The sequence below is a fragment of the Aedes aegypti genome, chromosome 2 (assembly GCF_002204515.2).
Source record: "Aedes aegypti strain LVP_AGWG chromosome 2, AaegL5.0 Primary Assembly, whole genome shotgun sequence".
Taxonomy (NCBI): domain Eukaryota; kingdom Metazoa; phylum Arthropoda; class Insecta; order Diptera; family Culicidae; genus Aedes; species Aedes aegypti.
In genome coordinates, this window is record NC_035108.1 from 462,921,437 (window position 1) to 463,043,332 (window position 121,896).

Below are 121,896 nucleotides of genomic sequence, written 5' to 3' on the forward strand. Positions count from 1 at the left end.
GTACCAATATCAGGACACTCTGTTAATATTCATTAATTTCAGCTTAATTTGAATGTTAATATGTTTGAAATTTATTCTTACTCTTTACTTTAAACACTGAAGATTATTCACTATCATTTCAATCTAGTTAACATTGCCAAATAATTATTAAAAATAACAATAAGTTAGGTGTTTCTGTCGGACGGCATTCCATCGAGGTTCATTTTAGTTCAAATTTAACGATCTCTGCACGCATGAGCCAAGGCACGAACAACGTATAGTTAAATGAAAAGTGCGTGAAGTATAATATTGTGGAGTGTTTTGAACAAAATTAAGTGCAAAGTGATATTTTCAATGTTCGATAACACTACTGGTGTAAAAAATGATGCAAATGTGTATTTAACAGTGTATAAAGGGACTGTCCGGGATTAGGAGCCAGTGATTTTAAATCCGGACAGCGTGTGAAAGACCCACTTTTCACTAGTGGAACTGTTTTTTTTTCCATGGAAGATAAAATAAGAGAAGACTTGAAAAATATACATAAACAGTTGTGAGTTATCAGAAGACGGGACTATTTAAGATTAATCGTGTATATCTTTCGTTATCACAATCAAGCCACACGTAAAAAGGCTCGAACAACACGCGCTTTGGTTTAGGTAATTAAAGCTCTAATTATAGTTACGGTTTGTTCTTCGTGACATTATAGGGAAAATACATACATCGAATTGATATAAGAAAGATATGTAAACAAGTTTATGAAGTTTTCTTGAACAGATATATAAATATTTCATATAATATCATATGTGTCCGGATTTCGATTCGAAAGTGTCCGGATTTAAAAACATCATTTGCATTAGGTGTCCGGATTTAAAGACAAGATAGACTCCAATATTTTATTGATTTATTTGTAAAAATCTTGAATAATTCCAACAATTCCATGACTTTGATGAAGATCTGAAGTGTAAGAATGGGTTACATAATAAAACATTATGAAAATTCTAACTAAACATACTTAAATCGTAGTTTGGACATTCATGTCGTCTTAAGCGTCCGGGTATGATGCACCACGGTACCAACGATGTATATCTTGCGACATTTTCATTCTTAAATTTATTAACGCGAAAAACACACTTTTGAGAACTACCTACCCCCCTGGAACGGCTTGTGTATTCGTGACGTTATCAGCGTCAGTCGTTCAGGCATGTTGAGCCACGAGGTGCGGGTTCGATTCCCGTTAAAGTCGGTGGAAACTTTTCATCAAACAAAAAATTCATTATTATTGGTGTTAGAGGGCCTTCCTTAGCCGAGTCGTTAGAGTCCGCGGCTACAAAGCAATGCCATGCTGCAGGAGTCTGGGTTCGATTCTCGGTCGGTCCAGGATCTTTTCGTAATAGAAATTTCCTTGACTTACCTGGGCATAGAGTATCATCGTACCTGCCACACGATATACGAATGCGAAAATGGCAACTTTGGCAAAGAAAGCTCTCAGTTAATAACTGTGGAAGTGCTCATAAGAACACAAAGCTGAGAAGCAGGTTCTGTCCCAGTGAGAACGTAATGTCAAGAAGAAGAAATGGTGTTTCATGTTGTCCATTACCTAATGTTAGTAATCATTCAGTCTGTGCAGTCTTTGGCTGAAGACGGTGTGAATTCAGTGGCGTCTCATCCTAAGGTGCACTTGGTGCACTGCACAGTCAAAGATTTTAAACTAACAAATTAAATATATATATTATGATTCTCAATACTTCTAACATTCATATTGTGTAGTTGCTTGAAAATGTTGTTTGATTTCTTCACCTTCAATTGGTGCATCGCCCTCATCTCCCTCAGTGAACAAACCGTTTGATTCTCCCCCCCCCATGCTCAACCAGCAAGCGAAAACAGCAAAGCAAACAAGACAAACTGCCATGCGTCTTCATCGTATTGCAGATAATGTTCATTTCAGCCGTGCACTCTTTCTTCTGCACGAAAATAGCGTGTATGGACACAGCAGGAATGTGCATTTGTATTGGCATTTCTAGAGCAACAGTGGCGTTGTATAGGTAAAATCTATTCACTCCAATTTGTGCACCCGAGAGAGAAATTGCCCATGACGCTCGCTTTGGTTTGCAAGAATTGAGAAAGCGCGCGCAACTGGCGTCACGACGTCTGCTGTTGGAAGAGAAAGCGTCAACGCCATACATGCTTTGTGTGTATGTATGTTGCATGGAGCTTCCAGATGTCGCGCGATAGTAGGCGCAATATTGCTGTGTGCGTTTGAAATGCAAATATCAAATGCGGGAACACCAAAAGCGGTAAGATTTTTCACAAGAAATGCGATGTCAAAGATAGATTTTTCTGGCTAGTGATTTATGTAATCGTTGCTAGGTGTCCTTTGATTATTTTGTATTACCGCATTTGGAGGACGTTTACTCAACATTTGCATCTCAAATGCAAACAGCAATATTGATTGGAACCAAAACAAGATGTTATAAACATATTGACCAAATTGATTATGTTTTATCTTATTAAATACACAAAATTTATGTGGCTTTGAATTGATTTATAAACTATGTGTGAATATAGTTTTTCTTGCTCAACAGACCGACAACTGATAAATTGCGGAGGGCGTAAAGTGGGTTTCAGCGTTCAACAGTCAGTCATCATTTCACTTAAAAGCTTAGATGTATCAACAAAAGTATACATAGAGATGTACCAGTGCTGGACATCGTCAAAAAGCTAAGATATCGTGATACAATAGACAAGTTGTAAATAATAAGAATTATTATATAGAATAACAACGTTAGGAATAATGGAGATTCGGAATTTCGCGAAAGCCACGAAGTCCACGGAATTTATCCTTCCTCGCGAAACTTGGAAAATTACGCGTAAATAGTTGAATTCTGAAGGTTTATATGATAATCTCAGAAAAGTTCAGATTTTTGCTCATAAGAATGGTTTATTTATTTGTAAGCCGAGTTTCATATAAAAAAATGTGCTAATCTTTTAGTTGCAAGTTAAACGTCTTTCTTCTTGCTTTAAATTTTGTATTGATAATATGATATTAAACTTATTATCTCAGTTCGCGAAATACGAAAAATGCTTGAAGTTTACGCATATAAAGGTCATTTTTACTGTAAATATACATTTTTATGTCAAATATTATCAAACTATGGGACCGCGATTAATACGCAAAATTTTTCTTTCATCACCTTGGTATCAGCGAAATTTTGAGAATTATAAAAACTTACAACTTAAAATTCTTAAAACTTACAACTAGTGATTGAAACGAAGAATACAAACAAAAAATACGTCCAATGAGCAACAATTATAATAGCTTTCAGACACTTCAAGATTGCATACAGCATAGGTTCCCAAACTTTTCGAGTGCACGACCCACCTAGCCGTCAGGCATATTCCTCGCGACCCACCAGGTGCAAACTGTTGTGAAATAAGTTTTCCGCTAAAACTTTCGAAGTCTATGGTTGGTTTGTCGGATAAGGTATGCATCAAGAACATTTAAATTACAGAGTTTACTATGTTGCTCACTTGCCCATGTCACTAATTCTAATGTAATTCACCGTAATACATTTTTGATGGAAATATCAATGAACTTTATAAAGAAATTCATGAATCAAAAAAATAAGTTTTTAGACTTCTCAACTGGAAAGTTATCAATTCTGTGATATGTCTTCCAGTAATAATGATAACATTTTTTAAACAAATATTTCCAATTCCACTATTGGCTAAATTAAGTGTATGTTTCATAAGTTTGACACAGAAATGTAGTATGTAAATCTCGATTTCAATCAGTAGTAGCTTGTGCAGTAGCATTGATGTGAAATGCTTCACAGTATACGCACAAAACTTTTCTTCGTGAAAAATAAGGTTTATATTTAACAAAATATTTTGACAGCTGGGTGTTATATCGAAGGAGTTTCTATTTTCTAACATCTTTCCAATAAAAATTTAAATGTCACATTTAGTGTCTTGATCATCAGTACCTAACGATAGTCAGGCATTCTAACAGAAATGCTGAAATAAATAAATGAGAATAATTTCAAACTGTTTAAATCAATTCCAAGAGACATTTTAAAATGTAGTAAAAATTTCTAACAAAATTAATACACATTGAGATTTTTTTCGCGACCCACCAGAGAGCAGCTCACGACCCCCCTGGGGGTCGCGACCCACAGTTTGGGAAACTATGGCATACAGTATTGGAAATTACATATTAAGGTGTTAATAATAAGAAATTACATTTTAAGCTGAAATATATTTAAAAAAATCAATTGAAAATTTCGTATTCATGATTCAAAATAAACGGTTTGTGCGAGTCAGTGCACAGGGAATCAAATTCCTCACGAGACGCCTCTGTGTGAATTGTCTTTTTAATCATCTAAATGTCTGAATATCTTGGGCCTATACAAAGAATACATTGCTCTGCGTTCACTAATATCGAACATGAGTGATTACATAAAATGAATGAAATAATAGGAATTTAAGTTTTTAAGTTTGCACCCAGTCTCTGAGGCTTAGACATTTTGCTCTTTTATTGATCCTCTTCCCCGAACCCGAAAAAATATTCCACGATCTCCTCCACGCATTCGGTCATCGTTTCGCGGTAAAACTCATCCTCTCGCAGATATTTCAGCAAGAATTCATCGCGATTGCTGTTGCAATACTGGTGGTACAGCTCCGGATCGTCCTGGTGCAACTGGTCCAACACATTTTCCGGTAGATTAGTCAAGCCCAGATAAACCCCGGAAAAGACTTGCGCAATGATTTTGTAGTGTCCTAGGCTACGTTCCAGTTCACTGCGACTTAGAACTTGATCTGGATCCAGTCCGAATCCTCGCATCTTATCAGACAGGCGTTCGTAATAGAAACTCAGATAGTCCTGGAAAAATTCATCACGATGCGATCGTCTCGTGGTGAGATAGAGAGTCAGTATAAAATCAACGATCGGTGGCAAATAACGACAAATTTGGAAGTCCAATAGAATGCAACTCTTGGGAGTGTCCAGCTTGTCTTCTCCGGTTGAGGAGTCTTTCTCGTATTGAAACATTAGATTGTTGAGCCAAATGTCACGATGAACTAGAACGCTTTGGAAGTCATGTGTGGGCTTGACAACCTCAAAAATTTCGTTTAGTTTTTCATCTATTTGCTGCTCCATGATTTGCTTCTTTGCTGGATCTGCACAGTATTTGGTTCCATTCAGCGCAATTGCTTTAATACCCTGTAGGAAAGCAACTTGCTTTAGAGATGAGTTTGTTACGCAAGTGAAGTGTTACTTACGCTTAAGCCGGCCATAAACCAACTGTTATCTCGAATAACGGTCGTCTCAAAGAGAACATCCGCGTACAGCTCGTCCAAACGTTGACCATCGACGCAATTGTATTCGTAGTTCAAAGACAGAGCGTGCATCTGAGCCACCGATTCCAACACCAGATTAAGATGGCTTTGCTCTAGTGCCGTTTGGAAGTGTATCATGCTAAATCCCTGCTGCCACTTTAGATCTTCCAGAACGATGAGATCCTCTCGGGTGAGATAGCAATTCGGTCGCCACTTACATGATGTTGCTTCATTGTGACCAAACTCGCTTAGTATCCGAGAGTACACTACAACTTCTTTACGGAAAAATCCCAACGACACCATCATGGCTCGTTGGTTCTTGTCCGTAATGGGAAGCGATTTCAGAAAGTAGCGCTCACTGGACTGATGTCCATTATTCTAAAAAATACTTCAATTCTGAATTCTTGAAACATCAATTGATCGCTTACCATACCTCTACCAGCACTTCCAGCTGGAGATATTCTCCTAAGAATCCAATGTGTCCAGGAATTTTCGTGATCGTGTACTCGATCACCGCAGCCTTATCAGATCCCAATGCGTTTCGTACAATTTGCTCGCAATCTTCGGCACTGATTAGTTCTCGGAAAGAGTTCATTGGATAACCTTGACCGCCGATGGAGTCAGTCATGCTTCACAAAATCTCACCTGTTCTGAGAGCACTCAGTAATACCGAAGGACGATGATCTATGTACCAATCGCGTTGCTGACCGCACGAGACTGGCCCATCTTGTTTTGGCGAGCTTTCGAGCATGGGTCACCAATTTTGCGTCATAAGTTATCGCGTACGGTTTTCTATGCGAAACGTGTTTCGTGATAGTGGCTGACGAATTAAGTTCGTAGAGGCTGACTTAAAAATGATTAGGTTGTGGAAATCGAGCCTCTTTGTGTGATAGTAGCTTGAATCCTAGGGCTATACAATGTTATTATTTTCGGATTGAATTTCACGAGTAAGCATCAAAAGTCGATGTCCAACGTTTTATGTGGTACGTACCAACTGGAACATAGTCTACTCAGCTAAATGTTCTGTGAGCAGCCCTGTCGTCGTAAAATTTGAGCTTCTTAGTCGTCCCTTTTTAAGGGAGACAATACTATAACCTTGAAGGCGCTTCTACTCCCAGGCGTTAATAAGGTCGTCTCATAAGAAAATAGTTTCATTAATACTTTAACACACGAAAACCAATATGCATTTGCACGAGTTCAGTTTGTATTCTAATTCAATTGAAATGTGGAACGAAGAATTCAAGTACATGGGATTGTTTAGTTCAAATATTTCTTCCGAAAGTATACCACATCTTGTACTATATTACTCGTTCCCTTATGTATAAAGTGATCAACTTTCTATGATGTCGCATTCTCTGATAGCTACACTTGATTTTCTCAAATTTGGTTTGACATTCAATAGATAGTGCCATTAAAAATATTTTAATGAAATGTTTGATGACTGTTACGCTGAAAAAACTTGTTTTTTTTTTGTGACAGGTTGCCATTTTCCAAGAAAATTGATAACTTTTAGGCTTCAGTGTGGTTCACTTTATAACACATTTCGAAAATTAATCGATTTATTTACAAGTTATAAGATATTCAAAAGTTGATTCAGATTCAATGAACCCAAATTTATTACTTATTAATTTCTATTGGAACACAGCAACTATGTAGTAACAATTTTGAACCGTAATCAAAAATTTAATCTAATAAGCGCATTGTATCTTTTATAAAGCTTCGGGTCCGAAAAATAATCCGAAAATTTTCACAAGGCTGCTGCGTTAATTTGTTAATTTGCTAAACATAACTTGAACTGAATAGATCATAACTATGTACTTTAATACTTTCTCTGAACATTAGAAACTTATTTGTATGAAAAAAGCTCCCAACGTTTCAATAAATGACAATCGAATAATGAATAAATAAATACTTGGTTAGCTCCCACCTCTGAACATTTTTTTTCTAATTCAAGTATCATTACGATATCTTATCATTTGAGGTTTCATAACTTCATCATTTACAAACATGGTTAAAAAAAAGTTTTAATTAACCACCCTATTTGCAGCGTAGATTTTAACCAAACATATGTGATTAAATAGCAATAACCTGTTTTTGTTCAACGATATTTTTGCACCAATTATTTTGCGTTTATTTTTTTCATGGCTATTTTTTTCAAATTTTCAAACTAGTTTTAGCGAAAGAAGGAAAATGTTACTTTCTATAAAAAGTTGATAAAAAATTGTTGTTGCTATTCTGTTTGCTATGTGTATGTTTTGCTACAATTGGCCCAATATAAACAAGAAAGTGAATTGACTGTCTTAAGAACATATGAGTTGAAGATTTTTTCTGCTCCAAACTTTCACTTATTTCATCAATTCTAATGCGGAGCTTGAGATACTTCGGTAAATATTCTTTCACTTATGCTAAAGTGTAAGTCAAAATTTAAAAATAATTTTGGTTCCCATACGAAATAGGTGATGTTTATACCAAGAGGCGATTTCAGTATTGATTGGTGTCAAAAACGCCAAAGTCCGAAAAAGTTTAGAAAACCACTTGCGTGTGTTTTCGAAATAACATTGTTAGCTGAATAACAGCCTATGCAGCTAAATGGCTGTTTATATAACTCTTTTCAGCTGAATAAACAGTTATTCAGCTATCAGCATTACCTGTTTTCTTTAGTATAGTTTAATTTATTGTCCTTGAATTGAAAATTTTGCAATTGCTTCTAAGATTTCTTTTTTCTTTCAATAACTCTTTCGTTGACTTGCAAGTGGATCCTCAAAGACTTCTACGAAACAATTAAGAGCTATCTATAAGGCACGTTATGAAATGTTTATGTTTAACTGCTTCATCTCTCCAAATCGTATTTTCTTGTACATCCTTTTTTATATTTATATGAGTCGTAACCCCGTTAAGATTCACGTGATTCTATCTGTAAATAAACAAGTTTTTACTCATAAAGGCCTGAATGAAAGCAAGAAAATCAAAACCTTCACCGGACAGCGAATACTTAACAGGTTTCAATACATTACAATACATACACTCGTACATATATCTAGTTTCTGAAACTGCCCAAGGCTATTCTGGAATGTACCTGTGTCCAGAGTGGGTCACTGTGTCATTTCGGATTAAAAGGGCTATTACTTGGGACACACCATATTACCTGGTGCGTCTGGTCTAATTAGGATAACAAAAAAATACTACAGAGCGTTAATACAGCTTGGAATTTTCAATGTACGTCCAAAAGAACTCAATATGCAGCTGATCTACATGGGACAAGGTAAATTGCTTCAGGGAGTAGATACAGCTTGAAACTTTCAATTAATGTCCTAGAGGGCGTAAGATGCAATTGATCTACGTGAGACGAATTCGATTTACTCCAGGGCGTTGATACATTTTGATAATTTTTATTGATGATTCAGGGCATTTATACAGCTTGTAATCCAATTGATATCCTTAAGGGCGCTTATTTGAGCTGATCTACGTGGGACAAGGTCAGATTACACAAGGGTGTTGATATATTTTTACAATTTTTTTTTATGTCATACAGGGCGTGAGGATGTAGCTGATCTAAAAAGAACAAGGTCAATTTTTTCAGGGGAGTTGATACAGCTTGGAGAATTGATGTTCTGAAGGGCGTTAAGATGATCTGATGTATGTGAGACAAGGTCAAACTACTACAGAACATGGAAATATCATGTCAATTTCTATTGATGTCATACAGGGTGGTAAGATGACATGGACTACGTGAGACAAGGTCAAATTACACGTAGTCATTGATATATCTTGACAATTGATGTCATACAGGGCGTTAAGATGCTTTACTCTAAGACGTTGATACAGCTTGGAATTTGTGATGTATGTTCTAAAGGGCGTTAAGATACACCTGATCTACGTGAGATGAATATGATTTACTACGTTTGTATAACCTTGATAAGGTCTAATTTATTCAGGGCGTTGATACAACTTAGAGTTTTCAAATGATCCTAAAGGGCGTTAAGATGACCTGATCAACACTAGATAAGGTCAAATTACTTCAGAGTGTTGACGCCATTGACGCGTAGAGATGCACCTGATTTTATTAGGAAAGAAAATAATCCAGGGCGTTGGTATAGCTTCGAATTTTCGATGTATGTTCTGCAGGGCATCAAGATGCAGCTGATCTACATGGTACAAGGTATGACTTCCCAGGAAGTTGATAAAGTTAGATGATTTCTATTGATGTCATTCAGTACGTTAAGAAGACTGATATAAATAGGACAAGGTCAGATTTACACAGGGTGTTGATGCAGCTTGGAGTTTTGAATTGATGTCCTAAAGGGCGTTAAGATGACCTGATCTACGTGAGACAATGTAAAATGATGTCATACAGGGCGTTAAGATACACTTGATCCTAATAGGATTACCATAAAATACTCCTATTAATTTTCAATTCGTATCCTAGAGGGCGTCAAGATGCAGCTGATCTACATGAGACATGGTCAAATTACTCAAGAGCTTTGATACAGCTGGGAATGTTTTGAATTGATGAAAAAGAGCCAAATTACTTCAGGGCGTTGATACAGCTTGACATTTTTGATCAATGTCATACAGGGCGTTAATATGTTCCTGATCTCGCAAAGTTCTTTGATAAGGGTTTTTAGGGGAAATTTTGATTGTTGTCTTATAGGGCGGTAGATTGTAGCTGATTTCAGAAACTTAAAAAAAAGCTTCTTAGTCGTCGACTAAGCGCGACTAAGCAGGACGACAGGGCTGTCTGTGAGCTAACGTGCCTGATGTCAATAATGGTTACAATTTATAATTTTAAAATTACGACTAGTGCTATAAAATCATCATTCTAAACTACGACAAGTCCATAACTTGCTATTGAAGGGACCATCGAGTTATAGAACACAAAACCAGTGCAAATGCGATTCAAGAAACCATCGAGTTAGCCATGCAAACCAACTTTTAATATGGTCGGCGTTAAGTCAGAGTGGACCAAGTGACATTTTTCATATTTTGAGAAAAATGGGTTTAAAGTTTAACGCTCTGGAATTTTTGAACTCGTTTATACTTTGGTACAATATTTCTACACATCTTTGAGTTACTTTCAAACAATATTATGTGAAGTAGCAATCATGAAAAATCATAATCCAAACCTCTGATAGAACGATTTTTTGATGGACTATGTGTACTTGGTCCACCGTTGAGTGAGTTGGTTCACTCTGACTGAACAGTTTCTAGGAAAATAAAAATCATTTAATGCTTCAATGGTCAAACTGGGTGCATATCTCTAAGATAAGCAGATTATCATGACCCTTCGACACCAGTATCGTAAATTCTTCAATAATCCATATCGTCAATACCGAAATCAGTGGCATTACGATAGCTTGAATACTAAGATATTGCAGAGTCAATGCATTGAAGACCAGAAATATTCAAATATGTGTTCAGTCAGAGCCAAGTGAAAATCTTGAATACCGACCAAAATATACCGGTCCAATAAGCGGGTTCTAGCACATTCCATACATACACCATATAGCTACTATAAACTTCTATCGGACTCTGATATCGACTCAAAAAATGCAATAATCAATCAGTTTAGTGCTTTTCAACACCGGTCCGCTCTGTCTGCACAGAAATTGTTGCAATTTCTGACCACCCATCCAAATATAGAAAATGATCAAAAATCATAATCAAATGCATCGAATTAAGTGATATTTATTAATTTCTATTGATGGATAAGTAGAAAAATCATTCGATGTTGAAAAATCTGACAAATCTCTTGAAATATTTTGAATTTCCTCGCATTCCTCAGCGCGCTGATCATTTTCGCTGTTATGTTAATAAGCACTTGGTCCTCTCTGACTGCACACTTTTATTGATTTTATTGATCATCCAAAGTAAATTTGTTACATATCTCTCGCCAGTTTACAGCATTCATCAAATCTGGTCAAAGTGAAACGGAGCACACTGGGGCAGAATCGAAAAAACACGGAAACAACCTGTAATTCTTCGGAATGAAGAGATAGACGTTTGGTGTCTTCAGCGAAAATGGTCCTTTCAATGAGACCGATTTTTTGAGATAAAGTCATATATTTTTGTATTACAGTGCCTTCCCGATTTTGGCAACACCCGCTTTTGTCTACCTCCGATTTTGGCAACACCCGTTTTTGGCAACATTTTCTTCCCGATTTTGGCAACACATGGAAAAATATTTTCAATTGATAATTAAGCACTGAAACCTAATATTGTGAGTTCAAACAAAGCAAAAATAAGTCAAAATGAAAATGTTGGTGACCATTGCGAGCTTAGAAAGCTAATGTTGAATATACTTACACAGTTCGACAAAAAAAAGTCGATATGAATGCACAGAGACCGGACACCCCGGGCTTGAAAGTATAAAAATAAACAAAAATAATGGCGTTTTCAGAATGTTCGTGTCTGCCCCAGGTCATTTTTAAAATATACTTGAACTTTTTGCATTTTTTATTTAAAAATCTAATCTAATCAATAAACCGACACAGTGTTTTATATTCAGGACAGGGGAACTCATGTGCCATATAATGTTTTCAACTTTAAATACAATATGAAGAGTTGTAATAAGATTTGCAGGGAGCCCTCCCCCCTTTTTTGTACCCTCCCCATTTTTAAAGTATCGCAAATGATGGAATATTTGATATACAGGGGGTTGTCAAAATAACTGGGACAGGCAAAAATTGGGCCAACTTTGGAATGCTGTAACTTTGACAAAAATTGACCGATTTCAATTCTTTATAAAGTAATGGACGGGTCAACTAATCTAGTTTTGAGGTGCATCCACGGAGATGAATTATGACCACCGGATACCGGTGATAATCCGGATTTCCGGAAGCATGTCTTATGCAGTAAAATTATGACGTGTTTTTAGCAAAGGTCTCGGCTAAAAAATCAAAATTTTACTACACATGAAGATAGAAGATCTAATTCTGAAGCGATTGGTGCGCCAAGTATTAATATTGGTCCAGAAACAACCAATATATGGCCATTTCCCCGGAATCGGTGCCGGTAGTGGATCCGAATTGGGATCAAACCATTTATTCACTCAAAATATGTCGCGCAATATTGTTTTCTCCCTAGCTTATCATAAAATACCCTATTATAAGTTGAAAATGAGTCTTGTACAGATTTGGCCACTCATGGCGCCGCCCAGTGCCCCGGGGGAACCTTGCATAGGGGACATTTCGATTTTGACACCAAAGCATATCATGCGACGGCTCATTCTTCATGTCTTGTCGTAAATAGGGCAACTGTAGACTCAAAATGGATAGTTGACTACAGTGACTACTTCCGGGACCACCGGATTTTCCAGAGGAAACCTGTAATTAGGGACAATTGATATTGAACTCCAATACATATCGTGCGACAGTTCATTTTTCATGTCTCGTGCTAAATAGGGCTATTGTAGACCTAACATGGATAATTGACTACAGTGGCCAATTTTGGGACTACCGGAATTTCCCGGAGGAACTTGTCATTGGGGACATTTCTGTTTTTACACCAAAACATATCATGCGACGGCTCTTTCTTCATGCCTTGTCGTAAATAAAATAACTGTAGACTCAAAATGGGAATTTAATTGAATTGGCCACTTTTGGGACTACCGGGTGTCCCCTAGGGAACCTATGATTAGGGACAATTGGAATTGAGCTCCAATACTCATCGTGCAACGGCTCATTCTTCATGTTTAGTCATGAATAGGTCAACTTTAGAACGAAAATGGATATTTAACTAGAATGGCCACTTTTGGGACCTCCTATAGTTCCCTAAGGAACCTATCACTTTTGGGACCACCGGAATTTCCCGGAGGAATCTGTCATTGAAGACATCACAGCCTCCCTCAGGGATATCCGGTGGTCACAAAAGTGGCCACTGTAGTCAAATATCCACTTAAGGTCTACAATAGCCCGGGGTGTCCGGTCTCTGTGCATTCATATCGACTTTTTTGTCGAACAGTGTTATAAGTAAAACGCGCATATTTCAAAGGAGAATTGACATAAAGCAGGCAAGCTGTAAAAATAAATGCTACATTGTTTAAAAGGCATAATAATTTGGTGGAATAGGATAGTAATCAACAGTAAAAACAAGTGTAATAAAAGCATCAAATGTTAAGATGATTAGCTTTACTGTGTTGATCGTTAATGTTTTGTTATTTTTATGTGATTGTAATTAACTTACAAATCGGATTATGTGTGGCGGTTTGAAGATCCTCAAAATGTTTTCAAATTGTCTCGTGATCATTGATTAGTTAATCCGTAGAAGATTTAATTGAATAATTTATGAATGATTTCTTTTGGGTATTTCTGTAGGAATTTTAGTAACAGTTATTGAGGAAAATATCGAGAAAGTTTTTCATAACACTAGTTTACAATTTGGGCAAATTGTTGAGAATGGGTTTTGAAGTAGTAATTGAAAAACTTCTTTAGAAGAGTTCTAAGAGTGAGTAAAAAGCCCATGCTCAAAATTCTTTGGACATTGTTAACATTTATATGATTCTTCTCTACAATTAAAAAGAAGAAAAAATAAATGATTACAAGTCGGGCCCGATTATCCGGTGACTCGATTATCCGGGGACTCGATTATCCGGGATTCGAATCTCCGGAATTTAAGACTCGATTAGCCGGAATTTGATTTTTGATGTTCTTGTTTTTCAATTTTTATGCATAAATCTGAGATAATTTGGTATTGCAATATACAGCATGAATGGTTTTGCAGTTTTGAAAATATTTAAGAACAGGGGGGTTGAAAAAAATGGTTTTTCTGTATGCTGGTCAACAAAAAAAAAATTTTTTTTTCTTGTAAAGACCCCTACTTTTCCTAGAAATAGTTTCAGGTTACACCACCGCTTCATATAAATAAAACAACAAAAAAAGATAATATTTATGTTCTTTTATCGAAGATTTCATTTTTTTTTCTCAGTGATTCGATTATCCGGAGAATTCGATTATCCGGAGTGAAAAAAAAATTCGATACTCCGGATTATCGAGTCCGACCTGTACTACATTTTTTTTCCACTGACTCCGCATCTAAGCTACATTTTTTTGCTATCCGTTTTCATTTTTACGGATGTTACAAAATCTTACAGAAATCAAATCAAAACATTAGAGATACATGTAGCGATTGTATTTCTACCAGAAGCATCAAATGCTGAAATCCTTGAGTAAATTCATATACACAATAGAGATTTTACAAGCAGTTTCTTGACGAGTTCGTAAAAAAATCTGATAAATAAATCTTGAAAACTAAAACGCAATGAAATGTATGAAATTTGAAATTTCGGCAGCAAAATTTTCAATATTTTTCAGTTTAAATGTAACTCCTCGCGTTGCTCTTCACACATTATTTCTTCTATAATATGATTTTTTGTTTCAAGAAATATCTTCCAATCCTTCTTCTTCTTCTTGACATTACGTACTCACTGAGACAGGGCCTGCTTCTTAGCTTAGTTTCAATGAGCACTTCCACAGTTATTAACTAAAAAGTTTCTACGCCAAAAGTGGCCATTTTTGCATGCGTATATCGTATGGCAAGTACGCCCAGGGAAGTCAAAAAAATTTCCATTACGAAAAAAAATCTGGACCGACCGGGAATCGAACCCACGCCTTCAGCATGGCTTTGCTTTGTAGCTGCGGACTCTAACCACTCGGCTCAGGAAAGCCCCTCTAATAATTAATTTGCAACTCTCAGCTTGATTTTTCGCGAATGTCAGCAAATGAGCATAATGCTTGATAAGAACTCGTCATTAACTCTATTTCTGGGTGCATGGCGGTGCCAGTCTTGACAAAAAAGTTGACATCACATTTCAACCGTGATATCATTGATAGTAAAAAGTTATTTAGAAAAACTTCCACTTTTTTCCACTTAGAACCTTCTTCACTGTTAAGACGTGTGGTCACCAAAATTGCGCTCTATGAAATCTCTAAAATGAACCCACCCGAAAGGATCCTCAACCGAACCTGTAATCATAATCTGCTACTTTTGATATGGTCTGGTTTTAAAGCACATTTGCGCTCTAGAACAGTCGCAAATGGCCTACTTCCAGTGGCTACCACGCTTGTACTATGTAGAACAAGTGTGCTTTTCAGATGGCGCATATAATCAATACATGACATTTTTCACATCATTCGTAGTAATTGCCATGCATTTTCTGATACTTTTAGAGATTAGAATGATAAAAACACAAGCATTTCAAAATTCCCGAATTTGGCAACATCCCAATTTTGGCAACATAAAAATCGAGCCTTGTTGCCAAAATCGGTAAGACACTGTATTCGCATAAATGGCTCATATGCCATTTCGGTCAAATGGCATTTTAGGTGTATGGTTTCTTCGGCAAAGTTGTTCATTGTTTTTTGCTGAAAATTATTGCTGAAGACGTCAAATTTCCAAGGCTTACTATTTTTTTAAATACAGACAATTTTAGAAAAAATGGTGCTCAAAAACGTAATATTTGAGTTTTGCATGTATTTTTTCAATTAAAATGCCATATGACTATGTCATTTATTGGCATAAAGCAGGTCTGGTAAAAATTGGATGTTAAAAATAAAATTTTGTTTTATTTTTCAAAGAATATTTCCAAAAAACAGGAATATTGCGTATATTGCTTTTACATCTTTAGCAATTAATGTCATAAAATAGCGATCAAATTTGCTGAAGAAATCATATACATACCTTAATTGTCATTCGACCGAAATGGTTTGATATGAGTCTGGCGCTTAGGTCATTTTTGCGAATAGAGCAATGTAAAGGCAATGTATATAACACATATTTGAGTGAATTTAGCTACCAGTGAACCGCAAGAATGTTAATTATTATTGAAATTTTGTTTTCATTGGAAAACTGCTTCATTGTAATATAGAATCATGTTTAACCTTTTTATAAGCTAAGCGTACTTTCAGATCGCATAGAAATAATATATTAAATTTCATATCCTAGAAATTAAAAGACAATAATTCTCTGACCTTTCGTAAGTGGATGACGATGAAAATAACTGCCCGAACATGCCCGATCGCAAGAATGGCCTATACGCAATATCCCTGTTTTTTGGAAATATTCTTTGAAAAATAAAACAAAATTTTATTTTTAATATCCAATTTTCACCAGACCTGCTTTATGCCAATAAATGACATAGTCATAGGCGATATACGGCATTTTAATTGAAAAAATACATGCAAAACTCAAATATTACGTTTTTGAGCACCATTTTCTCAAAAATTGTCTATATTTAAAAAATAGTAGGCCTTGGAAATTTGACGTCTTCAGCAATAATTTTCAGCATAAAACAATGAACAACTTTGCCGAAGAAACCATACACCTAAAATGTCATTTGGCCGAAATGGCATATGCGCCATTTATGCGAATAATACAAAAATATATGACTTTATGTAAAAAAATCGGTCTCATTGAAAGGACCATTTTCGCTGAAGACACCAAACCTCTATCTCTTCATTCCGAAGAACTTCAGGTTGTTTCCGCGTTTTTTCGATTCTGCCCCAGTGTGCGGAGGTAAGGTAATTTCGCATCTGATGAGAGAATAATCCAATTTTCCCAAGTTTTGTACTTGGTCCCCTCTGACTTAACGCCGACCATATGGTTCTTTAACTCACGGTGCTCCCCTGACCGTTATTATCAGAAAAAAATCTCCATCAAATCTGTGCTCACCAGTCGATTTCTATCGCTAAGATGCATGTCTGGGCAAAATTTTAAAAGAATCGTAGGGCCCGTTTTAAAGTTACGTCCTTTTGAAGTCCACTAATTCTAAGGAAATCTAATTCTAAGAAAATATTTCAAACGAGTTTTCATTGGCCGTGATTATCAGAATAGATATAATATTAAAATTTGAATCAAAGTTGGTTTATATAGTTATTTGTAACTTCTGAGAGGGGTTTTAAATGAGAAGATAGACGAAGTTTGGAGTTATGTCCTTTTGGAAGTGTAACCATTGAAAACACTAATTTCTAAAAGATTAATTATGCATTCTTTCAAGCAGGCATTCCGTTAAGCATGTTCAAATGTTTTCAAAGACACATTTCACTTATATATCGCCAAAGTCTTTCACAATTGATCATTTTTTCAAAGGCTCAAGCGCTGTAAGGCATTACGGAGCAATGTTCATGTTATTATTATTATTCATATAATATTGTTAAGGCCCAACTAGCTACCTTGGGCTTTCCTTAGCCGAGTGGTTAGAGTCCGTGGCTACAAAGCTAAGCCATACTGGAGGTGATTGGGTTCAATTCCCGGTCGGTCCAGGATATTTTCGTAATCGGTCCAGGATATTTTCGTAATGAAAATATCCTTGACTTCCCTGGGCATAGAGTATGATCGTACCTGCCACACGATATACGATGCAAAAATGGCAACTTTGGCAAAGAAAGCTCTCAGTTAATAATTGTGGAAGTGCTCATTGAACACTAAGTAGAGAAGCAGGCTTTGTCCCAGTTGGGACGTAATGCCAATAAGAAGAAGCAGAAGTTACCGGCTATTGCGGCTAATTTTGTACTGCCTCAGAACTAAAACTTCAAATGCTGAGTAATGTACAATTGGCCAAACTATAGAACTCTAGACCACTGTCAATACTTTTGTGATCATTTGTAGCATACATTACTACATTTATATTTTTCGAAAATCTACAGTTTTACCATTGGGTTCCTCGGTCTTTTCGATTACACAAACACGTTAGAGCTCTGTATAAATACAATAGTGTAAGAATTGTATAAATCAATCTATCCATTCTCATGGTAACTCGTGAAGAGTAAGCCTCAGTACTTGAAATATGCTTAAGAAAAGTAAGAAACATTCGTTATTATTTGGTTTCATTGAATTTAAAATCATAACACTTTCAGAGCTTTATGTTACATGTTTCCCTTGAAAATCAAACTCTTTCTAGAAGATTCTAAACCATAATACCGAATTTCATTAACCCGAGTGTTATCACCCTGAGCTATAATTTTGAAAAGATATATAAAATATGCTTAAAACAGAGTTGTTCATGGATTTTACGTAAATTCCAGTTTTGATTCTCGGAAAATCGTAAATTGTTCTGTGGCCCTATTAATAACCTGCTGGTCTATCTACCACAATATGGTTTCAATCCTACACAAACTGAAGATTTCCATACAAACTTTTGTTTTCGATCGCAGACTGTGCTTGTGAAGTAAAGACTCACCAGCTGCTATGACTCATCATAAACGAAAAAAATCATACTAGCCTCACAAAGTTTGACAAAGACAAACATTTAAAATTAAGCTCTGTAAATGCTGCAATTTTGAACTCCATTAAACAAAATAACAACGGATGTTCTAAACTTTGCAATGTTTTTTTTTCCATTTTGTATCGCTGCTTCCACGTTGATAATTTTATTTTATTCCATACACTGCTATCCATAACCGAAAACTTAACTCGTAAAGTATTCCTTGACGTATACTTCGCTTCGATGTACAACAGGTAAGAATCAATTGCATGTAAAATAAACTGAATCGTGAGTACATGGGTTCACTAGGCTAGCCAGAATATTGTGTTACAAGAACTAATTTGGTTACATGATGAAATTAGCTCCGTAATGCCTTAAAACACTTGAGCCTATGGAAAATCAGTTGATTGTAAAATACTTTGGTTGCATATAAGTGCCATGTGCCATTGAAAACATTTGAATATGCTCAAAGGTATAAGAATACCTAATGAATCTATTGGAAATAAGTGATTTCAATGGTTACGCTTCCAAAAGGACGTAACTCCAAATTTCGTCTATCGTCTCATTCAAAACTCTTCCCAGAAATAACAAATAACTAATAAACCAAGTTTGATTCAAATTTTAATATTATATCTATCCTGATAATCACGGCCAATGAAAACTCGTTTAAATATCTCAGATTTCCTTAGAACTAGGGCACTTACACATTCAAAAGGGCGTAACTTCAAAACGGGCCCTAAGATTTTTTTTTGTCCAGGCATGCAGCTTAGCTATAGAAATCGACTGGTGAGCACAGATTTGATGTAGATTTTTTTCTGATAATAACGGTCAGGGGAGCACCGTGTAACTCGATATCGAGATTCGATATATTGAGTAAAAGAGAGTTGGCTGTACTTGGTAACACTCGTGTAGAAGTGTAGGTTTTCTCAGCTCAATGCTCTCGATAAGCCAAATTTTGTTTGTTTATTGGCATTACGTTTTCACTGGGATAAGGCATGCTACTCAGCTTAGTGTTCATATGATGTAACAGAAGTATGAGGTTATGAATCTTAACACGGATGAAGACCCGACTATGAAGTCTCCAGTGACTTGTCCAGGCTGTGTAGACGAATACGATTTGGAAAATTCTAAAGAAAGGGTAATTTATGGCTTCGGCAGTACCGTAATCCGGGGTATCATTGATCAGCGGGGTAACATTGATCGGAATGACTCATCTCGTAATGAGTTGGTATCATCATTTATTGATGAAACATTCCCAAAGCATGAATGTTGCTTCTCTTTCTTACAGTGGCCCAATTTCATATTCGTACAGGACACTGGTGTCCCATCAAGTAAGTAAAAAGCCATTAAATGATATATTGAGTTTGAAATGCTTTATCTATATTGATGGCCATAGGTATCATCTATTATATAACAGTCATAAAATGTTTCCATTTACTTTCATCTCTGGATCAATGGAAAAGTATTGAATTGGTGTCTAAAATTCATCCAATCCCATATTCGTACACCTATCAAAATTTAAACATTCAAAACTGAATTTAAATGCTCTATTTGATTGCTCAAGTGCTATATAACGTTGTTCAGACGTAGTAGAGTACATTTGGACAATTTATAAGTGGACTTATATGGAACTTAGGTAAAATTATTGAAATACCATTTTTTCAATGATTTTTGCTATAAAATCCAATAATTCTAACAATAGCGTTCATTTTTGTTGTAGAATTCAATCTAAAAAATATATTCGTGAGCACTGAAAGAGTTTTGGTTGAAATATATTCAGTATACAGAAATCATAAAAAGTTTTTATCCTCTTTGAGTATAGAAAATGCTTATGTTATAACTTCAAAACTCTTCTGACACATTATTTTCAAACAATGTACACCAAATTTTTGTTCTAAACAACAGTTAAAGGTTAATTTCAAACTTGTGTGTAGAAAGAATTTTAACTAAGAACTTCGTTTTACAACAAAGTACCCTACTCTATGCTGTACATACCGTCACACAATTGATTTTATCTCAATATTCAATTATTTTTGAATTCATGTTCTAATTATACTTACGAAAGGAACCTGTTCTGCGGTTTATTTATCATATATATAAAATCCCAGAGTTGTCTGTCTGTCAGTAACGCTTTGAAATGTTTCATCGAAAAGTTTCGTTGAGCAGTACAACAGCAATTTAGGAACAATTTTAATGTAAGACCGTTACAATTGCAAATTGTGGAGCATTACAATAGCTCTTTGACAGAATATTCTGGAGTTTTCTGGAACTTTGTTCATTCCAATTTGTAGAATATTCTCGAACCCTTCGTCATTGTCGTCTGTTTAAAAATTTGGTTGGTGACTAAAACGTGAACAAATCAACTTCAAGCAAATTGTAATTCGGTCGAGCTTGAATCGAGTTGGAGTTGAAAATGTGAAATAGGTTTCCACAGTTCCAACTCAGGTTCAAAAACGAGCTCGACACATATAAAAGCAAGATAAACATGAATGAGATGAATGTGCGCCAAATATTCGAGATTTATTAATCTACAGTGGAACCTCTATGAGTCGATGTTTAATGACTCGATATCGACTCATGGATGCATACTAAAAAAAAACAAAATTTTATGCTTGCTATGATGATCCCTTAAAACAGCTTTCCAAAACATTCCTGTTCCATGACTCGATATTTCCTTGAGTCGACAGTCTTTTCATCACAACTGTGATTTTGGAAAATGACAGTGAATCATACTACACTGCAGCAGCTATTCGGGAGAACATGCTAGAATTTTTGGTAAGAATCTACTTTCTAATTCATAGAATTTTCTGGAACTTTTGAAATATTTTACAACAGAAGAAACACTACAACAGTTTGTAGGCCACGTGCTCTATGGAGTATGGCCAGTGCATAAATTTAGGCGATTTTGCACTCATCAATATCATGCGATTTGAAAGATTTAATCGTACGTATAATATACATAGCTTTTAACTTTAAAATTTCGTTGGAACGTGGCTAGCCACGTAGGGTAAGCTAGTTTATAATAAAAATACAAAATATTCCGAGTGGACGGAGAGCATTGATATACTTTTTACTAGAATATAACCTGTTGTTTTCATCTTTTCAAATAACGCATGTGTTGCGGTTACGGCAATAATATTTATTCTATCAATCTCTATGAGAATGCTTGGTAGTAAAATATGAAATAAAAATAATAATTGCGCAATTTTTAGATAGGAACATTAACTATGGATTATGAACATCCATTTAAGAGCCATACTAAAAGTAATTGACTAAAATTTTTGGTTTTAGATTTTTTATAAATGTTATATTAACCAAGATTGTGAAGTATGATATACCGATATCTACTCGTAAGTACTCTAAATCTGATTATAAGTTTTTGAAACTCGTTCAGTATCTGTAGTAATCATTGTTAATGAAGTGAACTTGAAAAAAACACGTTATTGTTCGAGTTACTAGATTGTTTTTAACAAAAAACATTGAAAAAGTGGTATTTTTCTTAAATTTACCTAAGTTTTAAATATGTCCGCTTATATTTTTTCCAAATGTACTCTACTACATCTGAACAACGTAATGAAGATATTAAGTAATCATCTAGCATATGAAAAAGTAGTTTTGGATGTAGTATGTTTGGTTTTTGTTAGGTGTACGAATATGGGATTGGCTCAATTTTAGACACAAATTCAATACTTTTCCATTATTCCAAAAATTTTAGCGAATAAATAGAGTTTATGATTGCCGAGCAATAGATGACACCTACGAGCTTCGTAATTGGTAAAGCATATCGAAGTCCGTAAACCATTTATTACTTTTAAACCTACTTGATATGGAAACAGTACCCCGTACGATAATGAGGTTGAGTCACTGTATATTGATGAGCTATTAAACATTAGGACTTCTGCAAAAATTGCGTTAACTTTATGTGTAAATTTGTCAAGTTTGCGAAACAATGAATTCAATGGTTAAGGATGACACTACCGAAGATTCATGTCTTACATAAGTTCTGCAAGCGATATGAGCAAGGACAATGCGGTTCTCACTAAAAATGGCATCGCCAATAACGATTCCGCTGTCAAAACTTTTATAAGTAAGTTCAATTAGGCAACACTAACGAATTACTGTTAAGAATATAGAATTCCCTTAGGAAATTGCCTACTTTTAGGCGTATCCGGCTGTTCGAGGTGTTTTTAATTTTAAAATAACTCAAAAAGTAAATAAGATGTAAGCGTTTTTATACATCATATTCGGCTTCAGGGACCATGATTCAAGTAAGTAACGACATTTTCAATATAACCGAACGTTGTTTACATGGATGATCAATGTTACCCCATATCAGCTAAATGAAAAAATCACATAAAACATTTTTATAAACATGCTTAAATCTTTCAAAAAACAAAATACAGTATATGGTCATGAGCTATGGGTGGCAGTACTTGTTTTAAAAATATAAAACTCAGAACATTTGCATTTTTGAATTAAATATTTAAGAAATATCCTAAAAACTGATCAATGTTACTCCGGATTACGGTACACAAACTAAGTTTGAAACGTAAAAATCGCAGAGTTGTCTTATCTATTATTTTCAAATGTGGTCGATTTTAATTTGATTGATAATTGAAGAACAAAATAATTCATTACATTTTTCTTACGAAAAGGCGGCTGAAGAAAATGAAAGAGCCGACAATATTTACACTCACATGGGAAGTTTGAAGCGTTGTTTAATTATTTTTGCAATTTCAAACCATAATAGACTGTTTTTCATCACGCCATTCTGTCATGAAACGGCCTACTTTCCTACTCGATTTTTACAGCACTCGTCGTTATTATCCTACTCGGCAAGCCTCGTAGGATAAATTTACGACTTGTGCTATAAAAATCATCATTCTGCAACTGGTTCCGTAAACTACTATTTTAACTCTGTCTTTGTTAATCGATATAGAATCATGAAGCGTACAAAAGTAAACAGGCAACCATAATTCATAAGAATTGACACGTTGCCTTTTCGACAAAGTGTCTTGTATTAACATAAAAGTTTGCGGAGACATCATCCGTCTACATATATCATTAACAATCTCCTTTAGAGGAATTATTCACCAAACCGTAGAGCCAAAAGAATCACTTTTACAAATAAAGACAGTTCTCTGAACAAGCTTTATTAATAAATTCGACTGTTTAGCATCTATTATATTTCGACCACGATGTTGAAAGTGGATGTAAGGGTTAAGAGGCTTAAGTCTCTTCTAGTATTGAGTTTATGTTACGCTGATAAGCAGTGCTGTTATAGTCAAATTTGTCTTCCTATGCGAAATATCGCATTAGCAAATATTTCCAACCGATCGTAATTCGGAAGAAGTCACCGGGAAAAATATTTTCCGATGACTTTTTCCACGGGGAATTCTAAAGTTACGTGATATTCATGGAAATTCTGGCAAGGATCAATCAAAGAAACTTTTTTTTTCTGATCGCAGAACGCAGGTGGAAAAGAAATGATATTTTCAGCAGCCTTCAGTGGCTAAAGTTCTGAGACAACCTTCATGTAGCACAGTTGCTGAACTCTATATAACCTACATTGATACCTTGATGGCTACAACGTAGCATCACGCCATTGCCGTGCGTATTGTAGAGCTCCATCTTCGTCGGTCTTGGGCGAAACTTCTCCAGTTGGCCCGAACGTTTAGGGTCGCCAGGTCCTCTTCCACTGCGTACAGCCAGCGTATTCGTGGTCTTCCCCGAAGCCGCCGACCTCTACCTGGTTCCCTGCTGAATACTATTTTCGCAATTCTTTCTTCCGACATTCGCACTAAGTGACCAGCCCACTGAAGTCTGCCGTATTTTACACGCTTGATAATATTCGAAAGAAACGTCGTTGTCACATGTCACAAGCTGAGAATATTTATTTATTTATTTATTTCATGTCGTCAATCAGAAGTAGACCATTTTGTTACAATTTTAAACTTAATATTATATAGTTTAAAACGTTATTTTCTAAATCTAGTTCGAATTTTTATATGACATAAATTTTTGTTTTAGCTCCGATTTCGTCATAGTAAAGGCAATGGTTTCGCAATGTTTATTGTAAACAGACATTATTTGGTTTAAAGGCTCAAATTTGGCATAATTTGTGCAGTGATGGTTTGAATAAAAAATACTACGACTTCGCAGTTGTCTTCAAGGAGCATAAAAATTTAATTTTGACAAATGTGTCATCGAGTCGATACGATGCGAAACTATATCGTTTACGAACGAGACCATTGCAAATTCGGTGTGCCAGAAACCGTTATTAACAGAAAAAGATGTCCATAAATTTGGCACCTACCATTCGAAAGATATAGTATTCACGCATATTTTCCGTGAATTTGAAAATATTCTAACGAGGGAATCGAAAGTTATCGTGATTTAAAAGTTTTGAGCTATTTTGGAACGGAAATTCACATGCTTATAAATATTTCCCAACGGTACATCATTATTAACTTGTAAACCAGCCAAGTTATTACCAGCTTAACATTAAGCATTCGTAATATATGATATTTAAGCACCTTCTCTGCAAATTAGAAATCATTTTGTCAAGAAAATCTGATGATGATGATGATGATGATTTGTATTTTTATGATTATTTCTGTGAAGTTTAAATTAGGGCTGATTCATATACCTTTGTTATGAAAGTGTACGTAATTTACAAATAAAAATGTCCATATGACTGATCCTCGGCATTCAAAAAATATAGTAGTGAATTATCTTAGTTTGAGATTATTATATCAAAAGACAACATAACCAGAGTACTTTGAAGTTTTGGAGTCATTAAGATTTTTTTTTTCAATCGTCTAAAATAGTGTTCGCAACACGCATTTAATAATTTCGACACTAATTAACTTAACAGATTTGCATTTAACATATCTTACATTGAAGAAATGCAGTGTTTCGTTAAATCATAAGCAAACGGGTTTGTTTGTGTGAATTTTGTTTCATTTCTGCGCGTTTTGCGGGGCAGTGTTTCGTTATGGCCCAAATAAGCATATTGGCGAACCTGAACAATTTTAAAGTGGCACCTTGTTGCTCAGTCGAGGTTGGATTATCAACTAGTGAGATCGTTTTATGCTAGTGTTTCAAATAAGTTAAATATGATGGTTCACATTTTGTTCATGACAGCGAAGGGGATACGTTTATATATGTGTTTGTTCAATTAATAGTTAGTAGGAGTTTTTGTAGAAATTAACCTTGTTTCATGTTTTGCAAAATATGTAAATGCAACAAGCCTTATATTCTGTTTAGTTCCTAGAATCATTGGATACTATAAGCGTCGACTTTTCCTTTAGATACTGATAGATTACGTTTTGGATTGATGCTTCATGATTTGTATCATGCGAAATCTTTGAATAGTTCGTCATCAAAGGTATCGTCATATTGATTCAGTAATGTTTTGTGCATACAAAAGGATTACTATTTATATTATTTCTTTCATTATGTTGATGACTTCATTATGTTTTAAGAGAGGTATAACAGGTTATAACCCGTGAACATGATGTGATGATCCCTAGGACTATTGTAATGAAGCGATTTGTTTACCAAGACGAATCTGTAATATAACCACTTCCAATTTTCTAAACTCCCATTGACTTCTCGTGGAAGTGCAGAGGATTCCAACGGCTTCCTCAAAGATAGTATCACGTAAATACTTATTCCATATCCCCAATTGACATGTATTCGGACGCAGCAGGACGCGGTATTGCTTAGTACAAGGAATGAGAATTCCATTACTTACACACTGAGAGTGCTGCGACTATTCCTAAGTGACATCCGTTGGTTCCTTGTGCATGTATAGTTGCTCTTGTAATAACGAAGAACCAACAGTAGGCGGTCAATTACGCTATTAAATCACATTGATCAACATATTGATAAGAATTTGTTGCAATTAGTAGTGGTAAAAACATTGAACGTGGTAATTTAATACTCAAAATTTACTTTATTATAGGTCCTGTTAATTACGGCTAGCCCCACGGCCATACCCTCTCAGGGTCGGCGTCAGCTTACTCAGGGAGAGCTCACACAACCACACCCGTGAACCAAGAGTAGCCCAGCACTAGGGAAAGTAGGCAATCTTTCGTAAAGTGGCAACAAACACAAGAAGCAAGCTTAAACATTATTTATTAAGAAGAAATTACATTGGTTGGGGGGGGGTTCGTTGGGGCCCATAGATGTGCATGCTTAGCGAAAGAGAGCGAGAGGTGAGGGAACATTTATGGTTGTTACTTGCCGACTGCTACACACCGGCTGGCAGATATGCGGCCTCGTCGAATGCAGGATCTGTAACTTGTTACCACGCTGCTCCTCTGGGTCTTCGGGTTCTGATCAAGCTTCTGGGGATCCTTGTGGGGGTAAGGTTGGTAGACCACGTGGTAGTGGGATGACGTCCCTCGTGCTCGCGGACGGGGTAATACCACATCGGATGTTGGGCACAAGAGAGCTGGGACTAACCCATCAGTCCTCCCTAGGCCTTCACCTCCATAGCGGTCGGTACTACTCGCACGTGGCGTGTGCCTCGACGATAGCTGATGGGACTCGTCGGACACCAGCACGGGGCTCGCCAGCCTCTCCGAAGTTAGTAGCTCCACTGGACGAATTCCACGGGTCGAATCTGGTGGTTCCTACACCAAAGCGCGGGTTGCGCTGCCTATTGGGGTTATCTTCCTTCGGAGATTGGATAGGGTTGGCTCCAACAGCCTCCTGGGATGGGATGGGATGGGATATCACCCTAGGTCGCCTCAGCGTACTTGACCACGTCGCCGGCCTCACTACGTGGTATGTCTTCCCGTCAACGCTTTCGGAGGACCAGCTGGCCACACTCGGATGGTGTATTTCTTCACCAGTCGGTCACTTCTTATATCGGACTCACTTCGACACGCACCAATTAACTTTTTCCATCCGACCTTCGTGGTAGTTCTGTACTTTTTTCTCCCTTAGCCAAAATGAATCCTTCACCGGGTATCGCCTTTCCTCCACTCTCTTCTCTACTCTCTTCGCTATAGTTTTCCTCTCTCTCTCTCTTCTCTTCTCAACCTCATCCGGAATCAGTCATACCACCTGCTTAGAATAGCAGATGCGCTACTCCGACAATCCGAAAGACGAGGGGTATTATGACTAAGGGTATAGTTTTTAGAACAAATTTCTAGTTTAAAGTTATTTTCCATCCAGTTAATTAGACAACTCAAACTCCTATCAATAAAAAAAAAACAACTCATAGCCCTGGCAGATTATTCTACTCCCCAGGGATGGTTACTACTATTGTTTCCACTAAGTTGGTAACAGTCCAAAACTTCAAAGTACTTTTGTTGTGTTGTCTTTTGATATAATAATCTCAAACTAACTGCGAAGATAATTGACTACTATATGTTTTGTATGCCGAGGGTTAGTCCTATGGACATTTTTATTTATACATTACGTACACTTTCATAATAAAGGCATATAAATTTAGCCCTAATTTAAACTTCACAGAAATAATCATAAAAATACAAATCACATTCTAGATAAAGTATTCTCAAACTAACTCCGAAGATGCTTGAATAATCATCTTTTGAATACCGAGTGTCAGTCATATGGACATTTTTATTTGTAAATTATGTGCACTAATATAAAAAAGCCATAAAAAAGCTCTAATTTAGATTTCATAGAAATAATGGTAAATATACAAATCACTGTAACTTCAGATTTTCTCGACGTAATGATTTCAAATTTACAGGGAAGATGCTTGGATATCACATGTTTTGAATGCTTAATGCAAAGCTGATGATTACTTGGCTTGTTTACAAGTTAATAATGATGCGCCGTTGAGGAATATCTGTAAGCATGTGAATATCCCATGCAGAATAGCTTAAAACCTTCAAATCACTATAACTTTCGATTCCTTCGTTAGAATATTTTCAAATTCACGGAAAAGATGCTTGAATACTATATCTTTCGAATGGTAGGTGCCGAATTCATGGACATTTTTTTCTGTTAATAACGGTTTCTGGCACACCGTGTGTCAATTTCATTTTGAAAAATATGTATATCTTCATCGTTTGCTATTTCAAGAAACAGTTTCATGTCGGCAGCATATATGAGAGCTTTCATTTTTTTAAGAATTAAGGAAATGTCGTTAACGTATAAAATAAGGAATAATTGCCCTAAATGAGACCCTTGAGGAACTCCCGATGTAACTTTAACTGGAATAGATTTCACTCTTTTGTATCTAACTATTTGTTGACGATTAGTAAGATAAGACTCTACCCATTTAAGAAGCTCCGATTGAAATCCTATTTTTTGTAACTTAAAAAGCAACATTGGTATGTCAATGCGATCGAAAGCTTTACTAATCTGTATAGAGAGCTTCCACGTGATTACCATTATCCATGGCTGTCAAAGAATAATGAATGAACTCCAGAAAGTTTGTCTATGTTGAGCGTTCCTTAAAAAAAAAAAACATGCTGAGTATGAGTTATTCTGTTTTTAACCATATCGAATAAAATTTTATTTATTATTGCCTCGAAAATCTTAGGAATACAAGAGATAATGGCTATCCCACGATAATTACGCGTGTCTGATTTTTTGCCACTTTTAAAAAAATGAGCTTTTCCATGTTTCAGGGAAACTACCTGATTGCAGAGACATATTGTAGAGCAAAAATAGCGGATGTGCAAGTTCGATTTTCAAAAATACAGGTGGAATCCCGTCAGGTCCAGCACCTTTGGAGACATCTAGACTTTTAGTGCATCTACAATATCATGTACTTTGATTTGATTGACGCAAATGTCTTTTGGGATTTCCGGGAGAAATGAAAAATATTCCCGATCTCGATTATTTTCCGAATAAGTAGTGTAAACGTCTTGAAAAAATGTTGCAAAAAGATTGCAACTTTCTTCAGGGTTCACACCAATTTTATCATCAAGGTGCATTTCAGATGGAAAGTTGTCAGATTTGGTTTTTGTTTTAACGTAATCAAAGAAATTTTTAGGACATGATTTCAATACACGCTCAGTTCGTTCTTTACACTTTTCAAATGCGGTATCAATGGCAAGATATAATTGATCGCAAATATTAAAATAGTTAATAAAATTTTCATCATTTTTACCTTTTTTGTATATTTTATGTGCCTTTTGTTTACGATTCTTTAAATTTTTGAATTCTCTGCTAATCCATATAGGGTGCTTTGAGTTATGATTCTTCTTCTTTTTATTAAGGGTATATCGTCGTGTATTATTTCGTTTAGAATTTTGTAAAACATTTTAACGGCAGATTCAACATTTTCTTCGTTTCTTAACACATTTTGCCAACTTACTTGTTTGTTTTTTTGTCTTATATTGTCATAATTTGCTGAACGATAATCATGAACTTCTTCAAAGTCGCAATCTTTGGGTCTGTTATTTCCATGCACGAATATAGAAAACTCAATTGCTGTATGGAAAAGTTCGTTTTTCCATAAGGGAGTCAATGATTCTACCACACAGAAATCTTCATCAGTATTCGTCATTAAGAGATTTAGATAACAGTTCAGCTGATTTTTAACGTGGTTAAGCGTTCCAAGGTTAACAAATTCTTCAACAACTTCAAACACATCACCATCAAACACTACCTCAGCACCTACACCACCAAGCCGGACTCTATCTCTAACTGCAACCATGTACTTCGTTTTGATAGAATTAATGGTCAGGCTGTTACCGACCAATCGTTACCAATTAAATTACCCGCGTTATGGAGACCAAGAGGCTGTTGTAAACGGTAGATTAGGAGATAGGAGTATTGTTTGATTGTGGCATTATAAGAAAGAAAGTAAGGGATATTAGATAATCTAGTATAAACTTCTCTTTAATTATACCCCCCCCCCCCTTACTACTACCCTGACATTTGAGAACGTTTCACATCTCGTCTGAATGATTACCTGCTCTACGAAAGTGGTACCCCTGAGGGCCCAGTCGATACTTCCGGATGAGAGTGAAAGAGGGAAGAGAGAGAGGAGGACAAGAGAGATGGGAAGAGAAATTGACTGGGGTAGAAGGAAAGACAGAAAGTATCCAGATGTCAAGAAAGATAGACGTCGAAATCGAACTGGAAAAGAAAAATGATTTTCAAAAAGTGTTGTTCGGGCCAAGGAGATAACTCACCCGTGGAAAACGTTTTGGGGTTTCCCTGCTGGATCCCCGCGGTCGAATTGGCAAGAAGAACTCCGAAGCAGAAGTGTCGTCGGACGTAGAGGAGGATTAGATAGTTCGGTGCATGGAAAGCACTAAGCGATCGTGGGAAGCTTGCGCACCTCAAGGACACGTGGATCCCTGTAACCACCCTAATAACCATCGGTCGGCGAGCCTGGTGCTGGTGACCAACGAGCAACGCCATCGTTGAGCCACACGCCACGGGACGAGGTAACCAAAGTTTTGGAGGTGAGGGCGGTAGCGAGGTCCGGCTGGTTTACCCCGCTCACCATCGCTCAATATCCGATGTGTTGCCGAACCCGTCAGCGAGCACTCAGGACGTCGATCAACCTACCATCTACTAGCCAGCTACCAAGAACTCAGTTGAACGCTTTATGACCGGAAAGAACCCACCAACAAAGAAAGGTAGCACGTGGACAACATAACCACCCTTGGAAAGCCTCTAGGAAAACCTCTGGGCATGCAGGACTACGGAGCAGCCTCGGGTGCCACCCAGGACCGGATTTAGCTGACACCCAAAGGAGCGGCAAGTAAAAAGATGTATGCACGGGAAAAAATTCTGTGGTAAAAATAACTATTTTAGCTGACTACGCCCATTCTTGAAACTACCATGGACATTCAGACCAATTTACTATGTTTACGGTACACCACAACGGCATTACTGGTACATTTGACAGAAATAATTTACAACAATCTGATTCCAACTACAGACATGGTAAAATCAAGCGCATTTATGGTCTGCTGAAAACTGCCGGTGCGAGCGCTTAAGTTAACCCCCTAAAATGGTAGTTTTTACCGCACAATTTTTTTGCGTGTGTGTCTCTCTTACCCTCTCGCATGAAGGCCACTGGGCCCTAAGTACCTCTAGTTCCGGATCGGCCGCAACGAACTAAAATTTTTGGCTAGAAGAAGAAGCTATTAACAGTATCCACAAAGATATTAAATTTACTCATGAAGAGGAAAAGGATAATAAACTACCTTTTTTGGATTTGCTAATTACTAGGGAATCGTCTCACTTTGAATTTTAAATTTACCGGAAACCAACTAATACTATGCGAGTTATTCCGAGTACTTCCAACCACACTTATCAGCATAAAATGGCGGCTTTTCATCATATGATACATAGAATGCAAACCCTTCCTTTAAGTGAAACTGGAAAATCAAAAGAACTGGATTATATTTTTGAGACGGCTAGGCTTAACGGATATAGAAATAGTACAATACAAGCAGTAGTAGATAAGAGGGCAAGGGATAAATATAGGAAAAGTATGACGACACTTACTGCCGAAAAAGAGGATTTAAAAAGAGTAGCGGTGAATTTTGATACCAAGATTACACAGCCTTTGGCTAAGAAATTTCGAAAATATGGAGTAGATTTGGTTTTCAGCAGTAGGAGTAGTCAGCTTAAATCTAGATTAGGATCAACAAAGGATAAAATTAATAAACTGAATAGAGCAGGAGTATATAAAATTTCATGCCCCCATTGTAATAAAATCTATATAGGACAAACAAAACGAACTCTAGAAATAAGATTCAAAGAACATATTGCTGAGGTAAAAAAAGCGGACAAGGAATTAGAAAAGGGATTAGCGTATGATTTTAAATCAAAAGTGGCTGAACATGTTTTCCAGGATGGACATCAAATGACAAGCGATAACATAGACATCGTACGAAGCGTATCTTCATCTTGGAAACTAGACGTCGCTGAAAGTTTAGAAATTTACAAACAAAAGCCTTCACTACTTCTTAATAGGGATCAAGGAAACGGACAATCAAGGCTGTTTAAGTTTGTACCTAAGAAATATAAACGAGCTTGAATACATAGGTAGATAGTTAGGGATTTGTATAATTAATTATTATTATCCCCCTTTTCAATTTTTGACCAAGACATGACAGGTATACTCCTGTCGAAAATTTTTTCCTAGGTAGTTTGATTGTGTAGGTACTTATCTGGTGTTAGTATTTAAGGTAGAGAGATGCGACGATTTCTTCAGTGGATACGAGTAACTGACACTGAAGAAGACTGCAAGTGGTAGTCGAAATACGCGTATCTGTCAAAGATAAGCATTTAGGAGCGGAATTAAAAGGTACACGGTACTCCATCTACTTTAAAGTTTCTCTATTTGAGATTCTGCTCAGAGGATTCGAACATTCATTAAAGAGATGTTAAGCTTATTCTATATGTGTATTGTGCCACTTTATTGAATGGAAGACAGTCTTGGTTTCCCTATCAGTGGGTTTGCCTCTATCTTGTTCCGTCTACCTTGGTGCAATTGAGAAGGTAAGTGGGTTCACCCGAAGCAAGCGAACGCCGACCCTGAGTGGGTGTAGCCGCGGGGCTATCCGTTATTAACAAGGCCTATCCTCGCTGTCTCCCTCTTCAGAAGGCCTCTTTCACTGACCTGCGATCGATTCCAATTAGGGTTATATCGTCCGAAAAGCCAAGGGGCATGTGCGACCTTGTGATAATAGTACCATTTCTCTGCACGCCAGATCTCCTAATAGCACCCTCGAGTACAATGTTGAACAGTAAATTCGAAAGTGCGTCTCCCTGGCAATGATTTACACCAAAACTACAGATAGACTTACTGCTGTCCCAATGCATATGGTTAAAAAAATGTTTGTTTATTTTAATCAATGGTTTTTGACGGTTTTCATTTACCGAGTTTATTTATTCATAATTTCTGAAATTTTTTAGCTCCAAATGAAAGCTATATTCTTTCTCTATACGATGGCACTAAGTTTTCTATGTGTTGCAAGGGAAATATGAGACATATAACGCGAAGAAACAGCTGAAATTCAAAAAAATGGGCTTTTCGCAAACTATTTAGTTTGTTGGCGTACGGGGGGTCCACCAATTTGAGAAAACCGAAACGACCAGCCGAAAATTACCGATCAGTGACATAAAGATGTAATTCCAACGATGTGTGCCGATGGCGGCCTGGTTTCAGCAAAAATTGCTTACATGAGAATCAATCAAGATCAAGAAATATAATCACGGTGCTGCATTTACCGTTATTATCAAGTAAAAATAGCCATCAATACTTTGAACGCCAGATGGTTTGTTTACCTATTCTACACCCTTGGGCAGATTTAAAAAAAATCGTTATTCAATATTTTGAGTTACGCCTTTTTGAAACTCTTAGCGTTTAAAGTTTTAATGGTTATTTTTATTCGATAATAACGGTAAATGAAGCATCGTGATAATTTTACCCAAATTTTTTGAGACCTTCAGCACAGTTACAAATCGTATGACGAGTTTCAATAATTATAAAACTCGCCATACGGTTTGTAACGTTGCTGAAGATGCCCTTGTTTTGTATGTTTCAACCTAAAACACTTTTGTATGTGATCTTCTCTATAAATTCCGAATTTTGATAATTAAAATCTAATCCATGTAATAGAGTACATTTTTCAATCTAGTGTCAACAGCTATGATGTCAAACAGGAGTTGGGTATGAATTTCTATATGTTTACATACCCATTATCAAAGTTATCCCAAAAATGAATTTCGACTTTCGATCATATGAAAAATTATATATACATTTCAAATGGTTTGTTATGCAATCTTTCAACTGCAGTCGATACCTAAGATACTAGTACTTGTTTCAAAAAAATAAAATAAAAATCTTCAATGCAAAATGCAGAGATAATAAGATTTCCTGCCAAAAAACACTATCAAAGTTATTCTATTTGACGGTATTATTCACCGACGTAGGGGCCCAGATAGCCGTAGCGGTAAACACGCAGCTATTCAGCATGACCATGCTGAGGGTCGTGGGTTCGAATCCCACTGGTCGAGGATCTTTTCGTAAAGGAAATTTTCTCGATTCCCAGGGCATTGAGTATATTCGTACCTGCCACACGATAAACACATGCAAAAATGGTCAATCGGCAAAGAAAGCTCTCATTCCTTACCGATCGCTTTCAGCAGCCGGTTGTGTTTACCGCATCGCTTTGTAGCTGGTGGAGTTTTTTCCAGGGCTGGCATCTCCTCAGTGAAAACAGAAAAACACAAAGAGCGCGCACTTTGTGTTGATCATGAATTTGAGTGCAGTGCGACAGCTACACTTTCTCACTGGTTCTTACCTCTTTGACGCCTCTTTGTGTTTCTGCTCTCGCTGCAATGCATCCTTCGACACAAAGTGTTGATGGAAAATGGTGAACACACACTCTTTGTGTGGCTCATTGAGTACCTACCGAATGCTTCTATAGGAGCTTCTATTGGAATATATGGGAGAATTGTTGGAACGGGACCGACGAGTAGGTAACGGATATCGATGTCCGATGTCATTTTGGAATCCAAGATGGCGACTTCCGGTTTGTGAAAATCACTTTAAACCCATGCAATATGGGTATTTTTGGAACCGGACCGACGAGTAGATGCCGGAAATCGATGTCTGGCACCAATTTGGAATCCAAGATGGCGACTTCCGGTTTGCAAAAATCCCTTCAAACCCATGCAATATGGGTATTTTTGGAACGGGGCCGACGAGTAGATGCCGGAAATCGATGTCCGGTGTCGTTTTGGAATCCAAGATGGCGACTTCCGGTTTGTGAAAATCACTTTGAACCCATGCAATATGGGTATTTTTGGAACGGGGCCGACGAGTAGATGACGGAAATCGATGTCTGACGCCATTTTGGAATCCAAGATGGCGACTTCCGGTTTGCAAAAATCCCCTCAAACCCATGCAATATGGGTATTTTTGGAACTGGGCCGACGAGTAGATGACGGAAATCGATGTCTGACGCCATTTTGGAATCCAAGATGGCGACTTCCGGTTTGCAAAAATCCCTTAAAACCCATGCAATATGGGTATTTTTGGAACGGGGCCGACGAGTAGATGCCGGAAATCGATGTCCGGTGTCGTTTTGGAATCCAAGATGGCGACTTCCGGTTTGTGAAAATCACTTTGAACCCATGCAATATGGGTATTTTTGGAACTGGGCCGACGAGTAGATGACGGAAATCGATGTCTGACGCCATTTTGGAATCCAAGATGGCGACTTCCGGTTTGCAAAAATCCCTTAAAACCCATGCAATATGGGTATTTTTGGAACGGGGCCGACGAGTAGATGCCGGAAATCGATGTCCGGTGTCGTTTTGGAATCCAAGATGGCGACTTCCGGTTTGTGAAAATCACTTTAAACCCATGCAATATGGGTATTTTTGGAACCGGACCGACGAGTAGATGCCGGAAATCGATGTCTGGCACCATTTTGGAATCCAAGATGGCGACTTCCGGTTTGTGAAAATCACTTTGAACCCATGCAATATGGGTATTTTTGGAACGGGGCCGACGAGTAGATGACGGAAATCGATGTCTGGCACCAATTTGGAATCCAAGATGGCGACTTCCGGTTTGCAAAAATCTCTTCAAACCCATCTTGGATTCCAAAACGACACCGGACATCGATTTCCGGATCTACTCGTCGGCCCCGTTCCAAAAATACCCATATTGCATGGGTTTGAAGGGATTTTTGCAAACCGGAAGTCGCCATCTTGGATTCCAAAATGGCGTCAGACATCGATTTCCGGCATCTACTCGTCGGCCCCGTTCCAAAAATACCCATATTGCATGGGTTCAAAGTGATTTTCACAAACCGGAAGTCACCATCTTGGATTCCAAAATGGCGTCAGACATTGATTTCCGTCATCTACTCGTCGGCCCCGTTCCAAAAATACCCATATTGAATGATTTTGAAGCGCTTTTCACAAACCGGAAGTCGCCATCTTGGATTCCAAAATGGCGTCAGACGTCGATTTCTGTCATCTACTCGTCGGCCCCGTTCCAAAAATACCCATATTGCATGGGTTTGAAGCGCTTTTCACAAACCGGAAGTCGCCATCTTGGATTCCAAAACGACACCGGACATCGATTTCCGTCATCTACTCGTCGGCCCCGTTCCAAAAATACCCATATTGCATGGGTTTGAAGGGATTTTTGCAAACCGGAAGTCGCCATCTTGGATTCAAAAATGGCGTCAGACATCGATTTTCGTCATCTACTCGTCTGCCCAGTTCCAAAAATACCCATATTGCATGGGTTTGAAGGGATTTTTGCAAACCGGAAGTCGCCATCTTGGATTCCAAAATGGCGTCAGACATCGATTTCCGTCATCTACTCGTCGGCCCCGTTCCAAAAATACCCATATTGCATGGGTTTGAAGGGATATTTGCAAACCGGAAGTCGCCATCTTGGATTCCAAAATGGCGTCAGACATCGATTTCCGTCATCTACTCGTCGGCCCCGTTCCAAAAATACCCATATTGCAGGGGCTTGAAGCGCTTTTCACAAACCGGAAGTCGTCATCTTGGAATCCAAAACGACAGCGGACATCGATTTCCGTCATGTATTCATCGGCCCCGTTCCAAAAATACCCATATTGCATAGGTTTGAAGCGCTTTTCACAAACCGGAAGTCGCCATCTTGAATTCCAAAACAACTACGGACATCGATATCCGACATCTATTCGTTGGTCTCATTTTAAAGATACTCATGTTATAAGGTAAAAAGAGCCAAATTGTGTACACCTTGAGCATGTTTTGCCAACACACTCCGTCAGCATTACTCTTTGCGTAATCGCTTACACTCTCTTTCCTACTGCGTGCCCTCATTGTGTTCGTGTTGTTACACTTTGCGCGCGTCTGTCTCCTCTTTGTGCAGTGGTTAAATTCTGCTCTTTGCGCGCATTGTGCGAGTTGATGCCAGCCCTGGTTTTTTCCCCACTTAATAGTGAAATTAGTGGGTTTTTATATCCTGAGTCATCCCACCGAGGACAAAACGATATCTGTGATCGCCGTGAAGGAAGGAGACACTTGTAACAAGGGTTACAGGTGTACTTTTCAACGTAGCATCATCATGATCAAAATCAATCACCGCCAATTCTGAGCCAAACCAACCACAGTACAGCGAGACCGACGGTGGTGGTGGCGGCGGCGGCGGCAACGGGTGCGACGAACAGTAGCAACAACAGCAGCCAGAGCATCCAAGCACGCCAGCAGTTTCGATAAGTATATTCGATTCGCTCTATTGTTTCCCCCTTTCCTCGTGTATCACGTGGTTGTTGTTTTTCTGCCTAAATTCCCAGTGGTTCTCAAACTACGGTTTATTTTTTTTTCTTTTTTTTTTTTGGTTATTATTATTTATTTTGAATTCAATAATCCTAATCATTTTGCATCTCCGAACAAACATTGTTGAGTTGAAGGTTGTTTTTCGCTTCGCTTTTGTCTCTCTCCCGCTGTTGTGATTTTTTCGACCAAATAGGGGAGGTGTGTACAAAATAGTCCACTAATCGATTAAGTTTTTTTTTTCACATATTTTTTTTGTTTTTTTTTCACGTGATATATTTTTTTGTTTTTGTTTTTGTTTATTTGGTGGCGGTTGATTTTTATCCCGCATGGACGAATCGGATGGAGGCGATACGCCTCCTAAAGATCTCGTTGCTCGAACGCGGTTTTATCAACCATCTTCGGCTGGGCCTTGGGTTGTCTATTTCCGGCGCAAAAATAAGATTTTGAATGTGCTCTCGATCTCAAGAGAGCTGACGCGTAAATATCCTGGGACCGTTATTCACCAAGTGAAGCAATCCAAGCTGCGTGTAACTGCACCTAGTTACAAAGCAGCGAATGAGATTGCTCAGCATGAAGCTTTTACTGTGGAATATTATGTGTATATTTTGGCCAGAGAGGTTGAGGTGGAAGGGAAAATCATCGACGCGAGTCTGACATGCGAAGACATTAAGACTGGAAAAGGCGTTTTTGAGAACCGGTCCATTCCTGATGTGGCTATACTGGATTGTAAACAATTACAATCAGTTTCCATGGAAGGAAATAAGAAAGTGTTTTCGCCGTCAGCCTCGTTTCGTGTAACTTTTCCTGGTTCCGTTCTCCCGAAATTTGTTTGCATTGATAGTGTTTTTTACCCAGTGCGCCTTTACGTGCCAAAGGTATTCAATTGTACCAACTGCAAACAGCTTGGTCATAGTGCTAGCTTTTGCGACAACAAGCCCCGTTGTGGCAAATGCAACCAAGCTCACTTGGAAGATGCTTGCACACAGGAAGCTGAAAAATGCAGCTACTGTCGTGAGGATCTTCATGACTTGCAGAAATGCCCGGCATACAAAAGGCGCATTCGAAATGAGAGTCGCTCCATTGTGAAGCGCTCCAAGAAGACATATGCGGAAATGGTTAAGTCTTTAAAAAAGTCTGCAGAAGAGTCTTCATCAGCCATCCCAGTTGGTAACTCTTTTCAAGAGTTGTCTTCCGATGAAGCGAACGACGACGAAACCGATGGGGGAGATTCTTCGGAGGTACACGCACCCGGAAAAAGGAAGTCTCCATCTTCTCCAGGACTGCGCCGTAAGGTAATGAAATCTTCCCTCAAAGGTTTGTCTAATCCCAAAGGAAGTGGGGCAAATTTGAAAATACCGAAAAACCAGGTCTTTGATGCTTCCGTCCCGTGTTGCAGCAAAGATCTGCCGCCCCTGCCTCCACCGACTAAATACACTTCGAAAAGAAGCTCTAGACAAGATAGCAAGAAAAAAGCTACTGAAGTCCCTCGCTCTTCCTCGAAAACCCCCCGGGCTAAGCGAGGACTGATAACTTTTACGGCCCTTGTGGATCGCATATGTAATGCTCTCGGAGTTTCAGACTCATTCAGAGGCATACTCGACCTTTTTCTCCCCGCAATAGAAGAATATCTCAGGGAATTGACTATCTCGTGGCCCCTCCTTGCTTCGATCATATCTTTCGATGGCTAATTCATCAAGTGAGGTACAAGATATGATCACTGTGCTACAGTGGAACTGTCATAGTCTAAAACCTAAATTAGACACATTTAAGTTTTTGCTTCACAATTCCGATTGTGATATATTTGCACTTTGTGAAACATGGCTTTCTTCCGAAGATAATCTCAACTTCTACGATTTTAACATTATTCGCCAAGATCGAGATGATAATTACGGGGGTGTGCTTTTAGGGATCAAAAAGTGCCATTCATTCTACAGAATCCCCATCCCGACTCATCCAGGCATAGAAATCGTTGCTTGCCAAATAAACGTAAAGGGTAAAGATCTTTGCGTAGCTTCTGTTTATATTCCTCCAAGAGTTTCAATAAACCGCCGTCATCTTTGGAATACAGTCTCCATGCTTTCATTCCCGGTTTTAATACTGGGTGATATGAACTCACATGGTACTGGATGGGGCGAATCTTATGACGATTATAGAGCGGCTATTTTCTATGACTTATGCGACGATTTCAACTTGAACATTTTGAACACAGGTGAAGTGACACGTATTTCATCATGCCATAGTGCATCCTTCAAAAGACGACCAGCCACACCTGGTTGGGATGATGAATGCACTCAGTTGTATCGAGAAAAATCTAATGCCTTCAAAGCTTTTCGTAGATATGGTACCTCAGAACTTTATTTAGAGTACTCGAAGCTCGATAAAAGACTGAAGAATCTTATTAAAGCGAAGAAGCGTAGCTATTGGCGACGTTTCATCGATGGCCTCTCTCGAGAAACTTCAATGACGACGCTTTGGAGAGTGGCTCGCAACATGCGAAACCGCTCATCCTCAAATGAGAGTGACGAATACTCCAATCGTTGGATATTCAACTTCGCAAAAAAGGTCTGTCCTGATTCAGTTCCAGCTCAACCGCCATTCTGGGAAACCCAGAGAGACGATGCGTTGGACAGACCATTCACTATGCTGGAATTTTCTATGGCTCTTCTTTCATCAAACAACTCCTCTCCGGGACGCGATATGATTAAGTTCAATCTTCTTAAAAATCTCCCTGATATCGCTAAAAGACGGTTGCTTGACCTGTTCAACTCATTCATGGAACACAACATTGTTCCACCTGAATGGAGACAGGTCAAAGTAATAGCTATTCAAAAGCCTGGGAAACCAGCGTCTGATCATAATTCGTACCGCCCGATTGCTATGTTATCATGTTTAAGGAAATTGTTAGAAAAAATGATCCTATCCCGACTCGATCACTGGGTCGAATCAAACAACATGCTTTCCAGTACTCAATTTGGCTTTCGCAAGGGCAAAGGAACAAACGATTGTCTAGCGTTGCTTTCATCAGATATTCAACTAGCCTTTGCTGACAAGGAGCAATTGGCTTCGGTTTTCCTGGATATTAATGGCGCTTTTGATTCAGTTTCCATAGAAATATTGTCAGCAAACTTGCACAATAGTGGACTACCTGGAATATTGAATAATTTCTTGTACAATCTGTTGTCAGAAAAACACATGAGCTTCACTCTCGGTCAACTGACAACTTCCAGAATTAGCTATATGGGCCTTCCCCAAGGCTCATGTTTAAGTCCCTTGCTTTATAATTTTTATGTTAAAGATATTGACAACTGTTTGGAAGAACCATGCACGCTAAGACAACTTGCAGATGATGCTGTGGTCTCTATGAAGGGCCCACGAGCGGAAATCCTGCAAAGACCATTGCAAAATTCCCTTGATAATCTATCCACTTGGGCTAGAAATTTAGGGATCGAGTTTGCGCCGCAAAAAACTCAACTGGTTGTATTTTCAAGGAAGCGGAATCCAGCCCAACTAAAGCTTAAGCTATTGGGAGCAGACATCGACCAGTCTTTGACTTCAAAATACCTTGGGGTCTGGTTTGATTCAAAAGGCACTTGGCGAACCCATATTAGGTATGTAACGGAAAAATGCCAACAAAGGATCAATTTTCTACGAACAATCACCGGAACATGGTGGGGTGCTCACCCGGATGACCTCATAAAACTCTATAAAACAACCATTCTCTCTGTTCTAGAGTATGGCTCTTTCTGTTTTCTCTCAGCAGCAAACTGCCACCTGATTAAATTGGAACGAGTTCAATATCGTTGTTTGCGTATCGCCTTAGGGTGTATGCACTCGACACATAATGCGAGCCTAGAGGTTCTGGCAGGGGTTTTACCACTACAGAACCGATTCTGGGAGCTCTCGCTAAGAATACTTATTAAATGTGGTGTGAGCAACACACTCGTCATCGAAAACTTCGAAGAATTACTTAAACTGAATACTCAGTCGAAATTCATGAGAGTTTATCTCTACTATATGTCATCTGACATTAGCCTTCCGTGTTATAACCCTCCACGTGTACGCTTCACCAATGACAGTTCCTCTGTTGAATACGATCTGACCATGAAACAAGCTATTCATGGAATTCCAGATCAACTTCGATGTATAACTATCCCACGTATTTTTAATGCAAAGTACCAGAATGTCGATTCCTACAGGAGATATTTCACTGACGGGTCCCGTATCAATGGATCCACTGGCTTCGGTGTCTTCAATGAAAACTCTTCCGCCTTCCGAAAACTTCAGGAACCTTGCACGGTTTATGTTGCTGAGCTGGCAGCAATCAACTTCGCTTTGGGGATGATCTCAAACATGCTCGCAGACCACTTCTTCATCTTCTCGGATAGTCTCAGTTCTATTGAGGCACTCCGATCGATGAAACCTGTTAAGCATGCATCTTACTTTCTTACAAAAATAAGAGAGCAGATGTGTGCACTGGTCGAAAGATCATATAAGATTACCTTTGTATGGGTCCCCTCACATTGCCTAATATATGGCAATGAGAAGGCGGACTCTCTCGCAAAGGTGGGCGCTGAGGAAGGTGAGATTTATGATAGACGAATTTCACGAGATGAATTTTTCCATTTAGTACGTCAAAGTTCTCTTCACGGTTGGCAAAGCGATTGGCTAAATGGCCAACTGGGACGGTGGTTACATTCCATAATTCCTAGAGTTTCCTTGCGAGCCTGGTGGAAAGGTTTGGACGTAAGTCGAGATTTCATTCGCGTGATGTCAAGACTTATGTCCAACCATTACTCGCTAGATGCACATCTACACAGAATTAACCTCGCGCTGAGCAATGTTTGTAATAGGTGTGGTTCCGGTTATGATGACATCGACCACGTAGTTTGGCAGTGCCCGGATATGGACGCCTCCAGAGCGCAACTTTTGGATACCCTTGCGGCCCGAGGTAGACAACCCTATGTTTCAGTTAGAGATGTGTTGGGCACCCGCGATTTCATTTATATGGTCGCAATTTACGATTTCCTTCGCCTGTCGTGTATAAAAGTTTAATTCTCTTGTCTTCTCTTCTCCAGTTTTTTTTTTTGTGTGTTGTCCCCTTTGTGTTGGATTGAGGATCCTGGCCATCCGGCAGACGAAGACCGGCAAGAATTTGGTACCAACGCCATGATACGTTAATCGAGCTACCACAATATACCTCCCGGATGAGCAGCAGAGAACCCTGATCCCAATCCCTACCTTGTCCTTCCTCCAAAATTGTGACCACTAACCTCGAGTTGCCACGAGTACCCTGGCTCCATCCCGTACTAATTTTGGTACTAAAAAGTGAATAAATTGTAAATAGTACAAAAAATGAGTTTCGGCTCCGTAGAGCGTTAAACGCGATTGAGCCTCAAATAAATGAACTAGATAAAAAAAAGAAAGCTCTCAGTTAATAACTGTGGAAGCGCTCATAAAACACTAAGCTGAGAAGCAGGCTTTGTGCCAGTTGGGATGTAACTCCAGAAATAAGAAGATTTACCGACCCAATTGATGCTTCAATCGATTGATTTAAATTAGGATGTATCTGAAAGCGTGACGTTGGAAGGGTGTTTTCCTAATTGTTATGTACTATCAGACAAAATGTGGTTATTTTATCAACAAGATACGAGCTCTGTCGTCAATAAGCGGAGCTCAACTCCTTAAATGAATCAGCATTTTGAATATAAACCACAATCTATCATAACGCATACCGATTCATAAAGATACACGACATTGGATATTGACCGTTTGCTGATCACATCGCTGATGGTGATTTTTGCGCAAGTCAGTATCGTGTGGTTTGCGCGCCGTTTGTTGGTATTAGTCAGCGAAACATGTACGCAAAAGCGACATAACAACATACCAAACGAAAACACAGTAGCCCATCGAAGTCTTCGTCGTAGTCGCTGACATTAGACTGCGACTATCGCAAAATCGCGTTTCGCAATTTCATAGTTTTTGCGTGGAAAAGTTGCAACTGCACGTGCAGTTCGGGCGAAGGGACGGAAGACAGAGAGAGAGGACTAACCCAGAGCTCTCTCCATTCGATTACGTGCGGCGAGGTGTGCAAGGTATCAAAGCAGTCGCTGAGCTCAGGTATCTGCTGACTCAGTTCGTGATCAAGGGTTGCTTCGTTCTAGCTGCTACTGGATGGCTCTGTTGGTGCTGTGATATCGATTGCTGTTACGTCAGTTTATCAAATCGTACTCGTTCTGTGATAGCAAGTTCATGGCCATCCGTACTATAGTCCTGCTATGAACCTGCTGTATAGACCGTCATCGATTCTGGGGTGAGTACTGAGAAGAGGGAGTTGCAATTATGTCACAGGTTTCGCATCGGTGGCAATGTTGTTTGTTATCAGTCAGCTGTCAAATGCTCCCTGATGTTAACATGTATTAGTAGCAAGGTTGCTTTGCTTTCAGGTTTGCTCACTCGAGGCAACGACAGAATCGGCACAGCACTTTGTACAGTTCCAGCTGCGAGTGTTCGCGTCTTGGCTAGGTGTAACTGGCATCGAACCCGTTCAAGTGTAAGTAGTAAAAGAGTAAGATTTAATTAAAGTAGCGTTATAAAATAGCAGAGCGATCAAAATTATTTATATCTTTTTAAATAATTTTTATTTATACAAAAAAAGCTTCAATAAATGTTGATGAATGGATTGTACACAGTCATTAGAGGCCAAAAATCTTAGATTTACATGTAACGTAATTTTAGCTTCAATCCTGTAAAGCAATTCAGATGTATACTATTCAATGAAACATTCAACATTGCTAGCAAAATCCTATATTGAACGCAAAACGTCTTCTTCCAAAACTTGTTGCAAGCAAAACGGTTCGGTTTACAAGATTTTATTTCGATAAATCAATCATAAATAAGGCACATAAAATGTGCATATATGCATTATTTTTGTATTATTCAGCGCATAATCGTGCTTTCTAGTTTGCAATCAAACTTTCAGGTTCACTCAAGATTTTAAGCATTCTTAAATGCGATGAGACAGTTTACATAATTTATCGTTGAATATTCAGTTACAACTTGGAATGCAAGTTTACGTGCTGTTTAAATTTAAGATTATTTTGAGGTCTCTTTTAGAAAGATTTCAAATAAACAAAAGGGGTTTTTCCCTTTTTCAAAATTTCAGTGGAAAAACATAATACAGCCAAACCTTCGTGATTTGATATCTGAAGGGACCATTGACTCATAGTAGAATCGGCTCGATACCGAGTCTTGGAACATCGACTCGTGGATGTTTCACTGCAATATTGATAAATTCAAGATTTGAAAACATAGATGGATATGTGTTGCAAAGAAAATCTGCGTAATCTGTTGTGATTTTTTTTCTAATTTCATTAAAAATATATCCACCTCTACCACACGCAATTAGTTGATAGTAAATCTTCGAGCTAGAATACCTATAAATAAATGAAAACCCAAATGAGCTCTTTTAGAATTTGTATCCTCTGACAGATACGTGTTTTTTGACCTCAACTGCCACCTTCAGTGTCTTGTACTACAGACTTTTTTAATTTATTCTTTGAAACGATAACTTGTATATTGATAGTTTAGGAAGGCCTCTTGTAGGTAAAATTTTATGTTTTCTAAAAGAAACGTTTAAAAAATGCATTGGAAATTCAATATTACTCCTTATTTTTGTGTAGAAGGAAGAATTACATATAAGTATGCCTAAAAGCGTATCTGCTTGCCGATCTGATCGAAATAAAAAACGATGATTAAAGAAACTGAACTGTATAAAATAGTTCGGATTCTTCGATCCCAAGAAGTCCATGGGTTCACGTCTCCTTGAGATTAACACAAATAAAAACTTGTCCATATCCTATCAGCTCTCTCTAACTGGATATTGAAGGGATCTGCGAGCTAGGGATTTATAGTACACAAAACTAGTGAAAATGCCATTCAAGGGACAATCGAGGTAGCCATAAAATCCACCTTTTTTTCCTAACTCAATATCGAGTAAGGGAGAGTTGACTATATTATACTCTCATTTTGAAATACAAAACAATCTTCAATTGATAATTGTTATGTACTTTAAAATGGTATTTATCTTCAGAATTTTGTGGGGTGGGAGGCTATCCATGTAACCTTAGGGAGGAAATGCCCTCTTTTTTGTGTCTTCCCTTCCTCCTTTGGGCTAAAAATGTCCTCCTTTTTCAAATTACCGTCAGGGCTTCTTTTGTCATTATTTCAACATTCTTCAACTTTGACTTTAAGAATTATGGATAGATTTCGGTAATTCTTGCATATATCTTAGTTGTACATATACGTAACAAATGTGCACAATATGAGACAAATTAATCGCGAAATAAAAAAATGCATGAACAACACAAAAATGTGATCTACAAGACTCATTTTTTTTAAATTTATTCAATAAATTATCATGCATTGTGTTTGTTTCGTTCGTTGTTCCATTGATAAACATAATTTAGGGAATTGTAGATTTCTGATTCGTTAGTCGTTAGAATCTCTTCTATTTATTAGTTGTGAATAAGGATGTACAATTTTTGCTCTTAAACCCAGTGGTAAGTTTGGCAAAATTTCATCATTTTTTGCATGTTTGTGAATTTTTAATTCGGAAATAAGTTCAAATAGGGTGCAGAGCTACTTGGGCACTCCCATGATTCACTTTGGCATGGGGGGTTTGAAACTTTGCAATAAGAAGCACTTCAATACGACGCATATTGTGGCCAAACATGAGTAGCTTTCAAAAAAAACCCATGCCGCAGTGAATCAAAAGTGCCAAGAATAGGATCCGGCTCATCCCTGTTTGATGAACGTTTTCTACGATCTCTGAATCGATTATGAAATAGTATATCAATGTAAGCTGCAGTAAATGAACGTTGTTTGTCGTAACTATTGTCGAATTGTGTGTTGTGAAGTTTTTTGCGTTGAAGAATGTTTATTACTATGAAAATAATGTAAAATTTCAAAATCATGCACGGTATCGAATCATGCACAGTATCGACAAACACCTATAAACTTCTATTTCTAAGCAAGGTATTGAACAGAGTATAAACCTGAAAGTTTGTGTGGATGCTTGAGATATATCCGCAAACCTGATTTCATCACCAAAACCAATTAGCTTAAATGGTTGAAATAATTAAATTTCTGTTAGATATCATTGATTTTTTTAGGAAATTGCATACTTTTAGGCGTTTTCCGCGTTATTCTTGTAATTTAACTATTTATCGTTTATATAAATATTGCATTGTTAAGATTTTGACAAGCATATTTGGATTCAGGGAGCTCAAAATTATCATGTATAGTTGTTTTGAAAACTAACAATAATGGCATTGACAAGTGATCAATTTCACCCCGAAATGAGATCCCTTGATTTTTTATTTTAGAGATCTTTGTTAACACTAAAATGACATTTGTTAGAAAATTTCGGTACATGAGTCGATGAGGCACACCTTCGTACTTGTTTTCCTGAATTTAGTTGTTTGGCATTGTTAACATTATAGAAAACAGACTAGAAAAACCGTGAAAAATGGTCAATTTCACCCGAAATTACGGTACGTGTTTTATTTGGTTAACGTTCAACCACAGACAAACAGACGTCACACTCTCATCATTGTCCATCGATCACCTTTTTAACGGTCGATTCAAAAATATGGTAGGTGGCCAATCCACCACCCGCAGCGCTCGCATCGTTTTTGTTCGCGTTTGACGTTTACACACTACCGCCATCTGTTGGCCCGTCGGCCAAACACCCTAATCTTAGCATTGGGCATACATGTCCTCGTGACTATGATTTGGATCGAGATTTGTTCTAAGTGTTACGTCTGTTTGTCTGTGGTTCAACGCTCCTTCATCGTCATTATCAAAACTTCAAAAGCAGATTTTATGTTCCACACTAAAAATTATTTGATGAAAATGTGTTCACTGTGTTTCGGTTGGAGTATAGAATACAGTGAACAAATTTTCCTGTAAATTTTCTTGATTTGAACGGAAAAACTACTTATGAAAATTCCGAAATCAATAACGGATCCTGCCCCCTTAACAATGTTTTTGTTCATGATCGATTCAAAAAGCGTGAGAGACGGGGTTGGTGGTCTGATGGCTACCGCTTCTGCTTCATATGCAGAAGGTCATGGGTTCAATCCCAGGCCCGTCCCTTTCCTCGTACTTTGTAGTTGTATATCTCTCACTTGCTTCTATCTTCCATTTTAAATATATCACACTCAAACTATTCGTTCATAGCAAACGCTAGAACCAGAGACGGACAAGAAACCGTTTCCCTAACGCTTCCTACTTCCACGCGCACGCCTTTCTTACGCCTGATACATAGGCAGTCTGCTAACCACAAAAGCAAACCTCTCTGCCATGCCTTTCCCCCAATCCATACACTCCCGCATGAACTGACGTGGATGCAGTGGAATATACGGTCCATCTAACCCCCACTGTCCGGCAGTGGTATTATGGAAAAAAGTTTTCAGCAAAACTGCTTTGGTACTGCATTTTTGCTAAAAGCTTCAGTCCGGGAGTTAGAAGGTGATAGCTCTATTGCAGATCCGGTGACCCATTTCAGAATGGCTGGAGAGACACGTCCATTCAGAAGTCACTTTCACTAACAACAAGCCCCGCATGTATACATTACCGTTATCAAATGGATAATGATAATGCATACATACTTCCTGTTTCAAAGATGGTTACTTTGGAACTGGCGCGTATTTACTGTTCAATTACAGATAATTATATAATCAGAACAATCTCACCAAAATTCATCCAAGGCGGCGTTGTCATCACATCAAATCTGCAACTTATTTGGTATGCATTTTCTTCTCCTTGTGACGCACATACCACTTGTCATTTCTAGACCACATTTTTTACTTCTTCTTTCACGTATTTTTCACAATTATTACAATAATGTTTTTTTTTTTCATTGTCGAAAACATCTGGTGGCTTGTCAGTCAAAATACAAACACAGCAACAACAACAAAATCACGTGGAAATTCATTAGGAAAGCTAATTAGAACCGGTCATAAAACATCACATTAAAGAAGTCTTTGATCGCACGAAACGCGCTGGATTTTTTTTTCTTTTCACTATTAGATATCGAGGTTATTTCAATATTAACATCCGAACTACAATCTGGATGGCGTAGCACCAGCCAAATCATCGGCAAAATCGCGAAAAACTAGAGCACGAAAAAAGTGTGGAAAGCAAAACAAAACACGACCGTTCGCGGCAACGCCTACTGCGATCTGACGTGGCAGGTGCCATTGTTGCCTAAAAATAGAAGATCACCAGCACTTATACACTGAGGATGCCTGTTAGTCCCCAACGTATTTTGACAGCTACTAAAGGTACGCTGCATTTTTGTTTATCTTACACGAACATACTCACACATATAAAATAGTTATGAAAATCCGTCAGATTTGTACTGAAATCGGAATATAAATTCAATTTATTCGATTGGCATATTTAAAGGTATCCAGTTTTTCACATATCATGATTCTACGTTAAAAAATAAGCCAGAATCCAATGTTTCATAATTTTTCGTGCTCTGGAACTATTTTTGAAACATTTTTGAAGTTAGTATGGAAATCGCTTTTGAATCATTGTTCGGCAAATGTTACTACGGGACGAGCTGTCATTATGTAGATTGAAATGTCATTGAGTCTACAGGTTAAAATCTTCATTAATCGTTTATAACACCAAAATTAAGATATTGGAGCGCTATCGAATTGTATTATAATTAGAAAAATGTACTCTTTCGATCAAGCTACGAAAACATTTTCAGTGCCAATTTTCACCTGTTTGGAACTAGAAAAGTGCTTAAATTTCACCATCAAAGCACAGACAAACAGACGTCACACTCTCATCATTGTCCATCGATCACCTTTTTAACGGTCGATTCAAAAATATGGTAGGTGGCCAATCCACCACCCGCAGCGCTCGCATCGTTTTTGTTCGCGTTTGACGTTTACACACTACCGCCATCTGTTGGCCCGTCGGCCAAACACCCTAATCTTAGCATTGGGCATACATGTCCTCGTGACTATGATTTGGATCGAGATTTGTTCTAAGTGTTACGTCTGTTTGTCTGTGATCAAAGTGTCGAATTGTCATGTTCCGACATGCAGGAGAAAATCATATTCGAAGAAACCCTAAAACAGAACCATGTGAACCGGTCACGTTCCATAGATTTCCAACGATCAATATGCAGAGAAACCGATGGCTAACATTTTTGGGCTAAAACTTTAAATATAAATACCACGAATCTTTTCGTCTATTCCAAGCACTTATATTCCGTGAATCAGATAGTTAGCGGGAGAAAATAAAGAAAAACCTGTTGTAAGTATTGAACAACTATCAAAAGTTAAATTATACCAAGGGGGTGGTCACTCTACGCAGCTATGGCACATTTCGGCGCACTAACTGGCACATTTTTTTATAGAGGGTTGCTATAAAATTCACAGTTCACACATAATTTTCATCTCAGCAATCATTGATTTTCCTGAGTTGCTTGCTATTTGTCAGAAACAGATTTCACGAAATGTTCTTGTTGGCTTCGGCTTCAAAAGGAACCTGCTAACATGGTTTAATATGTTGAATTTACATTTATAAACTTTTTTATTTCAGTTAAAGAGTGGCACCAAACCAGCAGAGCTGAATCTGAATTGAACTGAGGGATGGAATAGTGCATAAAAAGTATTAAAAGATACAAAAAATACAGTGGACAAAAAGTTTTAATCTTTACAGAACAGCTTATTTCTGAAGTTTATGTAGCCTCCAATATTAAAGACCCGAATGTGCTGATCGGGGAATGTCCATACCCTCTCTTTTTTACATAGTCTCTGGTTCATAAAATTTTCCATTCACTGATCCCAAAATTGTATCGTGTTCAAATACTCATACTACGACGATTTGGAGATTCCAAAAGATGTTGGAATGACCAACAGCTTCTTGGAATCTCCTTTCTTATCGCCCTTCAAGCTCGATATTACGCCCAACACGCCCCCGTACATAAGAGTTGGCGCTCCGTATCGCAGCTCCCGTGTTGTCTTGGGAATTCGTGTGGGCTGTTTCCTAAGCCTTAACATTGAAGTTTTACAGATACCTACATGACTTGGCTTACTCGTAAATTTTAGGTTATAATATAAACGCATCCTAGGAAAGGTAATGCAAAATACAGATTAAAATTTGTTGAACGAGAGGCAGACAAGAAAAAAAATTACATTTGTCAATGCTTGCTGAGATTCCATAATTTCAGTTCATTGAATGTTATAGCATATAGTATTATAGCACGTTTGGCGCGCTTGGCGCATTTTGACGCTTTGCAGGCACAGCTGTGTCGAATGAAGTGCGTAGAGTGACCACCCCCTTGAATTATACTGAACAATAAACAACAAGCAAATGCACCCTGTGTTATTTATATTTATACCAATCATCGAAAAGGTCGATCGAAAATCTTCCAAAAACCCCTCATCTGACTTAGACATTCGGACAAATTTCCCAAATTATATCAGATTAAATTCCTGCATTCCGTACAAAAATGACTTTCTATGTACATATGATAAATATATTCTTGTATTATGTATCCGGTAGAAATCAAGACCAACATTTATTTATAATTATTGTTTTCCCGGGCCCCGTGCGTCGCAGCTAATATGTGAATAGTGCGCTGTGTTCATAAAAATCGTAAGAATGCAGCGCCACACTAAAATACTGATTTCAAAATCGCGCGAGTTGAGGCGCGTCGCGAGTCTCACTGGCGCGATCCGGTTTGGTGGCGGTGCGACAATATATAAAATAAAACACAACTTGCACGGCTAGTTATTTCTGAAGGAGGTAAAGGGTTGTGATGAGAAACATGAAAAATACTCCTCATAAAAAGAACAAATGCATTAAATGACCACCCAATCGGATACGTAATAAATTATTCTGCTAAGCTACCGAAATTTTGTTATCTTAAATACCAAAATTTACTTAAATTGCAATAAAATGTAACAAATGCCATACAAATCCTGAAAAGCTTCATAACTATCTACTAATACTAATGCACAGTCGTGAATAGCATACCTTCTATAGCTGTCAATATACTTAGGTTAGTCCCAAGCAGTCATTCGGTTGGTTCCTTGTGTAAGTGCAGCCGATCTGGCGATACTGGAGTGCATCCACGGGCGGCCAATCAAGCTCAAGCTCAAGCTCATGATTGATTAAAAAAGCGTGAGATTGTAAGAAATAATTGCAATTCAACGATTATTACGGATATTGGAGTTTTAGTCAGACTTATAAATAGGTACAACCAGAGCTACAGGTCCAAATCCCTGATAAACGTGGACGGTTGTGATGACTGACCGTGGTCTTCAGAGAACAAACAGACAATGATTTATCATGTCAGCACCAAAAATGCAGCCCTTATATAGGTGGCAGCACGATGTAGGTAGCGCAATCCTGGTTAGGTGGCTTATCGAAGACTTTTCACTAACCACGAAAGGCAAAAGTAGAGCAAGCGAATTGATTTTACGGCAACGAACCCGGCAACGCCTTCCTTAGCCGAGTGGTTATGGCTGAAGGTGTCTGGGCTCGATTCCTGGTCGGTCCAGGTTGTAATGGAAATTTCCTCTGCTCCCCTTACTTCAAAGAGTATCATCGCACCTGCCACACGATATACGAATGCAAAATGGCAACTTAGGTAAATAAAGCTCTCAGGGTCAAGAAGCAGGCTCTGTCCCAGTGAGGATGTAATGCCAAAAAAAAAAGAAGAAAGAGAACGCGGTAACGAATACCCAGACAACCAGAAGTCGCATAAAATTCACGTAATAACTCGTTTATTCATCCAAATTACATCGAAATATAAAATCGTCAGATTCATGAGTTCCCTCACATAAGACGTTTTTTCGGAGTTCATTTGGACATTTTGTTTCGTCCAGAACACTCGTACAAAGTTAGTCGAATCAATCCGTAGCAGCTGTCAAATCAACATTTGTTATCATAAGTTGAGTCGCATAAGATCACAGGTTAGTTCGGTAGAAAATTTATACACTCGCATTGAATGTTATTATTCATCACATAATATATGCACGCCTCCACTTCTCTACGTAGAAGGCCTTTTCGCGACATCTTTTAAGTGAAATTTTGCACAGGTAAATGCTGATTTCGTTACACGTACATTTTGGTTGTCCGGGTTGCAAAGTCAGATCTTGGAATGTGGGCGGCAACTGAAAAGAGCGTGGAGTCGGCATTATAGTGATTGGGAAGCAGATGGAGCGAGTTAATTCGGCCGAGATAAACCCCCCATGCTAAAGTGAGTCATGGAAGTGCCCAATTTGATCTGCACCCTAATGTGCAAAATCCAATAACGGAACATCTGCCAATCTGTTGGTAACAACTTGCAAATGTTCATGTCTTCAATTAATACTTGGTACCTATGATAAGCTGGGCAAAAATGTCCAAGTAAAGAAACAATCTCTAATAGAAGTTTACTCAACAATTTGCAAATCGTGTTCTGCAACGAGTAGCGTACACAATTTTTTGCAATTTCGTACAAGACCACTTGAGTTGCTTTATAAAAAAGTGTTGCGAAGTAGTCATTGGGCAACTGATCTCAGTTGTGTAATGACTATTACGATATTGGCGGGTTGGTGTAACGAAACAACAGCCTATTACGATGAGAAATAGCAAAAATGCTTTTATTGGTGCTATAAAGATAATCATTATATTCAGGGTAGACAATCGTCGTTGTCAAATGGAAAAAGTCGACGACGAAACTAAAAGAAGAATCGTCATCGTCACTCAACCAGCGTTGGATGACGATTTGCCGCAGTGATCCAGAACATACACGGAAAATATGAAGTACTCAAAAGTGAGTTCATTCCACTCAATTCGGGGGGTTCGTGCGTTAACCTAATTTTAAGTTGATGGGATAGAAGTGGTTTACATTTGCAGCCATGCGAAAAATTACCTACTGGCTAAGTTTTTTTTCACTCAACTGGCAGATCAAATAATTCAACTTCCAGCACTATGCCTCTTACTCAAAGGTTCGGTTTTTGGGTTGTTTTGCTCTTCGCTCTCTGTCAACAATAAAAGGAGCGAATGAAATAGGGAGATGAAAATAACTAAAAATAAGTTGAAAAATACTCAAATATGGGTGTAAGCTAGGCGTCATAACGGACAAATAAACTTCCTTCGTTATTGTCGAATCTTCGTACGGGAGCTCTGAGCCGACTAAAAATATGAATCGTGTCTTCGACAGATATATTATTTATATTTTCTAAGCTTATTCACTACAAGCAATTCCACTTCTGTATCCAACACATGACCCCTCTGCATCAGTAACGCTACTGATTTTGATATAGGTATATCTTATCTAGGGTTACCATCCGTCCTGATTTAGCAGGACATGTCCTGATTTTGAGATCTTTTAGAGGCGTCATAATTTATTTTTCAAAATTCAAGTTTTGTCCTGCTTTTTTCTTCTTTGCGAACACCATCGAATGTAATTCGAATTAGTGAAAGCTATCCTAACACCTAAACACAGGAAGAATGTTCAAATGAGATATTCCTAAATATTCATGTTGAGTCTTGTGATAAAGATATCGATTTCAGTTACATTAAACGTTTAGGATGCTTTTAATACTTTATCACATAACCTCCAGATTCAGTTGAAGTTTGACAATTCTGATATTACTAATAGAATCATTTGGGCTTGTACTAAATCATTTCTGGCATATTTTTCAGCATGGCAATGTTCTCAGAATTAAAGAGATCTCCGAAACATTTATTATTAGTTTCAGTGAAGATGGTGGCACTCGTGGGAACATAACAATGTTTTCTATCTTCATGTAATATTGTGATGCATCGCAAATAGGAATTTATTCCAACAGAGATGCACGACCGCCTAACATATCGCGTTCCACATCATGTCTAACCATGAGTTTCTGAAGAAATCCTTAACGAATGTTTCCCAGAATCATCAGTTTTCAAGGGAATCCTTTTAACGGATTTCTCCCAAAAACTTTGATTGTATAGGACTCTTCATGAATTTCTGGCGAAATCCTTAGCGAAATCTCACGAGATCTTTATGGAACTTAACGGAAGCTTCTTTATATAATTCATAGAAAGATTTATATCAGATTTTATGTAAAGCCATGATTCGAAGCATGCTAGCGGTATTTCCTTGTCTCTTTGATGTCTTATAAATCTCTAAGAAGATTTTAGGCAGATATCTGATAAAGACAAGAGAAAAGACAATTTTCACCGTCTTCAGCCAATGGCTGCACAGACTGACAATCACAAGCATTAGACAACGGACAACACGGAACACCCAGCAGCCCAGTGATGATTTTTTCGTTTGACTAAAAGTTTCCACCGACTGGAGCGGGAATCGAACCCACGCTTCGTGGCGCAATACGCCTAAACACTGACGCCGCTAACCGCATGGCCACGAAGCCCACGATTTATTAGATTCTATGAAACATACTTGGCAGTTTTTGATATTATTAGTTATTTCCTAGAGGCACTCAACTGTGTTTTTTAATCATTGGTAAATTGCTGGCGAGATAGGATTTTGGAGGGATAAATGAATATTAAAGTATTGTCTTAGCTAAAGGCTCCCTAATTATATTTAAGAATTCGTACTTATATTCATACCCGCTAATCCTCTACTGGGCAGGTCAGTTGTGAAAATCGCAAAATGTCCTGATTTTGAATCTTCCGGAGATGGTCAGCCTAATTTTATCTTCATCGTTCACATCTTAAACATTGACGTTTTCCATAATTCCATCCGATTCTATACCATTATCCGGAATACCATTACCCGGAATGCAATTTACCGGAATACCACTTACCGGAATGTACCATTACCCGGAAAAACCATTTACCGGAATGAACCATTTACCGGAATGCACCATTACCCGGAAAGCCAAATCTTCCATTTTCGACGACCTTTTTCAGTACATTTGTATACATTTTTTGTTCTCTGTCGATGATGCTCCGCACAAATTATGTCACGCTAACCTAAAGTGATCAGACGTCCCGGATTATCCGGGACAGAGCAATTTTCACTTTAACGGTACAGTCTCAATACTCTTTATTTCAATTAACTTAATGTATAGGACATGTCTTAGAATGAATATGAATATGAATCGCAAATCAAATTTAGGCAGCGTTTCATTGAGAATGAGATCTGACAATCGTCCCGGATTTTTTCCGGGACACATCTGGTCACATTACGCTAACCATGGACATTCTTGACACCCTCGGTTTCTATAAACACTTTTTCAAAATACATCTTCAAATAGTTATGAACCAGATATGTTTTTCTTCTTGCCAGCGTTACGAGTCAACTGGGACAAAACTATTCTAGTAGCATTTCTACAGTTAATAGTTGAGAGCCTATGTCAATCGATCACTTTTACATTCGTACATAGTTTGACAAGTATGCAAGTACTCTACTCTGGAACGTCATCAAATTTTCCAACTAGAAATCATTTTGAAACGGCGGTATTCAATTCTACCAACCTCAGCTTGATCTTTCTGAATAGCTTCATTTTGTCGCAACGAATATAACAATACCAAAATTTAATTGCACATGTAATTTATTTGCGATTTTATTAGAAAAGAATCGCCTGATAGGGTGCATAGCTACTTGGGCACTTCCACAGGTTTTTCTCGGCTGAATTATCTGAAATTTTGCAAAAAGAGGCACTACAGTACGACGCACATTGTGGCCAAATATGAACTAAGTGCCCGAGCAAAGGCGGATAACTGGATGATATCAAATTTATAACAACTTTTATTATCGCTGTTATCATTTTGATATTATGTTCTCAATGATAACCGAATGATAACAAAATTTGTTATCATTGTACCCGTGACAGACATTTTTGATAACAGGTTGATAACAAAATTTTTCTATAACATTTTTATAAAGCGTGTGTTGTTAAACAAAGTAGACTTTTCGTCAAACAAAATTCTATAAAATTATTTGGAGCGTAAGTTCAATCCAAAACACTCATCTCTCAATTTTTTCCCTGAATTATGACCATAAAATTCAAAATTATATGATGATGTAAATTTAGTTATCAAGTTGAACTCAATGATAACATAATTTACTATTACTTTGTTATTCGACAAACAAATTTGAGTTCTCATTTTTTTATGTTGGCTGTTAATTCAGCCAAGTTGATAGATAATCAGTTATCAAATGATGATAACAAGGTAACGAGATTTGTTATCATTTTGCTAATCGACTTTCCATCATTTCCATTTTCCATCAAAACATGTGTCGTCATTCCTATCGTCAAGCATGAGGCCTTGATGATAGTAGAGGAGAGCAGGCCTTGCTATCTTTTGCACACGTTCGAGTTTGCGATAGGAATGACGTCACTGCCAAATGTCATTTTTCGGAGTATAATACCTTGCTTCTTTTTACCGTGAGGAAATCTATAAAATTGAGACAAAACTAAGAGTGCCTTGGTGAGTAGGCACACTATACGTCATTGTGACGCCCATCTCTGGATTCCGAAATATTGAATTACAATTGATCTACTATTCCTTTGAATTTGCTTGATTTTGCTATTTTTCTACGAATGTCATAACTCTGTATGTCTGTACCTCGATTAAAATACTAGAAAGAACAGTAAGCAATCATAAGAAGAAGATATTTGGTCATTTTCGACTAAACACATTTTGCCAAAAATGCCGAGATCGGTGGAACTCGAAAAAACCGCCAACCAAATAAAGAAGGGTGAATATATCAGATGACCCGAAATGGGTCATTCTAGAAAAAGAGATATACGGAGGATTTGCATTCGGCTGATTGACGTTTACAGAAATGACACTCGGCAAAAAGTAGCACAACTAATCGTGTTAAAAATTCTAATCATTGCTTATTAATTACCATTTGGACACTTGGAGAACCAACGGTCGAATGTCAAAACTAAAGTTACATAATTGTAACCAAATTTAGCCAGTTCAGCCAAGACAAGCTCAAAGATAAGTTGAAAGAACAGCTTATTTTTAAAAGAAAGGTGAATCGTCTATGAAATGCAATTATATGAAGATGGTGCATATTGACATGATCAAGTATGAAGACTCTTCTTCGATGCTTATGTATTTTGAAGGAAGAACATCCCCTGTCCATTATCGTTGGTGATAATTTTAAATATTGCAAGTCATAGGGTGCAGAACCACTTGGGCACTTCCATGATTCACTTTGGCATGGGGGTTTTTCTCGGCCGAATTGTCTGAAACTTTGCAATAAGGAGCACTTCACTACGACGCATATTGTGGCCAAATATGAGCTTTGTAGCTTTCAAAAAACCCCACTGCCGAAGTGAATCAAAAGCGCCAAGAATTGGGTCCGGCTCCCTAATACTAACCGAATGACCGCAAAACGGTAAAAAGGACGTTAATGAAAAAGGCGAGAAATAGAGAAATTATTTTTCCGGTAAATGGTCCTTCCGGGTAATGGTTTTCCGGTAAATGGTTCATTTCGGTAAATGGTTTTCCGGTAAATTGCATTCCGGGTAATGGTTTTCCGGGTAATGTCGGAGAACCATTCCATCCACTTTTGGAAAAATGCATTGCAGACAGCTTGGGAGATCCACGACGGATTTTCTGTGAATTCCTTCCATGAACTTCAAAATCATTGTTGTAATTCTAACGAATTAATTCTAAACCGCAACGTGTGCACTTTGCTCTGTGTAATGTTGATTGATTGCGTACAAATTACAATAAGGGAACATTTGACAAACTGTTGGTAACACCATGCAAATGTTCATGACTTCAATAAATAGTTGATGTAATTAGCTGTGCAAAAAACTTCCAGTCAAAGGAATGCGGCTTGATATCAGACTCTCAATGAATTTATTGGTGCTATAAAGATAATCGATCTATTTTCAAAACCTCTTCATTAGAAGCCACTCAACTTCAGTATCCAACGCACGACCCCTCTGCAGCAGTGACGCTACTGATTTCGATATCTTATCTCGCTCGCCCACATCTTAAAACATTTACGTTTCCCATTGCAGACTTATCCAAAAGGTGCAACCTCGGAGCATCTGCCTATCAGTTCAGCGACAGCTTCCGCGCCCGAAGCACGTTTCGCCACCGGTAACACTTGCTCGTTATCATCCGTCGCTAGGTCAATCTCAACGATGGTAGATCCCGCCGCGCTCGGTTTAACTGAGGAGGACGTCGAGCTGATTGTGAAGCGCTATCTCCAGGAGAAACGTGACCGATACAACGCAAAATTCCGTGTGCTGTCGTATCATGTGAAGCGATTAAGCGAAGAACCGATTGGCTATCTCGGTGACCATTACTTCCTCAATGTGGTGTTGCGAGAGAAAATGGTCCATTATTCGGCGGAAGAGGAAGAATACGCGGAGGAAGAATATCTCAGTTTCTTTTTGAAAATTCTACCGGAACAAGTGCCCAAATTAGCGGACTACGTGCGGGAAATGGGTTGTTTCAGGAAAGAAATTCAACTTTATACCCATCTAATTCCGAGACTACAGGACGTTACGATAGGGACGAAACCCTTCGCGCCGAGAGCCTATCTCACAAAAGACGAAAAGTTACTCGTCTTTGAGAACCTCAAAGCCGAAGGCTATCGAATGCTAGAGAACAATAAGAGTTTGTTAGATTTTGCCCATTTGGAAGTGGCGCTGAAAACTGTGGCCAAGTTGCATGCTGCTTCTCTGGTGCTGGAAGAACGAACCAAACAGTCCATCATGAAGCTCTATTCGGGACATTTGAACGAAAATGTGTACATCGATGACGATACGTACGTCCGCAAGACAAATCTGGACAATGCAATCAAAGCTCTGTGCGAGCTTATAAAGCGCATCGACAAATACAGAAACTCTGATAAGCTAGACTTCATCCTGGCGAAGTTTCCAGAGGTAATTAGGAGAATTTACGACTTTGCCCGACCGTCGACAGAGTACCGGAACGTCTTCAACCACGGTGATTTGTGGAACAATAATCTGATGTTCAAGTATGACGAGCCGGAAACATCCGCTCCAAACAGTGATCCAGGTAAGCGCTTCTGTTGTATGTTCATCAAAGTAAATTCTTTCACGCGGTGTTCCTGTGATCGTTGAAAGTAAGAAATATGTGTGTTCTGCAATAGAACAATATGCTTAACTAACATTCAAAAAGGATGATATTTAGGATTTTTGGACTATTTTCTAGCTGGGTCAAAATAATAAACTCATAGGTGGCGAGCTAATTCATCAGTAAGATGGCCCATTAGGGCGGTTTAAAATTTAAAAATGATTGAAAATTCAATCTCTAATGAGCTCCTTACCACCCGTACCATAAAAATAGTGTTCTGTGAAATTTTCAGCTTTATAGGTGGTGATTTGAAGGTGGCCCAAAGACATTATTATTATTTATCTTTATTTGAGTGGCTTTTCGCCCTTGACGAGTTCGCCACTTTTAAACGGCAAAAATGCTGGCCAGACGGGCTAGCCTAAGACGGATTACATTGGCCCAAAGACAATGTACGTTTATATGGAAATTATTATGGAGAAATTTTGAGAAATGTTCCAAATACGCTAGTACTGTAATGTAATTAGAAACCTATAAGGTACCGCGGGGCAAGTGGGTAAATGGGGTAAGTGAAAACAAATAATATATTTTACTGAATATGTGAATTAACGTTTTAAACTCATGCGTAAACCTTCGAGGCCATTGAGAACAATACGATAGGTAAGAGATTTCTGAGATTTTCAGCCATTATTGCATAATAGAGCGAAAAATTGTTAACCTGTCAACTGTTACTCCGTAACAAGTTGGCGGCGTACAATCTTATTTTAATATTTTCAGTGGAAAAAAGTTGCGAAAAATAATTTCCTGTACCACTTCTTAGTTGTCCTCTGTGACAGTTTCAAACTGCAATAAAAAAAGTTTTAGAATTAATTTGACGTAGACCTAAAAATAACTAAATTTAAACACCGTCAATTTTCTTATCAGGTGGGGCAAGTGAAAAGTTTATCATTAGAGATTGAATTTGTGTTTTCTCTTTAAGTAGCCATAAGTAAACATGGTTTGCAATTATCATAGAAAAACATAACGTGCTGATAATTCAAGAAACACTATACTCAAGCGTTAAAAACTATTAGAAATCATGGAACTTCTCTAAAATTGATTGCCAAACATTACAATATTAATATGTCTACTTCGGGCAGTCAATTGAAAGGGATACGTTGACCGAAATGTTGCAATATTAGAGAACACACGGAAATCTCGTGGAATGTCTATGTAAAGCTAGTTCAAAACATAAAAATGGGGTACCTTAATTTCAGGTGAAATTGATCACTTTTCACGGCCTTTCTTATCTGATTTGTATAATGTTGAAAATGCCAAACAATTTAATGCAGAAAAACAAGTATGAAGGTGAGCCTCATTGACTCAAGTACCGAAATTTTCTAACAAATGTAATTTTAGTGCTAAAAAATATGTCTAAAATAAAAAATCGGGAGATCTCATTTCGGGGTGAAATTGATCACTTATCAATGCCATTATTGTTAGTTTTCAAAACAACTTTACATATTAAATTTGAGCTCCCTGAATCCAAATATGCTTGCCAATACAATACAATACAATATTTATAGAAATAATGCATGTTTAAATTTCAAGAATAACGCAGAAAACGCCTATATGTATGCAATTTCTTCAGGAATTTCCTGATATATAACAGAAATTCAAATATTTCAACCAAATCAACGAATTGGTACGAGTATTGGTTATGAAATCTAGTTTGGGGATATATCTTAAGTATCCTCACAAACTTTCAGGATTATACCATGTCCAAATCCTTGACTAAAACTAGAAGTTTATTGATGTTTGTCAACACTGCACCGTACAAGATTTTGAAATTTTACATTATTTTCATAAAAATGAACATTTTTGAACGCAAAAAACTTCACAAAACACAATTTGGACATACTTACGACAAACAACGTTCATTCACTGCTGGTTACATTGCTATTTGTGCTCCATTAGGAAGAAATAAAATCGAGTGACATAGTGATCAATTTCACCCTACTGATCAATTTCACCCGAATTTACGGTATAGGTCTATCCACATAAAAAAGGTTCTAAATACCCCAGGTAACCAATAAGCATTTAAATAAGCCGTAAATCAGTCTTCTAATTGCATTTCATGTGCACACTGCCCTAATATAGCATACTGATTGCTTAGGTGCCTCAAATTAGCAAAAGAACTGCTATTCAAATGTTTTCAACTGTTAATCAGCATTTCAAATGCGCAATTTGTTTTGGTTTCAGAGCATCTCAACTGTCTTTATAGTGCCACGAAACTGCTAAGAGAAACAAATATTTTCATGATATTTCTCACTGGCCTGCATGACAACCTTTCCTGCCTTCCAAGAGGTATCACGAAGACATGATTTTAGTAGTATAATTAATCAGCACTGTTTTAGTAACAAAGAAAATTGAAACACAGTATGCGATAGATGTGATTACACGAACGCTGATAAATTTCCGATACTATTTTCATTGCTTTGCATTGAAATAAGAGGGACCCTGGGAGTAGAGAATAAGAACACTGGGACAACAAACACGAGACCAAGACAGTAAAATCATATTGACTGTTTAACGATAAACTTGCGACGATCGACGCGCCACCATATTTCATATAACGGAGGCTATTAGAACTAACTTGGAGGTGATGATTTGGAGGTTATTTGGCAATTTTGAGGTTAAAATCTCCTCCAAACACTAGCGATTCGGCGGTGGGATGTTGACGTTTGATGACGAATTGAAATCCTATCGAGCAATTAATTGAATATTGTGCCTACATCGTACAAAATAATATAATTATGTTCAGTGTTTACGATTAGGTTGAATGACATGAAAGGGTGTGTCGGTGACCTACACGAGGGTCACGTTCATACCAACGCCAACGACGACAAATCCCTTCTCACTTTTCTAACCATGTACTTTGGATGCATTACACCAACACGAGAGAGATGCTGCCAGAGTCAATGCCTTTTCTAAGTTCTATTTCGTTTACTCATCCAAAACACAAATCCTGTGGTAGCAAAGTTTAAATAGAGCAAACAATCAATTCACATTAACATTTCATCTTTAGACTATCCTGCAGCGCGATGCGCTCAACAAGCTAAGGGTCGCAGGATTAAATTCCCGGTGGGTTGACGAATAACTAACATATGTAGTACAAGAGAGATGCGATACGAACAGGGACCAGCAGTGAGAATGTGATGAAAAATGAAGTTAGAAGGGGGAGAGGAGAGTAGGAGGTTGTGGTGTGGGGAGAGAAATTTTGTTTTGATTGGTTTCATGTGAGAGTGAGACGTTACGTTCAAGACGTTTTCATTTTTTTACAGTTCGATACGAAATTCCTGAAGGGTTAGCATTTAAGCAGCCGTATATCGGGCCAAAACCTGCATTTTGGTAGCATTTAAGGCGCATATACGGCTCGCTGGCATTTAATGACCTGCAGTAAAGGCGCAAATACTGCTACATAAATGCTTTTTTAAATGCTTACTGGTTACCTGGGACGTTATTGAAGGATTCCGTTTGATTTTTCCCCAAGAGTTATCCGACGTTATATCCGACTTTCTCAAAAACAAATAACGAGCGGTGGAAATTCTACAGAGCAGAAATGCAATTGCTGTCCTATAATGTAAGAACTAACATTGGAAATGTTGCAGTTATAATGTTGTCGAAACATTTCAACTAACATAACTGAAGAGAAGAAAATTAAAGTGAAAAGAATAACATTTTCTTTGTTTACATGTTACTTATGTTTTTGTTCATTGGGAAGTCTTAACAAATGTTAAAGCTAATAGAAATCGTGAATATAACTGTTTGTTTTAGAATTTATTGTTCAAAACGGTAAACTTTTCACTTGCCCCACTTTTGGGGCAAGTGAAAAGTAAGAAGACATTTTTCAAAAACATTTTCTGTATTTTTTTCTTCAATTTTTCATAAAAATCAATTTAGCAGCATGCAATATTTGGTGGGAGTCAAGCTAGAAAATATACACGACCTCATTTGTTTCAATTTAAAGTCTCTAGAATTTGAAGAATCTCAACTATGCGAATTCCATTACCCACTTGCCCCACGGTACCTTAATCCCATATTGAAAACTTATTCTTCAAATCTTAATAAAGGATGTTGCTGAAAAAACAAATCCCTTTTGAGCTTATTTTGTTTGAGAGTTTTGAACATGTTTGCAGGGCTATAATCCCATTTTGGGCCAAATAATAGCAAACAGGCCCAGATAGCCGTAGCGGTAAACGCGCAGCTATTCAGCAAGACCAAGCTGAGGATCGTGGGTTCGAATCCCACCAGTCGAGGATCTTTTCGGGTTGGAAATTTTCTCGACCTCCCAGGGCATAGAGTATCTTCGTACCTGCCACACGATATACGCATGCAAAAATAGTCATCGGCATAGTAAGCTCTCAGTTAATAACTGTGGAAATGCTCATAAGAACACTAAGCTGAGAAGCAGGCTCTGTCCCAGTAGGGACGTAACGCCAGAAAGAAGAATATCAAACAAACTCATGAATATATCTTCTGCTATCCGTCGGATTGAATTTTTCTATTTAGCGAATTTCTTTATTATGAACCGCCCTAATGGACCATTTGTACATGACAAAAATAACAACACGTAAAAATCATAAGTTACGTCTCATAAATTTCTTCATTTGGATCTCGAGAAGCGACACTGAAAATTTGAACAGGATTTGTCAACTCTAAGAGAGGGCTAGGGCAAGTGTACCATTAGTGGTGCACCTAAGGGAAAACTGCTAAAACACGGTGTTAAGATCATGAAATATATGATTTTAACGTATCATTCGATAGATCTCAAATCCTTCTATCATTCAAATGTATAAAAATCACGATTCATTTGAAATTTCCCTGTTCAGTCTGTGCAGCCTTAGGCTGAAGACGGTGTAAATTGTCTTTTAAAAAGCCTTGCACCAATAATAGGAACACTGTTCCTTTAATGGAGGTATATTTTAAGGATGGTTCCTTTAGTGGCGCAAACCATTGATTTCTTATGGGACCCTCCACTATGGGTACTGATGCACCACTATAGGTGCAAAGAAGCAAAAAAATTAAGCAAAATAATTGTTTTAAATAGTTTTACGGTTAAATTTCATGAATATTATTCGATTACTTGTATCATTTTCGCATCGTACATAATAAAAAAATATCACATAATCATTTATTAGCGCGAAACATGCCAAAACACACTACCTCCACCATAGGAGCTACCTCCACTAAGGGAGCGTTTGCCCTATACGAGCTTGAAGGTTGTATGGAGAAAATCGACTAAATGCAACGTTGGATATCATAAATGCCTTCACATTTTGAAAAGTTTTTTGTGTTTAAGCAGTAAAATATAGGATATATCTTGATGTTAAAACATTCAAAAAGATTAGAAATGTAAAAGTTCTCCAAATTTTGCTTATGGCCAAATAGGGAACCACTATGGCCATAACTGGTACACTTTCCCTGTATGACGGATTTCACGCCAACTCGACAAAGGGATTGGCAGCACCCCTTTAGAATTCAATGAAACTTTCCTGGTATGAAGACTATGTGAAACAAAGATACTATACTTTGTTTTTTTCAAAATCAATCTAGACTAACATTTGGAAAGGGTCAAAGTATTTTTTTATAAACCCGTATAACTCGAAAACGGTAAGACCTACAAAAAAGTGTTGATGTGTCGTGAAATTTCCTGAAGTTTTAGAAAAAATATTGAAAAAATAAAAAAACATATTCTACACTGAAAAAAATTGATTTAAAACTTTAAAGTCGATTAAAAAAAAATGGCCATTTAAGATCCTTAAGCAAAAAGTTTCGTAATTAAATTTACTAAAAGTCATCCATACATTGCAATTGGGAAAAAAAAATTTCTAACATCAAATTTTTGAAGTCCAAAATTAATTTTTTATTTTATTTTTATTTCACTTCAAATAGTCTAGTATGATCATATTTTCAAGTGATAAAGAAGTTTTAATCACAAAATAGATTATATTAGTTTTATTGGGAGTAGTTAAAAGAAATAAAACGGAATTATGCAGAGTTTTTTTTTTCTTAATTAAATACAATTGATCTCGCACCAAACCGCTTATTAGAAAATCAACTCAGTCTAACAATCCGATGGGTTTTTTATGGTTGGAAAGGTATCACAATAATATTTCATTTCTTATTTGGTCAAAGCCAATCTTAACAGGTGTCTCGAAAGAGTTAATATTATGCTTATGAAAAAAAGTCGTGGTTTGTTTTTATCATGCATTATTATTTTTATTATTGCTATATATCCTAAAACTTAGTATCTGCACATGAATATTTACATTATTTTTGGGCTTTACTGAAAAAATTGAATATTTTTGTTTCATCCTCTGAATTGCTATACCGTTTGGATGCAATTTGTGAATCGCTAATAGGCATGACACAATGATATTTTTGGGTACCAGGGACAGTTTAAGGTGCAATTAAAAATGAATCAAATGTCAAAAATGAAGAAGCAGTTTTCGCCCTTGAAATCAACAAATCGGAAAAAAATAAAAACACACAGCCTTTTTATTTTGGAAAGAAAACAGCTGTATGTTTTTATTTTTTTCGATTTGTTGATTTTAAGGGCGAAAACTGCTTTTTCACTTTTGACATTTGTTCCATTTTTACTTGGGCCTTAAACCTTATCCAACAAATCCACCAATTCCTCTGACATTTTAACATATTATTCATTAGATATATAACAGAAATTTAATTTGGTGATACATATATCAGTTTGTTTCACTGCCCAGTCGAATAGTTCTCGCGGAGTTGCGATTGTGTCTATATGTTAAAAAGATATTATGATCACTTGAATCACATTAAAATCTGATACATGTGTTTGTGTTAACTTTTAATCACACAGAGAGAATTGTTGAGAGAAAAATCTCGTATGCAGTGGATTTTTTGTGCGATAAATTTATTATTATATTAATCAAACTACTTTTGTACATTTCTTAAATTGATTTTCTTATTTCTGCAGCTTTCTAAGTCCATTTTTTACGATCCTTTAGAATGACAGGATTGGGTATGCCGGTGGCCTACATGAGCGTCTTGTTCATGCCCAACACTATCGTTCGACCCAACACCATTCCTTCTCTCTTTTTCTACTATCCACTTATGATAGATTAAATCAGCACGAGAGAGATCTTTTTCGCGCATTACTTTTTCATTTATTGCGGCGCTCATTTTAAATCCACATCCAGCGGCGGCGGTAACGCGCAGATGATATGCGCGAAATTCAAACGCAACGTCAAAATTCAAGTAGGCTTGAATTTTTTCGCTAAATCTGAAACATTTGGTGATTTTTATTATCACTGCGACGGTATATCGACATTTTGAGATAATCGCATTACGTGGATTTATCTTGCAGAGCACAATATAGCTCATCCTGAAGCGCGGCGCACAACCCATCACCACTCATCAATTGTAGGGTCATAGGTTCGAATCCCAGTGGAATGGCAAAAGAACGAGTTTCAACAAACATGTTTGAATAGGAACACAGCAGCGATATGAGACGAAGACAAAAGTATGAAGGCTCAAGAATCCATCACTCAATCATCAGCAATCATTAAAATTTGAAAACCAGTTGTTCAAATTTCAATCAATTCTTATGGAAATCTATCATCGTATTCCAGGTAGCAAGTACAATGCAATGATGGATTTTCTTGAGCATTGCTTTAATTTTGAGCAAAAAAACTGGTTTTGAAAATTTGTAAAACGATGATGGTTATTTTCCTCTTGAGAGAACAGAGAGAGAAGAGGTACGAAAGATGCGAGGAGGGAAAAGACAGAAAGGAGATATTTTTTGTTTATTTTTTTTTCAAGTGAGCGTTGCGTTTTAACCGTATTAATTTTTGCCAGCCATATTTGAAATTTCTGAAGGCTTAGCATTTAAGCAGCCGTATATCGTGCCAAAACCTGCATTATGGTAGCATGGCAAGCCACGGCTTGTTAGCATTAAATGACCAGCAGTAAAGGCGCACTGCTAAATAAATGCTTATTGGTTACCTGGGTAGGATCATGTCATCAATCCTAGTCAGCCTTTCGCTTTGCATGTTTGCGCTCAATGGCAACAGCTTCTCTGTAGGCCATGCTAGGATTGGCATAGTCCTATGTTCAAAGTTGGATCGGCCCAAGTCAGGTAATGGCAACTGAACATCCTCCAGCGCAGTTACCCTAACTTGGTGGCGGATTTTCTAACGCACTCTAAGCCCTGCCACGGTTTTACGGGACGGGCTAGCCTGCGCCATTAGACCAGTGCACATTGGACCGAATCGACAGTTTAGCCGGAAAAAAGTGTTATCTCTGTTCTCGTTGAATTTAGACGTTCGATGTCTTCAGAGAAGTTATTCGTAATTGAGTTTGGCATCTTTTAAGGAAAAAGTTAAATAGGGTGGCCCATATTTAAGCTAAAATGTTGACTCAAACTTTTTTGTTTGATTAAATTTGTGGCTGTGCTCTTCTGCAAAATTTTAGAAAATATTATTTTGAACAACTTTGTCGAAGACACTTTTGATCTAACCCTTCATTTGAGCTAAGTAAATTGATTTTGAAAGTATTAACTTAGGGTGGACCCAAAAAATAAGTTATTTTGATTTCACTTTTTTGTTTTCAGTTTTACGTGAATGTGGTCTTTAGAAGAGTTGTAGAGGAAGTAAAGATACACGTTTTTGCTGAACATCGCAAGTTTGTAATTCTTGTGATTTTGAAGTTATAAGCAAATTTAAGGGAAAAACTATGAAATCTTTAGATGCCCATAAGTCATGGAGTTGGTTCGATAAAATTTTACTTTAAGTGGCATTCTAAAGGCCATATAATAGGTAACTATTGCTGCAAAAACTGCGAGAACGTATTTTTTGTAAATTGAGAAAATTCACTTCAAAAATATACTTTAAAAACTCGAAATTCGCTTGTAACTCACAGGATTTTAAAGTTTACGGCGTGCTGTCTTCAGCAAAGTTGTAGAATTTAAGGCTAAGTAGCCCGTCATTCGTTTTGGCAACAATGATGACTTTTCAGCTTGCATTTCAAAGTGATAAAACTCGGTCTTGATAGTTTATATTGACTTGAAAAAGTATCACTGTACGCGCTAACATGCATAAAGTATGCTGATACTTTTTCAGCTGTGTCAGTGCAAAACCAACTGATTTTCTTTGATTCGAAATCGTGAGATGAATTAGCAACAGTCATCAACGACGCGTACAAATATCAATGACGGCCTACTTCGCCTTAAGTAGATCTATAACTTTTCCATACAACAATTTTAAGAGAAATGTGAAACAAAAACATTAGAACTTGTAATACATTTTACTATTAGTTATTACAAAATTATTCAAGTAGTAGCAATATAATTGTACTTCTATTCTATCAATAATTTTCCAAACCTGCACACTTTTTGATAACCTTGGCTACTTCAATAATGTTCCACAGTTCTGTATCCCATGACACTATTGTATGTATTCAGTCACAATAATAGCAGTCACAATGACGAAACAGTTAAAGTTTCTTATATTGCATTGGCATCATTTTACATTTTGAATTATACGTGAATTATACCACTGAGTACTGATAAAATAATAATAAAATCATAATACCATACAAAGTTTACAACAGTAAGTGAAAGCGACTGCTGATATACTAACTTAATGTTTTATAGTAATAAATATAAGGTGACCTACATCTGAATCGTATTATCATTTCTTCATATTTTGTTGCACATTTCTCTTAAAATTGGTGTATGGGAAAGTTGTAGATCTAATGAAATTCTTCAACTTTGCTGAAGATAGCACGCCGTTTACTTTAAAATCCTATGAGTTACAAGCAAATTTCGAGTTTTTTAAGTGTATCTTTGAAGTGAATTTTCTCAATTTACAAAAAATACGTTCTCGCAGTTTTTGCAGCAAAAGTTGCATATTGTATGGCCTTTCGAATGGCACTTAAAGAAAAATTTTATCGAACCCACTCCATGACTTATGGGCATCTAAAGATTTCATAGTTTTTCCCTTAAATTTGCTTATAACTTCAAAATCAAGAATTACAAACTTGCGATGTTCAGCAAAAACGTGTATCTTTACTTCCTCTACAACTCTTCTAAAGACCACATTCACGTAAAACTGAAAACAAAAAAGTGAAATCAAAATAACTGATTTTTTGGGTCCACCCTAAGTTAATACTTTCAAAATCAATTTACTTAGCTCAAATGAAGGGTTAGATCAAAAGTGTCTTCGACAAAGTTGTTCAAAATAATATTTTCTAAAATTTTGCAGAAGAGCACAGCCACAAATTTAATCAAACAAAAAAGTTTGAGTCAACATTTTAGCTTAAATATGGGCCACCCTATTTAACTTTTTCCTTAAAAGATGCCAAACTCAATTACGAATAACTTCTCTGAAGACATCGAACGTCTAAATTCGACGAGAACAGAGATAACACTTTTTTCCGGCTAAATTGTCGATTCGGTCAGTGTTACTGGTCCCTAAGGGAGTAGAGACCACAACGCACATTATCCAGTGAAGCAGATATGCTGTTCCGCCCAAGAAAAGCACTGCATACTGGGATAAAAATACATTTTCTTGCAAGAAATTTCTCATGCATCGAGATAGGCGATTACTTTTCTAAAAAAGAGAAACTTAAAAGTAGATGGAGTACCGTGTACCTTTTAATTCCGCTCCTAAATGCTTATCTTTGACAGATACGCGTATTTCGACTACCACTTGCAGCCTACTTCAGTGTCAGTTACTCGTATACACTGAAGAAATCGTCGCATCTCTCTACCTTAAATACTAACACCAGATAAGTACCTACACAATCAATCTACCTAGGAAAAATTTTCAACAGGAGTATACCTGCCATGTCTTGGTCAAAAACTGAAAAGCGGATAATAATAACTATACAAATCCCTAACTATCTACCTATGTATTCAAGCTCGTTTATATTTCTTAGGTTCAAACTTAAACAGCCTTGACTGTCCGTTTCCTTGATCCCTATTAAGAAGTAGTGAAGGCTTTTGTTTGTAAATTTCTAAACTTTCAGCGACGTCTAGTTTCCAAGATACGCTTCGTACGATGTCTATGTTATCGCTTGTCATTTGATGTCCATCCTGGAAAACATGTTTAGCCACTTTTGATTTAAAATCATACGCTAACCTCTTTTCTAGGGGGGTCCGTAGCCTTGAGGTTACGCTTTCGCTTCATAAGCGGAAGGTCATGGATTCAATTCCCAGCCCCTCCAAAAAATAACCCGTCCAGCCACCAGAAGACGCCGCACGGAGGACCGTGCTTAGGAGGGGAGCACATCCATCCTCCGTCAGTTTCAGATGGTGACTGAGACAAACTGACCCACTTCGCAGGCAGCTAGCCTCAAACGACTCAGGAACACGGCAAAACGAACCACCGCGAGAGCAATGGACTATGGCTTATGGCAATCGATTGGACCAACAGCAGAGCACTCTCCTACCTGCTCGGTGTGAGAGCAAAAGAGCAGAAGAGAGTGAAAGCAGATGTAAATATAGATTAGTTAAAAATAGAACTGTATCGGTAAGGAAGATACAGATAAACACCAAGTAACCACAAGCATTATAACATTGCACGTATTCTACTGCATATCAACAACATTGATGTAACATTGCCTTTATTCGACATATTTCATGAGCTGTCAAGCAATATAGCATTAACTCTACATTACAAATGTATCAATGCACTAATATCACTTTATAAATTGCTCTGCTGCACTAATGTTACTTTATTAATTGCTTCATTGCTTTATCGTCGTTTTTGCATTAGTGCAACTGTAAAAGGGCCCTTTTCCACTTTTAAACTACTTTAATGGTAGGCTTACGGCAATGCAGCTACATTATATATGCAATGATATAATGCTCCATGGTTACTTGGGACTGATTCCGGCACAGTAGTGGCCACGAGCACGGAGTGCCTTAAAAAAAAAAAAAAAATAATAATAACCCCTTTTCTAATTCCTTGCCCGCTTTTTTTACCTCAGCAATATGTTCTTTGAATCTTATTTCTAGAGATCGTTTTGTTTGTCCTATATAGAATTTATTACAATGGGGGCATGAAATTTTATATACTCCTGCTCTATTCAGTTTATTAATTTTATCCTTTGTTGATCCTAATCTTAAGCTTTAAGATTTTAAGCTGACTACTCCTACTGCTGAATACCGAATCTACTCCATATTTTCTGTGTAATCTTGGTATCAAAATTCACCGCTACTCTTTTCAAATCCTCTTTTTCGGCAGTAAGTGTTGTCATACTTTTCCTATATTTATCCCTTGCCCTCTTATCTACTACTACTTGTATTGTACTATTCCTATATCCATTAAGCCTAGCCGTCTCAAAAATATAATCCAGTTCTTTTGATTTTCCAGTTTCACTTAAAGGAAGGGTTTGCATTCTATGTATCATATGATGAAAAGCCGCCATTTTATGTTGATAAGTGTGGTTGGAAGTACTCGGAATAACTCGCATAGTATTAGTTGCATTCCGGTAAATTTCAAATTCAAAGTGAGACGATTCCCTAGTAATTAGCAAATCCAAAAAAGGTAGTTTATTATTTATCACTCAAAAAAAAAAAATTAGCAATTTTAAAGAATAAGCAGCACAATAAAGTGGTAACAGCATTGCCGAAAGTCCATTTTGTCGATGGTTTTGTCGATCGACGCAGCAGTTCTCAGAAGAACAATTGACACTTCTCAATAAGGGATTAACATATGCGGTTGCCACAAAACCAGATATTGAACAGACAATAATCGATGTTGAAACCGCCATTACACACACAATACCAATAGAGTTGCAAGAATCAGTTAGAAATGACACTGAAGAGTCATTAAAAGAAAGCAAATTTCAATTAGGAGGACAAAATAGTGATGAGGATAAAGTTTTGAGAGAACTTCGGGATAAGTCGGTATACTATGTAAAAGCGACAAGGGCAATGCAGTGTGTTCAGAAGATCACCAATCTTTTTAGCGAAACCCAGTCTTGGAAGTTAACCGCTTTAAGCTGCAATATGTTTTGATTATATTAGTGGTTACATTCAAGTAAGTTACATTTATATTGTGCTTACAATTTTGGTGTTCTACCGCGGAAAACAGGTTAGGTGATACACTTCTCCGTTGTGTACGGCACGATCCTTATGGCAATTAGATTTTGCCTAGTTAAATTGAATTCAGTTTAGTTAATTAATTTCAATTATTATTAATTTTAGGGATACTAACTATCTGACTTACTCTTGGGCTTATATCTCCTAGTAATCTTCGGAAAAGCTAAATCCAATGTGGGCAAATGTTTGCAACTTGCTAACTCTAAATATGGCTATGGTCATGGTCACGTTAATTATGCAACAAAGAAAAGTTCAATTAAATCATCTTACCGAACACGAATCGTATTTATCTGTTAATATGTAATCAATATGCACTTCAATAATAATAATAAATCAATTCTAGCATCAATTCTTGTAACTTCTCAATTCACTTCAACCTTTACTTTTGCAAATCATTATCATCTGACATATAGTTCTTCCTTTTTGTGTTCTCCTTCTATACTGTACAATGTCATCGGGCTCTGCTGATCACTCACACGATTCGGACAGTGTGACCAGTCGAGGGGCTTGCTATGCGACGTAACATAGTGGTTATTTTGGATAAAGATGATTATGATAATCAAATGAACGAAAAAATAACCACTGGTCCCTATAGGCATTTTAAAGTCGATCCACTTCCCACAATGGTGAGACATGTAGAAAAAACTTTAAAAGAATGTAAGCCACTTCTTGGAGATAACACTAGCCGCCTCAAAGTTTCTAATCCAGTTCTACCAAGAATTAAAGGATTGCCAAAAATTCACAAACCTGGCGATGAAATGAGAGAAATTATATCAGCAGAACTTGCAAAGTGGCTGGTTAAGGAATTCCAATCCATGCCCAAACCTTTTGAAAGCCGTTCAGTTAACAATACTCAGGAGTTTGCAATCCAACTTCAGGCTTCTGGGTATATTCAAGATGATGAAATTATGGTTCTTTTGATGTTAAAGCATTATTTCCTAGTGTGCCAGTTAAAGAAGCCATAAATAAGAAGAATGGCTACTTAACCAACACAATGAGTCAAATTGGAAAAACAAAGTTCGGTATTACATTAAATTAACCCGACTTTGTATGGAAGAGAACTATTTTAGCTTAACCTTTTATTAATTTTATTTGATAATCTTCATCTGACAAATATGTCCCCATGAAGTGTGGTGGAGAAAAGCAGATATAAAATAAGTAGTTGTCGTGTACAAATATGCATAAAAACCCCACATGTTCTTATCATACCTAACGCTACAAATAACAGCTAACACAAAAAAAAAAAAAAACAAAAGGTGAACAATAATACAAACAAAAAATACAATACACTTGTCAAAATTATCTCCGTGATTGACTATTCGCTCGACGCCCAAATTCTGTGGCACTTACGTCAAATTAAACAACCATATACTTCGTTGAACTGAGACATCATAAACCTGATCGGATTGTGTTGTGCATAACGGATGTTTCGTGTGCCAGTTACAAAAAAATTACGACGTCGTAGATATCGTTCCGGCGCATAAATATGGAGTTCAGCTAGTAAATTAGGAGCATCGATTTCATTTGGCAACAAATATTGCTTGCATGTTTGGTCTTCTGTTCTCAAGTGTGTCGATGCCTAGTAGCATGTACCGTTGTTCATATGGTGCAAGATTTGAAGTGTCCCTCCATGGTAGACATTGAAGACATAATCGTGCGAACCTCCGCTGCCCAGCTTCAATCCGGTTTAAAGAATTCCTGTTGTAAAGATACCTTACCAACATAGCAGACTTTAAGATAGAACGCACTAGAACAAAATATAGTGCCTAACGGATCACGGAATGCAGCAGCAATCTTGAAAATAAATCCAAGTTGTTTGTTTGCTTTGTAAATGACACTTCACAAATGTGGTCGAAAATTAAGCTCCTTATCTAATATTACTTCAAGGTCTCTGACTCCATTCAAACGATCTAATGTTTGGCCAGACAGAGAATAGTTGAATATAATCGGATGTCGTTTCCTGCTAAATAAAATAGTATTACACTTCACAACACAAAGATCTAGACAGTTCCGTTCGCTCCAATCCTCGAATGAATCCAATACCCTTTGCAACTCTAAACAATGCTCCAGTCTAGTGATAACCATAAAGATCTTCACGTCATCCGCATAAAATAATCGTTTCTCTCGTGGCATTTCGTGCGAAACACCATTGATAAGGAGTGAGAACATCAACGGACCAAGGTTGCTTCCTTGTGGAACGCCCGAAAGTATAGCAATTGCATTAGAATATTCAGCACCAATTTTCACTTTTACCGACCTCCCTGATAAGTACGATGCGAACCAGGGGATGAGTGCCGGCGAAACACCTAGTTTCAAAAGTTTGTCACCTCCCCATAAGAAGGCCACATGAGACGGAGACAAAGCGGTTGAAAGATGTAGCAGAGGAACTGATCTTCCACATATCAACTCTGCCAACTAACAACCAGGTTCGATTTAGTGGAACCAAAAAAAAGAAGCTACACGGGTCTCACCATGGAGAAATCAAAAGCAGAGATTTTACAAGCTTAATAATTAGTAAATGGTTTATTACTTACATGTTAGATTATACTTAATCCTAGTGTGGAGTGGGCTTCAGTGTAATGGTGTATCCCTCGGCGGCTGCACAAAACGGGTCTGCCCGAACAGACAAGGGTTAACCACCGGCGCCAAGCCGGCATCTCCATCGCTGACCACGCCATGCACAGAAGCGAAGGTCCAAAACTGAGCCACACCCATGGGTTTTGGAGTGAAAAGAAAGGCCTAGATGGACACATATTGAGGGCACTTTAGATCAATCGCAGGATAAATTAATTTTTGGGATGAATTTTTAGAAATTGCGATCCTCTCTGATCTTACCGATCTCTAGTAATCTCTACCACACTACTCCATCATTTTTCCCGTTCGCACAAACTAAATTATTCCACTAGGTGGATACTTTGAACTGCGGAAAAGAATCCAGTTGAACATTCTGCACTATCTCACCACTAGTCAGCTTAATACCCAGAATGAAGCACATCTATTTTCACATCCACTCTTAAAATGACAAAAAATAGCTACTTGGCTACCGTCAGTCAGGCTCTCTACGCTTCAAAACGAGGATTCTACCTCTTGCCTGCTTAACACTTAACTGACCACTGATGGATACATCTTTTTGCGACGACTCTATGACCCAGCTCAGTCCATGTTCGTGTACCACATCTCATCGGTTGGTGGCGATAACGAGAGACGAATGATCTAATCGAGAGATGGGATGCTGCGAGACTGTATCGGCATGTGGTGAGGGTTACTGATAGGGTTTTTATGGGTAGTTTATCAGTAGAGATACCGTTTGATTCTCTTAGAGATATGATCGTAACATAGGGCCGAGTGCTCACCATCTGTGTTCTTTATTTTTGCTGGAGAGGCATGGAGAATTGGCTCTTTTGTAACTGTGGTCAGCTATTGAACTCGGCTGACCAGATGATGTATTCTGTTGTGTATGTTGTTAGTGTAGTGATTTACGTATGGTAAGGGATCTATACTTCCATTCCATATGGTAGACTTTGTGGCATCATTTAGAACCACACGCGAGGACGGTAGTAGTGGGTACGCAGGTTACAAGTTTATGTAGTAAAATGCCATGATCCATGATGATGAACATTTTGTTAGCAACATATTACATTTCATTTGCCGTAGTAGTTCAGAATGTTTACAGATGAATTGATTTCACCTGCTTATAAAAGATAAAAATCGGTGATGGTTATTTTCATCTTAACACAGTCCTGCGTTTATTTACGCCCCATGCTAAAAACACATTATTTGGCCAACTGGTTACTAGGTGGCGGTAGTGCACAAACGTTAAATTAAATTAAATAAAGCGTAAGGGCGTAAGTAACATGATCGATTTAACTTCATCGATCTTCTCTTCTGTGAAGCTGTGAACCGATTCGTTTAACTTTTAGTTAAAATTTGACATTTCGATATATATTTTACTCTCAACTTTTATCTATAAGCGTCTTTGCATGGGTTTTTACTATCAAACAAATAAGCCTTATTAAAACGAATTCGACTGATAATTCATTTACTTTAAGAGATAGAGAAGTACGATGTTCAGCAAAAACACGCGTTTTAAGATGTTTAACAACTTTGTAGAAGACATGGCAAATTTTAAAAATCTTGTAAAAGAGTTACGATTTTTTAACTTAAAGTACACGAATTTGTATGAAAAAAAAACTTGTTTAAAATCATTTTTGTTCATAACATAATGTGTTGAGTGAGTCGTTTGTCGTTAGCGCCACGTCGTTTTGTCGCTTGATTTTTTCGCAAATTACGTTGTGTGTTGTGCTCGTAAATCGCCAATTTTTCTATCATCTATCGTGTGAACTGTTTCTCTAAGCAAACGTACTAAAATCGTCTAGTTTATCGAGTAATTCATAAGCTACATCCTGTTTGATATTATCGTGCGAGAACGTAGTGATCATCGATCTTCAGTACCAAACAATACAAGCAACGATTTTCTTTGTTTTATCACGGTGCGCTCGCCTTCAATCGTATCGATCTGCCGTCTATATTGGAAGCTGTTGAACAGTAAGCGTTATCATACCTACCGAAAATGATTCAACAATGTGAAGTCTGCAACATCGAAATAGTTGCCGAAGATGTAGTTGTGTCATGCGAAGGACTATGTGAGGTGCAACGATTTTTTCATGCGAAATGTGTTGGGCTGTCATACGACGAAGGATGCGCATGTTTACACCAAAACATTTTTTGGATGTGCAATTCATGCCGGGATGCTATTGAGCATGCTCGTTTTCGGAAGGCTTTCAATGATAAGCAGAATGGTAGCTACGTAACGAGGAGTGAACTGGATTGTTTGAAAACCGAAGTGAAACGGATTAGCGAAACCATATCCCAAATTGAAATTAACTCTACTTCAGTATCGAATCCGTCTACGTCATCTGGACATCTGCATCGTTCCAATGACAAACACAGCTCGCCTCTTTCTTCTACGAAACGCAATGCGGTGGATTTTGCAGAAGGTACATTGAGCAACGATATTCTTCATTTGTACGTGTCTAATATCGCACCGGACGTTACCGAGCATGAGATCGAGAAAATGGTATGCGAATCCGTAGGAGCCCCGGAGGTGCTGCGTGTCAAATGCTTGGTGCCTTCATGGATGAATATTTCCGACCTTAACTACGTTTCGTATAAAGTCTCCGTCGATGCTCAGTTCCGTGAAACTGCCTTCAAGATAGCAAATTGGCCAAGTGGAGTACGATGCAGGGAATTTCGTGATATCTCCAGCTCAGCGTGGCGACCTGCAACCCAAATAACCCAAATTTCAGTTTAATTTACTTTTGCAACAATGTATTGTCCAACGTGTGATATGTGATTCGTATGTTTAATTTCAATTGTGTTCTATTCGTTATTTCTGATGCAATGTATGATTTAAACTAAGTTAAACAAGCAATCTGTGCGACCTAGTAGGTCGAAGATGGTGTAAATAAATAAATAAATAAACTTTTTACTTAAATTTTCAACATTTTTTATGTCCTCTACAAAGTTGTTAAACATCTTAAAACACGAGTTTTTTCTGAACATCGCACCTCTCTATCTCTTAAAGTAAAAGAATTATCAGTCGAATTCGTTTTAATAAGGCTTATTTGTTTGATAGTAAAAACCCATGCAAAGACGCTTATAGACCAGATTGTCGTGTTTCTCATGTATACCTAAATGAGCTAGTGTGTCATGCGATATTTCATATCGCAGCTCATAGATTATGTGAGACACGAGATGCGGATACGTACAAAATATATATTAGTGAGCGAGTCTCATGAGACATCTCGTGAGGCTCGTCACATGCGCTTACTAGGAGTACTTTTATGCAGTTATGTTTGCCTAGTACAATAACTCCACGGAAGCATACGACTTCGGTCTATACCTATGCTTCTTCGTTGGCCAGCCCAAGTTTTTCGATTCAAATTCTAGAATCTCAACCGCGTTGAACCACATCAGTCCTTTGAAACTGCCTACGGGCAGTTTGATCCATAGTTTAATCCCTTTTCCTTGCTTCTGAAACCTTCGCCTGCGAGGCTCAAATGTACTGTCACATTGAGCGCGCGATTATTTTTTGTGCGCTCATGGCAAGCTGATCTCAAGCTCTTGATATGAAGCGCGTATACATGATGTCTGTTATAGACAAAAGTTTTTATCAAATATCGAAAGGGGAGATATGGTACTTTCATGATTTGTAAGAGTTGTCTGCGCCATTTTACGCTGAAGCCAGTTATAAAGGCCTGAACTACCCCTTGAAAAAAGAGTAATTCATGAATAACTTTGTTACTTCAAAAGATAGCGTGATGATATGTTCAGCAAAAACACGGTTTTTCTATGACAAACAACTTTGTATAAAAAAACAAAATATGTTAAAAATTTTGGAAAAAAGTTATGATAAAAATATGATTTTTAGGGGCCATTCACATACAACGGCATGTATCTCAAAAAGTATAAGAGATAGAAAAATCTTGTCTTCGACAAAGTTGTTTCAAATTGCCAATTCTACAACTTTGCCGAAAACACCATATGTCTATCTAAATGTTTTTAAAAAAATAGTTTTTCTATCTCACTGCTAGGTGGATTGATCAAAAAACTTTTTTCGTCAAAAGTTGCGCTTCAATATACCAAGAAACATCTCCGAACAAACTATATCGCTGAAATCAACGGTTTGGGCGCTATTCAAAAAGCGCATGAAATCGAGAAAATAAAACACAGTGCAATGTTCGGCATTTGAATCAAAATGTTGTGAAAACAATACTAAATAAGTTTAAATAAACATTTTATCTGCATGCTCAATAGCTGTGGGTTGCACCATCAGTTTCTGAAAATAGTTGGGTAATAATTCATTACGCAACTCAAAACAGTTGCGTAATGAAAAAGCGTTCCGTAATAGTCATAACGCAACTGATTTCTGTTAGGTAATGACTATTATTACTCTGCATTATTCGGTGCAGGAAAGTAGGCCGTTTCATGACAGATTGACGTGATGAAAAACAGCCTATTACGATGAGAAATTGCAAAAATTAATATTAGCGTTAGCGTAGTTACGGTATAGAGTAAAGTGGAGCAAAAGTTCGAGTGGGACAAGAGTTTCTTTTTAAGATTTCTAGCTCAAATCAAATCAAAACTTAGAAATGTCATGGTGGTTCGAATACTATTCAAGTAAGAGACTTTTACTCCAAATATCATAAAAATCGATTGAGCTTTGGAAAAGTTATGGCTATTTGTTGTTTTTCGACGTAAATATTGTAATATTTGGTCAAACTTTCGATGCATGGAACCATATGAAGATAAAATATTTTTCAATATTTTATCTAAGGGCGTTTCTAGGCCTATCATAAGGATGCTTTGACGTGGATTAGTTTTTCCATAAATACTTGGAATCAATTTTTGGCCCATAGCGGGGCAAAAGTTCGAATCTGCGGGGCAAAAGTTCGACCCATGTATAAACCCACGGAAAATTTTTCAGATTTCCTGAAATCTACATATTATCTTCAAATTTAGCGAAATTTGCCTGATCGTGCGAAAAATGTCACAAAAAATTTACATGTCCCTTAGTTTTGCGAAAAACTGCTATTTTTTGGGTGTATTACAATTAACCCTGTTTTGGGCATCTTTTGATGAAAATTTAGTGTGTATTTTTCGGCAAACATAAGTTTACGGCTGGTAGAAAGTATGCCTGGCATAAAAGTATTGATATTTTGTGTTTTAGCCAACGAACTTTTGCCCCACACTAGATTCGAACTTTTGCCCCACCGGTGGGGCAAAAGTTCGAATAAGACAATTAATTTTGAAACTGTTATAACTAAAAATGGGTAAATATTTTGACACAAGTTTGTTCAGCAAAGTTATAGCCAATATGATGAAGGTTCGCTGTATGGTATTTGTTTTGTTTCATCTGCTATTATTTTCCTGGAAACTTTGATTATATCACTAAGGTCGAACTTTTGCCCCACCTTACTCTACTTCGTAGATTGGATACTAGCAACATTCATGTGTCATTTCATAATCTCATTAAGACTGCTGTCAGGAACAAGGCTGGGGAGTAAACGAATATTGATATTCACGGCCACGCCCATCTTTACCGTAACTTGGGATAGGGGAAGGAAATGTTGATGTAGCACTTACTTAATGAGAGGCCACCGACTCAGCGACACCCTCATAAGTGCTACGGAGGTGGAGGTTGGGAGAGGTGTGTGGTCAGGATTCGCCTGAAAAGCAAGCGATAGACACAGAGAATTTGTGGTTAAGTTTTAATTATTTAATCACTTGAATGCCGGTAATCAATGAAGAAAAATATCTTTTATTTACAGTTTAGTTGATTACATTGTGATTTTCTGCTCATTTAACAGTAAAAAGCAGAACCGATCCCTCCGGGGTCATCGGATAGATTCAATAATAAAAAAAAAGATTTTACATTCAATGCAAGAAACCAAAACCCGCACCGGATAAAAAACGCCGATCGTAATGCAAAAAAAAATATTAGCCTGAAAAAAAAACGTCAGGGCGGGTTCTACGACGTAAGGCTGACCGAGACACTTTAATTAAACAAATCGAAGGAAACGATCCAAAATAAACGAGAAAAAAAATGTCGAACTGCAATGCGAAGTCAGCTACGTTACTTCCGACAGTCACTAAAGCATAAACGCACTCTGTAACCGTAAACATGATTAAAATCGAAAAACTCTCAATAATTGAAATGTAGCGTTATCTTCTTTATAAAGGCTGGTTTGCTACTGACAAGAAAAGGAATCGCCTATCTCGATGCGTGGAAAATTTCTTCTAAGAAATGGTCAAGAAAATCACATTTTTCTGATCGCAGTACGCAGTTGAGAAGAAATGTCACTTCAAAGGGGGCTCTCTGTAGGAAATTTCTTGACCCATTCAGTCAAGGAATTTCTCTACTTTTCTTGAGCGAAACAGCATAGGGTAGGTGTACCAATTATGGCCATAGTGGTTCCCTATTTCGCCATACGTGATATCTTGAATGCCTTCACATTTTGAAAAATCTTTTGTGTTTTAGCAGTAAAATAAAGGATAAATCTTGATGTTTAAACATTCAAAAAGATTAAAAATGTAAAAGTTATCCAAATTTTGCATATGGCCAAATAGGGAACCACTATGGCCATAACTGGTACACTTTCCCTACTTAGCTTAAAGGAACAAACTCACCAGATGCATCTGCAAGCTCCTAGAAAGTACGCCGTGTACAAACTAGCACTCTAGAATTCACCTCGTAAAGCAGTTTTTTAGAGGCCTCATCACACTGTGATAAATTTTACACAGAATATGAAAAAAAAACACTTGCTTCTCTTCTTTCTATTTCAATAATTTCACTTCAACTAAAAACATTAAAAAAAAAACACTATCCGGGTGGCGTAGTACCGATCGAATCACCAGCAGAATCGCGAAACAAATGTATCACGAAGAACGCGAAAAAAAACGTGACGTGAGTTCAAAACACGTCCGTTCGTGGCAAAGCCTACTCTGCTCCTCCCGAAAGAGTCGGTAGATGTGGCTTGTTCCGAAACACTTTTAGTAGAAATTGCAAAAATTAATATTACGCAACAAGTTGCAGATGGATGATTTAATTGAATTATATTGATTTTTGTCATAATAAAGACATTCTCCAAACGGTTGATGCAACAGTGAGCAACAGTCGAATGTTCCAAAATGACTTGCGAATTGAGTTGATCTTTTAATTTAAACGTTGAAATTTATTTGAAAATATTTTGATGATCCTATTATGGAAACAGAATTTGATAGGCTGCACAAAACTTTAAGGTGAAACAGTTTGAATTAACTTCTAAGATTGCACTGAAACTTCAAAGGCACAAATCTCTCGAAGAAAGCATCCCACAACAGTGCACTTTTTATTTTGGCTTTGTGCACTAGCAGAAAGCTTAAAATAAGAAGATCAGGAACGTTTGCTAACTATTTTTCCAGTTTTGTGCCTTTGAAAACGTGAGTAGGGGGAGAAGTCGGACATTGTGCCGGCCATCTTTGGATTCCGAGATGTTTCACCTTAAACCGTCTACAATACCATTGCAAAAACACGTCAAGAAATAATCTCAGCTATAGTATACTAAGTATACTAAGAGGTATATTACTAGCAAAGAAACCATAAGTTGTGCAATAACTCTTACGTCACTGCATAATTCAGTCCAGTGCAGGAAATTAACAGATCGGGGTGATGAAAAACAGCCTTTTACGATAATATATTCTTGAATATGATCTTGCCCTAAAAGTCATTGTTAACCGAGTGTGTAACTCGTTGTTTTCAACCAAATGAATGAACAAAAATAAAAACTATTACCACTGGGAGATGGAGAAGGATCCTCTCTAACATCGTATCATTGCTAAATAACGTGTAAATCTATACGTTTGCTCAGTAACATTAAGCTAGCAAAATTGGAATTGTAAAGCAATGGCAAATAATTATACTGCATTTTAAATAATATGCCTAGCACACATTTAAAAAAAAAAATTTCAATCCCAGGAACACCGGTAATCATCACATGTTTGGACAACCGCTCATTCCTATGTTTAACAAAACGCTTCCCATTATCAAACTAACCCCGCTTCTTTTACCGTAGTGCCTGTGACCGCTGTGCTCGTCGACTATCAGTTCTCCCGTCTAGCGCCACCGGCATACGATGTGATGTCCCTTATCATGATATCGACGCTAAGCTCGTTCCGCAACAAACATCTCGAGGAGTGGAAGAACATTTACTACGACGAATTGGGCTCTCTTCTGGCGCAGCAGTGGTGCGATTCGATCGATACCTTCGGCAACGTGGAGGATCTTCTGCCACGGGCCGAGTTTGAGGAATCGTGCCGCGAGTTCCATCTGGCGGGCCTGATCGAAAGCTGCATGTACTTTCACTGGCCTCCGACGCCCGATTGCTACGAGATTGCGAACGGGGCCGACTGGTTCGACGAATCGCGGAAGCCGGAGGTTTTTGTTAGGGCTAGTTTAAATGGGTTCGAGCGGTACGACGACTACCGACATCGGATAAGTGATATGATAATGCAAATTGTTGATGGGTACGTGTTGGGTGATAATTAGAAATTGAATAAATTGTTCTCCGTGTTGTAGAATGTAGATAAATGGTTTATTATTTGGGTAATACTTTACTAGGTGATTTTTAAATCAATATTCAATTCTGTGCGAAAAATCATGATATTTAAGCCGTCACACGACAACTGCACTACAGGTTCCAAAAGTGGCTTTTGTAATCCCCATCGGAACCTGTCACCGAGTGTCCGAAAAAATCAGAACCACTTTATAATTCATGACATGGCGTTTATTCACTTCTGGGTAAAAAAATCATTAACTTTGAGTCGTCGAAAGGCATCAGACGAAGTTCAGTGTTATATTTTGGAATTTTCTCTTTAGAGTTCCTACCGAAACTGATATTCGGTTCACGGAACGGCCACAATAATCTCCAAACATGAACAGGTGATTCAGTCTTTCAAGTAAATCAATGTTGCACTGATTTTTTATCAAAGTTTTTGGCAAGGCTTTTTGCTTTTATTCCATTATTTTAATTATGAAATACCCTAGGTACCCCAACAAATTTGGACCTAATTAGGTACAATTGTACTCTATCTATACTTCTGATTAGATGGAGCCATATTTCCATTGTATCAAGTGATTGTCACTGAGTAAAATTATATAAAAAATATCATGGTTGCATTCAGAGGTATTGCTTTATGTTTGTCACATGTGTGTCTGCTCGGATGAGATAAAAGCTATGATTAAGTTTGTCAACAGTCGCATTACAACGTGATAAACAGCACGTGCAAATATATCTCGGTATCTTTCCATGGCCATTCAAGATAACGATAAAACCGCATTTGCGCATCCCACCAAAACCTTACTCATCATCATCTTATTTTGTCTAGAAATACCCATGGCAACACGCCCATTATCACAAAACGGAAACGTTACAAATGCGCTTATCTCATTGACACAGTAGAGGACCACAAATAACGGACTTCCTCTTTCTCATTTTTTTTTGCATCAAGGCGCCTGCTCGGGTGAGGGTGGTGCTGCCGGGCACCAGCAAGAGCACCAGCCACAAGGCGCGGACCAATCGCCACCATCATGCTCGATTCATGCAAACGGTGAGAAGCGTCGTCGTAAGCGTTCCGACATCGTTCGGCCAAATCCGTTCAACTTTGAGAACACGCCCTTCACCGAGGACCGTGAGCCGTGGAGCTGCGTCCGAGACTGCGTCATGATTGATTTCCAAATTGCCAGGTACTCCCCGCCGGCGTACGACGTGATGTCCCTGTTGAACACCACCACGACTCGGCCCTTCAGGACCGTCTATCTGGACCGGTTGGCAAAATTGTACTACGAGTTTCTGCGCGGTGAATTGGAGTGGTTCCAAATCGACGTGGACGAGGTTTTCCCCGGGGACCACTTCCGGGACTCGTGCGAGGAGTACAAACTGGCCGGCCTGATTGATAGTATACTGTTTCGGCATCTGACGCTACTTCCGGTCGATCTGGTCGCGAGTTGCAAGGAGTGTCCCGTTCCGGTTTCGTTCGAAAATTTGATGGAGAATTCGATCTCCGATTTGGGCATCAAGGCGTGGGACACTTGCGAAAACTATAGGTTCATGATGACCGACCTGTTGTCGGATTTGATTGATTCGTATATTTTGAAAAAATAACCTTGATGTCAGCGGTAGAATTATCATGTTCTAATTTATTTATTTTTCATTTAAATTTAATAAGAAATTACTTATATGTTTCGTTAATAATGTTAAAAGTAGAATCCACTACAACATGTGCACCAGTATTTTCTCAAACTGTTATTTCCGTACGACATTTTTTAAATTGTTAAGGTATATTCAATAAAATATTGAAGTAAAAATCGTTTTCTTAGATCCTTTGAGCTGTGGCGGAAAATCGTTAAGGCTAGAGTGGAGTGAGAACGATAAACTATTGATTTATTCTCCATTCACATTCAACTCATTCTCTACTATTCAACGACTTTTGAATCACTCTCGATAATAACTTAGACTTTTACGTACCTTGGCTCATTCTCAATACTCTCTCATTTCTAAGCATTCCCTTAAAACTCATTCTTGATTCACTCGAATCAACGTCGACTCAAAATCGATTTATTTGCTTATTATCGTTTTTCTTTTGAATCGTTATAGAATTACTTTTGAGTTAATCTTTGCCATACTGTTAATTTTTCTCGACTCACTCACAACTCACTTCAAACTTTTTCTTCTCTCTTAAAAATGTTACAGAATATCGGGTATTCTGGACAAACATATCTGTGTGTAATTTTCAGACATGCTGGAAATTCGATTTGATCTTTGATTTATTATTCATTTTACAAATTCCATGTCACATTCAGATGCTTCATATTGCGAAGCATCTTAATGTGCTTTGAGAAAAAGCAAAAGTAATCAGCAAGGGAGCAGTTTTTTTTAACCATGTGTTGAAATGGATCATTAAAATAACCAAAACGGCCGCTATGGAAAGCATGGATAGTGCCACCGTAGCCTTGTGTGTTTGACAGAACAGCAATGCTGTCACAATGTTAAATCCCATATACAGTGGCGCATTTGTTTTGATGCGGTGAGCACTGACAAAAACTACCTTCAATGATAAGCGCATTTGATTAACTTTTGTTTTACTCTAGAGTCACTTTCACTTAGGGGAAGACGGGGTAAAACCGCCCGCCTAAGCAATTTAATTCATATGTCAACATCAATAATCAATAAATTCTTTTCCGATGCAGCATGTCGTTTTTTGAAGCCTTAGGCATGATTAAAAAATGTTGGTGAATATTTATTTATTTCGTGAAGCTTGAAAAAGTGATTTCTTACCACGATTATTTTTAGCGACGAGGTAAAACCGTTAACCCACGGGGTAGAAGCGACCACCACGATTTTCGTACATAATTGTGCGTAAAAATGTATCAGCTCCCTGTGATTATACAAAGTATATTGTTTTATGAATGCTACATTGATTAACGTGGATATTGAATTACCCTACCCATCTTGGAACACCCGTATTTCGGAAAAAAATGCGAATTTGGCCTGTTTTTATAATAAATTTGGTTTCATTTAACTTGGATAGTAATGTACGATTGTACCCCGTTTGGCATAAAGTCGTTTGGCATAAGGTCGTTTGGCATAAAGCCGTTTGGCATAAAGTCGTTTGGCATAATGGTCGTTTGGCATAATGGCCATTTGGCATAATGGTCATTTGGCATAATGGCCGTTTGGCATAATGATTGACTTGAAATAAATATCGGCATTTTTTAAGCTTTTACCGAGATCAACACCACCGAGCCCACAGCAAATAAAAATTGGTAGGTTCTAAACAAGCGTGGTGTTTGTTCAGAGATTATCCGAGCTAAGAATTTCAAAAAATGTTGTGACATTCGTGACGGGTCTCTACATCTCAGAACATAGAGTACCCTTGAGCTTGTTGCGATATACATATTTGAAAATAGTAAATTGGCAAGGACAGTTCGCAGTTATTCATCAAGGGAACGCTCATAGAATGTTTCGCTGCATATCAATCTCTGTCCCAATTTGGACGTAACACCCGCTAAAAATTACTTGATAAAAGAAGATTTTTTTTTTGCAAAATATCAAAAGCTCTAATCAAAAGATCTTCTTCTTCTTTTCTGGCGTTACGTCCCCACTGGGACAGAGCCTGCTTCTCAGCTTAGTGCTCTTATTAGCACATCCACAGTTATTAACTGAGAGCTTACTATGCCAATGACCATTTTTGCATGCGTATATCGAGTGGCAGGTACGAAGATACTCTATGCCCTAGGAAGTCGAGAAAATTTCCAACCCGAAAAGATCCTCGACCGGTGGGATTCGAACCCACGACCCTCAGCTTGGTCTTGCTGAATAGCTGCGCGTTTACCGCTACGGCTATTTGGGCCCTATTCTATTAATGCGAATTAATGCAAAAATAGCTTTTATACGAGAACAGATTATTTTTCGTTTAAAATGTTTCAGACTCTAACGCAAAAAAAAATCTTTTCACAGCACAGCTCAAATGTTGTTCACATCTTTAAAAGAAAATATTTGTGGCAAAACTTTTCAACGGTTCAATATAAATTCTAATTTTGGAAGTGTACATCAAAAACACCGTCTATTATCGAGAAAAGGTAAAGTTTGTGATTGAAATAATATATTTTCCAGCATATCTCGTAAGGAGATCACGCGTTTGCCCCAAAAAAAGTATATATTGAATATTGGCAGGTTCCGAAATAATTATAATTCTTACAACACATCTGGCAAGAATTGATAATAAAAATGGTTCACAATTAGCTTTACTAAATAATAAAATTTATAACAGTATAAACATAAAGAACAGCCTATTTTTAAAAGAAGGCAAAATTTACACTTAAACCAATACAGGAATTGACGCCACAAATTATTGCGGCAATGACTGGTTCCTCCGAAAAGTGGTGACAAGAAAGAACGATAAACAGTCAAAAGAAGGAAGTATTCTGTCATTCTCGTCTATACACATGTTGGCAAAAATGTTGAAGACGGTAAAACTCGAAAGAACCGCCAATTAAATAAAGAAGGGTGCATATTAGATGGTCAGTTCGTTCACCCCCCTGAAATGTATACAGTAGAGTGGTTCAAAAAATAGTTTTTGCTCCACACCGCTCATTCGATTCTAGATCAAATTCTGAGTGTCCTCCCAAAATTTGAGCTCATTTGGATGAAAACTGAGACTGCACAGGTCCTTTAAGGTTTATATGGGAATTACTATGGGAAAAGCAAGCAATTCATTCAATCGGTCATAGTGTTTTTCCATGTGCTCTTGGGGATTAGAGCTACGTTGATACTGTGAGATACATTCATCAGCTACAACTTTGCCGAAGACCGTTTTTAAATCGGACGCCCCGGTAATTAGTTATTGATTTTTGAATGAGTTGTAAAACTTTGGCTATAATTATTGGGCTGTTCTGCAGGCATCACTGGATATATGCAGTAAAACATAGTAGCCATGATTTGTGCGTGCTATCTTTCGCGCCAAGTGCAGCAATGTTGCCTATTCAGAAGTTAAATGAGCACTGCCGAAGAATTTGTGACTGGATATAAATCAATAACTAATTACTGAGGCGTCCGATTTAAAAACGGTCTTCGGCAAAGTTGTAGCTGATGAATGTATCTCACAGTATCAATGTAGCTCTAATCCCCAAAAGCACATGGGAAAACATCATGACCAATTGAATGAATTGCTTGCTTTTCCCATAGTAATTCCCATATAAACTTTGAAGGGCTTGTGCAGTCTCAATTTTCATCCAAATGAGCTCAAATTTTGGGAGGACACTCAGAATTTGATCTAGAATTGAATGAGCGGTGTGGAGCAAAAACGATTTTTTGAACCACTCTAGTATACAGTAATGACAATTATGTGTGCTAAAAATTTTCCGGGGGAGTGGGCTAGTCGAGGTAACGGGATATTCGGGAAATGGCATTTGGGGAAACGACATTCGGGGAAAAGTAGCACAACTCATCAAAGGAACTACAGTAATCGATTTCTCTTTTCGCTGATAATTTGAGCAGATCAATGTTATCGATTGCCGCCCTTTTGTCAGTTCTATACAAAAATACTTAAAAAATATAGCTCCAAAGAACAGCCTATGCATAAAAGAAGGAAAAATTTATTTAAATTTAAAATCAACAGTTTTCATACCTATAATAATGGTTACATCATATTTAGGAAAATAAATAGAACAATTAATATAAGGGTAAATTTGTGCTTAATATATAAACATCATCAGTGCAAAAATTTGTTCCAATAGCGAAACTCAAAAGAAAAATTAATATATCAAAGAAGGGTAATTTCTGGATAAATAATAAAATACTATTGGCAATAATTTTTCTAATGTGCTTAAATTTATTCAAGAGCGAATTATTGTTGAATAGAGTGCCATTTTGTATCAATTGACTCCAAAACAAGCCTTGTGTCATCAGAAAGGGGCCCAGTTAGCCGTAGCGGTAAACGCGCAGCTTTTCAGCAAGACCAAGCTGAGGGTCGTGGGTTCGAATCCCACCGGTCAAGGATCTTTTCGGGTTGGAAATTTTCTCGACTTCCCAGGGCATAGAGTATCTTCGTACCTGCCACACGATATACGCATGCAAAAATGGTCATTGGCAAAGTAAGCTCTCAGTTAATAACTGTGGAAGTGCTCATAAGAACACTAAGCTGAGAAGCAGGCTCTGTCCCAGTGGGGACGTAACGCCAAAAAGAAGAAGAAGAAGTCATCAGAAAGATTGAATAGAAACGTAAAAACGAAAATTGAGAAATTCTTGGTTTCAGACTCTCTATGCCAAACGACTATTATGCCAAACGACCATTATGCCAAACAACCATCCCAACTAACATTTAGTGCAAATGTAAACATTCTCTAAGCCCTCTTTATACGGCTTTATGCTGAGTAAAGGCGCTGTACATACGAACGAAAGCTTCTATGCGATCCTTTTACCAACAAATCTGGCGAATCTACTCAGCTATTTTTAAGCTGTATTGGCAAGCTCTTATTCATACCGATCATTGCTCTAACTCGACAGTTATACGACATGTAGCTGTGTAACATCTTCGGAAGGCGCTTTCTCAATTATTTCGCAACTGTTGAATAATTTTTATACAGCTTCGCTGTATTATCGATTAAATATTATTTCCAAGCTGATTCACAGCTTCCAGAATTTATATCTTAAGTATCTGAATTTAATGTTCCCAATGTTACACAATTAAAGTATCTGCCACCGCTTGGAATCGAACTCACGATCTCTGCATCCACAAGTCTTGACGTTGTCTTTGCTGCCACCACAGTATATATCGAAGGCAAAGAAAACACACCGTTTTGTTCCACATCGAGAACGGTCCATATAATATTCTATAATGATGGTAAAAGATGTTATAGCCACGCTTACACCACTTCATCAGGCTGTAAGAGGGTGTGAAACGTCAAACGCAATGTTTACATCCAACAGGCTGTGAAGATTTTTGCTCCCGTTTGCGGAATCTTCTTCGATAAAGTGCTGCTGAAAAGAGTGCGCGATGGCTTTCGGTGATTATCCGGCGGAATACAACCCGAAGATCCACGGACCTTACGACCCTGTCCGTTACTACGGCAAGCCGGATACGCCCTTGAGCCAGGTGAAGTTGATCGAACTGAGTGCTTGATTTGGCCACCGTGACAAGAACGCAAGGCTGCCGCTGGAGCCGTGAGCCGTACCTTTTGGAGATGGCAACACAAATACTGGAAACCCAAGCGGATGGGAATTGCCCCGTTCTTCCAGGCCTTTGTCGACGGAATGGTGTTCTTCTATGCCATCAACTGCGGCAAACGGAAGCATCACAGCAGGAACTACAAGTACCATTAAACGAAGGCACCCTGGATGCAGGGCAGTGAGAAGCGGAACCACAGTTCATTAGAAAAGCGCGATCCGTGGAGAACAATTTAGGCAGGATCCGGAGGGTGGTTCCGGCTTATGGAAGATAGACATTAGGCATAGATTGGCAGACGGATGCTGGCATACGTGAAAAATAAAATGTGAAAAGCTAGCGGAAATTTCGTTTTTATGTTAAATAATGGTCACTGCTCCTGAATTGATTCTTCGAAAATTTCAGCTGTATATTCGCTGTATAACTAACGATAAAGCGCTTCTTAATTATATATTGAGCAGCATAATAAATCATATTGTATAGAAGCAGCCAGATTAATGATGGGGACTTTTATTTCACATCATTGGGTTGCTACTTTTCACGGTGCTGAGTTACAGCTTAGTGAAAGCAGGAAAAGCGGTAACTGACGAAGTTTATTCAGCTAATATTTATAGCAGCAAATTGTTTGCGATACAGCTGTATAAACGCTACTTGTTCTATTTTTGACAGCTTTCAATTTGAACTGCGTTCGCTGCTCCAATTCAACTGTTATACAGCACAAAGCAAATAATATTGGCTTATAGCGCTAAAATTGTTAGTTGGGATTATACCAAACGACTTTATGCCAAATGACCCACCACCTAATGTACAACGTAGTTAGGGTAACTCGGTACAATACGCCCCTCTTCATTTTCGGGATTGAGACTTTTACACTTTTACACGTAATAATGATTACATATCTTAAATATTCTCTAAATAATGATGTTACGCTTATTTATTCTTTGAGAAGTATAAACAATCGATACAAATTCTATAAATATCGAAAATAAGGTTTTTGGTTTAAAATTTTGCTTCTGATAAGCAAGCCTCAGGGTGGATGAAGACCATTATTTACTATTGTACTTATTACAAAAACTTTTACCGGAATGCGAATGCTCATGGACCCTTTTAAGGTGGTGGAATTTTTCTTGTACACATTTCTACAACACTGTGTACCTTTTTTTTTTTTTTCTATGGGAGGGACATCATGCCCGGTTTGTTTTGAAACGTAAACATTTGGACCGTTTACAAAAAACATCTCGTAACCTTTTTTGAAGCAACCTGGAAAAAGAAAGTTGCGTGTAGAGCATGACCAACTAAATAAGCAACACCTTGACATAAAAAAAAATTGAATGCATTTGCTACTGCAATAGAGCAGTTTTCCTTAAGAGAGGCGTATTACATCTCTTTACCTTACACCTTTTAAAGTGGTTTAGACATTTTATTTGGTATAAATTAGGGATGGTGGTCTTACCCCATCAACAGTGGTCGATTTTACCCCGCTTGCACAATTTGCATAAAAAGGGCCTTATTTCAAAGCTACATATTTAAAATTCATATATCACTTCATTGAAGCATATTATACATTTCTGTTAAGGCGCAGTATGCCGTCATTGAAATTTGTACTGGGCATCAATGATTGTGGCTAATTCATCTCACGACTGCGAATTAAAGAAAACCATTTGGTTTTGCACTGACATAGCTGAAAAAGTATCAGCATACCCAAGAAACATTTGCCTGTTTTATAATCATTTATTAAGCAATTTTTCACAACTACATACTGAATAGTTGCTTTATTATATTACTTTGCAGCTGCTACGCACACATTGTTCAAGCAAATCTGGCGAAATTATTAAGCTTCTTATCATTTAGTGACTGTAATCATATATTGTAATGATGTTTATTCAGGTTTCACTTAGCTTAATAAGGATTGATGATTTAACAACGCTAGTTTAACAAACTACATTATTGCAGTTTAATTCAGCATCATGTTGAACAACATTTTAATTATTTCCAAGTGAAGCCTTTGTTCAGGCGTTGTTCACACAAATTTGGAGAAGTTATAAAGCGTGTCGTTGTATATTGGCTTTATTCTACAACTTCAAAGTTGCTTTATAAGCATTCATCTCAGCTTTTATTCAACTTCCACAAAATTGATTTTAAACAAATAAATGACTAAAAATAGCTAACACTGTATACATCAAATGCAGTGTATACCTTTACCATGAATTAATAACCACATTTTTAATAATTACCTGAATACTGGATTCAAACTCGAGACCTTCCCATCGTCAGCGGTATGCCTTGCCATCTGCGTCATCCTTGAATTCATATATCAGCTTTCCAGTGTCCAATATAAACCTCTTGTAGCTGATTATTGATCATGCTTGAGCTTCTATTCAACAATAACTAACACTGCGGAACACGTTTTTGTCTCAAGCACCAAAATACCGCTATTTACTCAATTAAGGGTTGCTGAATCCATTGCCGTTTTCGAAAATATCATAGCACGTCTAGTTTTTGAGATATTGGCTGTTGAAAATGCAAAAATTGACTATTTTAGCAAACTTGCATACAAGTTTGCCAGCTTGTAAGGTAATTTATTTGCATAATTTGCCACAGACTTCAGACTTTATGTGTGTAACGATACTTATCGGCAAAATTTATAATACTTGCGATGCGGAAAATTTGTTTTTTGGTGGTTTAAAAAAGTATTGTATTTTCCCATATAAGAGAAACGAAGAATTTTGTATGGAGACAGCAAACATGTCGAAAAAATCGGTTTAATCTAAATTTGATTGCACAATTTCATCCAAATTTAATCCAAAATGAAGGTTTAAGTGCAAAATAGTATGCTTAATGGATAAGATCACAAAAAAGTTTGATAAATTATACTTTAAATTTTATGTAAACATCAATAAAATCAGAGTTTTATACAACTTTGGCAACCTGTAGCTGAAAATTGTGACGTGCTGGATCATTTCTGAAATTGGCATCAGATTCAGCAACACAAAATCTACTCAAGACACTTAATTTGATCCTTGAGACACGCAAAAATGTCCTTTTTGTTACGCTGTGTAATCAACACGTGCTATGCTGATCAACAACTGAATAAGCGCATTACTTCTGCTGCTGTTCAGTACTGATGCGAGCTGAACTCAGTCGGCTATTTATAGCGCACAGTGAGAAAATTTATTTCATTGCTGGTCAAAAATAAAGTTTATTCACAAAGTAAAAACAGTCTGAAATGATTGATCGAATTTCATAATAAGTTTTAACTTCTTAAAACTTCAATTGAATTGTTCATCTAACTATACTAAAATTCATTTATTAATACAATATTTCTACTGGGTTAATATTTTAATTATTTGTCGTACTTTTTCCATCTATTAAACATTATACAAATATAAAATATATTTCAATCAAAAATCCTATGTCAGAAAACTGTTCAAAATATTTTCTAAACATAATTTAATATTGTATTGAGAAAGCATCAGTTATTATTGTATCCAACATGTTTTTATATATTAGTAAGTTAGTGCCGAATTCGCCAAGGGCGAAAAGCCACTCAAATAAAGATAAATAATAATAATATTAGTAAGTTGAACATTGCAATACATAAGGAATACAACGCAATTTTTAGATATTTTGTCCATTTTTCAAAAATTTGGATGTGATCTCTTTTGTAAGGCTTCTTTGTTGCTGAACAATGTGTTTAGTAATCGTTATTTTGGACTTCTTTGGATGATATATCTATGTTGTATTAGGATTTTATAAAATACCTATTCAGCTTTTAATCATGTTCATGTTAAACATGGAAACAGCTGAAGTGCGAAGCAACCAAAACGTTAGTTCGTCTCCTGTTCATCTGTTTACACAATTATATTTATTTGGTGGAATATTGGCTCTTTAATAGAAGGAAAAATGAATTGTTCAACCCATTAGTAAAACAATCTTGACAAGTCGGCAGAGATTCTTTGGAGAAGTTTAATAAGTGTCGATTCTACTATTATTCATTCCAATGAAAAATGTTGAACATTGACTTAAATTTGGATCTAAATACCATCTTCTCAGCTCTTTGTAGGGCATTTTTTCAGCTGTCATAATTATTTAACAATAATTAACTATGTATGTTTATTTGTGACACTTGACTGTAAGTTGGGTAACCACTTTCATGTAACTATTGTTAAATTATTATTTATACTTTATACGATTATCATTCAAAATGTTATGATTAGTAACTTTTTCCGATATCAATATCGTCGCAGATGATGATCACTACATTTGGAAAATTTAAATTTTGATATTTTTAATCCAATGTGATTCGAACTTTACCCTCGTTGATCCATTACGTCGCCATTACGTCCATTACGTTAATCCATCCATCGCATACACGTCTTGGATTTGATTTGAAAAACATTTGAAACATTTGAAAATAACATAAAAAGACATAATATGTTTTGCTTGAATAAGAGCATACTCATATACTGTTATTCACATTGTTTATAAGTTTTACTAATCATGCTGGTCAACATTTTAAGTATTAGACACTGAAACTTTTGTACGATTTGTTGTTAATCAAATGTTCAATATGCTACTAAAATGATGGCTACAACCTATAGAAGCTTTTAATCAGTCAATTGTTAAACTTCTTATGTGTTGTAGAACAAAAGCTACTATATTTGCATTTTCGGAGGTTTATTCAGCTCTTGTTCAAAACACAAATTGCAAGTGGAATAACAGCTTTTTTATAAGCGGAAATTAATTTTATTCAATTAATGACTCAACTAAAAATTTGTTCAGCAATCGTTGCTGCTATGCAGCTTGTATTAAACACGTAAGTATCTTGAAAGCTACCAATTGTTCTTTGGGATGATCACTACATTTGGAAAATTTAGATTATGATGTTTTTAATCCAATTCGAACATTACCCTCGTTGATCCATAGTCACCTACATGTCTTGGATTTGATTTGAAAAACATTTGAAACATTTGAAAATAACATAAAGAGACATGATATGTTTTGCTTGAATAAAAGCATACTCATATACTGTTATTCGCATTGTTTTTAAGTTTTAATTATCATGCTGGTCAACATTTTAAGTATTAGACACTGAAACTTTTGTACGATTTGTTGTTAATCAAATGTTCAATATTTTACTAAAATGATGGCTACAACCTATAGAAGCTTTTAATCAGTCAATTGTTAAACTTCTTATGTGTTGTAGAACAAAAGCTACTATATTTGCATTTTCGGAGGTTTATTCAGCTCTTATTCAAAACACAAACTTCAAGTGGAATAACAGCGGAAATTAATTTTATTCAATTAATGATTCAACTAAAAATTTGTTCAGCAATGGTTGCTGCTATGCAGCTTGTATTAAACATGTAAGTAGCTTAAAAGCTACCAATTGTTCCTTGGGTACTTTCTGCATCAATATTACTTATGTTGACTGAGTGTTATCGCTTTGAAATTGCGAGCTGCAAAATCACCATGGCTGTTAAAACGAATGACGGGCTACTTAGCCTTAAAGCTTGGACGGATAATTTGTTATGTTTTGACTAAACAATCCTATCCGAAATCCTTATGTGAGCATCTGTTAAATTTAGATCAAATTCAGTATCTACGAGCAGAAACTTTGTATTTGATATTTGTTATGAAAAAAAAAATAATGTAAATATCACCCTAAATGCTTCGGAATGTCAAAAATCTTGTGTTTATGCAAAGTACCTAATGAGCTTTCAAGAAAACCGTCATTTTCGTGCCAAACTGAAGGTTTGTCTTACATTTATTCGTAATGATGATAATCCCCATTTTGTCTTTTCTTATTTCGATGGCAGATTCATGCCAAGAAGCCTTCCATTATTTCTTCAGAAATATCTCAGAGATTTCCTAAAGAAATTTGTTTAAAATAAGAAATTGTTTGTTGAAAATAAGATATATTGCGGTTCTTTTCAAAATTTTCCGTTGTGCGGTAGCGGCCGAATTCTACCGCAGCTACCAAAGTTCTATCGCTGGCTTAAAATCATTAGAATGAAACCACCGGATCAAAGTATGCTGGTAGAGTCAAAAGCTTTGAAAAACAGTAGAAAACAAGAGTCATTACCCGCATAGCAAAAAACAGCTTGTCTTATATTGAGAACAGTAAACTTCTTCTATCTGAAATGGTTAATGTACCACAAACAGTTGTTTTGATGTAATACAACATGGATCTCAAAACACTTTATTATTTGAAACTGTTTAAGCAACCCACACCAAACAGTAACAAAATACCATACTGTTCAGAATCCGTTCAACAATTTGGAGATGTCATTCTAAAAGAAATGGTGGAAATATTTCACTACCATTTAGGAAATGGGTTTTGTTTGAAGTTGTGCAGCACACTGACACATGTACATTTTACTTTATTTAACCAATGCTTAACAATTTGGCGAATAGTTACATATTTTGGTATTTGTGAACGATATAGATTTACAAATTATCTTCGTTTCATAATAGCTCTAAATAAATGTTCTTGATTTTAGGGGTTCAGACTGGTAACAAAAAAAAAATGCTTTTCTGTACATCTTAATCAAAAGAGATAAACAACCTGGGCGCAGCAATACAAATTTGCAGAAGTTACATTTTTTTAATCGATAGAGGAAAATTCATTTTTTCACTTATTTGTGAAATTCCAACCGCTGTGTGAAGCTTTTTGAGCGTGTAATGTTTCCGTGAGTTTTTTTTTGTTTTGTTTTCGGTGCCAAGGTGAAATAGATTCAGAAGCCCAGTGGAAGTTAAACAAGTTAAGTTCGCTTTAGACAGATGCACCAAGCAATCCAGTTAACGGACATAATCCAGCAGCACCTCGAAGCACACCCGGATGATTCCTGAAGCCACAAGTGGATAATTCCTGAAATTCCTCCTGTGTCGAACGAGACGGCTCGCCTTCAAACTTTCCTGCTGTTGAATGTCGATCCGGAAGCGTCACTAGGATTTTCCCGTAATGTCCCGTATGTTTCAATACCAACCACATGCTCGGCGGGTGGCGTAAAGTTTTCGAGCGGCGAAGTGCGGCATCCGTTGGGATGCCGGCGAAAGAAAAGAGGATTACTCGCAAGCCTCCGAAGTTCCAGATTAAGGTGCAAGAAAAAATGGCACAAAAGTCAGAACTGAAAAAGCAGTTTTCTCCTTTTAAAACAACAAATTGATGAAAATAAAAACACACAGACTTTTTATTTGGCAAATAAAAGAGCTGTGTGTTTCTATTTTCTTCGATTTGTTTATTTTAAAAGAGAAAACTGCTTTTTCATTTTTGACTTTTGCACCATTTTTACTTGGGCCTTAACCACTAATCGACCGATGGATAGTGAATGATGTATAAGTGTACAGCAGTAGAAAATATAATGGTACCGTCAAACGGGGCTTCTTTTGACATTATTTCCACATTCTTTAATTTTGAGGATTTGTAACTCTTCGAATTATGGATAGATGTTGATAATTTTTGCCTATATTTAAGTTGTTTGTGTACGTAACAAATGTGCAAAATATGAGGCAAATCCATCAAGAAATAACAAATATGCTTGAATAGCGAAAAAAGTGTGTCCTTCAAGACAAAAAAGGGGCTACTTTGGACATTTTCACAATTAGCTAATGAAATAATTTTTCCTTATAACTTTCAAACTGATTCAATAGATTGTCGTCCACTGCGATGTTATTGAACGTTTGTCATTGATAAACTTAATGTAAAAAATGGCAAAGCTAAAATCAATTACACATATATAACAAATTTCAACGAAACATGCCATTCACTATTCTCAGTTTGCAGTATGAAACTTAAATTTTCAACTTCCTCTTAAATGGAACTATCAGTTACGAATGCTTGATTTTCAAGTTGACATAAACGAACGACGTAACTACTAGGTACTGTGATGATAAATGAGTTATGTACAAAAACTCTTTTGTTTCTATTCTTACTGTTATATGAACGATATTTTGAAGGATCACATTAATACCGGTAACTAATTTAATACCAGTAAGTAATTTTCATTAAAAACGCAATCTATGAAGTAAAGTTTAGCAAGATCGTGAAGAAGTAAGTTTACTTTTGTAATATGCTTTTAGCTTCTTAGCAGTTTAGAGCTGGCTTAAGAGTAGTTTAATTTAAGCATTTGAAGGATGCAACTGTTCTGTACTTCAAATTCATGTAAAATATGACGAAAAAAAGTTTTTTTAGAGATTATGTTGTGAATTTGGCATTGGTACGTATTGAAATATGTGTGTTTTATGTCTTTTCACTTTTACAAACATTTATTTTATTTTTTTTATTTTGTAAAATACACAAACCAAAACATTATAATAAAATAAAAGTCGCAAAAATAAGACCTTTGATCAATTATTTTAATAAAACAACAATTTTAAGCAAAACAAATCACAAGATTTTCATGAAATATGACGATTCGATAGTTTTGTGATGCTCCCAATAAGTTTCCATGACATGGGGAAAATTCAAACAATGTTTGTATAGCCAATGTTTTATACCTTGTGAATATTTATTCGGGCTTTTTTGAAATGTTTTCTTGTTTATCCTGTTATTGTTGATGTTGTTCCAAGAAAAAATCATGCCTAGTGGTAGAGCATATATTGGTTAAAAAAAGTGCTGAAGACACAAAATTGCTCAGATTAATATTTACGCTGCTAATAAATACAAAAGGTGAGTGTCCAAAGTAGCCCCTGGAATCAAAAGTAGCCCCGTTCGACGGTACAGTATAAAGTGGACTCGTAATAAAGTGTGTAAATAAATTATTTATTTCAATTGCTCAAATGAGATGAAAAATGAAGAAAATCGTTCTCCTATGTATGTGAAAATCGTAGCCATAATACAGCTTCCGAAAAATCCAACTAGAAACCAGCTGTGGGGAGAGAACGGGAATAATCAATTTTAAGATTATGTGTTTTAATTGCATCTTTTATAAGGAAGAATGAAACAAGGAAAAAGTGTGTTCCCGCATAAATAAGAACCATAATTGCATTGTTTCCGAAACTATCCACAACCATTTACAACAATATCTAAATAATTTCATACACCACCCAAAATAACAATAAGTCTACTCTATCACGAACGGTTTTTACAGTTTGGAAAATTGTTATTAGACAAAGTACAGTATGGGGAATAGGCGGTTGAGTTATGTAACCATTCAAAAACGCCGATTTTCTCGAACATTTTTTTTCCTTCACAATTTGCCCAATTGTCCATATATCATCCACGTTTTGATCCATTTACTGTAAAGGAAACAGTTTCAGAATAATTAAACTTTTAAATTTGAATAAAAGCAATTAATGTATATGGAATAGTACGTTTACGGTGCGCTGTGGTATTTTTTACCGAATATGGTACTGTTTCTTTATGTTTAAATTATAAGCAATGAATAGGACAATTAGTACTTATTTATTTTATTTGTTTTTATTTTACTTTGTTATTACTACATTTCATTCGATTTATAAAACCAACTTTTAAAAACATTTCAAGTGTTTGTTAGAATAAGGACGTACGTAAAATGATGGATTTCGCTTTATCGATCACTTTTTCGCAAACAAAGGTGACAATATGTAAGTTTGTTGACAGATTTTCACTTGGGGACGCTAAGCAACGATGTAAACTTGCATCTTGAGGTATAAATACTTTGCCGGCAGCTGCCCGGGAACTGGTTGAATGTTGTTGCTTCTCATTCTAGCGCTGCGTCAATGTAAAATAACTGCTATGATAGGGAAAGAAAACGAAACAGAAAGAAATTATTAGAAGCTAAAGGAAATATTAATGCATATAACACTCACCATTCACCAATGGATTCCAAAAGAGCACGGGCACTGAGATTTTCGCACTGCTGGATTGACGTCGTAAATATTTTTTTTCACTTCGGTTTCTAGAAAAACAAAAAATGAAATGCACGCTAAAAACAATTTTCACAATAGTGCAGTAATTTCTACTTGGCTTTAAAAAATATAATTTATTTCATTCTTCTGGTTCAAATTATAAGTAACAAACATAGAAATATCATATAAAATGCGTTGTTCCACATTTTTCGTCGTGACTCCATGAAATAGCCTTTGATCAGTAATAAGGCTATCCATGAGGACTTTCCGCGGTAGGAGTGACAGCCAAAAGTGTGCATGTAACCGAAACTGAAGGGTAAACAAAACATGCGAGTGTTACCAGAACTCAACATTTTCCTTTGTAATCGAACGGTCACTCCGCTCGCGAAATGTCAAAAACTCACGGTAAACAAAAAACCAGCTGATCGCATCTGTCTCATGGATTGCCTTATTGCGAAAAAGTTAAATATCACGTGTGTAAATTTTTAAGCGTGCCTCTCAAATTGACGAAACTTGTCTGACACCAATGCGTGCAACTGTTTGCCGAACTGTTTAAAAATAGTAATATATAGTTAAATGCACGTGTGTAAATGTTGTTCGCCTAATAAACACAAAAACCATTCGACAAACATTGTATAAATGTTTGCACTATTTCTCACCGATTTATATCTCCGTATTGTTCTACAATATATGAGCTTTATAATATATTGGCACTGTTCGATATGGGTTACTCAAGCTGTTCTTCATGGTCTACAGCTTTGTGTTTCTTATTGTTTTACAATGTAAAAACTGTTCGCGATACACTAACCATTTCAGATGGAAGACATGTGTGGTTTTGACTATAACACAAATTAGATTTTTCTATGCGGGTTCACATACTTCCTTGTTTCATTTTTCTCTTATTTATTCAATTTAATTCGCATATTCATTTCTTATAATATAATCACAACATGACAATACAGTAGAGTGTAAAAATTCATTAAAGAACCGTAACCTAATAATTAAACATACGTTATTTGTTTTTCTAATGAATATATGGTTGAACTGTTCCTTAATTGTTTGTCGTATGATGAATTTAGCAAAAAATGGATAATAAAGCTACCGTTTGCAAAATTGTCGATCGAAAATTTTGTTCGAGAAAATCGATGATTCTGAATGGTTACATAACTTAACCGCCTATTCCCCACATTGTTATTTTCCTATTTACTGTTTGCCGAATTGTGAAAACCGTTCTACGTAGGGGTGGTATATTGTTATTCAGCAAATTATACGAAATGGTTCAGATACTGTTGGAAATGGTTTAGTAAGCTATGGGAAACAGTACTGATACGGTTCATATTTATTCGGGTAGTTCATCGCAGCCGATCGATGATGCTTTGTGAAAACCAGTAATGTGAAAGTTGCGGGAGCTTTCCGTAGAACGAAAAGTTGTCTCTTAAAAATTAGATCTAGTTTAACATAGTGAGTCTTGTTTAATACTATCCAGCTTTTTATATGTTTAAAAATGTTTGATTTGTCACCTAAACATGAAAAAAAAGAAACTCTTAGGGTGCATTCATGGGGATTGTTGGTCAAGCTGGTTTTTCGTTCATGTGGTTGCTTTTGTTCTACGATGGTGTTCTGCTGTTGTTTAAACCAAGATTATTATAATGACAGGTTTACCGATCTTAGCAATCAGTGGGTGCGCGGTAGGCTGCGGGGAAGGCGGAAGTGACAGCTGGCGAGTTGGCTAGCTGGCGGGTTTGTGTGCTCAACCGTTTCTATGGGGTTGTTAGGGAATGTTTACTCCAACAAACATAAACACAGTGAAGTGAAAATTTTCTCCAGCATTTTGTCGCGAATCAAATTTTCGTCTTTAATGTAGTATTCCGGTGTTTTGTGTCGAAAAAAAGCAGATTACTTGAAAAATAGGTTTACAATTGCATGTAATGCATATAAATGTGGAAATTTCGAATAGTGCAGCGGGTGAGAGCCACCTACCACCGATGGTCTACCGATGAAAGAGAGGATGCTATCTCGTAAGTTAAGTCATTCTACTATCAGTGCATTACACAGTGAAGTAAATTCAGATACTTTGCCGCGTATACTACACATATGTGGGTGTAAAAGAAACATTCTATACCTACTATGTCGCGTCATGCATCTGATATCCAAACAACCAAAACAAACTCGCCAGCTGTCACTTGGCATTTCAAAATGGCGGAATGGGAAATCTGACACATTGGACTACCTCCCTTCTAGATACCTTGGTTTAAACTAAGCCGTACTGTGTGGAACATCTAAACCTTTCCCTTCCTCTCTTCCACAAAATAATCATATAATCAACTTTATATTTTCAATGACTTCTCTTTTCTGAATGGTGGAAAATGTGTTTGAATGGGTCTCCAATAATGTTCTGATTAAGCATAAGTTTAAGCTTCGTCATATCATAACCAGTCATGCACTGGCTTATAAAGTACGTACATCACGACGTTTATACGGTTTTGTACATTTCAAAACACTTTGTTTTATAACCTTCGATAATTTGTTTTTGAATATTTAAACAGCGCTCCTATTTTCACAAAGTCCATGGAAAGTTTACAAATGACTGTCTATGGACAATGTAATTTAGTATTATTACGTAAATTCTTTGAAATTTGAAGGTTTTTATCGTCTCATATTGTGTTTACTTATTCCAAACTTTGAACATTGCTATTTTGGATTCCTAAAAAGAAATGCAGTTATTGAAAGAAAATGATTGAAACAAATAATTGAAGATCCTGTTATTTCGAAGAATTGCTCAAACAAATGTAAATAGTGAAAATTCTTGACAAGTAAATCAACAATCGTAAGCTACAGTCTGCTAAGATCGAGCTATAACACATATAGACAAGAAAAATCAAATTCAATTCATCCCCCGTAGTTTTATGGCTAGCGTAAAAAGCTGGATATTAGAAGCCATGTGTTAACATACAACTGTTATTGATTTTAAATAGTTTGCTAATTTAACCGCCAAAACTTTTCAATAGGCTTTTTCACGAGACGTTTCAAATAAGCTGATCCTGAAGCTTTCTGACAGTTCTTTTATGAAAATGACAGACCCGTGTTAGCACCAGTCCTCATCCGATGTAAACAAATGCATAGACGGACCTGTCACATGAAAAGGCCTACTGTTCTTCAAAGAATATAGGATTAGGGTTCTAATGCCACATTAATCAATTTGTGGGCTTCATAGCCGTGTGGTTAGCAGCGTCACTCGTTTAGGCGTATTGTGCTACGGAGAGTGGATTCGATTCCCGCCCCTGTTGAAGAAAACCTTTCGTCAAATGAAAAATTCTTCCCTGGTCTACTGATCGTTCCGTGTGTTCGTTGTCTAATGTAAGTTGTGTTCAGGTTTGAGTGTTTATTTCAAGAAAGTTAGATGAGTTTTAGTGTATGTTTTTGAAAAGTGTCGCAACTTCAAATATAAATCAAATAAATGTATTTCTTTTTATGTAGACGATATTTTTTTTATTATTTTGTTGATAGTAGAAGCTTTTTTCGAAATGCTCGAAAAATCACGTTATTTTTGTATTATTTTGTGTTCCGGATCCTAGTCGTATTGGGTGAAACATTCACTTTACTTACGGTGGACTATGGTGAATTTGTAACACTAGTCATTACTATTAATCGGAGGAAACTATCCCACTAAAAATAACACATTTCAGATTTACCTAAGTCAAATCCTTATACTTTTGGATAGGCAACATATGTTTTGATTAATACATGTTTTGACGTGAAAATAAAGATTTGTTTTCTATTTTTAATTCATATAGGTACCTTAGTTTAAAATTTCTATTGAAATAAGTGATAGTCTGATTTGTTATCGTATCCACACAGATAAATATATATTTATCAGATTTTTACTGTACCTAGCATAAATTTTGTAAAACAAAGTTGCTCAAAAATATCTCGATGTGTGCAAAACTGATAAGAGGTGTTTCTGAGAAATGTTAGGTCATCTACATATTGATAATTAAATAAATCGCCCAAAATCAGAATCTACTCTTCATTGGTGTAAGAATCAAATGTGTGAAAGTCAGATTTTTCTCTGTATTAGTTTTGGAATGGCAGTACGGTAAAGTCGTGCCCATATTTTCTGGGATACCCCATTCAACTTGAGAATAAATGGTGCAACAAATATAGAACATCAAAATAGTTATCGCTATTTTTTTGTCCAAAACATAGAGCGATGAAAAAGTCGAGTCAGTAATTTATCTGCAAAATAAAATAAAAAACAATTCAATTTAAACTCAAAAGTAAGCTTATGCTGGTGCTCTGATAGTTACCGTAATTCGACACAATATTTCCATAATGCATTAATGTGTGAGTCTTATGTATTTTGTTATTTCGTCCCGTTAAACGCTCTTCAAAACCACTCCATGTTGACCCCCCGGTATCTGTTAGTTTCTCGTCGTACAGGCCAATTGATCCCGACCGCCGGAATACTGCTGGATTATCAACTATCGCGCTACGCCCCACCGGCTTTGGATGTTTTCACTGTGATCACATTGGGCAGCGAGAGCGAATTTCGCGCCAAACATCAGTCCACTCTGCTGGACGCCTACTATGAGGCGCTGCGTGCAGAACTTGCCCTCAACCAGTTGGACATTGGGCAGATTCTTCCTCGCAGCGAATTCGACGCCTCCTGTGATTACTACGAGCTGGCCGGACTGGTCGAGAGTTGCCTCTTCAATATGACCATTTTGGTCCCGATGGAAATCGCCAAACCGCTGATGGACGGATCCGCTCCATTTGACGATTTCATTCGTGACGAGCGTACCAAAGTCCGGCTGATTGTGGAGTCCTTCGAAATCGATGCCACATTCCGCCACCGGTTCACTGATATTTTGTCGGAGATTATCGATAAGTATGTTCTTGGTGGTGCGATTTAATTGTCACGCAGGAGGCCTTTTGAATAATTGATTGCCCAATCGTGTCGTACATAGCTAATGTAACCAACTATCCACTGCAATTATCCTGATATAATAAAAACACTTGTAATCTGTCACGAAGCGATGCTTATCGAAAGAAATCCGTGCTAGTAATTTGCATTCAACCTGTCTGTTTTTCAAATGAGGATTTATTTGCCTTCTAACCTTATCGAGTGGTGCGTGCCGTTGAAGCGACATTCTTGCTATGCGTTTCGTGGACATTGTCAAGGAGTATCTGTTCAACTCGACTATTCATGGAGTCAAGTTCATAGCCGATGAGTCGTACCATGCAGCCGAGAGGTAAGGTGAATTTTAGCGGAAGGTTAGTACAGATAGTGTGCAAAATAATAATTTTTTTAGATGGCATGGGTCACGAATAGTCATTAAAATTAAAAATATTCATCTGCGAAGGTATTTTACACAGCAAAAATTTCTGAATATTAAGCAGCACGTAATTTGAACATCGACGGAAAATTGTGGCAGGCATTTGAAAATTACAAGCGTTAGCCAACAGCTGAAGCAAATATAACCTTCTTTCAACCAATCAGGACACTTCCAACTATATTTTAGTTAAATACGCTAGAAATTTACATGAATCTGCCACAAAACAAACCCAGCCACGCTCAACAATCACGCGACCGAGAGAACGCTCCGCATTGTTGACTGCTTTTTCAATCACTTCTCGATGAAACCGCCAACGGTCGAAGCGATTTTGTGATACACTAATTTTAGGCAAAACATGTTCAACTTTCGTTAGAGTGCTGGTGATCTTCTATTTTTAGGCAATAATGGCGCCTGCCATGTCAGAATGCATACCACAACCACAACAGTACTTTTGTCCATTCTTTTTTGTTCTTCTTCTTTTGTTCGATCGAGAAAAACCCCCCATGCTAAAGTGAATTATGGAAGTGCTTAAGGTACTCTGCACCCTAATAAGAGTATAATCAAAATACTCAAATGAAAAATTTCAAATACTTCGATAGCTTTATGGTGAAACATCTCGAAATTCAAATATGGCTGCTACAATGGCCAACTTGAACCCCTACTCACGTTTTCAAAGGCACTAAATTGGAGAAATAGTTGACAAACGTTTTCGATATTCTTAATTTAGGCTTTTATTTGTTATTCACTAGGCTTTATTAATTATTCACTAGCAGTGAACAAAGCCCAAATAAAAAGCGCACTGATGTTGGATGTTTTCTTCGCAAGATTTGTGCCTTTAAAGCTTTAGTGCAATCTTTGAAGTTGATTCTAAACTGCTTCATTAGAGTGCTGGTGATCTTCTATTTTTAGGCAATAATGGCGCCTGCCATGTCAGAATGCATACCACAACCACAACAGTACTTTTGTCCATTCTTTTTTGTTCTTCTTCTTTTGTTCGATCGAGAAAAACCCCCCATGCTAAAGTTAATTATTATTATTAATTATTCACTAGCAGTGAACAAAGCCCAAATAAAAAGCGCACTGATGTTGGATGTTTTCTTCGCAAGATTTGTGCCTTTAAAGCTTTAGTGCAATCTTTGAAGTTGATTCTAAACTGCTTCACCTTAAGTTTTCCACACATTTTTCGATCAATAGATTTTATATCAAAATTGAAAATTAATTACAAAAAAATGATTCTGAGGAATGGTTTTCTGGAAAATTAGGATAAGTTTTTTGGAAAATCAGGATTATTTTTGTAGAGATTCCTCTACGAATTGTTGATATTCATGATACTGATCCACGTAAAAAGCATTCTCGAATTTCTTACTCTCGGTAGTATTGACTTGGGAATCTGTTAGGCAGTGGAAGGCGTTATATATAGAAGAAGAAATGTTTGTTATGTGTAGAACAATGAAGAATATACAGTGCTACCATAATATATGATATTTTCGCAGCTTTTTATGGGTCAAAAAATTGCCAAAATCGTGATATCATATTTTATGGAAATATTTATATGGAATATAAAACGAATCATAAATGTTATTTATTACACACTTAATTTAGAATGCCGAATCTCGGCTAATTTTAACCGAGATCCGCACAGCCGAGTAGTCGGCAAACAAATTTCCTGAGATCTCAGGAAATTAAAGCCTAGTATCAGTAAATCGTGCTTCGTTGCTTAGCAACCGGACAAGTTGTTAGCTGAGTCTCGGTTAAAATTGGAAAACCGAGATTCGCACAGCCAAGCTCGTGAAAAAAATCTAAGTGTGTAGAGTGATGTGCTAGTATCCATAGTATTAAGCATTGATCAGTGAGAACTGCAATTTTCCCAGTATTGCAGTGAATGATGCTGATACAAACCGATGCCAAACAATTCTTTCTTAAAACGGCTTTAACATTGTACAATAACATTTTGATAAATCTTGATCTCTCTTTGGAAATAATGCAAAGAAAATGCATCTTACTGTATTCTCAATCCGTCTTATCGTTTTCAACTCCGTCGCAATCGGTTTTCAGATTCGACTCACAACTTACGGCTCACTTTGATGTATTGAATGGCTAAAACACAATACATCAACGCTATAATAAAATGTTTTACTAGAAAATATAGATCTACGGGCATCTCCCTATATTCCTTCAGCATGATGGAATATACTAATTTCCTTTAAAAATAATTATTTCTCATCAAAATTCCGCCCAAATATATGAACACAATTATTTTTGACCGTACAATTCTGGCATTTGCTCACAGTACAGCGAAAACAACACAATCAAAGGAACCATATTTTTACGTCGAGCGTCGTGCACACATGGATGCGCACAAACTTTTTTTTCTCAGTACGACGGATTGAACTTTGTTTACATTCTCAATTATTCGCGGCGGTTGAGGAAATTTCGTAAAATTTGGGGATTTATTGAAGTTTTACGGCGTGTGATTGTAATGAAATCCTTCAGTGAAGAAGTACGAAGGTTTTCCATAGTGAAAATAAGTGCCCGGCGATGTTAGTCACACAGGGGGGCGGGAAGAAACTTGTGTTGGAAAGTGGTGTGACTGATGTCGATCGCTAAGCATTTCTCTCAAATCGTGTTCGTCCATGCGATTTCGGTGAAAAAGTGTAAAGTGGATAATTGAACTGAAGTTATTTATCGAAATACAGTAGTTTCATTGCATTTTTGGTGTACAGGTGGACGAATCATAAAAGCTTTTACAAAATTACATTTGGAAAATGAATCTATGTTGCAGGTAAGTTTGGAATATCCACCGTAGTGGAACATTTTAAGTTTGATACGACGAATAGTTGCTCTTACGACGAAGTAGAACGAAACCCTATATGTTTTTATCTGTTACTTTTTCTGAGGATTTGGAAGCATATCTTTTATTATGCAGTCAGCGAGTTCAATATATTTGTGATGAAAGCTACTAAAACGTCGACGATGGAGTGAGATTCTTCTCAGGCCTTGTCACAAAAATTCTCCCATGTCAAATGATAGCATGGGTTTATGTCTGGAACGCTGGAGGCTTAAACATATTTTAGAATAAGCGGCTCATTCCGGATTGCCATAGTTGAACCTCAATATAAGTGTGATATGCGGCTCTGTTTTGTTAAGCATTATGAGCTAGTATTGATCCAAGTTATCTCTAACCAGAACAAGCTTCTGTCGTAAAAAAACTTTTTTGGGCCTCTGTCTTTATTTTATTGTCGATGCAAACTTCGTCTTGCCATCAAGTAGGCTGTTCGAAAACTTTATGTAAATCTCATACAAAATGACACATTAATTTTCTACAATTCCCCTGAATATTCCGGAGAATTTCCTGAACATTTTCCTCACACGAACAGGTCAATGACGAATGCAACAGTGAAAGAATTAAGCGAATTAGTTGACCCATTATCATGCCATTTCGTGACAGACAAACACCATTCTATTATTAATTACACTAAAACCTCAATTTACGAAGTCTTTTTTTCGCTACCTCAATTTAAGTCACTTTTTTTACGAAGTAAACTCAATTTAAGTCACTTTTTTTACGCAGTTTGAGTTTTGACAATTCTGTGGGAAATCATTGACCTCCGGTTTGGGAAAACCGTTGAAAATCCATACAATATGGGTATTTTCGGAACGGGCACGACTAGGGGATGACGAAAATCGATGTACGACGCCATTTTGGAATCCAAGATGGCGTCCTCTGATTTGGGGAAATCATTGGAAACCCATACAATATGGGTATTTTCGGAACGGGCACGACGAGGGGATGACGAAAATCGATGTTCGACGCCATGTCCAAGATGGCGACCTCTGGTTTGGGAAAATCGTTGGAAACCCATACAATATGGGTATTTTCGGAACGAGCACGACGAGAAGATGACGAAACTCGATGTCCGACGCCATTTTGGAATCCAATATGGCGACCTCCGGTTTCAGAAAATCGTTTGAAATTCATGCAATATGGGTATTTTCGGAATGGCCACGACGAGGGGATGACGAAAATCGATTATTACGAATTAATTACGAACGACGAATTATTACAATAACCGTTTACTCACATGAACGGTTAGGGGCTTGCAGAGTAAATGAAAAGTATCCTCTAATCTCTTATTACGGTCGTAGATCACAAGGCCTATATTCAATGGAGTCCTTGGAGGACCTAGGACATCCGCACAAATTATTACAATACACCGTTTAATCACATGAATTGTTAGGGGCCTGTGGAGTAACTGAAAAATAACCTCTAATCTCTTATTACGGTCGTAGATCCCAAGGCCTATATTCAATGGAGTCCTTGGAGGACCTAGGACATCCGCCAAATTATTACAATACACCGTTTAATCACATGAATGGTTAGGGGCCTGTGGAGTAACTGAAAAGTAACCTCTAATCTCTTATTACGGTCGTAGATCCCAAGGCCTATATTCAATGGAGTTCTTGGAGGACCTAGGACATCCGCACAAATTATAAAAATACTCATTTTACTACTATGAATAGATAAGGGCCTGTGCCATATCAAAAACAAACATCAAAGGATCGCTAAATATGCCAGTACATTGCAGGTATATATTCCAGGAAGTTTTTGGATGAACTAGAACACATGTTGTACTCACTTAATTACCAAAACTTGGATCTGACACTACAAAAGCTTCTTAAAAATATAACAATCTTCTAGGGTCCAGTATTGTGAGACATTCTTCTACATAGAAATGATTAATGGGCAAAACCTCGTTTTACGAACTGAGCTCCCTCGTTTTACGCACTGATTCAATTTACGCACCAACTCAATTTGCGCACCCCCGATCTAGTTCGTAAATTGAGGTAACAGTGTATAGATAAAACTTGAACAAACAATAAAGGCACATCAAACCCATAAGACGCGAGTCAGAATCGTTATCGAATGCGACATTAATATTTCACTTATCATTCTGGTGTTCAGTACGTATAATTTTATTCAGTTTTCTGTAGTCGCAAGATAATTTAGCCACATTTTATTTGGCGCAGTGATAAACCATTTATTCATAGCATTATTTTTTTTACATGTGGCACTGGTTGCTTCCGCACGGGGTTTGATGGGGTCAAAGCAGGCCCGGATTTGGGGGGGTGCCAAGGGGGCAAATGCCCCGGGCCCCCCGATGAAGGGGCCCCCCGAGGAATGAAAATTAAAAGCATAAAACATTTAGAAATACCTTACACAATTTTCCCATTAGACAATTGTAAATATAATTCTAACGTAAAGTCAGCTTTCCAATGTATGAGTTATTATTTTTTCTTTTTCTAATCTCACGGTATGGTTTGGTCAATTATTATCCTTCAATATATTACAAAAAAAATCATGAATATTCAACCATAGAGTTAATCTGGCTCCTATCAGAACTTTAGAATTTGAACATATTTGCCATTCTATCATAAACTTGAAGCGTAAGGAAAATTCTTTTGTGACGCGGTAGTCATTATTTTTAAATACTTTTCTATTTTGTATTCCGTAGTTGATGAAGTTTTCTTTGAAATCAGTAAAGACTTGAAAACAAATTTGAATATAATTGATAGAATATACAGTAAGAATAAAGTACATGAAGACCGATTTTCATACAAAAATGATCAAGTTTAGGGAACTGTATAACAGTTTCTAACGGGCCGATTGACCTGAAAATTGAACTATATCACATGAATAACTTGAAATTTGATTTAGTTACTGGAAATTTATCAAGAGAAGAAAGAAGTTAGTTAAAGCAGTAAGTAGTAGTAGTTCAAGAAATTGGAAGCCATTAAAATCTACTATTTTGAGAAAAAGACAAAATTTTCAAATTGGAATATTTGGAAGCTTTGGAGAAAACGTGTTTGAAGACTTTTAGCAATTTTTCACTCCATACAAATTATATATAAGCCAAAAAACGAGCCAAGCTCTCACGAATTATTATATCTATCCCTTTGTACACAAAAACTACCTCAAAACATTATTGGAAAGCTTCAAAACAGTCAAATTTTTCAATGTATTTCACAAAGCGCCACGCAGATAGTGGCTAGCTTCAAAAACTAACGATTACTTCAGGAGGTTGATTCTGCAGTGCCTCGTGTTTTAAATCAGTGCCACGAACGACCATTGATCGGATCCGTACACCCTTTATGTCAGAATATCCTAAAGTCATCAGAAATTACTGTACTGTACCCTAAGGATATGACAATAAGTACCTTTTAATTTATAAAATTGACACTTTGGTCATAGAAAATTTATAATGAAATCGCAATCGGTTCTCTGTTTATACATCTTTTGAGTAATATTGTACGAAAAACCCATTAAAACAATAAAATTTCACACGACCAAGGACCAATGTTTAAAACGATCGATTTTTTAAGGTTATCAAATTCGATTATTATTAAATATTTGCTCAATAATTCGTTTAGTCTATATTTATGTTAAAAGGAGCTTGTCTTTCAGAAGCAGCATGAATGAAAAGCCTCCTATGAATTAAGTTGGTTTTGATGCAACAATTTTAATTTTTGAGAATCATTTTTTAAATTTAAGGGAACTGGCAAGAATAGAACTTTTAGGTTTAAAGTGCGTCCTAATGGAAGTACATGTAGTATTTATATGGAAAATAACCTGCGCCTCCATAGAGTTCCTTATTTGATTCCCACGTTATATTTGAAGCACAATAGAGAAAAAAGCGTTTTATTCTTAAGACCTATTGAAGCACAGTTAAAACACAGTCTGTGGTTAAAACCTTCAAAATAGGCAGCACTGTTGAAAAAAAAAATGATTTTTTTTTCCATATATTATTTCCATAATATTTAATTCTAAGATTACCGATTGAACGTTTGAAAATTCTTTTGATCGGTAAATATGCAATGTATACATGTATGAGAATATTCAATAAAACGATAATAAAGAGTAAAATGTATACTTCCAAATACGGTCAAAACTTACGATTCAGCTTTCTATCATACAAATAAATTTAAGTTTTTTTTTTATGTTCAACAATTTTGAATACGCCTTTTACTTAACTTTTTTGCTGGTTGTAAAGTGAGAGTATTTCGGAAAATTTGGCCATAAATGGATAAATCACTAGAGTGGCGCAGTGAGTGAAATATGTTTGAAATATGAAGTATGAAAAAAAAACTAATCCAAATATGAAGAAAAACTATCCACACTTTTCTCTCAATCTTCTACAGATGACACGAAGGTCTCGTCCATTGGCGAAGAGGCCTGTGTATTCCGCAAATAAAAATTATTGACGTCTCTGAGGAAACACTGGTTAGCCAGATGTGACCATATTGCACACTGGGCTAGGAGCATAATTTAGCTTTAGGCTGGTCCGTCCCTCTCGGGCTCAGATTGGGTACCACTTCTAGTACTGCATTCGGTCTCTCGGTAGTGCAAAAGGTACCCAAGTTTGACAGATCGCATTACACTTTTCACGGCATTCTAGATTACCTTATGAGCCATCAAATTTTGGGCAACTGCAAGGGACATGAAGGTCTTTAATTTGTCTTTGTTTTAGGGGTGCATTTTATCGGGTTGATGCCTAAGGAGACTTGTTTTGGATTTATTTGTTCTTTATTTTGATGATAGAAGTTAGTTGGAAATTTCACCGCATAAGTGGCGCTGCGATGTATGCCTTTTTTTTATTTCGAATATTTCCAAAAGCTTTCACGTTTAAGGTAGGTAGCTTTCACGTTTTCGGCAAAATTTTGGAAAGTGATAAACTACGACAAGTTGTCGAAGACACAAGGGTTCTAGGACTTCAAATAACCATCGTGCGGGGTGACATTGTGCCATAAGGGTCACTTTGGGAAAAGATTTTTACAGCAAACTCTTACCGGAATAATGAAAACAATGTGGTAAGCTTCAAGAATACGTTATAAATAGCCACTGGATGTACTAGCCATGAGATGCATTGAAAAGGGCGGTCAAAGTCACCCCTAAACCCAATGTAACTCCGCACGGCTGCAACTTTTATCATCAAATTAAAGAATAAATAAATCTAAAATAAGTCTCCGAAGACACCAACCCATTAAAATGCAGCCCTAAGGCCTGATTCGCTGCTGACAAGTAATTTCTCGGTCTATCTTGATGCGTGGAAAATTTCTGCAAGGAATCGATCGAAAAATGCGCTTTTTTCTGATCGCAGTACGCAGTTGAAAAGAAATGTCAGTCCAAATGGGAGTCGCCTGGGCGGGAGAAACCGATACGAAATTTATGTACGTCATTGTGAGCCGAGGTTCTGCTGTCACGAACTGTCACTGTGAGCCCAGATCTTAAACAATGGACAAACATGATAAAAGTGCGTAATTGACCAAAACTTGTTTTTGCATTTTATCAAATGTGACAAAAAATCTATTGAAAAGCTATTGAAGCTTATTCAAAAGTAATGTCACGACAGCACCTTTTGTTCTGATTGAACATAATATATTCAAATACGCATAATTACACTTTTTCCTATAGAAACGAAAATAAAGTGCATAGAAAACATTGGCCCTTTTTCCATGTTTGTCCAGAACGATCGAAGGTACACAACAAAAGAAAATTAGCGATTTTCATCAAGTCTGCCTTGATTGTCTTTGGCTCGCTGGAGTTTTCTTGGAGTTCGAAATATTTTTGTGTCATATTTCGTGTGTAGTACCGGTGCCTTCCTCCCAGGGAGTCGCTGTACAAAAATTTCTGCAAGGAATCGGCGAGAAATTTCCTTAGCGATTCCTTTTCAGTTCCTGGCCTCCTGGCTGATTCCTTGTTGTATTGTTTGATGTTGATCCCGAAAACCTACATTGAGGAATACCAGCTCATACAGGAAGATTACTTTGGATTATTCTAACAAAGTATGTTGGAAAGTATTTTTTTTTAAATATTACTATCAAGTCTTCATGCCAATGCTTTTTCTTTGTCTAGAAGAGCAAGACCAGAAGCACAGACCAGAAGAATAGCCTTCAGTTTTGTTGGACATATCCGAGACAGTGAAGTTAAGTGATGGCTGCGTTGGGATGAGAAGTAAAGCCGTTGGTATTGAGATGACCTAGCCGAAGGCATAAAAACTCGTTGATAAAAATATGAAAAAATATTTTGGCTGACTGAAGATTAATCATGAAGAGCTCATACAACGGATAAATAAATACGCAGAAAAAAATCCGTTCTCGTATCCGTGAACAGCAGACGTGAACTCGCCAACAAGCAAAAATACACCGTGAACTATATCATGTTTATGTGAACGTTGGTGGTTGAACAGAACTCTTTTTTGAGCGTGTAGCTTCTAATTAGTCGACTAAACTTTTCATAATTTGCCTTCTACCCTTCAAACATCTAAGAATCTTCTGGATCATCTGCGTCATCGTGTCCTGGTTCGGGTCGGCACTGCTAATAAACGCCTCGCTGGAAGCCTTCCGCACCAGTGCCATCTCGTTCGTGGTGGAAACGAACTACCGCGATTGGAATACCAAATTTCCGGCGATCGTCGTGTGCGAAATGCGCAACATGGAGCGCATCCAAATGGTGGCTGACGAGTGCGTCGTTGATTTGTATTATTTGCATTCGGTTCAGCACTAATTGATATTTGTTCCGAAGGTTATGGGGCGAAGATCACGATTTCGCGATGGAGGAAGTTCTTAATGAGATTGGATACTTCCGAGGCGAATCGTACCACACGGTGAACGAGTGCAATGGTGATGAACCGGCGGAAAATTGCTTCTATTCGAACTTTTCGGACTATGCCCGGTTGGTGCGGAGTTCTTGTGAGGCGACTTTGGAGGAATGCTACTGGAATGACGTGCCGTTCGATTGTTGCAAATACTTTCAACCCATGGAGACGGAACTGGGTCTGTGCTATGCGGTCAATTCCGTGCAAACGAGTGCCGAGAATCCACTGAAAATAGATATGATTTCGAACAAGTACACTGGTCCAGGGAAATTGAAGATCACGGTGCTGACAGAGGCGTACGTTTACACGTTGGGGGAAGAGGACGTCCCTAATTTGATAACGCCCAAGTCGGAGGTTCTTCTGATTGATTATTACATTGCTTACAAGTAAGAATTTTCGAAGACTCATAAAAATTAAATTAACCCTTACGGTCTTGTTTAGCTTGAAATGAGCTTTTCTTTTCAAGAATGCTTAATACTTCGTTGGCATCACAGATATTCCATGTTTTCTAGTTTATAGATGTATACTGATGGTTTTAAACTACTTCATTTCAAACTACAAATGTTAAAACCAAGTTAAAGATTTGTTTTAACAAAATTTGATCATCTTGGGATTTAAGGGTTAACTAAATACACTACTTCAGGCGTCAAATTTCCGTCAAAGACATCGAAAACGACCCGGAAACGAAACAGGTCAGCGTTGAGCAACGCAAATGCCGCTACCCGGACGAGAACATCTTGGACGTCCACGCCTATTACAGCTACAGTGCCTGTTCGGTGCAGTGCAGGAAGGATAAACAGTTGCAAATCTGCAATTGCACCAGTCACCTAATGCCGAACACAGGTTGGTTAGAGTGCGCGCAAATTAAAAGCCCCGGTTTTAAATGTTAAACTGCAGAAACTCGTCTCCCCTACGCGCTTGAAATTTATCGATTGCCATTAAAATCGAAAAATTGCTTTTCCCCCGTCCTAGATCCCGCCCTCAAGTGCAACATGACCGGGTTGGTGTGCTTGAATGCCCACTACGAGGAGTTGACCATCGTCATCCCCAAGTGGTCCACCGGGAAGCAGGGGGTCGTCTGCGACTGTTTGCCCTCCTGCACCGAGGTGGACATCGCCATCGTACACGATTCGCGTGAAAGTATCTACTACCCGGAAAATCGCTACTCGACCATCGAGATCGAACTGCCCGCGCTGCCGACGGAACGCTACAAGCGCAATGTGGTACGGGGACGGCTCGACCTGGTGGGTAAGTGTCACACATGTCGATGTTGGGGAATGGGGAAAATATTATCATACCTCGGGAAAAGGATAACAATAACTAGTTAATCCAATTAGCGTTTTTCGAATTTTTATGTGGTTAGTTCCAAATTTTCATTGGAAATTTGTATGTTTCTAGTGTGAAAATAATTTCTATGTTCGCCAATGTTTTTTTTTCTGAAAGTATTAAATTTTTCAGCGCTCATTTCAATTTGTTCAAGCTAATTTTTCACTTATATCCAATTATTTAATTGTGCACTTTTTGATAAAACACAGAGGGTTCCCCCCTTTCTTTAAATGCTTGTTAAGTAAGCTGCCGAAAAGGAAACAAAAATGGATTAATCTAATCTGGTTGAAACTTTTTCTATCGATTTCTTTGGCAGTATCGGTCGGAGGCACCACGGGACTGTTCGTCGGAGCAAGTTTGCTTTCGTTCGTCGAGATTGTGTACTATTTCACGATCCGTCCCTACGGGACGGTTTTCATGAGGAAGCATCGTGGCAATCAGAGAACTCGTTAGGAGTGCGATATTGGATGTTACAAAGTTGTGGTTTTGTATTTATGTAGTGTCTCATTGAGTAAAATATCATACCTATTCAACGAGCTAATTCACGGCTCACATGAAATAGAGTTGATGTGAAGGCAATCGAAGCAAAGTTCTAATATTTGATGTCACCACAATAACCATGTCCTTATACGATTGACTCATACCATTAGCATTGACATTACAATTAAGTTACCAACACAAGTCCATTGCATAAGGATAGCCTCCTTTTCGTTTGTTACCTAAGGCAAACATTTATTACTTATCTCTGATTCTCAGCTGAAGGATGCACAAGCCATGAATAAATTATCTTAATTTGATCATTGTAGGTTCCTACAAAACTAAGCGAGTTTTATTATTTCTCGATTTCAAAAAATATGTAAATTGTATGTAGTACAATCACAAAATAAAAGTAAATAAATCCTATGAATAAGATCTATATTAGCTCTCAAGCATAATTAACAATATTTTGAAATATCCCTAATGGAGTAACTAGCAGAATTTTCCGGGGTGGTTGACTGGCTTACTATTCGTTTGTGAATTAAAACACTCGGTTCATGACTAACTACCGAGCTCATGGTGAAATATTCATCGACGAAATAAACACGTGGTGGTGATAAAATTACAATCTTGAAATTATTGTTAATCGAGATTTTACTTTAAAAACTTTAAAACATTTAAAATGGGATTTTTGTGTTACTTAAAATTTAGGTTTTACTTTTGATTTTTTTAATAAAAAATTTTTCAGTGTTTTTTTTTCCTCGTACGTCAAACGGTCCGCTACAACTTTTCTATAGAACATTTTTCTCGCAGAACAACAGTTTCGAAACTTTGAGACGAACCAGCCAAGGGCTGAAAGTCTCTCAAATAAAGAAAATTCATTCATTCAGTTTCGGAACAAGATTTTTTTCAAATAAGATACATGCAGAAACTCATTGCATGTTTTCAATAGGTATTCTTGAGTCGAATGATGGATTTGTCTATATAAACACTGATTCTACCACATGTGTTAAATTTGATCCACAGCGGAGATTATCGAGCACGATTTAATTTTTTTTCGTCTCATTCTGGATAAAATTCTTCAATTGATCTACAGTCAACCCTCCATGAGCCGATGTTCCATTCAGAGTTGGGAAAAGTTCTGAGATTAACACTACAGTGGGCAAGCGTAGCGAATCACAGTCACCGGAGCCAGTGAAACTCACGTGTATCGCTGCTGTAGGCAGAATGCCTTGAAAATAGCAAAACACCTGTTGCTAAGGGTAACCCAAAACTACTGTAGAAAAAAGTTCTGCTTCCCGTTGCATTTCCCGCATTTACAGCCTTCAATGACACTCCTGATTTAGAAAATTCATGTACCCAACATAGGCTACTTGATGAGATTCACAATTTTGAACTACTGTATTAGGAGAGCCACGTGATTTTCGCAAAAACTCAAGCCTACTACTATTACCATCCCCAGCACTGGTTCCATTACACGATATCGACTCATAAAACCATACTAAAAGCTAGAAATCATGGTTACTATGATGGTCCCTTGAAATACCTTTCCAAAGAATATCTGTTCCATGACTCGATATTCCTAAGAGTCGATGGTCCCTTCAATATTGACTCATGGACAAGGATGGAAAAAAAATCTCCTCTAGCGACTAACAACATAGTATTTGAATGGTCTAAGATGGCCGTCGCTCTTGCAGAAGCATGATTTGAACAGCTCACTACGCGCGCATACTAAGGATATATGGAGCATCCGATGCACTGTTTGTCGCGGGACAAACCGTTTGTCGGATCTTGTGGCATGTTGCGATTAACATGAATCATAATGCGTTCGCGGAATAATTTTCCACCCAAACCATGCCCGATTGATTTTCTGATCAGAAATGGCATGCCAGAAGACAGATCGCGGAATAAAAGCTTAAAAATCCTCGAAAAGTTATGACTTAGGTTTGCGAACAATTGATCGTTAGCACACATGCCGAGCGATTCATTTTTCAGGGAGCGGAGTTTGTTGTTAGGCCTTGACGACTAATGGTTTATCGTTGTTGCTATGCTCGCATGATAAAGAACAACCGCGATGCATCATTTATTTTGTCATGATCACTAGATTTTCATCCTTGCTCATGGAGGTTTGACTGTATAACTGTGGAGGGATGGTAACTATCATGAAAGGATTCTGGCGCTGGCCCAACTACACGGGTAAAAATGCGGCACTCTAAAACAGGAGAATGAGTCATGATTTCGGGAGGAAAGTGTGTTTTCATGTTATGAAAATACACCATGACCAAAAGTCATGAAATCATAAAGCATTTTACCGTAACGCCGGCTGTACGTTACGTTTTCAATTTAAAGCGAAGAAAAATGTCAGCTGGAATCCTCAAATCATGAAGCATGTATGCTGGAACCATGAATAAAATTCATGGAAACATAAGCGCTATTCATGGATTTAGTCATCTGTCATTTATGATTCCTATTTTTGATACGAAAAGTGGCAATTTTGGTCATGATATCATGAAGCAGGATCTGATATCATGAACAAAGCTCATGAAAACATAAGCAATATTCATGTATTTAGATGGCTTTCATTTATGATTCCGATTTTGGTGTTGAAAAGTGGAAAGTTGAGTCATGAAATCATGAAGCAGAATCCCTGAATCATGAACTAATTTCATGAAAACGGAACATTACACGTCAATTTAGATCCCAGTTTATATTTGCTATTGGTAAACAAATGCAATGAAAATTAAAATCGTTGCGACTTTTCCGCCGGTAGTTTCGTAATAAACCGCGAACACATTCCACAATCGTCAACCTAACGAGTGCCAAATCTTTAGCAGGAACGCGAACATTCAGTGGTTAGGTTTGTACGCAAAATATTGTTCGAATATCAATTGATTTGACAAATGGTCCCTGGGCTCACAAAATGCTGGTGGATTGCATGAGTAATGGAACACTCCTTAACAATACTGTGGATATGGAAAGTGAACTGGAACATCCGGCTGCCGAAGGTCTTTTGTGAGTTGCTCTGCTATAGGACATAGGGAAGGCATCACATCCGAGCAGTTAAAATCGCCGACGAGTTTGTGAAGCGAAATCTTCGCTCAAAATCAAACATTGTCTGGTTCTGCAAAATCATGATGAAGGCTTGTAAGTATATTTTGGAACATCTAACAGCTCCGGCAGATTGATTGTGTCGTGACACAACGTGGAAACATACGGAAATCTCACCAAGAATATCATCGATACGATGGCAAGGTACCGAAGAGCAGTGTCTTCAATTTAAATTTAAACTAGAAAAAATCACCGATCGCCATGAGACGCGTTGACTAAGATGAAGAAAGGGACAGTTAGATTTGTGTGACGCCCTGAGCATAAAAATTCTTGCATAATACTCACGATTTCATGACTTTTAGTCATGATATCATGAAACATAGAATTTTATGCATTCATGACTTTTTGTTCATGAATCCAGCAACCGATTTTTTTTTTCCGTGTAGAGTTTTCGCCAGGGGTGCACAACTGGTCCATAATTTTTGTGGTGAAATGATCAACGGGAATAATTCGGATTTCAAAATTCTTAGCCGAATGTAGTAGACATGTAAGCCTACAATACCAGTGACAGGAGTATCTTTCCTTAGTACATATCTGACAAAACCTTTGTATTCGAGATAGAGATTGTTTAAAAGACAGTTGACGCAATCCTGGTTTCTGAATCGATTCTTGGTATATTCCTTATAAGGTTCTCACCAGATTCATCTTTGAAGGGATCTTCGCAAGTTTCTTGCCAATACTCTTGAAGGATTCTCTGTAAAATTGTGGGACGAGCGACGTACGACGTTACGTTGATATAATTTTCTATATAAAAAAATGTTTCTATGAAAAGTGTTGGAGCAAAAAATGTTACATAAGCATTAAATTTTTCTTAATCGGTTTTAATTTTGTTTGTTTTTTTGTTTTCAATAGTATTTTGATTGTTTGTAAATAAACTCACTCTTGAAATAGTAGGTTGACTATTAAATTGGTCTAATGCATATAAATTCTTATTCTAATAATTTTGGTGTGTTTGGTTTCTGAATC

At 37.2% G+C, this 121,896-nt stretch overlaps 4 protein-coding genes across 9 annotated transcripts; 3 read left to right on the forward strand and 1 right to left on the reverse strand.

Annotated features, from left to right (window-relative positions):
- Positions 1-4,458: 4,458 nt before the first annotated feature.
- LOC5568175 lies at positions 4,459-6,127 on the reverse strand. Its single transcript, XM_001652061.2, has 3 exons — positions 5,747-6,127; positions 5,257-5,691; positions 4,459-5,197 (listed from the first exon to the last, which is right to left on the reverse strand). Exons 1-3 carry the CDS (start codon positions 5,939-5,941, stop codon positions 4,511-4,513), a joined length of 1,317 nt encoding a protein of 438 aa, XP_001652111.2. The 5' UTR covers positions 5,942-6,127; the 3' UTR covers positions 4,459-4,510.
- A 37,496-nt stretch (positions 6,128-43,623) lies between these two features.
- Positions 43,624-106,057, forward strand: LOC5568178. Of its 6 annotated transcripts, none has more exons than XM_021848204.1 (5): positions 43,624-43,860; positions 43,930-44,078; positions 44,192-44,318; positions 58,789-59,797; positions 84,987-85,842. In XM_021848204.1, exons 2-5 carry the CDS (start codon positions 44,044-44,046, stop codon positions 85,637-85,639), a joined length of 1,824 nt encoding a protein of 607 aa, XP_021703896.1. In that variant the 5' UTR covers positions 43,624-43,860; positions 43,930-44,043; the 3' UTR covers positions 85,640-85,842. The 6 variants fall into 6 exon arrangements, with proteins under 6 accessions (XP_021703896.1, XP_021703900.1, XP_021703901.1 ...); XM_021848208.1 differs by having other exon boundaries at positions 44,212-44,318; XM_021848205.1 differs by adding an exon at positions 105,456-106,057 and having other exon boundaries at positions 43,626-44,078; positions 84,987-85,085.
- LOC110677212 (putative ATP synthase subunit f, mitochondrial) lies at positions 90,921-91,538 on the forward strand. The gene is given in 2 exon segments (XM_021848212.1): positions 90,921-91,176; positions 91,179-91,538. Coding segments are annotated over 2 exon segments (324 nt in total). The 5' UTR covers positions 90,921-91,031; the 3' UTR covers positions 91,358-91,538.
- A 44-nt stretch (positions 106,058-106,101) lies between the features above and the next one.
- LOC5568179 (sodium channel protein Nach) lies at positions 106,102-118,088 on the forward strand. Its single transcript, XM_001652068.2, has 6 exons — positions 106,102-106,282; positions 115,691-115,885; positions 115,947-116,405; positions 116,663-116,862; positions 116,992-117,267; positions 117,662-118,088. The coding sequence occupies exons 1-6, from the start codon at positions 106,188-106,190 to the stop codon at positions 117,796-117,798; spliced, it is 1,362 nt and encodes a 453-aa protein (XP_001652118.2). The 5' UTR covers positions 106,102-106,187; the 3' UTR covers positions 117,799-118,088.
- The last annotated feature ends 3,808 nt before the right edge of the window (positions 118,089-121,896 follow it).

What these genes read in the sequence shown, in the direction of transcription:
- LOC5568178 (XM_021848204.1), top strand. Translation starts at nt 44,044, where the DNA reads ATGAACCTGCTGTATAGACCGTCATCGATTCTGGG. An exon ending in AGACCGTCATCGATTCTGGG is followed by an intron (nt 44,079 to 44,191) that starts GTGAGTACTGAG and finishes ATGTATTAGTAG; the next exon opens with CAAGGTTGCTTTGCTTTCAG. An exon ending in CGCTCCAAACAGTGATCCAG is followed by an intron (nt 59,798 to 84,986) that starts GTAAGCGCTTCT and finishes TTTTGCATCAAG; the next exon opens with GCGCCTGCTCGGGTGAGGGT.
- LOC5568175 (XM_001652061.2), bottom strand. Translation starts at nt 5,941, where the DNA reads ATGACTGACTCCATCGGCGGTCAAGGTTATCCAATGAACTCTTTCCGA. An exon ending in AGCTGGAAGTGCTGGTAGAG is followed by an intron (nt 5,692 to 5,746) that starts GTATGGTAAGCG and finishes AGTATTTTTTAG; the next exon opens with AATAATGGACATCAGTCCAG. An exon ending in GGTTTATGGCCGGCTTAAGC is followed by an intron (nt 5,198 to 5,256) that starts GTAAGTAACACT and finishes GCTTTCCTACAG; the next exon opens with GGTATTAAAGCAATTGCGCT.
- LOC5568179 (XM_001652068.2), top strand. Translation starts at nt 106,188, where the DNA reads ATGCGTTTCGTGGACATTGTCAAGGAGTATCTGTTCAACTCGACTATT. An exon ending in TCGTACCATGCAGCCGAGAG is followed by an intron (nt 106,283 to 115,690) that starts GTAAGGTGAATT and finishes CAAACATCTAAG; the next exon opens with AATCTTCTGGATCATCTGCG. An exon ending in GATTATTACATTGCTTACAA is followed by an intron (nt 116,406 to 116,662) that starts GTAAGAATTTTC and finishes ACACTACTTCAG; the next exon opens with GCGTCAAATTTCCGTCAAAG.